Below are 144179 nucleotides of genomic sequence, written 5' to 3'. Positions count from 1 at the left end.
ATCCCACGATAGTACATTAAAAAAAGGCTGAGGCATGGCATAGCTCACATGCTGCACTGGCTACTTCATAGAAAGGGCAGTCTTATGATAAAGGCGCAGGTTGCCAACTCTGCCACAGGCTTCCTGATTCAGGCTAGCACTGGTAACGGGATGTACTGGCTGATGGCTGTGATGTAAACAGACGGTTTCAGACTCAGCCTACTTTCTGTGTCTCTGGAATGGCAACTGGAGGTGTCCCTTCCAGGGCAGGCATTGGTGGGGCAGTATATGAAGCATGCTTGAGCAGCGATGCTGTTCCTGTTCTGCAGATAAAGCTGGCCCAGGATGGAGGGCAGCCCATGCTCTCTATTTGAATTGCTCTATTTGTAAATGTAGATTTCGCAGGTCCAGTCTAGGGCTCAGTCCTGCACCCATCACTGTACTGGACAGGGTGCCTTTTTGTTCATTTATTTCAGATCATTTTCCCTGGAGATGAACCAACCCTTTGGGCATGAATGCTCGCAAACTTTGGCTCAGCATCAGAACTTTGAGCCTGTGCCTCCTCTCTATGATGGGCGGAACCAAAATTCCAGGTCCAAACACTCCTGACTGGATGCAGTTCCAGGCTTGGCAGCTATGATTCAATCTCATTTTCACTTGTCTTGTTTCCACAGGGAAAAAATTGGAAGCGACGTCTGCATAATTTTGTTTCTCTCAGCATCACTGTAGAAGGCAGAAGCACAACGGATAAAAGCAATAGCCTGGGACACTCAGGCAAAAGTTGGTGCTTGTCTCAGCTCTAACTGTGACCTTAAGGATGAAAGTCCCTTCATCTCTCTTCAAACTGTACGCTCTTCTGAGACAGGGCTCCGTGCATTTACAGCACTTAGCACAATGGGGGCCGAAACTTTGCTGGGCCTCTAAAGTGTTACTATAATACAAATAGTAATAAAGTAGGATAGAAAAATCCATGCAAGTCTCTCCTGCCTTCTTAATTGATTCCGGTATATTTCTCACATCCCTAAGCATTATTTCGGAAGCAGATGGTGCTCTGTGGCAGAGCAAATAAGCATTTACTCTACTGACACCCAGTGAGGCTTCCCTGCACGTGATCTTGAGAAGTGGCCTCACCCCAAGCTAAGAGCTGTTGTCTGGCTTTTCAGCATAATTGGATCTAATCAAGTTTAATTTTGTTGGTGCTGTAACTCCGAAGACTTTTGTAACTGGATTACTGTCAGCTCAACGATCATGTGCCATTACATCTACTGGTCAAAACAGAAGCCAGAATAAAAACAGATGCTTGTTAGTTTTTTTTCTTTTAATGCCACCCCTTCAGGATATGAGGTTGCACTGTGCATTTCACATAATGAAGTAAAAATTCTATTAGAAAAGGAAGTAGTTGCTGTTCAGACCTCTCCTAGAGAGTGCAAATAATTTAGAAAATGCTTCTCTGTGTTTGTTTCCAATAATAAACGATGCATAGGCCTTACATCTGAAGATCAGGGCAGTTTACAAATATCAATTAAGGCTTACAAGCTCTGAAGCACATACACATTGTTATCTTTACTATACAATGGGGAAACTGAGGCCGAGAGGTTACGCAGTAGTCCATGTTCACACAGCGAGTCAGCAGTTGATCAGGATTAAGTGTCAGGAGTCCCATCTTCTGGTCTACAGCACATCATAACACGGGCAGGAGCAAGGAAGACAGAGCCACAACAGAGGTAAGGGCTTTATTAATGGTAACTCAGAGTCAGCACTGCCACTAAGTATACTGAAACTGACTAGAATAGGCTTAAATGGCCTGATTTTCAGAGCCGCCTCAGCTCCCACTGATGCAGAAGTACCATTCTAGAGTGAGAAAGCCTGTTCTCATGAGATGGCCAGCCGAATCCTTCAGAAGTGACATGAAAGTGCAAAGAGGCAAGGCTTAGCCAGATCCAACAGCTAGAAGCTGAAGGTAGATAAATTCTAGAAATAGGGCATTTATTTTTAACATTGAGGAAATTATCTACCTAGGGATGTGGTAGATTCTCCACCGCCTGCGGCCTTTAACTCAAGACTAAATATCTTTTTCAATGATAGGATCTTGGTCAATCAGAAGTTATGGGCTTGATGTAGAAGGGACTAAGTGAAATTCTCTGACGTGCTGTGCAGGAGGGCAGATTAGATCACCATAATGGTTCCTTTTGACCTTAAAATCTGAGTTTGGGGGCTTCAAGTTTAGGGTGCCCAACATGACGCACCTTAAGTGAAACTGAGCAGGTACTCAGCACTCCCTGACAATCAGGCTCCTTGAAGGTGTCTCAGGCTCAGGCCAAAGCTAGGGTAAGGAGCCAGATTTTTGGATGCTTCTCTGTACAATTTCACTCACTTGGACATGCTCAGTTTGCACATGTCCCCATAACTTTGCATAGCAATTTGGAATAATTCATTCCTAAAAAGCAGCCCTTACACATAGCAATTCTCATCCATAGATCTCAACATGATTTTCAAGTGTGGTTAGTATCATAGTGCTCATTCTCCAGACCGGCATACAGCAGCCCAAAGAAGTGAAGTGACTTGCTCAAGAGAATACAACTGGTCAATTGAGCCAAGGTCTCCTGACTCCCAGCCCTATGCTCTGGCCTCTAGACAATGGTTGTTGAGTGGTAAGTGAGGGAGGCCTGAATATAAATACCTCTTTTCAACCAGATGGACACTTCTGAGTTTCTAGTATTCTGCAAAACAAGCATTTCATCATACTGAATCTCTGAGGGTTTAGCAAACGCTTTCATCCCTCATTACCATCGCCTTGTGTAGTGTGGTAACCCCTAAACGCTACAATCAGGGATCAGCGGCCCATAGTGCTAGGTGCTGTACACAGTCACTCACAGCCCTTGAGAGCTTACAGTCTAATCCTGTCATGCAAGTCCTTTGAGAGCTTCATTACCAAATGTGCACATGCAGCTGTTTCTATAGCTGAACTCTTATGCACCCATAAGTCACCACAGATAAGAAGAGGAGGGTTTGAAAGCACCACCGGTCTTGTCTGAGGCCACCTCTGTAAACAAGGTCCTCCTACAGGACTTGTGTTGTGGTTGGTATTTTGAGAGTGGGTAAGCTCTGACCTACAGGTTTATACAGAGAACACTGCCCAGGTCTGTCAGGGTACGTCTACACTGCATTTAAAAATCTGTGGCAGAGAGAGTCTTAGAGCCCGGGCTTACAGACACAGGTTCATGGGGCTTGCGCTTCAGCCCTAAAATCAGTCATGTAGATGCTGCAGCTTGGGCTCTGAAACCCTTCTCCACCCCCACCGCCCACCAGGCTCCAGCTCCAGCCCAAGCCCAACTGGCTACCTAGCTGTTTTTAGTGATAGGTAGTTTTAGTAGCATGAGCCCAAGTCCGTAGCGCCCGGCTCTGAGAGTCGCTGGTTTGGGTTTTGAAAGGCAGTGTTGACATATCCCAAGTGGGCAGGTGGACCCACATGCAGAATAGTTATGGAGCAGCCCCACTGGTAAGAAGAGTCCTTTGTCGGCAACTCCGCATGCATGATATTGTTCAAACTGAGCATCAGAGCTACTCCCTTGCTAGACTCTGACCCAAGAACTAGCACGTTACCAGTTCCCGACATGCCAAAGTCTTTTCAAAGGAAAAAAACACTATGGGCCAGCTGGTGTAACCTGGCTTTAAGGATTCACACTGATTTACATCAGCTCAGGATCTGGCATTACCTGACATCATTTAGGAAGTAAGGCCTCTAGATCCTCAAAGTTACTGATGAGCTTAGCTCCCATGTAAATCAGTGGGAATTCGGCCCAGATCCTTACAGGTATTTATCATAGAATCATAGGACTGGAAGGGACCTCGAGAGGTCTAGTCCAGTCCCCTGCACTCATGGCAAGACTAAGTATTGTCTAGATCCTCCCTGACAGGTGTTTGTCCAACCTACTCTTAAAAATCTTCAATGATGGAGATTCCACAACCTCCCTAGGCAATTTATTCCAGTACTTAACTACCCTGACAGTCAGGAAGTTTTTCCTAACGTCCAACCTAAACCTCCCTTGCTGCAATTTAAGCCCATTGCTTCTTGTCCTATCCTCAGAGGTTAAGAAAAACAATTTTTTCTCCCTCCTACTTGTAACAACCTTTTACATACGTGAAAACTGTTATGTCCCCTCTCAGTCTTCTCTTTTCCAGACTAAACAAACCCAATGTTTTCAATCTTCCCTCCAGGTCATGTTTTCTAGATCTTTCATCGTTTTTGTCGCTCTTCTCTGGATTCTCTCCAATTTGTCCACATCCTTCCTGAAATGTGGCATCCAGAACTGAACACAATACTCCAGCTGAGGCCTAATCAGCGCAGAGTAGAGCAGAAAAATTACTTCTCATGTCTTGCTTGCAACACTCCTGCTAATATATCCCAGAATGATGTTCACTTTTTTTTGCAACAGTTACACTGTTGACTGATATTTAGCTTGTGGTCCACTGTGACCCCCAGATCCCATTCCGCAGTGCTCCTTCCTAGGCAGTCATTTCCCATTTTGTATGTGTGCAACTCATTGTTCCTTCCCAAGTGGAGTACTTTGAATTTGTCCTTATTGAATTTCATCCTATTTACTTCAGACCATTTCTCCAGTTTGTCCAGATCATTTTAAATTTTAATCCTATCCTCCAAAGCACTTGCAACCCTTCCCAGCTTGGTGTGTTCTAAACTCAGCAACGAGAGCTAGGAATGCCAGCTTGCTGTGACTCTGCTTCCCAGCATCACCTCAGGAAAATCACATAAGCTGTCCCTGACCTTGTTGCACTAGCATTTTGCTTCAGATTTCCCACTGTTGCTCTCAGCCCTACCCTCCCCCCCAGTGTGGCTAGACCAATTGTAGCACTAGCACAGAGGCCACCAGTGTTTTAAATCATCACATCTAGAGTTGCTCTGAGCCAGTCTATTGACAGCTTGCCGCTGGCTGCGTTTTCCCTATATGATAATCTTGAGGTTCATTGCACAACAAACCAATGAATGAGAAAAGAATAAAACTTTTAATTCAACGAACTAGAGAGCGTCTGTGGTGAACAGCTGCCAACAGCTACGCTGTGTTCTCAACCCCAGCTTCCAAGGCACATCACAAAATTCTATATTCATAAGATTGTCACTTATGAGGGAACGTCTCTAAATTATAATCTTGAACAAACATCTCTCTGCATCTTCCCTCCTAACCCCCCTGCCATTAGCTCTTATATAAACAGCTAACAACTATCTAATAACACACACATTCAATTCTCAACCCATCTAGTACATTACCATAAACCCAACGCATCAAACTGCCTAGAGAGGAGAATTTACCAGCACATTACTCGGGAGTGAGTCTTTACTATTCACTTTCCTCAAATAGCCCTTCTCTAGGCAGGTTAGCAAGTCTATGAGTCTTTCAGGATGTTTAACCTCCCTCTCTGATCTTCTCAGTACCAGCTTTTCATTAGAGTCTGAATTGTTCCCTTGTTCCTTGACAGTTTCTCCTTTGTGCATTGATGATAAAATATCAGTCAGATGGGAAATGCCAGAGTCCACATCTACTGTCAACGTTTTGGAACTTTCTGGGATTATTCTTAGATCCCTTCAATTACATCGAAATGTGTCCCCCTGGTCTGTCTGGACTACGTAAGACCTTGGATGCAGCTGTTCTTTAAGGGCACCCCTTTGGCCCCAAGTATTAGATGTGTGATACCTCAGGCACTCTATCACCTGGGTTAAGAGACGGGAGATCACAAGCCCTTTTGTCAAAATCATATTTCTGCCTCCACTTTTGATTTTCTTTCATTTTCCATATGGTTTCATTGTTGTGAGATTTCAGCAAGTTAACAGTGATTGGTAAATTAGATCTGATCCTTCTTCCCATCAACAGCTGAGCTGGAGAAGAGCCATTGTCCAGAGATGTACTTCAGTAACCCAATAAAGCTTGATACTAATCACCTCACTGTTGAAGGCTTTTTATAATGTTCTTTATGGTCTGTATAGACCCTTCCATTCAATTGGGGTAATTTGGATTTGATATTTTGTGATGAAAATCCCAATCTATGGCAAGATGCCTAAAATCTGCATTGTAAAATTGCGACCCATTATGGCAAAAGACTTCCTCTGGAATTCCACATCTGGAGAAGTTCCCTTCATGTTGGCTATCACTGACTTACTGTTAGTACTGTGCAGTGTGCACACAGTGTGAATAATCCTCTGTGACTATTAAATAATTCTTTGATTGCTAGGTAAATAAATCAATGCCTACCTTCTCATAAGGCCTTGGTGGAACTGGATGAGGTCTCAGTGGCTCTGCTTGTTTGCATGGCTTCTATTTCAAGAATGAAAAGCAGTTTCCTACCACATTAGTAATGTCAGGATTGATCCACCGCCAGTACACCACCACTTGTGTGCATCGTTTGTACTTCTCAATACCTAAATGACCCTCATGGATCTTCTGTAGCATTTCTTTTTGGAGGCTCATTGGAATGAGACCCTTGCTGCCCTTGAAAATCACTCCATCTATCTCAGTCTGCATTCCAATAATCTCTTATATTTGGAAAGCAACTGCTTATTTCTTCCGGACACGCATTAATTATCATTTCTCTAAGGATCTCCAGTGATCCATCTTTCTCCATTTCATCTCTTATTTGTTGCAGTTTCCTGTTAGCTATGGGAATTGACTTTACAATCAGATTCATGTAGGCTTGCAACTCTGTCTCTAAGGTGCTCCCTGGTTTTGCAGTGGGAGTCACCACTCTGGAAAGTGCATCTGTAGTGAACACGAATTTACCAGGCATGTAGGTCACAACCAAATCACACTTTTGCAGCTTTATCACCATTCTTTGAATCTTTACTGTACGGTCATTCAGTAGTTTGCCAATTAGTGTTACAAGGGGCTTGTGGTATATTTCAACATCCACTGTCTGGCCATAAATATACTTATTGAATCCCTCACAGGCAAACAATATTCCTAAAAGCTCATTCTCAATCTAGGTGCATATGGTTTCTGCCTCAGTCAGTGATTTGGATGCATATGACACCGGTTACCAACAATCCTCATGTTTCTGTAAAATCACTGCACCTAACCCAGACTGTGAAGCATCTGCTGAAATTTTAATAGGTCTTCCTGGTGCATAGAACTTCAACACTGGTTCTTGTATCGGTTGTTGTTTCAAACCTTCCCATGATTCCTTATGCTCTGCACCCCAACATCATTCATTTTTATTGTCTAGGAGTTTTCTCAAAGCCACTGCTTTGGTAGTGTGACAAAGTTCCTCCTCTACCTTGGTGGGTCCTGCTCTTCTTGGAAGATTTGCTCACCTCAGTGATCTTCCCCACAGTCTGGGTCAACTCCTCCTGTGTCTGACCAGGAGTTGGGAGGTTTGGGGGGAACCCGGGCCCGCCCTCTACTCCGGGTTCCAGCCCAGGGCCCTGTGGATTGCAGCTGTCTATAGTACCTCCTGTAACAGCTGCATGACAGCTACAACTCCCTGGGCTACTTCCCCATGGCCTCCTCCAAACACCTTCTTTATCCTCACCACAGAACCTTCCTCCTGGTGTCTGATAACGCTTGTCCTCCTCAATCCTCCAGCAGTACACTCTCTCACTCTCAGCTCCTTGCCTTCTTGCTCCCAGCTCCTCACACACGCTCCTTCTCCTCTGGCTCCTCCCTGCCTGACTGGAGTGAGCTCCTTTTTAAACCCAGGTGCCCTGATTAGCCTGCCTTGATTGGCTGCAGGTGTTCTAATTAAAGTAGCTATCTCTACTGCCTTCTAGAAAGATCTTAATTGGCTCCAGGTGCCTTGATTAACCTGGAGCAACTGCCATTTGGTTACCATGGTCCTAGGGATTTGTTTAGCCTGGGGCTAACATACCTGTTTCTCAGTACTTTACTGTAGCCATCTGGCCTTGCCCCATCACAGTAGGTAGATTAGGTATGAATTTTCCAAGATAATTAACAATTTCTAGTAACTGCTGAACATCTTTCTTTGACTGGGGACATAATATCATTTCAATGGTTGAAACCTTTCCTCTTGTCAGGTTTTACACCTTTGTTGGAAGTAACATCCCCAACAAGTCAGTTCTGTACCCCTAAAACACATTTCTCCCTATTCAGTTTGAAGTTTGCAGCTCTAGTTGCATTCAGGATTTCTTGAAGTCTACAATCATGCTCCTCTTTTGTTGATCTCCAGAGGATTACACCATCCACTGAGGTGTCGACACCATTAATATGTTCATAGATCATGTACAGCGTTGTGGTACATTTCTGGTGCTGAAGCTATGCTGAAGGATAATCATAAGAATCTTTACATTCCAAATGGGGTATTAAACGTGCATAGCTGTGAGCTTATTTCAGTTAATTTTAGCTGCTAACATCATGAGGATGCATCCAATTTACTGAAATACTGTGCTTTCGCAAATTGAGCCATACTTTTGTTTCTTGTTGATAGTTTGAAATATTCTCTTTTTATAGCCTTATCGAGGTCTCTTGGATCTAAGCACGTGTGTAGCTGGCCGTTACCTTTCTCCACAAAGACTAGAGAGCTAACCCATTCCGTTGGCTCCTCCATTTTCTGTATTGCATTGCTTCCATTCTTGCAAGTTTGAATTCATCCACATGCAAATGACATCTTTTTACATGGATAGCTAACTGGAAGAACCTGCTTGTTTATCTGGATTGTATGTTCATCCTCCAAGCAACTCAACCTTTGAAACAGGTCATGATATTCCCGAATAAGGGCCTCATAGCCAGGTTCAGTATCTTGTAGTGAAAGCATCTGTTTTACCAGATTGAGTTTTTCATGGGCAGCCAAACCTAAAATTGGTGTCACCTCCTGAGGCACTACCATGAACAGGAATCTGTACATGTTTTTATGGTTGATGCTAGCAATGCACCTCCCCTTCACTGGTATACTTGTTCCAGAATAACCAGTTACTTTTATTTTTGTTGGTCCCAGTTTTGCTCTTATTTTCAGTCTCTTATAACCTTGTTCACACAGAATATTAACCTGAGCTCCTGTGTCCAGTTTCAGTGGAATAATTGTTCCATTCACTGTCGTAGGCAGTATCCAGTCTCTCTCATCAGGCTCAATCCCAGTACGTCTATGTAAAACTCCTCAACATGTTCCCTTCAGCTGAATGCACTTGACTCTTCTACATTTTGGATCTGCAGCATTTTGCAAAATGATTATTTTCCCCACACTTATGACAGTTTCCAAAAGGTAAAACACTATTTGGGGCCATGCTGTGATCCACACCTTCCACATAACCATTTAAACCTAGTCTCCCCCACAGCAGTGGTTTTCACAGGGAGCAGTTCCACTTTTTGATTTGATCCTTTTTGGCTATATTCTTGTGTACTTAGTGCATGGATAAACCCCCTTCTGGTGAATTCAGCTTTTTGGCTTGTGCTGTCACAGTTTCTGCTGCTCTGCATATCTGGAGAGCTTTTTCTAAAGTTAAACCTTCTTCAGGGAGCAGTCTCTCTCACCACATTGTCTTTAATGCCACAAATGATTCCATCTCTAACCAGAGAATCTGTTATCTCACCAAAGTCACAGGTTTTAATGAATCTCCTTAATTCTGTGACATATTGGTCTATGGCGTCTTCAGTTTTTTGCATGCATGTAAAAAATTGTCTCTGTCAAAGGTTTCATTCCATTTTGACATACAATGTTCCTCAAATTTAGTTAGTATTTTGCTTAACTTCATGCTTTCACCTTCTTCAAACTTAAAGTTGTTATTAGGGCTGTAAAGCGATTAAAAAAATGAATCGCACTGTTAAACAATAATCAAATACCATTTATTTAAATATTTTTGGATGTTTTCTACATTTTGAAATATATTTATTTCAATTACAACACAGAATACAAAGTGGACAGTGCTCACCTAATATTTATTTTTGATTACAAGTATTTGCACTGTAAAAAAAATAAAATAAATAGTATTTTGCAATTCACCTAATACGAGTACTGTAATGCAATCTCAATCATGAAAGCTGAACTTATAAATGTTGAATATGTATAAATAAACTGCATTCAAAAATAAAACAATGTAAAATTTTAGAGCCTGCAAATCCGCTCAGTCCTATCTCTTGTTCGGCCAATCGCTCAGACAAACAAGTTTGTTTACATTTGCAGGAGATAATGCTGCCCTCTTCTTGTTTACAATTTCACCTGAAAGTGAGAAGAGGCTTCTCTATTTAATAAAAATCCAAAGCAGTGCGGATTGACGCATGTTCCTTTCCATTATCTGAGTCAGATGCCACCAGCAGGTTGATTTTCTTTTTTGGTGGTTTGGGTTCTGTAGTTTTTGCAATGGCGTGTTGCTTTTTTAAGACTTCTGAAAGCATGCTCCACACTCTGTCCCAACAGATTCTTAAACCTCGGGTCGAGTGCTGTAGCTATCTTTTAAAATCTCACATTAGTACCTTCTTTGCATTTTGTAAAATCTAGGCCTGGTCTACCCCAGGGAGAGATCAATCTAAGATATGCAACTTCAGCTACGAGAATAGCGTAGCTGAAGTCGATGTATCTTAGATTGACTTACCTCCCGTCCTCATGGCGCAGAATCAACGGCCGTGGCTCCCCCGTCGACTCCGCTTCCACCTCTCGCCCTGGTGGAGTTTTGGAGTCGACGGGGAGCATGTTCAGGGATTGATTTATTGCATCTAGATGAGATGCGATAAATTGATCCCCAATAGATCGATCGCTACCTGCCGATCCGGCGGGTAGTGTGGACGTACCCCTACAGTGAGAGTGTCCTTAAAATGAACCATATGTGCTGTGTCACCATCTGAGACTGCTATAACATGAAATACATAGCATAATGTGGGTAAAACAGAGCAGGGGACATACGCTTCTTCCCCAAGGAGTTCAGTCACAGATTTAATTAATGCATTATTTTTTTAAAAAGTGTCATCAGCATGGAAGCATGTCCTCTGGAATGGTGGCTGAAGCAAAAAGGGACAAATGAATGTTAAGCATATCTGGCATGTAAATACCTTGCAATCCTGGCTACAAAAGTAGGAGTGTTGCCAGCAGATTGAGGGAAGTGATTATTCCCCTCTATTCAGCCCTGGTGAAGTCACATCTGGAGTACTGTGTCTAGTTTTGGGCCCCCACTACAGAAAGGATGTGGACAAATTGGAGACAGTCCATCAGAGGGCAACGAAAATGATTAGGGGGCTGGGCACATGACTTACTAGGAGAGGCTGAGGGAACTGGGCTTTAGTCTGCAGAAGAGAATTGTGAGGGGGGATTTGATGGCAGCCTTCAACTATGTGAAGGAGGGTTTAAAAGAGGGTGGAGCTAGGCTGTTCTCAGTGGTGGCAGATGACAGAACAAGGAGCCATGCTCTCAAGTTGCAGTGGGGGAGGTCTAGGCTGGATATTAGGAAATACTATTTCACTGGGAGGGTGGTGAAGCACTGGAATGTGTTACCTAGGGAGGCGCTGGAATCTCCTTCTTTAGGAGGTTTTTAAGGTCAGACTTGCCAAAGCCCTGGCTGAGATTATTTAGGTGGGGTTGGTCCTGCTTTGAGCAGGGGTTTGGACTAGATGACCTCTTGAGGTCTCTTCTATGATTCTAAGAAGAGGGCAGCATTATCTCCTGTAAATGTAAACAAACTTGCCTGGCTTAGTGATTGGCTGAACAAGGACGACGACTGAGTGGACTTGTAGGTTCTTAAGCTTCACGTTGTTTTGTTTTTGTACACTTTTTTATTTCAATTACAACACAGAATACAATATATATGGAAATGTAGAAAAATATCCAAAATATTTAATACATTTCAATTGGTATTCTGTTGTTCAACAGTGCAATTAAAACTGCATTAATTTTTTTAAATTGTGAGTAATTTTGAGTTAACCGGATGAGTTAACTGTGATTAATTGACAGCCCTAGTTGTTCTAAATATCTAATGCTTCCTCCCAACAACATGCAAAAAGTTTGATGATTGTAGTTTATCATTTTTCTCCTCTGTCCCATGGCTGCCAAATACAATACAAATACAAACATTGCATGACAGTTGCAGACTGTATGGAGGTTGCAACACTTCCATGTTTAGCTTTTTTCACTTCTTAAGCTAGTCAAGCTACTACTGTGCTCATAAAATTCCTACACAAGCCTTTGTTCTTCTCTCTTTGCTACTCCATGTGCTCCCCTTTCCTTCACACACAGGAATTAACCTCACAATTCCTGTAGCTTCCTTCTCACTCAGCACTTCTAACACCATGTGTTACTCTCAGGGTTGGTTAAACAACAAACCAGTGAATGAGAAAGGAATAACACTTCTAATAAAATGAACTAGACAGCTTCTGTGGTGAACTGCTGTACCCAACTACGCTGTGCTGTTCTCCACCCTGGCTAGCTGGGCACATGTCAAAATTCCTATCTTCATAATATACTGCGCCCCTTATGAGGGAGTGCCATTAAATTATAATCTTACACAAACATCTCTCAACACCTCAGCAGAGTTGCACCAGTGTTAAAGCAATGTCTGAGATGTGAAGAAAACTGGTTGTGTGAGGCGGAGCTGTGTATAATTTCTTTAGCTGTAAAACACAGATGACAACTCTACTTCACATAGGGGTGTCTGGCTTACTAACCACAACACTTACCACTTACACCAGGCTCGGCAGCTTCACAGACATTAACTAATTAATGCCCAAAGGGCTCTGAAAGCAAAAGACACTAGAGAGGTGTCATTACAAAGCCCAGGCTTCTATAAAATGTAGTTACTTTCCCTGCGACTTTAATTCCAGAGTGGCTTGGGAATCATGGGGGACTCTAAAGAATAATCCAAGATAGAAAGAACACCAAGGAGGAGAAGGTTTACTCCAATGAGTCATAAAAAATGGTTACACACCCTTTTTGTAACTGTTGTTCTTTGAGATGTGCTGCTCATATCTATTCCAGTTAGGTGTGTGCATGTGCTGCATGCATGGCTGTCAGAAACATTTTCCTAGCAGCTACCCATCGGGCCAGCTGTGGAGCCCCCTGGAGTGGCGCCGATATGGCACTCTATATACAACCCTGCCAGCCCGACCCGCTTTCAGTCACTTCTTGCTGGCAACTCCGACAGAGGAAGGTGGTGGTGGTGGTGGGGGGGGGGGGGACTGGAAATAAGATTGGAGCAACATATCTCGAAGAACAACAGTTACGAAAAGGGTGAGTAACCGTTTTTTCTTCTTCGAGTGCTTGCTCAAATCGTTTCCAGTTAGGTGACTCCCAAGCCTTACCTCAGAGATGGGGTGGGAGTCAAGGTATTGCAGATCAAAGAACTGCTCTGCCAAAGGCTGCATTGTCCTGAGATTGGTGGACGATGGCTTAGTGGGACATAAAGGTGTGCATTGAAGACCACATAGCAGTTCTGACAATCCCTTGAAGAGGTACGTGGGCCTGGAAGGCTGTCATCAAGGCTTGTGCCCTTGTGGAGTGAGCCGTAAATGGCAGGTGGAGGAACCTTCACCAAGTCATAACAAGTGTGAATACATGCCGTGATCCAGGAAGAGATCCGCTGGAAGAGACTGTCAAACCTTTCATCCACTCTGCTAAAGCGACGAACAACTAGGTTGTTTTGCAGAACGGCTTTGTTCGGTCTGTATAGAAAGCGACTGCCTTTCTAACATCCAGCAAATGCAGCTGCTGTTCATGAGGCCTGGCATGTGGTTTTGGGTAGAAAACTGGCAGAAAAATGTCCTAACATGAAAGCAGGACATGACTTTGGGAAGGAAGGCTGGGTGAGGTCTAAGCTGCACCTTGTCCTTATGAAAAATAGTGTACAGAGGCTCAGACGTGAGGGCCCGCAGCTCAGACATGCGTTGTGCTGAGGTGATGGCCACCAAAAAGCAACATTCCAAAAGAGGTAGAGGAGGGAACAGGAAGCTAACAGCTCAAAGAGAGGACCCACGAGGCAAGAAAGGACTAAATTAAGGTCCCAGGCTGGAACAGGGGGGCTTCCTCGGGGGATGAATCTTCTCCAGAACTTTCAGGAAGCGTGCCAAGATGGGGTGCGCAAACACCAAGTGCCCAGAAACACCCAGGTGAAAAGGCGATATAGTTGTGAAATTGACCTTGAGAGAACCGAATGCCAGGTGCTGGTCCTTCAAGTGCAGGAGATAATCTAGGATACACGGGATTGAAACCTGGAGTGGAAGCACCTGCCTTTGGACACACTAGATACAAAGTAAAATGGAAAAGGTTTTCTAAGTGGTGGTGGTGGACGGTTTGTGGCTCTCCAGAAGCACTTGCCTCACCAGTTGTGAACAGGTGACCTCTGCCTGGTTCAACCACAGATCTTCCAGGTCATAAGGTGGAGCAACAGAAGGTCTGGGTGAAGGAGATGGCAGAGATTCTGTGAGATGAGGTCGGGAGCGAGAGGTAGATGTACCGGGGACTGGACCGACAAGTCCATGATGGTGGGATACCAGCACTGGCGAGGCCAAGTAGGAGCCACCAGTATGATGTCCGCCTTGTCCCCAAGGACCTTGAGAAGCACCTTGTGGATGAGTGGAAATGGTGGGAAGGCATATAACAGTTGACTGGACCATGGAATCAGGAACACATCTGTGATCAATCCTGGGCTGTGAACCTGGAAGGAGCAGAAGGTTGGACACTTCCTGTTGGCCCGCGTGGCAAACAGGTTGATTCGGGGAAACCCCCAATTGCAGAAGATGGAATGGATGATGTCCGGACAAATTGACCACTCGTGCGTAAGGAACAGTCTGCTCAAGCTGTCTGCCAGCACGTTCTGAATGCCCGGCAGGTTTGAAGCCTGGAGAAGGATGGAGTGGGGTAGACAAAATTCCCGCAGTAGGAAGGCTTCCCGACAGCGAGGAGATGATCAGGCAGCACCTTGCCTGTTTATATAAAATATGGCTGTGGTATTCTGGACAGAAATGCTTGGCACGCAAAGTGTATCACCCTGAGCTCTTTGATGTTGATATGCAAAGCCAGTTCCTCTACCTGTCACATTCCCGGAGTCGTCAGGTTCCCGAGATGCGTGCCCCAGCCCAGTGCAGACATGTCCGTTACCAGAGTCAAGGTGGGCTGCGGAGGGTGGAATGGAAACCCGGCGCCCACCATGCGGGGGTCCAGCCACCATCGTAGGGAACCGAGGGTATGTCTTGGAACGGTCAGCACCGTGTTCAGACTGTTGCAGCCCAGGCGATACATGGACGCGAGCCATGCTTGCAGAGGCCTGAGTTGCAATCTGGCGTGCTGCACCACATAGGTGCAGGATGCCATGTTGCCCAGCAGCCTGAGACATTGCCTCGTCATGGTGGGAAAGCTGCAAAGGCTGCTGATTAGCTACGAGAGGGCCAGACACCATGCCTCTGAGAGGAACGCTCTCGGTTGATTGGCATCGAAGACCGCCCCAATGAACTCTATTCTTTGAGTTGGGGTGACATGGATTTGCTAACATTGAGAATGATGCCTAAGTGTTCGAATGTGTCTCTGACCATTCGCTCCTGCGATTCCACCTGCTGACAAAAGCGGACTTGGAGGAGCCAGTCATCCAGTTAAGGGTAGACATGCATGTGATGGTGGCAAAGGAAGCCTGCCACAACCACCATACATTTGGTGAAGACACAGGGAACTGTGCATAGAACAAATGGGAAAGCTATGGGGGGGGGGGGGAGAGGGACGGAGAGCTCAGTGGTTTGAGGATTGGCCTGCTAAACTCAGGGTTGTGAGTTCAGTGCTTGACAGGACCATTTAGGGATCTGAGGCAAAATCAGTACTTGGTCCTGCTAGTGAAGGCAGGGGGCTGGACTCAATGACCTTTCAAGGTCCCTTCCAGCTCTATGAGATAGGTATATCTCCATATATTTTTAAATATTTGAACTGATAATGCACCTTGTTTACCACAAAGTGGAGGAACCGTCTGTGAGACGGGGCGATAGATACGAGAAAATAGGGATCCTTCATATCAAGGGCAGCGTACCAGTCACCTGGATCCAGAGAAGGGATGATTGTGCTCAAGGAGACCATACGGCACTTCAAGCTGACAATGAACTTGTTGGGCTCCCTCAGGTCCAGAATGAGCCTTAGGCCTCCCTTTGCTTTGGGGATGAGGAAGTAACAGGAGCAGAAACCCTTGCCTTTGAGCTCCTGGGGCACCACCTCCACTGCTTTGAGAGCGAGGAGGGTCTGAACCTCCTTTTTGAGAATTTGCTCATGAGAGTGCTCCCTGAAGAGGGACGGGCAAGGGGAATGGGAGGGTGGGGAGGAGCAGAAGTGGATGGAATATCCTGCCTGTACCGTGTGGAGCACTCACCGGTCCAACATAATAAGGGACCATGCATGGTAGAAGCGGGATAGATGGTTCAGGAAGGGAGGATAACTGGCCGGGTTGTGGACTGGTAATCCCTCCTCGTGCGCACCTTCAAAAGGGGTGCTTAGGGCCTGGAGGGGGCTTGGACTGTCCCTGGCCCTGCCCAGAAGGAGGGCGCGATGGCCTATGCTGATTATATCTATTCTTCCTGTGGGAGAAGTCCTGCCTGGCCTAGCAGGAAAAGACTATTGCTGGGTGGTCTGTGGTTTGAAAGGCTTCCTTTGAGTCGCTGGGGTATGCATGGCGAGGGATTTTATGGTGTTATGGGAGTCCTTCACGCTATGCAGTCTAGAGTTTGTCTCCTCAGCAAACAGGCCCTGGCCGTTGAATGGGAGGTCCTGAATTGTTTGCTGAGCTTCCGGAGGGAGACCTGAGGATTGGAGCCAGGCATTGAGTCTCATCACGATACCCAACGCCAGGGTACGTGCTGCTGAGTCCATGGCATTCAAAGAACCCTAGAGGGAAGTCCGGGCTACAATTCTGCCCTCCTCAACGATGGCCCCCAGTTCAGCCCTTGACTTGAATGGGAGAAGCTCTTTGAACTTTTAAATCGCAGACCATGAGTTGTAACTGTATCTGCAGTGTCAGCAGGGGCCCACACCCAAATCAAGATGCCTTGATTTGTTTGGGAGAAAGGTTTATTCAGCTAGACGAGACCAATTAACTAAGAATGGGTAACTATATACAAAGATAAGCAGAAGAACTAGGGATTACTGGAGCACTTATGAGCAAGAGCCCACTGTTCCAGCAACCGTCACTGGTTGTAAGAAGGACCTGAAGGGGGGTCAGGTTGGCAGGGTTGTATATAGACCGCCGTTACTGGCGCCAGCTGCCAGGGAAAAGTTTCCGACAGCCGTGCACGCAGCGTCCACACACACCTAACTGCAATTGATATGAGCAAACACTCGAAGAACAAGTTATAACTACAACTGCCGTGTCTTCATAGGATTTTAAAACAGTTTAAAAAATGTGCCCTTTTTTCCTAGTGAAGACATGGCCCAAGAGGCTAAGGGTCAGACCCTCAAAGGAATTTAAGATCCTCATTGTGATTAGTTTCAATGGACGTTAGAAGCCTAAATACCTTTGAGGCTCTGCACCTAAAAGACTAGTTTTCTGTGTTCTGTTCCTGGCTCTGCCTCTGACTTGCTGTGTGAATTTAGGCGAATTAGCTAGGGCTGAGGGGTAGGAAGCTGGCAGACTGAGACCCACTGCCTCTCACGTCCACCAGTGTTGTCTCATTGTTTCCTTGTTCTCGCTCCATCTGTCAGTCTCCACCTGTTGTCTCTTGTCTTATACTCAGATTGTAAAATCTTTGGGGCAGGTTCCATCCTTTTGTGGACCTTGTACAGTGCCTGGCACAGTGGGGTTCTGGTCCATCTCTGGGGCTCCTAAGTGCAACTGCTCAACACTCAGGGAACTCAATACTTTCTGCAAAATCAGGTCATGTTGAGGGTTCTGATGGTGGGCGCCCACAAAATGAGACACCAAAATCACTGGTGCCTTTTGAAAATGTAGGCCTGCGTCTTCACAGCACCGTGCAAACGGGAATGCTTGTAAAATGGCCTGAGAGTCTTTAATGAACGGCAGTAAATAAATGTACAACATTATTGGTGAACCGAAGAGCAAAGACCACAAAATAGATTTAGCAAATAAGTGAAAGTTTACTCTTTATTCTCTTTGCAGCAATTATTCTAAACAAAATTTCATTGTAAGTTTAATAAGAAGTTATTAAACATATTACCACATTCTTATTGAAACCAGAAGAGCTCTCAAGAAATTATAATAAGAGAAAACACATTTTAAACCAGATCAGTTACAAACATTCAGCATTGCTCCTAGTGGAAGAATCAAACTAAAGGTAAATGGAGAGGGATGATCTTGTGGACAAGACACGGGGCTTGGAATCAACTGGTTTTGGCTCAATTCCTGGCTATGCCACAGATTTCCTACACCTCCCTGGGCAAGGTTCTTAGTCTCTGTGTGTCTCAGTTCCCCAACTATATAACGGGGACAATAATACTTAAAGACTTTAAAGTCTGAAGGGACCATTATGCTCATCTAATCTGACCCCCTGCACAGCACAGACATGGAAATCCACCCAGCAATTTCTGCCTCAAGTCCATAACTTCCGGTGGAGCTACAGCACGTCTTTTGGAAAGACACCTAATCTTGCCCTTCTACTACTCTTTGTCTGCCTTGCCTAGTTTGACTGCAAGCTCTATATGCACAAGGGATGTCTCCTTACTATGTGCTAGTACAACGTCTAGCACGATGCAGCCCTAATTGCTGATAGGACATCTAGGCATGACTGTAATACAAATAACTATAATAATACTTTGAGTAGCAACCACAATCCGATGAAATGGGCTGTAGCCCACGAAAGCTTATGCTCAAATAAATTTGTTATTCTCTAAGGTGCCACAAGCACTCCTGTTCTTTTAACCACAAAATAGTATCAAACCTCCTGCTCAGACCCATGTCTAGCCTGCTGTGACGGGTTCAGTCACAGAGAAACCCTTGAGACTGTCATCTGATATGCTGAGATTAAGTCTTAGCCTGTTTTCCCTGCCAGTTTAGGACTCCAGAACCCTGCCTTGTTGAACCAGACACACTAGCCTGCTGCAACACAGACCCAGGTCTGGTCTATGCCCCCAAAGCTGCAGACTTTAACCAAAAACTGCTCATCAGGTTTCATATCTCCAGAATCCAGACACCCAATGGGATCCAAGCCCAAATAAATCCATTTTACTCTGTATAAAGTTTCTACAGAGTAAACTCATAAATTGTCCGCCCTCCATAACACTGATAGAGAGATATGCACAGCTGTTTGCTCCCCCAGGTATTAATCACTTACTCTGGGTTAATTAATAAACAAAAGTGATTTTATTAGTATAAAGGGTAGGATTTAAGTGGTTGCAAGTAATAACAGACAGAACAAAGTAAGTCACCAAGCAAAATAAAGCAAAAACTCACAAGTCTAAGCCTAATACATTCAGAAACTGATTACAAGTAAAATTTCACCCTCGGAGAAGTTCCAATAAGCTTCTGTCACAGACTACACACCTTCCTAGTCTGAGCCCAATTCTTTCCCTGGTACAGTCTTTGTTAGATCCAGAAGACATCGCAGGTGGAAAGCAGGGGTGTTCTCATGATTGGCACCCCCTTTGTTCTGTTCCACCCCCTTTTATAGCTTTGGCACAAGGTGGGAATCCTCTCTCTCTCTCAGTCCCCACCCCTCCTTCTAAAAGGAAAAGCACTAAGTTTAAGATGGATTCCAATATCAGGTGACATGTTCACATGTCCTGTGAGACCCCAGCCTCCACTTGTCCAGGGCTGGACTGCACATACACAGGAAAGTTTGCAGGTAAATAAACCATCTACACCCAATTGTCCTAGTCAATGAGAGCCATCAAGATTCTAAACCACCATTAATGGCCCACACTTTGCATAATTACATAGGACCTCAGAGTTATACTTCATATTTCTAGCTTCAGATACAAGAATGATACATGCATACAAATAGGAGGAATATATTCAGTAGGTTATAACCTTTGTAATGATACCTTACGAGAGACCTTTTGCATAAAGCATATTCCAGTTACATTATGTTCACTCATAAACATGTTTCCATAAAACATTATGGAGTGCAACGTCATAATCTGGGCACGACTGTAATACTATAATACTTTGAGTAGCAACCACAAAACAGTATCTGAACTCCTGCTCAGAATCAAGTCTAGCCTGCTTCTGAAACAACTGGTACAGAACTCTTCTGTGGAATTAAACATACTTTTCTCCCATCGGGATCATAAAATCAAAGTTTATGATCCTTTGAAAGGGGCAGCTTTGCAAGGAGCGATGAAATAAAACAATAAGCTCAGCCTTGAGAAGCAACGATCTCTTGTGGCCCCCATAGCTTTGGAAAGAGCTGGGAAACTATGACTGCCAGTCTTTATATAAGATTTCTCCCTTTTCCCCTCCAGTCCCATTTTGTACTGTTGAACCTCAGAGTTAGGAACTGACCAGTTAACCACACATCTCATTTGGATCTGGAAGTACGCAATCAGGCAGCAGCAGAGACAAAAAGAAGGAAGAAGAAAAAGAAAGCAAATACAGTACTGTGTTAAATGCAAACTACTATAAAAGGAAAGTTTAAAAGAAGATTTGACACGGTAAGGAAACTGTGTGCTTGCATTTAAATTAAGATGGTTACTATAAGCATTTTTCTTCTGCATAGTAAAGTTTCAAAACTGAGTTAAACCAAGGTTCAGCTGTAAATTTCTAAAAGAACCACCATACCATTTTATTCATAGTTACAAACATTTCAAAGTTATGAACAACCTCCATTCCCAAGATGTTTGTAACCCTGAGGTTCTACTGTAATTCTCTTTTGGTCTACAGGGCAGGCAGAGACCACAGCAATAACCAATGTTATTGGGTTTTAATGGCACAGAAACATTATTTATTATTTATTTACACCTCACAACCATCCATTAAAAAGAAGCATCTGTCCTTTGCACATGACAATTCTCAAACCCCCATGGAACAGATCACTTCTGTACCCCACCCTCCCAGCACCTAATACTAGCCCACAGCCAAACCCATATTTAACATCTCTGATCAGTGCTTTGCTAGCCCCTCACTCCTGGGGAAAACTAATGGGCCCCCAATGGCCTATCAACTACAGCTTTTATGGGCCAAGGTTCCAAACCCGTGTCCCCTGCCAGCTGCCCTATATGCTAGTGGGGTGCTAGTGCAGGTGCTCCTGCCAATGGTAACTGTGGCAGTTTTGCACGGAGACATTGTCGGTATTTTGGGGACATGGCTGTCTTTTTTGTCCTATGCTTGTACAGCACCTAGCACAATGAGATCCTGGTCCATGACTGAAGCAGCTAGGCCCTATACAAATACTAAATAATAATAAATGGGAGAAGGTAATCTTTATGATAGATGGGCCCCAGCTCCCAGGCTGATTACTAGTCCCCTGTAATATTTAGAGGTGAGGAAGCAAAAATATTTTTTTATTTTTTAAAAGTTAAAACAATCTAAAAGTCTCTCTTCTCTGGATAGTTTGGAAGAAACACAGTATCCTCATGTTTGTAGCCTTCGTGGACTCTCCCGATGTTCAATATTCCTATGGAGAAGCTCTTGGCCGCAAGAGGTTCAGTACATCAGTGTTCAGAATCGATAGCATTATTTTTATTATTGTTATTTGCATAGCTTCAAAATTCCTCTCCCACAATTCAGTGCCAGTTTCTATGCAAGCAGTTTTTGTGGACAACTAACCCAGTTTATTAAATGCATCGAGTCTAATCTCAGGCCACTGGTGCTGACAAACCTGAGACGTGGCAGCGATGGCTTTGCAGGAATTGAACCCCAGATGGCTCGCTGACTGACTCTGTGATTTGTGGTTGCTTGCACTGTCTGGGCTGTAGAGCCAGACATGAGAGCCAATTTCTTTACTGCATTCAAAAGCCCCTAGTTTCACTTGCCTTAGTACATGTTTACGTCAAGAACTGATTGCTAAGCGTAAATAATCAAGAGGATCTTACTTGCAAAAGTGAAAGTCTTTATTTTGCTGAAATCAGCAAATGAAGACAGATTCTAAATGAAGACCCAGCAAGATTCCTGGCATGCTTCACTGACTAAACACCCAACAGGAACGGCCTCCCCAAACCTCTAAATAAACTTCCTTTTATTCTAAGATAAAATTTGAGGGAAATTCATGACATACCAAATGGATATCCCAGAGAAAAACAACTCACATTCCTTGGCAATACCTGCTAGCATTACGTACACATGGCATGAGGTTAAGAATGCCAGGCTCGGAAGGGAAAGGACTCCCATACTCACCAGATACCTGGAAATCTGGCTGTAAGGGAGTAGATTCCAGGAGGACTAACAGGCAGTGCACTTCTCACAGGAACTTTTGAATGTGCAGGACTGCCAGTCACAATACTCGCCTCAGGCCTGGTCTATACTCGTGAGGAGGGAGGGGCACAAGCTAAGTCAGTCTAAGTTATGCAACTTCAGCTACAAAAATAGCGTAGCTGAAGTCGACGTACTTAGTGCTACTTACTGCAGTGTCTTCACTGCGGCAGATCGACTGCTGACGCTCCCCCATCGACTCCACGTACGCTTTTCGCTCCAGTGGAGTACTAGAGTCAATGGGAGAGCACTCAGTAGTTGATTTATCGTGTCTTCACTAGATGCAATAAATCGACCCCTGCTGGATCCATCGCTTCGGAGGTAAGTGTAGACATGCCCTCAGACAGCACCAGCACATAGGCCTCAATCCAGGTAATGTCCCTCCCTCTTCAACAGCTTTCGCAGAGAGATACAGATTGCCCTCAAGGTCAACTGAGCTTTCGATCTTGTTCTCTGGTGGAGAAAGGCAAAACAAGAACCAAAGCCAGACAAAACCAAATGAAAAATAAGGGGGGAAAAAGTTAACAATAAGGGTGCTTAATCATTGAAACAAACTGCCAAGAGAAGTGGTGGATTCTCAATCTCTTGAGGTCTTCAAATGAAGAGCAGATGCTTTTCTGGATGATATGCTTTAGCCAAACACAAGTTATTGGGCTTGATACAGGGGTAATTGGATTAAACTGGCCTGCGTTATGCAGGAGGTCGGACTAGATGATCTAATGGTTCCTTCTGGCCATAAAATCTATCAATCAATCTCCTGCTTCATCTCAAGCCTTCCCCTCTCCCTAGTTTCGTCATCACCATAGACACCACTCACCAGCCTTCAGGCCCTTAATACAGGCATCAACTTCAACTTGGCTCTCTCAACGTATGTCCAAATTTTGCTGCTTCTACATACATAATATTTCAAAGATTTGACCTTTTCTGTTTGTCAGACTGTCAACGGTCTTGGCTCAGGCCATCAATATCTTATGCTATTGTGATCGCCTCCTCTTTGGCCTTAGTATTAACCACACTGCCCCCTTTAAGCCCATTCAAAACAATGCTGCCAGGATCATTGTTCCTGGCTCGTCAGGCTGCTGACATCACCCCCTTCTTGGTGTCTTCCACTGCATCAACTGTAAACTCTTTACCTTTGCCTTTAAGGCCCTTCTCCATTTAGCCCGGCCTGGCATTCAGATCTGTCTGCTTATTGAGCTGTCGACTCCCCCCCTTGTCACCTATGGCAGCCCAACAAATGTTAAACAATAACAAACAATCTCAGTGCTGGGGAACTAATTGAAATGCCTCTACTGATTGCAGCTGTGGCACTGTGGCCATTTTGTGAGTTTAAGTTACTGATAACTTTGGCAAGGATACCATATACTTCTGGAGGCTACTTAGTAATGTCGCAAGCATGGAGCTGTCTGACCACAAGAGTTTTTCTACATCTTGTAGCTAACCAAGGGGCAATTACAAAATTAGGATCTGGCCCAAAGCCCACTGATGTCAATGGGAATCTTTGAATCAGGTCCTAAATGTAGAGGGATAATTCCCTGGAGTACACTGGGAGCTGTACACCAACTAATACCCAGTAAACACTTGTTTAATCAAATGAGATGGGGAACATGAAAAGAATGTAGATACAAGAGAGACTTCTCAATGTGTGTGATACATCAAGGGGCACTCTCCATACAGCTATTTACATGGTAGTCATTAAAAATAACCCTATTTTTCTGAGTCATTTTCTGTACATATTATTTATTCTACAGCAGTGCTTAGCATGTGTCGTGATAGATGCAGGGAGGGATAGGTCAGTGCTTTCAGCATTGGCCTGCTAAACCCAGGGTTGTGAGCTCAATCCTTGAGAGGGCCATTTAGGGATTAGGGGCAAAAATCTGTCTGGGGATTGGTCCTGCTCTGAGCAGGGGGTTGGACTAGATGACTTCCTGAGGTCCCTTCCAACCCTGATATGCTATGATAGGCACTATACAAATGAGAGAAAGACCCTGCCCTAGAGAGCTCAGAGTTCAGGATTATGACAATACGTGGAAGGTAAGAAGGATAGTGCTGTGGACAGGGCCACCGGACTGCAGCTCAGGAAGCCTGGGTTTAAGTCCCAATTCAACCACAGTTTTCCTGTGTGACCTTGGACAAGTCACTTCATCTACATAGAGTTCCCATCTGTACAATGGGGATAAATTCTTCTCTACCTAGTAGGGGTGTTAGGAGTATAAATCTATCAAAGATTGTATCAAATCCTGCAGTGAAGAGAGTCATAGTTACCTGATATACAATGACTGGGAGTGTGTATTGGTTGCAGGGTGTTTTACAAACGCAGATATATCTGCTTGGCCAGTTGAATGTGAAATCATTTCTCAAGAAAAATGAGGAAGTACATGTTGGCTTCAGAGAATCAGAGCAACTTCCACTTAACCGAACATTTCTTTCTTCCCATGAATTTGTGTTCTCTTTAAGACAGTCTGCATAGATTACCTCTTACAGAGCTCTGCGTCTGGTATAAGGTAAAGGATTCAGTTGTTGAACAGGTTGAAGGAATCACCATTATGATGAATACCAAAATTTAATGACTGACAAATAAACCATGAGGGAAGAAGCCAAATATGCATCTTTATTGATTCACAAAATCAACTGCCATCAACTCCCTCACACCAGCAGTTACAATATGAGACACATTTTTCCTGGCAAGGTTCAGCTGATTAGGATCTACTTTCCAACCTCTATGTGTACGTGCTTTTAATTCAGGGCAGGAGACTCTCTCTTTACAATAGCCATTTCTTAAAAGCAAATGTGTCACAGTGATGGTAACGCCGAGCACTTCTATCATACTCAATCTTCAAAGCACTGTACAGACATGTAATGAAGCCTCACAGCACTCCTGACTCCCAGTCCTGTGCTTGGGTCACACCCCCTTATTAACATCTTTCATTAAAAATATCAGCTCTCAACAATGCTTATTCATTATAGTTCTAATTTTTGTTCCTCCCATGAGGATTTTAACCCTTTAGTTAAGTAAGATTCATTAATGCACCTGAAGTGCTTTGAAGATTTAAAGTGCTATATAAATAATACTAAGAAATGGTAGGGTCTAAAATCGCCCAAGAAAAGGCTCGCGCCCGAACTCCCTCCGTTAAATTTATCACAGGATTATTTGGTACAAAAATTCTCTCCATCTTTCCCCAATATCATCACAAGCAGTCATATGCAGACACATAATACATACAAACACTCCAGCGCAGACTGGTTCATGTGAGTCAGCCAAGGGGCTACAAAAGACAGGAGTGAGGAAACCTCGGGAAAGGAATAACGTCTTTGATATTGTCCACTCCCAAGATGCACTGCAGGTAGCGCTCAAACCCCATTCCGAAGCCTCCGTGAGGGGCCGATCCAAACTGCCGAAGATCTAGATACCTGCAATTTTAATAGTTACATTTACAACATGGTTATGGCTGAGATAATGAAAGCGGTTCTTTCCATTCTGAGTTTTTCCTTCATCTTAATTACTTTGCTTGACCCAGACTCTTGCAATATCAAAAGTATCTGTAGTTAGAGATGGAAGACATCTAATTAGCTCATTTAGTCCTTCCCCTGCTGATGCTGAATTTTGCCCTGCAGGGATTCTTTAATTTTCCGTCAAGTCCAGTTTTAAATGTGCTAAATGATGGGGTTTTCAAAATGTGCCCTGGCACACTATTCCGCTGCCTAATAAGGCTTGGCATTAAAGGTATGTCTTCACCGTAGAGTTAACTCGGGCACCTCCTCAGGTGTTGCCCCTCATTCGCCTCCTCTCCCATCCACACACAGAACCCTCTCACATCTGGGATTGGTGATGTTTTAAACCCAGGCTAGCTGGCCCTGCACGGGGTACAGGTTAAGAGTTTTTGCTCAGGCTGTTAACAGACCCACTTTGCAGTGAGGACGCAGGCTAAAGCACCGAAGTGCTGGCAGATGTCCAATGCCTTCCCACAATTCCCCCCTATGTCCCCAGAAGGACAGGTAGGTTCTCCCACAATTCACTAGGAAAGAATCATCCAGCGGCTCAGCGTACTACAGCACAAACAACCCTGGAACATATCCCCAGAAGCCGCAGCAACACACAAACACACACTAGAGCAACTTGGGTTTGGGTACGGCTTTGCAACATGGCTGCTCACACCTGCACTAGGCTAACCTACGCATTCAGACCTGGGTGATAACCTAGAGCCCATGAAAGTTAACGGAAAGCTCCCACTGCCTTCAGTGGGCTTTGGATCAGACACTTAACCCATTTCTGATGACTGCTACAGGAGTAGCTCTTTCCCCATCAGCGCATCACCAGTGGTGGAGTTGAGACATTTTCAATACTGCACTGGCAAGAGAAGAAGCAGGTTGTGGCAGATGCATGGAAAATTTCCTTTATGTTGGAAAATGCTCCTTGAGGAGCTCTTTATTCAACAAACTGCACACTGCACATTTTCCACAACGAAATAGCCACGGACTAGCCCAGGATGCGGCCTCTTGCAGTGGCTCACACACGATGCTTAAGAGGCAAGCGAACCCCTCCCCCTGCACCTGGATGATTGCACAATGTAATTCCATGAATGGAAACATTTTTCCATGACCCCAGCTGGCAATCAGTTTATGCCCTGCAGCTGGAGAGTTGATAGCCCATGTAACCTTTGAATCTTGTTAAACTATGTACTGCAATAACATCCCAGGGTGGTGAATTCCAGTAGTTCATTATATACCAAGTTAAAAAACCATTTCCTTTCATCCATTTCAAACGTGTCCTTTTATCTTTGTCACGTGCCTTGTTGCTATATTTCAGGGCAAGGCAAAAAGGAGCACCCTCTTCGCTACCATTCACAGTTGGATGTATTTCTATCTTTTCTGTCTCCTTTCCAAACCACATAATCCACTCCTTTTAATCCCCTTATTACACTGAAATCTCCTTGCCCTCTGCTGGTTAAAGAAGTGAGCCTGAAAGCAGAGAGGTGTCTGGGCACCCCATGCACCTGAACATTCAAGATGGGAAAATGTTTTGTAAAAGTGAAAGAAGTTCTAGTGAAATTACAACAATCCCAAAGAAATCTTGCTTTGTTGACTGATCCAACACTCCCATGAGGGACGAGAGCAGAAAGAAAAAGATTTTGCTCACAGCTGGGGAGAAACTGATTTTCTTCCCATTGGAAAAGGCCTTGGATCATTGGGTTGATCAATGCTGACCTCAAACAACCTCAGTTTTGCATCTCAAAGTTCTTCTCAGTTTCCTATGCTGTTCAGGACCCTACAGAGTGAAATACATGTCCAGGAGGCCAGACTGGATGATCAGAGTGGTGGTCCACTTTTGGCCTTATGTATCTGTAATTGAATGTTTCAGTTAATATCCAGGCTCTATTGCTATGTATTGATGGTAGGTATAATGTCTGCTTCTGTTCCACACAGGACATGCTGTGTTGGAGAGGCAGTCGGGTCAAAACTTAAGCTCTGTGAACCAAAGACAAAGGCTTGAATCTGCACTCCCTGGAGTCAATGGAAAAACTCTCCTTGATTTCAGTAGGTCAGTTCTGACACTGACTTGCTGCGTGCAATTATGGGCAGGTAATTTCCCCTCTCTGGGCACCCCCATCCATGAAACAGGGAAGACATGATTTCTCCACCTCAGAAGGGGACTGAGAGCTGAACATTTGCATTGTGGCTCAAAGAGATGCGGCCTATCAATGCTGCTATTATCCATCGGTTGGAAACGCTAGAACAGATGAAGCTCACCCGCTGCCAGTGAGCACTGCTGTATCTCAGGTCACCTTTGCTGCCCTGCTCTCCACTATATAATAAAGAAGGGGAGTGGGAGTGAGGAGGCAGTGGGTCACAAAGAGAGAAAGCAGCTAAAATGCCATGGCCCTAGGTAGTTTTTACTTCTAATGGCATTACGTTCTTTCCTTCTTCTGTTGCCACAGAGGGTCACCTCTACTCTACTCTACTCAGCATATTGACAGAAAGATCACACTTGCCACTGAAGCTCAGAGGAGAATATTACAACACGGAGGGGCCCAGCTTGGCTAGCCCTCCTCCAATCAAAAAGGGAATGAATTCTAATGGGAAAGAACAACCTCCACCTCCAAAGAGCAGATCACATGTACCCATCTACTCTATCACTATCCCACTGAGCAAATGCTGGGAAATCCAGATCCCTAGGCAGAGATGCCAAAAGGACCAGCATGAAGCTACTTTCAACATTTATGTCCATGATGAAAGTCAGAATGAGGAAGTGAGTCCAATATCTAGAGAACATCTGGGCTGCTATGTGCAGTGTGGGTGGGCATGGTAAAAGAACTAGCAGCTCGGGGACAACGTATCCCTATTATTATTATTATGGTAGCATCTAAAGGCCCCCATTGTGCTAGGTGCTGTACAAATACATAGTGAGAGAGAGTCTTGCCCCAACAAGTTTACAATCTAAATAGGCAAGACAGACAAAGGGTGGGAGGGGAAACAAAGACACGACAGAGCCAGAAAACTCAGATCTCCGGATTCCCCCTGGAGTCCAGTGTCCTAGAAACTGGACCACTCTGCCCCTCTGATGCTTATACCCAAATCTGATAACCAGTAGCTTTAAAATGAGGCGACTGCGTTCGTTGCTAGTTACAGTGTGACAGAAAGGACAGCGGAAAGAATCTCAATTAACTGCACAAACCAATGCTGAACGACTCTCTCCAATATCAGTCAAAGGAAAACCTACAACACACACACAATGTATGCAACTGAAAGAGATCAAGATGGGTTCAGGAATTTTACTGTATTTTCTTATCAAAGCCCACTCATCAGCTGAATAAACGATGGGACTGGGAACACTGTGTTTCAGATCACTGATTCTCGCCTTCCACTCCCCTCTCCCAGTGGTACAATGGGTGCATTAGAGGCAAGCCACTCCTTAAATAACACACTGAGGAGTGGTCAGATTATAATTTCCAAGGTCCCACAATGATCAGTGAGAGGAAGAGGCAAACAAAGATACTCTGTTCTATGCAGGATCTCAGAAAAGAAGCATTTTAAAGCATTTCCTGTGCAAACGTTAGTCAATATTTTATTTTAAAAATCATATAGACGTTTTAATTATCCTCCAAGGAGCTATTGTGTGGAATTTGGAGACTAAATTCAAATCATTAAAATGTAAAAAGAGCAAGATTCGGCACTGATCCCGCCGTAATACTGATGGATAATTAGGAGCGGATACAATGAAGCAGATCAGCTCACTAACTACCCGCTCATTGGGCAGATGCTAGAGATCATGGTTTAGGAGCACTTTTGTGCACTCCTATCCAGGCATTTCCAGTGCACCAGGCCCTGAGGAATCCAGGTACCAAACCAGAAGCTATATCCCTCTGCAGAGCCGTGAGTGTTACGACAGTGTTAACTGCTCCCTATGCTGTGTCTGGAGGGCAAATCTTCCCTGATGGGAGGTATGGTTGGTGGGAGGGTGGATTGTGGGCACAGAATAGAAAGTGCCTCCAGAAGGTGATGGAAATCCCATGCACCCACACAGACAGGCTGTTGACAATGACTCCTTGTGCTTTCCCCATGGAAGTTAGAAAGATATGGCACAGCCTTCCTGCTAATGGTGATAGCCTCCCTGCCATTACAAAAATAGCCTGCCACAATCTCCCCACATGGATCTTCACAGAGTTAGTGTTTCAAATCCAGCCAACCAGCAGGACCCTATTCATGCCCAATCAGGTTGAATGCTGTAGGGCTTCAGCTGACCTCCTATAGGGAATAGTAAGAAGTTACCCTCCACTCTCCAGGCACACTACAGCTTTGAGCAATTAAACTAGATGCCACATTCCTAGGAAGCACCCGGCACTTCTGAGAGCAGGAGAGCAGCCTAATTGGATCAATCATCTGATGTGCTACGACAACTCTTGTATCCCTATGATTTGCCTCAATCACCATTCTCAGCTCTACGGATGCAACGAGGAAGCAGAGACTGGCTGCAGCTGTTGGACTTGAGCACCCTCCACATCCTGAGCCCGTGGCAGCTTTCTGACAACATGTGCCATGCAGATGAGCTGCTCTCTGCCTCCATTCTGACCTACGGACGTGGAGGATTCTCCCTCACTCGCAATCTAAGTCATGAGTGGATGTCTCCAAAAGATGTATCCCACACAGGCCCTGGAGGGGCTAACGAGGGCCTCAGAGGTCAATTAACAATACCAGGTTGCACCTGGATGAGGTGCCAGGCTAAACTGATCATGAGACCAGCTGGGGAGGAGCAAGCTGGTTAGTATAGAGAGAGATGGTCTGTAGCAGAAAGGGGCTGATGCTCAGCAGTGGCGGTCATTTTTCCAGACTCAGTCTCAGGCCTTATGGCAATAAGAAAGGGACTCTCTGAATCCAGAAGAAATTTAATCAATTGAATTATATTTCTAGTGATATAGTTTGGACCAAAGGGGAAACATGCAGCATTAGCCTGAATTCCAGTGCATAAAGAGGGACTGAAATTGTGGGACAAAGCAGCTGAAAGCACTGTAAGAAAAGGAAGGATGGACATAGAAATACCGTGAGTAAACGGGAATTCTAAAGCCTAGTGCAGAAAAATTTCAACAAATGGCGGCAAAATCTTTGGATCAACGAAAAAAGAGGTGGAAAATATTTTGAACTGTGCCCTGGAGTTGAGGATAAAGACATATTTCAGGGCCTGGATAGGAAGAATGAAGTGATTTTGTTTAGAGTACTGACAGGTCACTGTGATTTAAACAAAAATCTTTTGAAAAAATAAACCCAGAGATGGACTATGTGCATGCTGTAGGGTAGAAGAAAGAAACTGATCACCTTTTATGGGTATGTCAGGGCTTTGATAAAGAAAAGGGAAAAGCTTGTTGAAGAATTTAAACAGCTTAAGGCAGGCGTGGGCAAACATTTTGGCCCGAGGGCCACATCTGGGTGGGGAAATAGTATGCAGGGCCATGAATGTAGGGCTGGAGCAGGGGGTTGGGGTGCAGGAGGGAGTGTGGGAAGGGGTGCAGGGAGGGGCTCAGGGCAAGGGGGAGGGGTGCAGGAGGGGGTGTGGTGTGCAGGAAGGGACTCGGGCAGGGGGTTGGGGTGCAGGAGGAGTGCGAGGTGCGACAGAGCTCAGGGCTGGGGGTGCGGAATGTGGGAGGGGGCTCAGGGCAAGGGGTTGGGGTGCAGGAGGGTGTGCGGTGTGCAGGAAGGGGCTCAGGGCAGGGGGTTGAGGTGCAGGAGGGATGTGGAGTGCGGAAGGGGGCTCAGGGCAGGGGGTGGGGTGTGGGGTGCAGGAGGGGTTCAGGGTACGGGCTCTGGCCCGGCGCTGCTTATCTTGAGCGGCTCTGGGGTAGCAGCGGCATGTAGTGGGGCTAAGGCAGGCTCCCTGCCTGCCCTGCCCTGCCCCCGTGCCGCTCCCGGCAGTGGCCAGCATGTCTGGCAGTGGCTCCTGGAGGTGTAGTGAGGCAGGCGGCTCCACTGTGTGCTACCCTCGCCTGTGAGTACCACCCCGAAAGCTCCCATTAGCGGCAGTTCCTCATTCCTGGCCAATGGGGGTTGCGGGGGGCAGTGCCTGCAAGTGAGGAGAGTGCACAGAGCCCTCTGCCCCCCACCGCAGGGACATGGTACTGGTTGCTTCCAGAAGCGTTGTAGAGCCAGGGCAAGCAGGGAGCCTGCCTTAGCCCTACTGCGCCACGGGGCTGGCAATCCCACGGGCCGGACTGAAAGCCCTGACGAGCCCGATCTGGCCCGCAGGCCATAGTTTGCCCTCCTCAGCTTTAGATAACAGGAGTCAGATTATGTTACTTAGAGAAATATCACGAAAATGAGGTCGTAACAGAAAGGCACCTGATGGACACAGAGCATAGTGAAAGGATATAAATGGCTGAGTATTTAGCAATTATAGTTGGTGGCTATAGACTATTCAGTTAAGTCTGCTTCACCATGGAGAGAGAGAGAGAGAGAGAGAGAGTCTACAGTCACTCTCTGGAAACAGAGACAGTGAGGCATAAGCCCTGGGATTCAAGCTAGATCAGGAGAAGGCTGGGAAGGAAAGCTGGATTGCAAAGGAAGGGAGCACCCCTGGGCAGCAGGCCCTAAGAGAAGGGCAGGTCTGGGTAAGAACTCTGGAAGAGGGGGCAAGGCTAGGAAAGCTGGCAATGGAAGAAGGCCCAGACTAAGAGAAAGGATCAATAGAGGGGGCCTACAGGAAGGAGCTACGACTCTGAGACTGTTTCTGAAGGGAGAGAGCAGCTGGGGAGAAAGACTTTCTAAAGCAGGCCTGGGAGAAGACAGGCTCCAGGGCAGAAGTCCTGAGTGGCAGTGGTTTGGGAAGAGCTGGGCCTCCAGAGAAAGCAGCTCTCTATGACAGAGTGAGGATGAACTCTGCAGAGCACGGGAGGGGGGCAAAGAGTGTACTGAGACGACTGATTTGGGGAAGGATAGAGAGCTTTTGTCCCTTTGAATTGGGACATAATTACCCCAGAAGGGATGGACTAAATCATGATCTAGCTGAAGGGCGGAACGATGGTGAAAGAGATGACTGCACCACTGGAGCGACCATCAGGAGGCAGCGCTCAATGAACAGAACCACTATGCTATGCCTGGCCACTAGGAGGTGCTCTTGTGGTGAGTGAACTCCCCCACGATACGCCATAGTTCCAACAGAACTTACGGACTTGACACCAAAATTACTGGGTGAAATTCCATGTCTTGTGCTAAGCAGTAAGTCACACTAGCTTATCATAATGGTCCTTCTGGCCTACAAATCCGTGAAAGATGGGAAGAAGTTTCATTTGCCCTGCCTACACATTGCTGATGTAGAGGCTTATGGTACCTTGTGCTGTGCTATTCCCAACAAGTTTCAGGATGCAGGAGGGAATCCTGCATTCATTACAGCCTCTTAATCCAAGTTATCAGTTTAAAAAGCATTCTCCTCCCTAATGGCTATTCTAGCTACTCGAGCGCTTTTTGATAAACTCTCCTACGTTTGGAACACTTTGCAACATCTCTCCTCTACCAGATGATTAACAGATACATCCTAAGCATTATTATGATAATACAAATAATTCATAATTTTTCAAAAGGGACACAGAGTCTGGACAGTCACTTTAATAGGAGAAAACTCAGGGAGTCTATTTTTCCCTTATTAAATTTAAGGACTGTTCTATTCTATTTCTTTAGGGAGACGATTGTAACTACTTCAACTACTCTGTTGGGAAGGTGTTTTGGCCTCATTACCCTGCCACCTTGCAAGTGGAGTTGTTCATGCTGCCACTAAAGATCAAAAATTGCTTGTGATTTTTGTGCTCCATTTCTCTCATGCAACAGCACGTGGGATTTTTCAGTAACTTTCTGGGTTTTGCATACAGTTTAAGGATTTAATATTAAAAATTGTTGATGAGCAGCAAGTTAATCCATTTTGTGCAATAATGAAAGGAATGAAAGATGCAACTCCGGCTGCAACTAAACAAGTGGGAGGATAAACTTTAAGTAGTGTAGTTAAACTGTGTTTAGATGAGATGGCCCCTTCATTGTGACTGGCGGCAGCTCACTGAAGGCCCCAATGAAAAGGCTTCTTCTGTAATAGTAGTAAGAGAACAAATACTGTTTGTAGACCAAGCTATATATAGTCTTACCATTGGTAGGCATCTGCAAGTCCTAATCTGTGGAATAAACAAACCCTTGTCAGTAAATCAGCAGAGCAGATCCGTATCAGCTGTGTGATCTGTTAACAGTTTAGTGCATGGAAATAGACAGAGTAAGAGAAGGGAGGATATTACTAATTAATACAAAAAGGGGAAGAGAGGATAGAAGCATAATCAATAGCAGAGGTTTCTGAAATACCAAGAAGTACTTTTTGAGTGGCGTTGCACAGATTTTCAATGCTCTTCTTAAATCTATGGTACCAATTCTAATGCAGTAAGATCCCAATCCTGCAAAGACTTGTGCACACGCTTAACTTTACACATATGAATCGTCCTGTTGACTTCAACTGGGATACTCATGTGAATGAAGTTAAGCACGGGTGCAAGTCTTTGCAGGACCGGGACCATAGTTTCTTTACACAGTTGTATTATAAAATCCAACTCTCTCTTTGTTACAATAGCTCTTCAGGGCTAAACATGAGTTAAGACCAATGAAAATTCCTTTACTAAGCAGATCAGGCCAGCAGATCTGAACCTGAACACTCAAAAGGAAGAGATCCCAGAGTAAGAAGATACCATTTTTATATAGTTGCTCTTCAGAGCAGAGCTGGACTTTAAGCCCACTGAAGACATACATTTCATTGATTTATACACTTCTGTTGTATGGACTCTTACTCCTCGGCTTTCCAAATTAAACAGCTCTGGTTTTAATCTCTCCTGAAATGGAAGACCCTGCACCCAGACCCTGTAGAGAATGCCAGTGCCCTTCTTAGGTTCATTATGCTGAAGTGGGCTTCACTGTACTTCATTAACTAGACATGTTTCAGCTGAATAGGTGACTGCTCTAAGTATTAAATGCATTTGCCAAGTGTAATTAATGTTACACTGGGATTTCATCGCCCTCCAAAAATGCCTCCTGTATGTATGCGTCTATCCCAAAGTGGCAGGGCTGAGGTCTGCAAAGGGTCCACTGAAACGGAGAGAGGATCTGAGTTTAACCCCGTAAAGAGGATTTTCCCCCTGCAGAATCACAGGACTGCAGCCTCAATGGCAGCGTTGATAATTGGAGACAGCACTGCTTCAGGCTGACTTCAAAGCACCTTGAAATCACACAGACTGCTACAGGCCAGGGGAGTGGGTTGGGATGGAGTCAAAGAGCAGAAATCTGTGACAAACTAACATGGATTTCACTTCCCAATTAGCTTATCAAAGTCTCTTAGTGCACAACAACATTTCTGAAATGTCAGCACTGAGGCTGCACCTACACTAGCAAAGCTCATAGCTGTAATTCACCGCAGTGTGGTTCCCTAGAGTTAGACAACATTGTAACAAAGAGACCCACGCCTTGTCTACACTACAGCTTCCAGCTTAGCTACTACTGGTGGTGAATTACCATGTTGGTGAGTGGAGACAAGGCCTAAGGAGGGAGTCCAGGTGCCAGACACAATTACTACGGCTATCGATTATTCGCAGTTAACTCATGAGATTAACTCAAAAAGAGAAATCACGATTAATCACAGTTTTAATTGCACCATTAAACAATAGAATACCAACTGAAATTTATTAAATATTTTGGATGTTTTTCTACATTTTCATATATATTGTATTCTGTGTTGTAACTGAAATCAAAGTGTATATTATTTTTTATTATAAATATCTGCACTGTTAAAATGATAAAAGAAATAGTACTGTACTTTTCAATTCACCTCACAAGTACTGACTGAAGCGCAATTTCTTTGTTGTGAAAGTACAATTTACAAATGTAGATTTTTTCTTGTTATGTAACTGCACTCAAAAACAAAACAGTGTAAAACTTCAGAGCTTACAAGTCCACTCAGTCCCACTTCTTGTTCAGTCAATCACTAAGACAAACAAATTTGTTTACATTTACAGGAGATAATGCTGCCCACTTCTTATTTATAATGTCACCAGAAAGTGAGAACAGGAATTTGCATGGCACTTTTGTAGCCAGCATTGCAAGGTATTTATGTGGCAGATATGCTAAACATTCGTATGCCCCTTCATGCTTCGGCCACCATTCCAGAGGATGTGCTTGCATGCTGATGACGTTTGCTAAAAAAAATAATACTTTAATTAAATATGTGACTGAACTCCTTGCAGGAGAATTGTATGTCCCCTGCTCTGTTTTATCTGCATTCTGCCATATATTTCATGTTATGGCAGTCTCAGAGGATGACCCAGTACATGTGGTTCATTTTAAGAACACTTTCACTGCAGATTTCACAGAATGCAAAGAAGGTACCAATGTGAGATTTCTAAAGATGGCTACAGCACTCAACTCAAGGTTTAAGAATCTGAAGTACCTTCCAAAATCTGAAAGGGATGAGGTGTGAAGCATGCTTTCAGAAATCTTAAAAGAGCAACAGTCTGATGCGGAAACTATAGTACCCAAACCACCAAAAAAGAAAAATCAATCTTCTGCTAGTGGCATCTCACTCAGATAATGAAAACGAACCTGCGTCGGTCCACACTGCTTTGGATTGTTATCAATCAGAACCCATCATCAGCATGAACGTATGTCTCCTGGAATAGTGGCTGAAGCATGAAGGGACATATGAATCTTAGCACATCTGGCACGTAAATATCTTGTGACACCAGCTACAACAGTACCACGAGAATGCCTGTTCTCACTTTCAGGTGACATTGTAAACAAGAAGTGGGCAGCATTCTCTCCTGCAAAATGTAAATAAACTTATTTGTCTGACTGATTGACTGAACAAGAAGAAAGACTGAGTGGACTTGGAGGCTCTAAAATTTTACATTGTTTTATTTTTAAATGCAGTTTTTTTTTTACATAAGTCTACATTTGTAAGTTCAACTTTCATGATAAAGAGATTGCACTACAGTACTTGTATTAGGTGAACTGAAAAATGCTATTTCTTTTGTTTTTTTTACAGTGCAAATACTTGTAATCAAAACTAAATATAAAGTGAGCACTGTACACTTTGTATTCTGTGTTGTAATTTAAATCAATATATTTGAAAATGTAGAAAACAGTTAAAATATTGAAATAAATGGTATTCAATTATTGTTTAAGAGCGCGATTAATATTTTTAATCGCTTGACAGCCCTAACAATTACCGATAGCTTCCTTGGAGCCCATGTGATAGGCAAGGTTCTCTCTGAGTAGCATGCAACATTTTTCTGTGGTGAGATGATACAAAGAGACACTTGGTATATTTACCCCCAGAAGCAAGTCATCATTTGGGGATACAGCCATATTTTGCTTAGTAGATAAATAGTTGATTAACAGATTCTTCAAAGCCAATAAACATAATGGATCATCTACTGTCTGTACATCTACTCCTTCCCCCACCAAACTCCAGTGGCCTCTGATACACTCCCTTGCCAGACTGTTCCTCCACTACTGCTAGTAATCAGCCATAGGGTTTCTCCATACCTCTCTAAGCGTGATTGCAGAAAATGCAGTCGCTCCTCTCTCAGACTGCCGCCACATAACTCCCCTATTCCTGGTACCAGAAGATCAACGGCTGCAACCTTAGGGGAAAGAGAACCATAAACTGAGTCATGCCATTTAACTGTGCAGTCCAACAGCAATCTCAGGGATGCTGGGAGGTTAAATTCATTCCTGTTCGTGAGGTGCTCCGATACTATGGAGATGGACCCTATACAAGTACATAGATAGTGATCTAACTCACTGGCAGCTGCACATCATAGTGACTAGCACAAGGTAACAGATGCTATAACTTATATGGCATACAACAGATCAGGATCTAAGGTACGTCTACACTTGAGCTTTGGTGTAATTTCCAGATCAAGACGACAAAGCTGCACTAATTCTGATCAAGCTAGCGTGCTAAAAAATAAAAGGGTAGCTCTGGCGATGCAAGCCGCTAGCCATCCTGAGTATCATAGATTATTAGGGTTGGAAGGGACCTCAAGAGATCATCTAGTCCAACCCCCTGCTCAAAGCAGGACCAATCCCCAAATGGCCCCCTCAGTGATTGAACTCACAACCCTGAGTTTAGCAGGCCAATGCTCAAACCACTGAGCTATCCCTCCCCCCCAGTATGATCCTGTCTGAAACATGTAGTCGGGGTAGCTACACTTCTATGAGTGCTAACTTGATCAAAGCCAGAGTAGGTATGTCTCCTCGAGCTGGAAGTTACACCTTCCACAGAAGACATATTCTGGCTGGTCACTGGAAGAAGGGATCAAACCCAGAACCTCTGGATAGAAAAGCAGGAGCCTCTACTGCCTGAGCTAAAAAACCCAGCTCTGTTAGCCAAAGACTCTAGCAGACTCATGAACTCTTGTGCTCCAGTTACTAGAGGGGGAAAAAGAAGCACGCTGAGGAAACATGGGCTTCTACAGGGGTCCTCACAGACCCTTTCCCAAATGCTGCTCCCTCTTCCCAGGTGGGGAGGACTCTCTCATCCAGTCACTACCACTGCGACTCAAGCTTCCGCTGTTGAGTCTAGGATACCACTTATGTAAATATATATACACTCCAGAAGAGCTTCTCCAGCCGTGATTGTTTATAGCAGAAGCAAATGTTTCATTTTGTTACCTCACACTTGCGGAATGCATTTTGCAGAGGGGCAGGGTCACTAAATGCAGCAGCCATCTGCCAACGAGGGTAAAAAATACCAGACTGATACCAAAATCAAATCAAAGTAGGCCCCTTTTGTTCTGACATAAAAGTGTCTGCACTGAAATAACAATCCATGTGAAATGAAACCAATACAGCTATTTTGATGTAAGTTTGTGTGTGGCCACGCCCCAAGGGATACAAAGAACCCAAGAGCAAACTGTGGGGAGGCAAGCAAATGCAGATATGCCTCAACTGTCGAAGGCACAGAGGAATTCCTCCAGACACAGTGCCTCGAGTCACACAGCACAGGGACCCCTTGCTGAAAGCATGTACCCAAAAGGAGTCTATTTCCTGTCCCCATCTGCTGGTAGGAGGATAAAATACCCACATGCTGGGCTGGGAAGGCAGGAGAACAATGCCATGGAATACTATGGGCACTGGTTGTCATTAAAGAGGCTCCTCTTAAAAACACTTGTTACCTTATTTTATGTTTGAACTTCCCTTAAAAAGAAACTGACTACAGCAAACCTAATTGGCTGCCTTCCAAAGACCTAGGCCTTCCATTCTTCTCTTGACCGATTGGATTCTCTCCTGTTTTGGATCTCTCTCTAAAGGAAAGAAAGGTTCTGGACTGGGTCTTAACTGTTGCAGTTGATTGATATATCTTATCTCTTGTTTCTGCCTGGAGACCAGAATGATGATAATCTATGGCTCGGTAGGATGAGGGAGGACAGGGCGCGTGACCAAAAAGTATGGAGATGCACACACACGGACTTACTGTGTGTTGAGGTCCATCTTCATTGTCCCGCATGTAGAAAGGTTTGAGATCATACGGGTAGTTAACCACAAACACAGGAACCTCGCCGCAGTGCTTCACCAGGTATTTCTCATGCTCAGTTTGGAGATCGTAGCCCCACTGTAAAGACAATAACATGGAGAGCACGGGAAATTGGATCCTGCAGCAGTGCAGTGTGTGTACTTTGGAAGACACAGTAAGAACCCACACAGTGGAGATGCACCATATTCAAAGGCTGGATACTAGGAAGGGCTCCGCCTTTCACAGGGTCTCTAGAATGTGGAAAAATCTAGTAGGCAAACTGCACTGCACTGCATCTGTTAAGTTTCACAGATTTTTAAGGCCAGACAGGATCAAGCTGATCATCCTGTCTGACCTCCTTCATAACATGGGCCAGAGAATCCCACCCAGGAATCCCTGCATCTCTCCCAATAACTTGTGCTTGAACTAGCGCAGATCGTTATATTGTCTAAATGAACAGACAACCTGGACAAAGGTTTCCCCTCGACCCCAACAAACCTGGTCAATTTTTAGCAACCAGATAAAGTGAATTTATCCAAGCACTGCTTGTACCCATCCTGTTCCCTGTCTCTTCTCTCCCTTCCCAGATGCACCCTGGTGCATGCCACATCACCTCTGCAGCCTCTCGCTTAGGAAAACCCAATGTCCCCTGGAAGAGACCATCAGGTGTACCCGCATCCATTGCAGCAGGAGCATGAGCCATGCATGATTTGTTGGGGGTAACTGCTCGTATGACAGACAACTGTATCTGGAGAGAGGATTTACAACTCTGTATTAAACTCTGAGCCTATTTTTGTAAGAATAAATTATCTGTTATCTTGGGCTATTTGCTCTGAAGGTGGGCCCAGCCAGACTTATCCTCAAAGCAGTGGACAGAGGACTGTTAAGACTAATGACTAGAAGTGGTCAAGTGAGGACTTTGCCTACCGTGGCATCTGTTAGAAACAGGGATGAAGGAGGAGTTTTAGGAATATTGTAATTTGTAAACTGCTTTCTCCTTGGCTACAATAATCTTTTAGAAGAACAAAGGACTCCCATTACCTATCTAGGCAATACAGTGCTTTGACTCAGTTTTACTTCAATATTCCTAGTTAAACCCTTGGTACGACCTAAATTCCTCTCGCCTATTAGATAGTTATGATGTGTTCCTGAAGTATACACAATGCACTAGTCACTGTCCATGCACACAGGCAGGAGCAGCTCCTTCTGCAAAGGGCTTACAATCTACTGGTATTGTGCCATCTCTCTCCTTAAGTCATTGCTTAAGAGCTTCACTATGCACACTTCACTCTTGTAACAACTTGTTTCCTAAATTATTCCACGCTTCATCTTCCAAGCTACGGTGGTTACACTAGATTATGGCTGGTTTGCAACCGTGCAATGACACAAAAGAACTGTGTGAATTAACAACTTTGTTGCAACATCAGAAAGAGAGAAGTGAGGCTTCCCTGGGATTTAGAAATGGAGAGCATTCTGCACACTCACCCCACAGAAGAAGGAACCAGGTCGTGGCTCTCTCACAGCCAGGGTACCCACTCACCTTTGGCTGGAAAGTGAATGTCTGAGGAGCTCGCTTTAAAATGTCCACTGCTTCAGTATAGGGAATTCTGTAACAGAGAAAACTAAGCATTTGACACTGCAAATGAGAGTACCAAGAGGGTCCCTTCCTAAGCACTGCATGGGAAAACGAAAGGGACATTGCAGCCATGCCACCTTGGATTGTGATCTCAGATTTCTCAAGCTAAGCAAGGTCAACTCTGTTATGTACCTTTGATGGAAATCTTTTTCCTAAAGGAACCCTAGAATATCACAGGAAGAGCTCCTGGTAACTTAATAGATTGCAGGTTTCTCGCTGAGTTAGTCACTGAACCTAGGTGCTGCTTATTGCTTTACCACACGATGCCTTAACAACGAGCACCTGCAGAGATCAAAAAATCACACAACACTCTTATCAAGAGGGGGGTGAGGATGGGGGATGGGTTAGTCCCAGTGGCCCAGGCAAATTCCAGTTTGGAGGATTATGTTCTGCCTGCCTTCATTTCATAAGAGGCTGCTTTTATATAGTTACAACATACTGTTAAACAGACTTCATGTTCCACCCTAGAGGTGGCTGCATGTCATCTAGGACTGAAGTGATTCTGTTGAAATCTAGTTTGTAAAAGTACACGAGACCTCTTCAGGATGAAAGGAACTCCCATCAGCCTACCACCAACCATGTGCTCAACACAATACTCTACAAGAGGACAGATCATGCCATGAAGCGCTTGCATTAATAGAAGAGTTACGATTGTCACACTGTAAAATGCCAGACTTATTTTCATCGACATGTCTGTGTCCACAGAAAGGCAGTTCTGGCACCAGATTCACCACCACTGTAAATCAATAAAGCAATTGGCAGAGCAAACTGGGATAAGAGAGTGAAGAATCTGTCCCAGTGTCTTCTTTGCAACCTGCAAAAATGTGACTGGAAATCAAAATCAAACTAAGGGTACGCTGATAGGAGGGTGGTGTTCCATGTATTGGGGATTGATTTATCAAGTCTCGTCTGGACACAATAAATCGATCTGCAAATCGACACCCGTACTCCACCTCGGCAGGAGAAGCAAGCGAAGTTGACAGGGGAGCCACGGTAGTTGACTCGCCGCTGTAAGGACGGCCAGGTAAGTCGAACTAAGATACTTCGACTTTAGCTATGCGAATAACGTAGCTGAAGTTGCGTATCTTAGTTCGAACACCCCACCGCTAGTATAGCCCAGGCCGAAGGAAGCTGCATGATGGATTTTCCACACAGCAGGCTGTAACAACGTAAACAAGCCATCCCTGGGAAAACTCAATTAGCCTGGTAACAATAATCAAATCTCTGTGTATCATCGGCTAAATCCAGTTCTAGACCAACCTCCCTAAAGAAGATCAGCAAGGATTCAATAATACTCTAAAGCTTTCTGAAATAAATAGTGAGGAATATGCTGTTCATATGCTTGGGTTATAGGATTCCACAATAACTTGGCTGGAAACTCACCGACCTTTTGCTACCTGAAGCTTTTGAAAGTGGCCTATAGCTCAAATGTGACTCATGGTTCTCTCTCTCTCTCTCTCACACACACACACACACACACACACACACACACACACACTGCACTTCTCAGCAACATTTTGTGGTGCTTGTGCAGATGAAAATAACATTGAAAGTTATAAATCACAAATCCATTGTCATCAAGCATGGATGTGGCAGGCTAGCTTAAGCGCAACACCTGGGAGAATTGTGGGTGGGCATCCTGGTATGGCGTGGCAGAATGAATGGACAGCCACCAGAAGTCAAGCGCTCAGATAAGAGTGGAGCAAAAAGGAGATGCTTGGAGGCCCAGAATGGGGACTGAAGTCCTCTCTTATCGAAAAGCAGTCAAGGGCTATAGAGCTAATACAGGACAGCAGGAATTTTGAGGAAAGAGGAGCATATCACAGTCTAAAGGGGATGGCTAAAGCCTGTGAATAATACTTTATTTTGCAGTAGCGCCCAGAGCGTGGGTAGGCATGGCACAGACAAATACCGTCAGGAAGACAATCCCTGTGCCAAAGCATCTGGGAAGACAAAAACAAAGGGAAGGAGAAACAGAAGCAACACACAAGCAAAGTGGTTAGGGAAATGGTAACCATTCCCGGGGCAAAGAGCACAGCTTAACTACAGGCAGGGAACTGCAATTAGTACCTTTAAAAGACATTGTGCAGAATTAATAATCATGGCATGACAAGGGGATGGGGGAAAATAACTATCAAGGAGCTCAACCAACAGCAGCATGTCATATGTCAGCAATCAAAAATAGTACTCACGTTATGAATTTGTTCTTCAGCATCTGTTCTAACCTGTCCTTGGTTAAAACAAAAGACAAAAAAAAATAAAAATGTAAACCTACTCTTAATGGGTAACACAAGAGAGCTCTGTTAAATTTAGGCCTACACACTGCCAAGAGTGTTTGCAAGATATAGACGCGTTGCAGTTTTTTCTCTCAAGTTTATTACCTTTTGGGCAGGAGATATGTATTTATGAAAAAGCTCAACATCTTGAGGACATTTAGAGAGCACGATGCTTGTCACCGTCTTGAAAAGATCCTCCATAATCTAACAGGGAAAACACAGAACAGTATGAAATTGAGACCACCTACATATCCTAGGCTATACATAAAATGAGTTACATGCAGGTCAGGAGTGTCTTTGTCCCCCTCTAGTGGCTGGACTACATAAGAGCTATCAGCTTGTTCCTGCTTCCAACTAAAGAGCTTAAATCTTTTAGCTCAAGAGGCCGAGGCATGGGCTTTGAGAGCCACTCCCTGCTGATGACCTGATATTCTTAAGTATTTACAATGAAAAATACATATTTAAAACATTCAAACAGCAACCCAGGTCAGCAGCAAAGAAAAGTTGTTACCTCCTGTATTTGTTGGTCTTGGGCTAGTTCATATGAGGTGTTTGCCCTTTAATGAACAGTTCTTTTTCTGCTTTGTTATGATGATTTGTAATAAGGTAGCATTCAGAGGACCCATCCAATATCAGGACCCCACTGTGCAAGGCACTGTACAATCATATAGTAAGAGAGTTTCTGCCCTGAAGAGCTCACAAGCCAAACAGACAGAAGGTGGGAGAAAAGAAACATTATTCCAATTTTACAGACAAGGAGGTGAGGCACAGAGAGACTAAGAGACATATCCACAAAGGTATTTCAATAGGAGCTGGGTGCCTAAATACATTTCAGGAACTGGGCTGAAGAGACTTGCCCAGCATGACACAGGGCACTGATCTACACTACGAGTTTAGGTTGAATTTAGCAGCGTTAGATTGATTTAACCCTCCACCCATTCACATGACGAAGCCATTTCTGTCAACTTAAAGGGCTTTTAAAATCGATTTCTGTACTCCTCTCCGACAAGGGGATTATCGCGGAAATTGACCCTGCTGGGTCGAATTTGGGGTAGTGTGGGTGCAATGCGACGATATTGGCCTCCGGGAGCTATCCCAGAGTGCTCCATTGTGACCACTCTGGACAGCACTCTCAACTCAGATGCATTGGCCAGGTAGACAGGAAAAGCCCTGCAAACTTTTGAATTTCATTTTCTGTTTGGCCAGCATGGCGAGCTGATCAGCACAGGTGACCATGCAGAGCTCATCAGCACAGGTGACCATGGAGTCCCAGAATCGCAAAAGAGCTTCAGCATGGACCAAATGGGAGGTACTGCATCTGATCGCAGTACGGGGAGACGAATCTGTGCTATCTGAACTCCATTCCAAAAGACGAAATGCCAGAATATTTGAAAAAAATCTCCAAGGACATGAAGGACAGAAATTATAAGAGGGACCTGCAGCAGTGCCGCGTGAAACTTAAGAAGCTCAGGGAAGCCATGCGGCTTCTATGATGAGCTGCATGCCATTCTAGGGGATGCCCCTACAACTACCCCACCCCTGTGCTTCCCTCCTCCTCCCTGGCTACCGTGGCAATTATCCCCCCATTTGTGTGACAAATTCATAAAGAATGCATGAATTTGAAACAACAATGACTTTATTGCCTCTGCAAGTGGAGATCAAAGGGGGGAGGGGAGGGCGGTTAGCTTACAGGAAAGTAGAGTGAACCAAGGGGGCGGGTTTTCATCAAGGAGAAACAAACAAAACTTTCACACTGTAGCCTGGCCAGTCATGAAACTGGTTTTCAAAGCTTCTCTGATGCATAGCGCTCCCTATTGTGCTCTTCTAACCACCCTGGTGTCTGGCTGCACGTAATCAGCAGCCAGGTGATTTGCCTCAACCTCCCACCCTACTGTAAACATTTCCCCCCTACTCTCACAGATATTCTGGAGCACACAGCAAGCAGTAAGAACGATGGGAACATTGGTTTTGCTGAGGTCTAACCGAGTCAACAAACTGCGCCAGCGAGCTTTTAAATGTCCAAAGGCACATTCTACCACCATTATGCACTTGCTCAGCCTATAGCTGAACTATTCCTTACTACTGTTCAGGCTTCATGAGCCATGGGAGCAAGGAGTAGGCTGGGGTAGGCATGGTGCTGCCAACTGGAAGAGCAGCCTGAGGCAGAAGCCTCCAGCTGGCATGATACTCCAGGCAGGAATAAATCTCCATTGGACAAAACTCAAAGAAGAGAATGACCTGGAGTCATTCCCATTTTTGTCCAGGCACCCCCGACAGACCTCACCAAGGCCAGCCAGGAGCACTCATGTCTGCCCAGGCACCCCCAACCAACCTAACCGAGGTCGGCCAGGAGCACCCACGGGACAATGACGAGGCAAGGGGGTGCTGCTGTGTAGTACTGCAGTACCACATCTGCCAGCAGCACCCAGGAGACATACTGTGAGAGTGAGCTGAGCAGGCTCCATGCTTGCTGTGGTATGGCATCTACACTGGTAACCCAGGAAAAAGGTGAGAAAAGATTTTTTGCGCCATCAGGCATTGGGAGCTCAACCCAGAATTCCAATGGGTGGCGAAGACTTTGGGAACTGTGGGATAGCTACCACAGTGCAATGCTCCGAAAGTCAACGCTAGCCTCGGTACTGTGGATGCACACCGCCGACTTAATGCACTTAGCAGGGACACACACAATGGACTGTATCAAACTGATTTCTAAAAAATTGACTTATATTAAATTTACCTAATTTTGTAGTGTAGACATGCCCAGGGAGTCTGTGGTAGAGTGCGGAACTGAACTCAAAGCTCCTGATTCCCAGCCCAGTGCACCAATCACAAGCATATCCTTCCTTTGGGGTTTTGTTCTTCTGTGGTACATGTAGAGGAGAATGTGATACCGATGGAGTGTGAACATTTGCTACGCCTCCTGCTTTATCTTTCTGATTCACGGCAGCATCCAAACTCCGCAGGCCTGTGTCAGGGATGGAATAGTGCAGTCAGGCTGCAGCTCAGCTGAAGCTGGGACTAAAGCTTTGCATCTCCCAATAAAAGGGAGGTTTTAACACATTCTGAGGCATTCTCTCAGATCACAAGTGGTGATTGTGCCCTCAGTAGCAGAGTCCAGATGTGGCCTGAATCTATTATTTACTCCAGATTACTAGTAGCCATTGGCTAGCCCAACAGTGACTAACTGAACATTTGAGGTGCAGCAATTCCCAGTCAGTAGAACCTGAGGAAGCATGGGCTTGTGGGATGTATACAGGCTTGGAGCAGAGCCGAGGTGTGTGTGGTATACACAGGTGTTTCAGGGAGGATGAACACACAGCTCCAAAAACCTCTTCTAGGGCCTCTCCACACTGGGGAAATTCTCTCCCAAAATCCTAACGGGATTTAAAACCAGTTCGGCTAAAGCAGGTTTAAACGTGGACTGGAATCACAGTATAGACCAGCTTTTAGGCACTCTGTCCAAGTTCTCCAGCTAGTCTTAACTGGAGAAGGTATTCTTCACCTCCTGTCACAAACTGAAGAAGTGTTGCTGTGCATTATGAAATAGTTGTTGCAAGAGATGACTATATTTGTCTCAGTGGGTAAACGGATTCCTACAGGGCTAAACACTACTCTCCGTTACATCTGTACAACTCCATGGAAGGTAATGGGGATGCCTGGATATAAACAACAGAATTTGTCCTCCAGTTTATAAAGTGTTTGCAAATCCAAATGGCTGAAAGGCCCTATCGCATGTAAATGAAGACCGTTACCATTACACCTACACTGGATACGTTAAAGCCAACATTCCTGCAGCTGAACTGATTGAGCAGCAAGGGACCCAGCAGTTGACTTTGTACCCTCTTTAAACTAGCTAGAAAAAGGCTTATGCAAATGAAATTAGGAAAATTCATTGATAATTACAACAGCCCAGTTTCAAACAGGCAGTGAGGAAGGGATTCTACATTAAGCTTCCTCTTTCTAGGAAATGAAAGAACCATCTGGTACATGAAACCAAAACTTTATTTTGTTTAAGTAGGACTATTTTTTGTTTTTGCTTTGTGCTAAAGTAAAAATTAGGTTCCCACAGCAACCAACATACACAGCTTTCTTCTTGCAGGAAAAAAAAAATGGGTGGTGCAGGAAAAAACAAGCTGAGAAATATTTCCAAGCTTGAGACTGAGGTTTTATTTTGGCAAAACCAAAACCATGTGGTTCACCCGTTTTCTCTTCCTGTCTGCAGTTATTCTTATTTATATATGCACTTCCAAGGTACTTTATAAGGCAAAATCAAGATGAAAGATCTCTTCCCCAAAGGGGCATGTCTTCACTGCAAAGTGAATGTGTGATTATACCACAGGTAGGGCTACCTGTGCTAGCTTTAATCCAGTTAGCACAGGTAACAACAGGAGTCAAGAAGTGGTAGTATGAACTAGCAACCCAAGCCACAAGCCCGTCAGTGACCCTGAGAGCATACACAGGTTGCTAGCCCGTAGTGAAGCCTGTGCCACCATGTACACTCTACTGTTGTTACCCTGCTACCTAGATTCAAGCCAGCATGCCTATCCATGCTGCAATAAAACCTTCCTTTGCAGTGAAGATGTACCAACAAGGTTACAATTTTAACTGGACAAGATGGAGGGACGGGAAATAGGATATCACAAAAGCAAGTGGAGGAGTATAGCCAATGCCTTGTTAATTTCATTTCTATTAGTAGGTTTGGTGATGGGATGGAGTGGAGGGGCCAGGTTTATAGGCCTCCTGGAAGAAGTGTGACCTGCAAAGGAAATTTTTTTTTGTCTGTTCTCTTTAGGAGAGGGATCAGCGAGGTGGTGGTGGTGGTGTAATTTTCCCATCCTCCACCCTCAATTTTTTTTTCTGCTTTTTTCTTTTTAAACGTTAAAAGTCTCAGCAGGCCTTCCCTGATTTTGCTGGAGCACTTCTTGAAGGTCTCCAATTAGGATGCTGAGCTCAGACCTTAACTTTGTGGTACTCTGCTTGTGACTTCCGATATCCCCAATCTAAGAATACACCTGAAGTGAAAACAGTAGATATCTCAACAAAGCAGCACTGCATTTGCAACAAAATTGGAGGTTTGAGACAACAGGGCTGCTGTGCAATGGAGGAGAATGTGTCAGCATCTCTGCTGTCAGCATAAGGCACAGTCACTGATATACTCTTGCATGGGACTATTTGTCTACACATTCACCGTGAATCGTGCCCAATGACAATGATGTAGTCTTTGGTTGATTGCAGGTTGCTACATGTTCAAGCAATGTCATGAACTTGTCATGATTCACCCAAGTTTTCATGCACTGATATTCCTCTCCTCTTCATGCTTGCTCTCACAAAATGGTGAGACTCATGTCAGATACTCGCTCACCACTGCTGTGTGCATAGCTGTTGTGTAAGGAGCTAAATTTCTAGAGAGCAAGGGCTGTGCTCATGGTGTGTCACAACAGAACAGTCAGTGGTGTCAAGTGGCTGTCTACATTGGTCTGTTGCAAGTGAATGATGTAACTGAACACTGTCGTAGGCAAACATCACCCCGGAAACCAACTCTGGGATCCCAGTTGAGTGCTCTCATGATTTTTGTACAGGAAATATTTGCCTCAAGAAACAATTGCTCCAAAGGACCAACAGAAATAATTTGTCAGTGAAACTGCTGCAAAGGGAATATTTCTCATTGTGTTGACAATGACGTATTTCCTAATGCCAAACACAAAACTTACATTAAAAGCACATGATTAAGGTTGCAAAGCCAAGCAATCAAGTTAGGAAGTGCTCAAATTAAAGTTGCCCATGCAACTTTAACTCAGCCTCCTTGTGCATATGCATAATGATCTTTCATTACATCATTACATACTATCTTTTTCCACAAGACCTCTGCCTCATTAAGTGCACAGGATGAACAGTGCTCACTTAATGAGGAGCTATTTAATAGTTTTTCTTCTCCTAGGCTGCAGCCTTATTTACTACATACTATTCAAACACTGCCCTAAAGACAGAATTATTAATTTCCTCCAGGGCTTATTTATGATGCTCACCATTATGTTATCTGAGTACTTCACAAACATTAATTATCATTACACCCCTTGTGAGGAGAGGCATATTACCACCCCCATTTTACAGATGGGGAACTGAGGCACATAGAGCTTAAGATCAAAAGTATCCACTAATTTTGGATGTCCAATTTGAGATACCCAGGTTATGATTTTTCAGTGTACTTAGCATAACATATCACTTTATTTGTTCAAAGCACAGCTCCCATTGACTTCAATTGCAGCTGTGAGTGCTCTGCACTTCTAAACATCAGACCCCAGGTGTCTCAAGCTGGGCCCCCAGAAAAAGAAGAACACGGAATTAGGGACCACCTGTGAAAAGTGTGGTTGAAGTGGTTTGTTTAGCATCTCACGGAAACTCTGTTGCAGAGGCACGAATTGAATCTAATTCTTCAGGGCAGAACTCAGTTGCCTTAACTACAAAACTGTCCTTTCTCTTCCTGCAATGCCCTGTCTCATTCATTATGCACCTTCCAACTTCTGTAACAAATGAGGCAAACAACAGCCTCCCCTACTATATAGCACTGATTCACTCCCAAAGCACCAGCCACCGCATGCACTGAATGAGGCAGGGGTCCTGTGGGAAAATATTATGTAACCATGTAATTAAAGACTATCATAATGCCTATGCACAAGTGGGTTAAATTAAGGTTGCACAGGCAACCTTAATTCTGGCATTTCCTAATTAATGAGTGTTTGACTTTGCAACCCTAATAATGTTCTTTTAATGTCGTTTTTGTGTGTGCAATTGAGTTGGATTTTATGAAAACAAACTGAAATATTCCATCATGTGGTATCATATTAACACCCACATGCGTCATCAGCGGGGTTGGAACCTTTATATGCACTGCATAGACCTCTGCCACTTGAGTTAATGGAGTAACTGACAGCAGTAGTAGGTTGTAATCTCCTATGTGGACCCAGCACTAGCAAAGGATGGGATGCTTTGCACCAGCAGAGGAACTGAGGACTCATGGACCTTGAGCTCCATGTCAGGTGCTGGTGGGCAGTGTGCTCTCACAGGCACAGACTCTTTTGCTAAGAGTCTCATGCAATCATATGACTCCTGCAGCTGGGGCTTTAAGAAAAGACACTGCGTACCACAAGACGGGGGATAAAAATCACAAGAGTTGGTAACATTGTGGAATGGCTCTGGGGACTGTCTAATGCAACACAGTACCTTTCATTTTAGGATGACAGTAAAAAAAAAAAAATCACATCCTGGGTGATACTGAATGAAAAGTGGTATGAGCTATCGGTGGTCTATGGAAAATAAGTTTTGCCATTTCAGTCTGTTTCCTAGTGGGCAGACATCTACAGCCCCAAAGCCACCACTCCTGTGCTGGAAATAACTAGCCCTTGTTGCTTGTATTAAAGAGGTCAAGGACAGAATGGGCAAAGATCCTGAACTTTTCTTACACATACACACACACACCCACCCACCCACCCCATCTGGATAAGAGGTCAGCCTCAATGGCAGCAGGGCAGTGCCACGACTTAGGCCAACATTTTCACATGCGGGAGCCTGAAGTAAGGCTTGAGTATTTATGCTTACGCTCCTAAACAAATGGCTTGATTTTCAATAGAACTGAGCATCCAAAACTCCCCACTGGTGTTGAGGGGAGGTTCAGGTAGTCCACGCTTGAGAAAAATCAGACTGTTTGTATTTTGGTACCAAGACATGGATTTAGAAACCTAACCTGAAACACCCACACATGCAAATTTGGCCATCAGTCACTAGGGCTTTCAACTGGGCATCTTTTGTAAAGCACTAAACTCAGAGACGACAAACTTTCAACAGAAAAGCTGCACAGTGTACTGAGCCATGTAAGGGTGTTGAATTTAGATCAGTTTCTCTAAAGACTTATGGAGAAACAGAAACTTAACTGAGGCCTTAGTGCAGCTGTCAGATATTTTTTAATGGCTTGTCCAGTGATTTCAAGAAACAGGAACACTACTTCTTTAAATAAGACCACTGCAAGAATAAGTATTTTGCAATCCAGAATGTGACTTGTAGAATAAACCACTGTGATAGGAAGAATTATTTCTCTCACAGTTGATGATGGTGGTCAGAGATTGAGGGGGAAGGGGAAAACCCAGAGAAATTTGGATTTTGCAAGACATTTAATAACAACAAGAAAAATTCTCAAAGTCAAAGGGGCAAAGTTCTTTTCTTCCCCCCCTAAACAGAGCAAAACCCATAAACCTTTCAGAACTTTGAATTAGTTTTGAATTGTAGAATCTGAGAAATTCTGAAAGATTCTACAAAAGGAACAGGAGTACTTGCGGCACCTTAGAGACTAGCGAATTTTTTTGAGCATAAGCTTTCATGAGCTACAGCCCACTTCATCGGACGCATGCAGTGGAAAATACAGTAGGAAGATACACACACACAAACACACAGAGAACATGAAACAATGGGTGTTACCATACACACTCTAATGACAGTGAGAGTTAAGGTGAGCTATTACCAGCAGGAGAGAGAAAAAACTTTTTGTAGTGGTAATCAAAATGGTCCATTTGCAGCAGTTCACAAGAAGGTGTGAGGAACACGGGGGGGGGCGGGGGGGAGGAATAAACATCGGGAAATACTTTTACTTTGTGTAATGACCCATGCACTCCAAGTCTTTATTCAAGCCTAATCTAATGGTGTCCCTTTTGCAAATTAATTCCAATTCATCAGTTCCAATTCAGTAACTACAACCTATCCTGAAGGACGATCCATCACTCTCACAGATCTTGGAAGACATGCCAGTCCTTGCTTACAGATAGCCCCCCAACTTGAAGCACATACTCACCAGCAACCACAGACCACACAACAAAAACACTAACCCAGGAACCTATCCTTGCAACAAAGCCTGTTGCCAACTCTGTCCACATATCTATTCAGGGGACACCATCATAGGATCTAATCACATCAGCTACACTATCAGAGGCTCGTTCACTTGCATATCTACCAATGTGATCTATGCCATCACGTGCCAGCAATGTCCCTCCGCCATGTAGATTGGCCAAACCAGACAGTCTCTACGTAAAAGAATAAATGGATACAAATCAGATGCCAAGAATAGTAACATATAAAACCAGACGGAGAACACTTCAATCTCCCTGGTCATTTGATTACAGACCTAAAAGTCACAATATTACAACAAAAAACTTCAAAAACAGACTCCAACGAGACACTGCTGAATTGAAATTAATTTGCAAAATGGACGCCATTAAATTAGACTTGAATAAAGACTGGGAGTGGATGGGTCATTACACAAAGTAAAAGTATTTCCCGATGTTTATTCCCCCACAAGTGTTCCTCAGCTGCTGCAAATGGACCATTTTGATCATCTCTACAAAAAGTTTCTCTCTCCTCTGCTGGTAATAGCTCACCTTAACTGATCATTCTTGTTAGAGTTTGTATGGTAACACCCATTGTTTTGTGTGTGTGTGTGTGTGTGTGTGTAGATATATATATCTTCCTACTGTATTTTCCACTGCATGCGTCCGATGAAGTGGGCTGTAGCCCGCAAAAGCTTATACTCAAATAAATTTGTTAGTTTCTAAGGTGCCACAAGTACTCCTGTTCTTTTTGTGGATACAGACTAACACGGCTGCTACTCTGAAACCTGAAAGATTCTCATTCTCTATTTCCTCTAGACTGACTCTTCCCCACAAGCCCCAGGAGGTGGGGTCCTCAGGACAACTAGGACAGCGATGTGTAAACTGTGCTTTCTGAGAGCCAGAGGGTGGCATCTGTTTGTGCAAAATGGCTCTCTCCTCAGCTTTAGTACACAGGTAAGACCAGCAGTGATTACACGTTTCAGCTTTCTGCTAAAATCAAGGTGGAATATTACATGCTGAGAATAGTAATCTTTGCAGGTTGTTCCTTTGTATTAAAAATGAGCGCAGTCCTGAAGCATGTCGTAGAAATCTGTTTATCCAATGGCTCACACAGAGCACCCTGGATCAGCCCTTTTCTCAAATCCTTCCTCATTTCCCTTCAATGGCCACTCCTCTGCCCAAAGAGAATTTAAGCTTAGCTGCCTTCAACACAACTCTTGATTTATCTGGAAAGATTACAGTAGGTGATAGGAGGTTCAATTCCACTGCCCTGAGGCTGAACACAGTGAATGGAGGAGACGGCTCCAATACCTTTAAAATCACACACAAACTGGTACCCACCTGAATGATGTCCTGGAGGCTTTCAGTAAAAGACATCTCTGCTTCTACCATGTAGAACTCTGCCAAGTGTCGGCGACTTTGAGAGTTCTCAGCTCGAAAGGTTGGGCCGAAGGTGAACACCTGTGTAAATGCACTGCAATGCAAAAAGAAACAAGATGCAGTTTAGACACAAGGTAAGAGAGCAGATTTTGGACTGGGAGCAGAGATGGGTAGTCTCTATCCAAGTTGCACCTACAATCCCATTTTCCTCCCACAATCCCAGAGTAACTGGGACTTTTCTGTTAAACTGATCAGCAGTGAAACAGTTATCCGCACTGTCATTTAAAATTGCCATCATTATGCTTCAAAGTTAACACACTGAGGTAAGTGAGGCAGTTCCCACCTCTTTGCTATTGAGTCAGCTTCATTTAGATAACATATGACATTTGGATGGGTTTTGCCATCCACATTAGTGACAGACACTTTCTTCTTAGTAAATCGGAGCTAACACTGCAGAAACAGACCAGGGTCTCAGAGACATGCTGGCACATCACAATGCTCAGGACAGACAAAGCTCCAGCTGTCAGACACTATTGTTCCACCACATTATTCACACCTGCTCTTCAGCAGGTTTAACTGACATGGTAGTGGTAAAAATGCCTCAAGCTACTGCAGTCTGGTATACCCGAGGGCTCCCATCACTGATGCAGCTGAACAGGTGCTAATGGCGACAGGAAATATTTTGTAGTATAGCTGTAACCTTCTCTTACACATTGTGGCTCTCTACCCCCTTCTAATGGCTGGTCCACAGAGGTTTATAGATCTGCAACAACCTTTAAGATAAATAGACCTGGATCTTTCATTTCAGGCAGTAGAGACTCCTCCTTTTAGATCCATAGGTCCCACGCTCAATCCCCACTTCCAGTGACCCATCTGGGGCATCATGTGACTTAGACGTGCTCAGAGGTTGTCTCCTAATTGTTTGATATTTGCCCAACAGCCTTCCATGGAATCTATTTAATCTATTCTCTCTTATGCCACACTCATTAGCATGGAAACCGAGGGCCTTCCAGATCACCATCTTCCTCCACAAAAATCTTCCTACTGAAATTCAACCCCTTTCAGTTTAACTTATTTTTATTTTGGCAAGGTTACATTCAAAGCAGCAAGTTTTCCATTGTGATCTGAAGACTGCCAGATTCGTGGAAGTTATAATTCAGGAAAGAGTGTCCTGTGGCACCTTATAGACTATCCGAAGTTTTGGAGCATGAGCTTTCGTGGGTGAATACCTACTTCATCGGATGCATGTATCCGACGAAGTGGGTATTCACCCACAAAAGCTCATGCTCCAAAACGTCAGTTAGTCTATAAGGTGCCAAAGGACTCTTTGCTGCTTTTACAGATCCAGACTAACATGGCTACCCCTCTGATAATTCAGGAGAGAGCTTCACAGCAATAGCCCAGCGGCTTAAACAGCCTTGTCACCCCTACCCCCACACTTCAGTAGAAAATAGCTGTGATTGCGGACAGTGGCCTGGGTCTAGATTAGCTGTGCCATTCAGTTTATTCTTTATCTGCCACTATCTTTAACGGTAGGCAGCATATGGGAAAACTTGAACTCTCTTAGTAGAGATTAAGAGTTGCTTGATATTCACGCCAAGCTGTGAAGTGCAGGAGTTGTGCATGTAATCCGAGACGAACTCAGTAAGGGTATACACACTGAAAGAGGATGTGCAGCTGATAAAAATCTGATCTCAGAAGTTTCTGTTCATGTTAATTCTGATAAACAGAAGGTTAAAAAAAAATTGAGACCATAAAAAATTAAAAGGGCTCAAAAGCGTGTCCAAACAAGGGAACATGCATGTTATTGACCAGTCAGCTCTTCCTTCCGATCTCCATATTGCGGAAGTTTACATGTTACTATTTGGAGGAAAGAGCCCTTCCACTGTCCAGTGATTACCAGGAATGAGACGAATGATAATGCTGTTGGAAAGATCATTTTTCCAGCTCATCACTTATAAGACAAGAGATAACAAATGGATACAGACAGCTGGAGGAGCACAAGGAAACAGGACAATATTGGTCAGCATGATAGACAGTACACCAGTGGCCTAACATATCACAGCAAAGGAGAATTTTAAGGAGGCATTGGAAGGAGAATAGGGAAGTAGCTTTGAGCACGTTTATGGGGAGCTCCTTCCAAGCAGGAGACACTGATCCACGACTGGGGTTCTTAGTGTAATAAGCCTTCTTCCCAAATCTGGACCTTTGCGTCCAAAATCTGGGTGCTTAGCATGAACCTCCAAGCTTAATTACCAGCTTGGATCTTATCTCGCTGCCACCAACCAGGAATCCGTGCCTGGTACACTTGAGCCCCGCGCAGAGTATACTCGCGCGGGGGACCCCGCGAAGGAGCCCAGAAGAGCGCTGAGGCTTTGACCGGCAGAGGAGACTACGGGCCACACTTCCCTTCCCCTTCCCTGCTCCGCACCGAACTCCCCGGGCTACTTGAGAGAGCTGCATGCAATTCTTTACATCACAATACCAAGTGAAAGGCGCGGGGAACGTGGGCGTTCTCCTTATTCCACAAAGAGACAAACCCGAAATAGCAAGAAACAGAGATGATCCTATCTACTCTTCCCCCTCCCACGAACTGGTGTGCTGCCGAGCACGCTCCGTAGATCTAATACATAAGAGATCGCCTCTCCCTTGCTCCTTAACTCTACCTCAGGAGAGGAAAAACTCAACAGTCTCTAAAAAGAAAACTTATATAAAGGAAAGAAATAATACAGAATAGTAAGACTCGGCAGTCAAGAATGAGCGAGAAATACAGAGCTATGCACTTGGTAAGAAACTAGAACAAAGCAGTCTGATTCACAAGATTATCCAATTAAACACCGGACTTAGAAACTCCACCATTAAAAAAACAAAAAAAGCCAAATAAGAAGAACTATTGTTGTTACCTTTGTACTTAGCAACTGGAACAGAAGGTGAAAGAAGACTTGGAATTAGAAAAAAGACAGAAAGCTCTTCCCTCATAACCGGAGAGAAAACAAACAGGCAGAACAAACCCAAAACCAGAAGTTCCCTCCCTCACTTTGAAAAATCTGGTTTCCTGATTGGTCCTCTGGTCAGGTGTTTGGTTCCCTCTGTTAACCCTTTACAGGGAAAAGAAACATTAACCCTTAGCTATCTGTTTATGACACTTAGACACTACCATACAGTTAATAACATTCCCAGTTCCCTTAAGACCAGTAGAGTATGTTTACACTGTAATAAAAGACCCCTAGCATGATCATCGCTGGCCCAGGTCAGCTTATTCTGGTTCGTGGGGGTCAGGCTGCAGAGACATCAAATTGCAGCATAGACTCAGAGTTTAAAGTCAGAAGGGGCCATAGTGATCCTCTAGTCTGACCTCCTGCAAATTGCAGGCTACAGAACCTCACCCACCCACTCCTAACCTCTGGCTGAGTTAATGAAATCCTCAAATCATGATTTAAAGACTCATAGACTTTAAGGTCAGAAGGGACCATTATGATCATCTAGTCTGACCTCCTGCACAGTTACAGAGAATCCACCATTTACACTAGTTTAAACCTGCAAGTGACCCATGCCCCATGCTGCACAGGAAGGCGAACCCCCCTGCCTCGCAGCATCTCTGTCAATTTGACATGGAGGAAAATTCCTTCTAGACTGTAAATATGGTGATCAGTTAGATCCTGAGCACGTGGGCAAGACCCACCAGCCAGACACCCTGTGACCGCCATACCTCCCCATATAGTACCCCATCATCGGCCACTGGAAATATTTGCGGCTAGCAGTTGCAGATCGGATACATGTCACTGTAGTCAGTCTTCTCATACAAACCCCCCTCCATAAACTTATCAAGCTCAGTCTTGAAGCCAGTTAGGTTTTTGCCACCACAGATCCCCTTGGAAGGCTGGTTCAGAAATTTGTTCCTCTGATGGCTGGAAACCTTCACCTAATTTCAAGCCTAAATTTATTGATGGCCAGTTTATATCTGTTTATTCTTGTGTCCACACTGGTGTTTAACTTAAATAACTTCTCTTCCTCCCTGGTATTTATTCCTCTGGTACATTTATAGAGAGCAATCGTATCTCCCCTCAGCCTTCTTTTGGTTAGGCTAAACAAGCCAAGCTCTTTGAGTCTCCTCTCATTAGGTAGTTTTCCATTCCTTGGATCACCCTACTAGCCCTTCTCTGTACCTGTTCCAGTTCGAATTCATCTTTCTTAAACATGGGAGACCAGAATTGTACACAGTATTCCAGATGAGGTCTTACTAGTGCTTTGTATATTAGTATTAAGACTTCTCTGTCTCTACTGGAAATACTTTGCCCGATGCATCCTAGGAGTGCATTAGTCTTTTTCACATCCGCATCATAGTCATCCTGTGATCAACCAATACACCCAAGTCTTTCTCCTCCTCTGTCACTTCCTACTGATAAGTCCTCAGCTTATAGCAAAAGTTCTTGTTGTTAGTCGCTAAGTGCATGACTTTGCACTGTTAAATTTCACCTCATTTCTATTACTCAGTTTTCAAGGTCATCCAGATCTTCTTGTATGGTATTCCGGCTCTCCTCAATATTGGCAATACCTCCCAACTTTGTATCATCCATAAATTTTATTAGCACACTCCCACTTTTTGTGCCAAGCTCATTATAAAAAGGTTAAATAAGATTGGCCCCAAGACCGATCCCTGAGAAACTCCACTAGTTCCCTCCCTCCAGCCTGACAGTTCACCTTTCAGCATGACCCACTGTAATCCCCTCTTTTAACCAGTTCCTTATCCACCTTCCAATTCTCATATTAATCCCCATCTTCTCCAATTTAATTAATAATTTCCTATGTGGAACTGTATCAAATGCCTTACTGGAATCCAAGTGGATTAACACGACTGCAATTCCTTTGTCGAAAAAAATCAGTTCTCTTTTCAAAGAAGGAGTTCACATTGGTCTGGCATGATCTACTTTTTGTAAAACTGTGCTGTATTTTATCCCAATTACCAGCTGGGCTTGAGGTGAAGCCCAGATTCTGAGACCTCATGTGCGGGGGGGAGGGGGAGCGGTCTTAGAGCCCAGGCTCCAGCCCAAGCCGAAATGTTTACACTCCTATTTTTAGCTCCATAGCCTGAGCCAGCTGACCTAGTCTCTGAGACTGGGTGCCACAAGTTTTTTAATCACAATACAGTGTCTGAAAGTGACATTTGAAAATCAGGGGCTTAATTTTCATAAGATTCGCAGATTCCAAGGCCAGAGAGGACAACTGTGATCATCTAGTCTGACCTCCAGTATAACATAGGCCATAGAACTTCCCCAAAACAATTCCTAGAGCAGATCTTTTAGAAACAGATACAATCTTGATTTAAAAACGGTCAGCGATGGAGAATCCCAAGGAGTACTGAGCACCCTCAATCCCCACTGAAGTCAACGGGAGCTGACGGTTCTCAGCACCTCTGAAAATCAGGCCCTCTTATGTCCTCAGATGCAACGGGGGTGGGGTGGAGGGTGGGGAGCTGGGGGTGGAAAATACCAGACAAACCCTAATATGTGCCAAAGCGTGGCAGCTGGGGCATTACTGACTGTAGTACTGTCCTGATATATGCTACCACAGGAACACAAAACAGGCTTTGAAACAAGACCCTGGGTAGCCAATTTCACACAAAGCAGAACTGAGCCAACTGTTCACATAGCTAACAGACACCATCGGAATGAAAACAGCACTGGCAGAGTGCAGTGCTACCTTTAATAAACTGCTCTCTCTCCAAAACTGGCATTTGATTTCATTCACTTCTCTTCTCATTCACTCCCAGTCTGGAGCCCAACATTGTACTGTACCACAGAAGGCACACAGCCTGAGGCACCAGCATGTTAAATCTAGTAGGGCTTCATCCTGTAAGATGCTGAACACTCTGGCCCTGATCCAGCAAAGCGCTGAGGCACATGCTTTACTATACGCACATGACTGGCCCCATCTAAGTCAATGGAACGACTTACATGTTCCAAATGAAGCACATGCCTAAGTGCATTGTTGGATTGGGGCCAGAGCACTCAGCACCTTGCAGGATTGAACCCTTGGGGTCCATGTCTTTGTACTGTTCTCAGAGATCATTAGTCAAGTCTGATCTGTGTGTATATTCCCAGGACCAAGGGAAACCCAGACCCAGCGGGAAATGACCAGCTCTCTCCACTCCAACAACTCTATTTCCCTGCTGCTCAAATCCTTCTGGTTGTCTCTCATTTGACCCATTTCGTGATGACTAGGCAGGCGGCTGATGGCTGGCTATCCCCACTTCCCTTTCTCAGTGCTCATCTACATGTAGAAATTACACTGGTTTCACTCAAGTCGATTTGAAAAACTATTTCAGGAGCATGTTAAACTGGTAAGAGCTAGGTTTAAACCAGTGTAAGAGGCCCAAAGCTAGACGAGTTTAAACTGGCTTAAAAGCACCCCTTTAAACCAGCACAGCAGCACTGTAGACCTGGTCTCAGCCACCCAACTCCATTGAGGACCTTTAGGCTGCAATTCAAATTTTGTTAACAATTCTGCTAATCACTCATGGGCAAGGAAAGGATCCAGCCCGCCTTCTCACAGCGAGGGCTCTGCAGGAATAATAAAGATGGAGTGGATGGGCCATTACACAAAGTAAAACCATTTCCCCATGCTTGTCTCTCTTCTTCCCTCCCCGATCCCCAGCTACAGTTCCTTATATCTCCTTGTCAAGTGCTGGAAAAGGGCCATTTTCATTACCACTACAAACAGTTATTTTTCTCTCCTGCTGACAACAGCTCACTTTAACTGATCACTCTCCTTATAATGTGTATGGTAACACCCATTGTTTCATGTTCCGTGTGTGTGTGTGAGCTGTAGCCCACAAAAGCTTCTGCTACAATAAATTTGTTAGTCTCTAAGGTGCCACTAGTACTCCTGTTCTTTTTAAAGATGTGCTTGTGTCACTGAATTACGCAAATATACCTCAGCCATTTTACATAGTCAGTTTAATAACCATCACACAGCAAGTTAGCGATAAGGCTGGGAATAGGACCCACGAGTCCTGACTCAGGGCTAGCTACTAGACCACACATACACACATTTATTACTGCTTATTTGTTTTGCTGCAGTGCTCCCAAAGTTGCAGGTGCGTTGCCAACACGAAGAGAATCACTGCAATGTCTCTTCAGGGCAGATTTGAGCCAGAAGGCAACCTGTGCTGAGTGAGAATAAATCCTTGTTTCAGAAAAGAGTAAGTGGACACAGAATGTGACTTACAAAGATAGTGTTCTCTTTGCTGATCCTCCGCCCCCCTGGTTTGTTCCTAGATGAAAGGCCCTTTCTTAAAAGTCAGTCAAAAACCTAAAAAGTGTTTCAATCCAAAGGTGGAAGCAAGGCATGACGTCAGTAGAGAGTAGGAGCAGCAGATAAGGATGAGAATGCACCGGAGGTTGATCTCCCTCAGCATGCTGTCCTCTCTGGAGGAAGGGGAAGCCGAAGAGGAGTGCAAAAAAATGCTTATTCTCACACAGTTCCATTGTATTTCACCTGACCTTGCTCATTTTGTGAGGCTTTTATCACCGAGGGCCGACCTGCTCCCCAGGCATTTCCCATAAATGGAGGATTTTGTCCCAATGTCCAAGGCCAAGACTCCCTCTCCCTCAACTGCTGGGCACCAGCTGACTGCCACTCTAAACTCAGGGGAGGCTGCTTTTAAGCAACGCTGGGATCATGACAGGCTGTGGGACCTTTCAGGATACAAAGCATTATACTCTGTTGCTTGTTCAAGAAGGCAGAGCCAACGCACACAGAGCCAGGCTGCCAGAGAAGCTGAGCACCCACTGATCCTAAGAAAGTCAGTGGGAGGAAAGGAGATAGAACTGGGCTGCTGACTGGAGCTGATGCACATTCTTTATCTGAAACTCCTTTCAAAATGAAAAATGGCTTTTTTTTTTTTTTTTAAAAAACAAACGTTTTTGATGAATATTTGTTTTAAAGAACTTGGGGCAAAATAAAATGTTTTGCTTTTTCTCAACTTCTTCCCCCTCCCCACCCTGCCTTCATTTGAAAAACAGACATTGGGGGGTGGGGGTAGGGAAGAGATACGGAGATGGATGACAAAGTCCATTTTTTTTTAGTTTAAAAAAAACCAATGTATTTTTTCAGGTTTGGGGAATTTTTGTTGGAAAAAAAAAATCAGACAAATTCATTTGAAATAATTTCCATAAAATACACTATTTTTGATCAGCTCTACCAGTAACTACAGATGTGGAAAGATACACCTCAATCATTTGCTCATGCAATGCAAGGGTGGCTTGAGGCTTTAGCAGATGGCTGCTGTTTCAAAACTTGAAGTGACAAGGTGGAATTATACTTCCTTCTGTACACAGCCAAAAACAAGCTGCTGTCTGATATGGTTAGACAAGCAGGGACTCAGAAATGCCAAACTTCTGCCACCAGCCAGTCAGATCAGGCAGCAGCCTCCCACACTGATTGGCAAGGGGCAATGGAGCCCTGCACCCACTGCAGGATGAAGAATGGGCCCGGAACAATAGCACAACCATACCTAGAGGTCTGGCTCTCTCCAGTTTAAATTTCATCAGCTCTGCTCTTGGTGCAAGGAATTGGGAATAAAGACACTGAAGGGGGTACCAAACAAAATTAATATAGGGTCGCACAGGTCAGCTTGACACAGATCCAGGCATATTCATATAATCTAATAAATAAATAAATATTAATCTTATACTTTGCATTTCTACAGACACCTGCCATCCCAGGCACTCTAAGCACTTGACATACATTAATGAATTAAGCCTCACAACACACCTGTGCATTATCCTTATTTTACAGATGACGAAACCACAGCACATAGAGGTAAAGTGAATTGCTTCAAGCCATACTGCCAGCTTATGGTTGGATCACAAATAGAACTGAGATCTCTTAAGCACTACTCCTCTGCATTTACCACATGACGTGTTATTTTCAATGGAGTTTTGTGTTTCCCTGGTTTTGATTTTCATCAAATCACTATTAAAAAAAATTAAGAAATAAATAAATCAACAAAGCCTCCACATTAGCAATGGCAGCTCAAAACTTTCTGATGGAAGACAGCACACCAGTTTTTAGGCATTAGTTCAAATAACTGTTCCCATGTCTTAGCTAACTGGGACATTTCACAGAGGAATGACACAAAATGTTCCCCAAATTTAGATAAAGTACGTAGCAAAGATCTCATTCAAAACCTGATCATGAGAGGGGCAAAGAACATGACTTTAATGAAAGCTGTTGTGTTGCATCTTTACCCTCTATGTGGGAAAGAATGCACACCCTCCTCAAACTGCAGTGCAACGGCTTTAAAGAGTTTTTTAAAGTGTCTATTTTTCAAACTATGTGTAGTCCCTGTACTCTACCGATTGCATGCACACAAACAGTGCTCAAAAATTACACACAGAGCTGTACTGATATACGAATGGAGACACAGTTGAGGCCCCTTTAAAGTTTGGATCCAAGTACTTAACTCCAGCAGGCTTCAAAACCTACAACATGGAAAACAAATGAATGACAATACTAAAAACCTGGAAAAAAAAAAAAGGGGTTATGGCAACATTCACGAGGTAGTGTTGCCATCACTTCCACTTTCTTTTTCTTAGGGTGCAAGCACTGTTCATCTTTAAAGAAATGCTTGTTGTTTGTTCTGTGATGCAATCGGTTTGTTTTAGGGGAGGTGTGGAAAGCAGCAAGAGAGTTTGCTTTTTGACTTAAATTTACTACACCTTTACCCCGATATAATGCGACCTGATATAAGGTGAACTGGGATATAACATGGCAAAGCAGCGCGCCGGCGGGGGAGAGGGGGGCGCGGCTGCGCACCCTGGTGGATCAAAGCAAGGTCGCTATAATGCGGTTTCACCTATAATGCGGTAAGACTTTTTGGCTCCCGAGGACAGCGTTATATCGGGGTAGAGGTGTGTCAAACAGATTGTTAAGGGTTAATGTCTCTTCTACCTGTAAAGGGTTACAAGCAGGGAACTGGAACAGCTGACCAGAGACCAATCAGGAGACAAGATACTTTTAAACCTGGGTGGAGGGAAGTTTTTGTGTGTGTTCTTCTCTCGGGGGGTCTGAGAGAGACCAGACGTTACTACAGGCTCTCTACGTTTCTGTTCAAATAGTAAGTAAAAACAGGAGGTTTAGGCTTTTTGTTTGTTTTACTCTATTTGCAAGTGTGATCTGGCTGGTTAACTTTTATGTGTGTAGTTGCTGGGAATATTTTGATTTGTATTGGTACTGGGGAAAGTTTCTTTCTGTGTCTGTAAGCTATAGGACCCTGTAATTCAATCCTTGAAGTTACAGAGATAATTTCTTTACTTTCCTTTCTTTATATAAAAGATTTCTTTTTAGAGAACCTGAGTGAGTTTTTTCTCTGGTTAAGGCTGAGGAAGGAAGGGAGGGGGATCTCTTTGTGTTAGATTTACAGAGCGTGAATCTGTACTGCCTCAGGGGAAGAGGGAGGAAAAAACCTGCTCGGTGTGTTTCATGGAGTTTGAAGCACAGGATCTTCTAGGGGAACCCAGGGAGGGGAAGCCTAGGAGTGGCACTAGTGAGGGAAAAGTTTACTTTCCCTGTGTTAAGATCCAGGGGAACTGGGTCTTGGGAGTCCCCAGGGAAGGTTTTGGAGAGATCAGAGTTTATCAAACACTCAGAGTTTTGATTGGTGGCAGCATATCAGATCTAAGCTGGTAATTAAGCTTAGAGGAATTCATGCAGGTACGCAAATTTTGGACCCTAAGGTTCAGATTTGGGAATTATACCTTATGACAAGGTGTACAATCAGTTCCTGAGATACAGCTGGCTCCCTGCAAATCAGGCATTGGTGTTTGGGCTGAGTTTTGAAAGATGGGACCACTTCTGTTCCAGGACTGGTGCATACACACATGCATGTGAAGCTGCCCTGCAAGGCTCTGAGCTGTGGATGAAGTTCTCTGGCTTGTGTCACACAGAAGGCCAGACTTCGCGGTGCCTTCTGGTCTTAAAAATCTATTAATCTGCTACTGCTTAGCAGACGGGTGACAACAGGTGATCAGAGAAAGCGGGTGTTGGGAAAAGGCCTGGGTAGAATTGTGGAAGTCAACGAATGGCTACGCAAGTGGTGTCGGAGAGAAGGCTTTGGATTCTTCAACCATGGGATGGTGTTCCAAGAAGAAGGACTGCTAGGCAGAGACAGGCTCCACCTAACGAAAAGAGGGAAGAGCAATGTGGCCTGCATTGTGCAGGAGGTCAGACTAGATGACCATAATGGTCCCTTCTGACCTTAAGTCTATGAATCTATGAATCTTTGCAAGCAGGCTGGCTAACCTAGTGAGGAGGGCTTTAAACTAGGCTCACCGGGGGAAAGAGACCAAAGGCCTGAGGTAAGTGGGGAAATGAGATACAGGGAGGAAGCACGAGCAGGAGAGCGCAAGAGGGGAGGACTCCTGTCTCAGACTGAGAAAGCGGAACGAACAGTGAGTTATCTTAAATGCCTATACACAAATGCAAGAAGCCTGGGAAGCAAGCAGGGAGAACTGGAAGTCCTGGCACAGTCAAGGAACTATGATGTGATTGGAACAACAGACACTTGGGATAACTCATATGATGCAGGGCTGGCTCCAGGCCCCAGCGCGCCAAGCACGTGCTTGGGGCGGCATGCCACGGAGGGCGCTCTGCTGGTTGCCGAGAGGGCGGCAGGCGGCTCCAGTGGACCTCCCGCAGGCGTGCCTGTGGAAGGTCCGCTGGTCCCACGGCTCCAGTGAGATCCGCAGGCACGCCTGCGGGAGGCCACCGGAGCCGTTGGACCAGTGGACTCCACAGGCATGCCTGCGGGAGGTCCACCGGAACCACGGGACCGGCAAGCGGCAGAGTGCCCCTTGCGTGGTGCTGCCGTGCTTGGGCAGTGAATGGCTAGAGCCAGCCCTGACATGATGAAGTATTGTCATGGATGGAATATAACTGTTCAGGAAGGAAGGCAGGGCAGAAACGGTGGGGGGAGTTGATTGTACGTAGAGGCGAGTATGACTTGCTCAAAGCTCCAGTATGAAACTGCAGAAAAACCTGGAAGATTCTGGATTAAGTAGAGTGTGGAGCAAAGCGGTGATGTTTGTGGTGGAGATCTGCTAATGATTGCAGGTCCTGTTCTCATGGGAGACTTTATCACCTTGGTATCTGCTGGGAGCGCATACACGTGCGGGACACGACAATCCAGGAAGTTCTTGGAAAGTGTAGGGGACAATACTGGTGCAATGCTGGAGGAACAACTAGGGGGAGAGCTCTTCTAGACCTGCTACTCACAAACGGAAGAATTCATAGGAGGGAAGCAAAAGTGGTGGGACCTGGGAGACAGTGGACCATGAGCATGGTCGAGTTCAGGATCCTGACACAAGGAGAAGGGAGGAGCATAATACGGCCCTGGACTTCAGAAAAGCAGGCTTTGATCCCTCAGGAAATGATGGCAGGATCCTGGAGAATAACATGAGGGGGAAAGGAGTCCAAGGAGAGCTGGCTGTATTTTAAAGAAATCCTTATTGAGGTTGACTAGAAAAAACATCCGATGTGTAGAAAGAATATAAATATGGCAGGCAACCAGCTTGTCGTTTACATGCCTTAACAGCTGAACTTCTGTATCTACACAAAAAAGAAGCTATAAGAGTGGAAGATTGGACAAATGACCAGGGAAGAGTATAAAGATAATTGCTCAGGCATGCAGGAGTGAAAATTCAGGAAGGCCAAATGAGCGAGTTGCAGCTAGGCAAGTTAAGAGTAACAGAAGGTGTAGTATGTAGAACAAGAAGAAAGTCAAGGAAAGTGTGAGCCTCTTACTGAAAGAGGAAGACCTAATGTGAGCGGACGTGGAAAAGCTAATGTACTCAATGATTTTTCTGTCTTGAAACAGCATCCGGCACATGCAGCACGACTATGGGGAGGAGGTGCCTGCTGTGAGAAAGATGCTTCAAATTTAGAAAACCACAGCAAGTCTATGGGGGGCCGGATGCTCTGCATCCGAGGGTCTAAAGGAGTTGGTGCATGTTGATTGCAGAGCCATTGGCTTATCTTTGAAAAATTCATGCTGATTGGGGAGGGTCCCAGATGACTGGGAAAAAGGCTACTGTAGTGTCCATCTTTAAAAAAGGAAGGAGCAGATCTGGGGAACTACAGGCCAGTCAGCGTCACCTCAGTTCCTGGAAAATCTGGAGAGAGATCCTCAAGGATCAATTCTGAAGCACTTAGAGGAGAGGAAGTGATCAGGAACGTCAGCATGGATTCACCAAGGCCATTGATGCCTGACTAACCAAATCTTGGCTCTCTATGAGGAGATAACTGGCTCTGTGGATGAGGGAAAGTGGATGTGGATGTGTTATTCTTGACTTTAGCAAGCTTTTGTACAGTCTCACAGTATTCTTGCCGGCAAGTTAGAGGTATGGGCTCGATGAATGAACTATAAGGTGGATAGAAAGCTAGCCTAGATCATCGGCTCAAGGTAGTGATCAACGGCTCAATGTCTAGTTGTCAGCCAGTTTCAAGCAAGTGCCCAAGGGTCATCCTGTGGCCAGTTTTGTTCAATATCTTCATTAATGTCTGGAGGATGGCGTGGACTGCACTCTCAAAGTTTCAGATGACACTAAACTGGGAGGAGGTAGATATCGCTGGAGGGTAGGGTAGGATACAGAGGGACCTAGAGGATTGGCCAAAAGAACCTGATGAGGTCAACAGACAAGTGCAGATCCTGCATTTAGGACAGAAGAATCCCACACTTAGACAGAGAAATCCCATTCACTGTTACCGATAGGAACCAAATAGCTAGGAGTTGCTCAGAAAAGGACATAGGGGTTATAGTGGTGAGAAGCTGGATAATGAGTTGACAGTGTGCCCTTGTGGCCAGAAGGCTACAGCATTTTGGGCCTTAAAGTAGGGGTATTGCCGTAGTCAAGGGATGTGATCATTCCCTTCTATTTGACATTGGTGAGGCCTTATCTGAGTACTGTGTCCAGTTTTTGGGCCACACTACAAGAGGGATGTGGAAAAATTGGAAAGAGTCCAGCGGAGGGCACAAAAGTAATTATGGGGTGAAGCACATGACTTATGAGGAGAGGCTGGGGACTGGGTTGTTTAGTTTCTGGCAGAAGAGAAGAATGAGGGGGGATTTAATAGCTGCTTCAACTATCTGAAAAAGTGGGTTCCAAATTGGGATGGATCTAGCTGTTTCAGTTGGTACCAGATGACAGAACAAGAGAGTAATGGGCTCAGATTGCTAGTGGGGGAGGCTTAGGTTGGATATTAGGAAAAACTTTTTCACTAGGAAGGTGGTGAAGCACTGGAATGGTTCCTAGCGAGGTGTGGAATCTCCTTTCTTAGAGGTTTTTAAGGTCAGGTTTGACAAGCCCTGGCTGGACGATTTTGTTGGGAATTGGTCCTGCTTTGAGACAGGGGGTTGGACTAGATGACTCCTGAGGTCCTTCCAAACCTGATATTCTATGAATTTTCCCTTTACAAAGCGCTTGATTCAGAGATAAATAATGTGACTGACCTTTGACATGACTTTATACTTTGAACTTTATAGAGAGCATCTTTCATCAGAGGAACTTACAATCTATAATCTAGTTACTGCTTGTAATGCGTGTTAAAACCAAGAGGTACTTTATGATTTAATCTGACACTGCTGCATAACAAATCCAGATTTCAACCAGTATCTAGAATCACCGACTGAAAGGTCTTGAGCAGTCATCTAGTCCAGTCCCCTGAACTCATGGCAGGACTAAGTATTATGTAGACCACCTGACAGCTGTTTGTCTAACCTGCTCTTAAAATCTCCAATGATGGAGATTCACTCCTAGGCATTTATTCAGTGCTTAACCACTTTACAGTTAGGAAGTTTTTCACATGTCCAACTCTAACCGTCCCAACTGTTTCAACCCCAGGAGCCCTATTCTTGGCTCAGAGCAAACTATATACCCATTTCTTCTTTTCTTTTGCTCCTCCTCATTTACTTATTTGCTGCTGTTAGCCTGAACTTTAAAACACTTCAACAGTTAACTGATTGTGTTACACCCCAGCCTCCTCCCTCACACTTTTGTTTTTCTGAAGTTTTAAACAGCTCTTAAGATGGTTAAGAGAACTTAGTTTAATAGCATCCTGTGTGGCAGAAATAACTAAACATTGGTTGTGAAACCTCATTTCTGTATTTTTATCTTTATTGCCCCTACTTTTCAGACTAGCTGTCACTCAGCCCATAACCTCTCCAGCGCATCATCAAGGATCTACAACCTATCTAGAGTATGATCCTCACTCTCACAGACCTTGGGGAACAGCCCAGTCCCTGCTTCAGACAGCCCAACCTGAAGCAAATACTCACACACTACACACACATAACAAAACACTAACCCGGAACCATCCTGCAACAACCTGTTGCCAACTCTGTCCGCATATTATTCAAGGGACACCATCATAGGACCTAACTACATCAGCCACACCATCAGGGACTCGTTCACCTGCACATCTACCAATTTGATATATGCCATCATGTGCCAGCAATGCCCCTCTGCCACGTACATTGGCCAAACCGGACAGTCTCTAGGCAAAAGAATAAATGGACACAAATCAGACATCAAGAATTGTAACATCCAAAAACCAGTAGGAGAACACTTCAATCTCCCTGGACACTCAATAACAGACTTAAAAGTGGCCATTCTTCAACATAAAAACTTCAGGAACAAACTTCAATGAAAAACTGACAAACTGGAATTAATTTGCAAATGTGACATCATCAAATTAGGCCTGAATAAAGACTGGGAGTGGCTGGATCACTACAAAAAGTAATTTTCTGTCTGTTGATACTCTCATCTTCTTTCAGAGTACCAGCCATGTTAGTCTCTGTATCCACAAAAAGAATAGGAGTACTTGTGGCACCTTAGAGACTAACAAATTTATTTGAGCGTAAGATTTCATGGGCTACAGCCCACTTCATCGGATGTATCTTCTTGTCAACTGCTGGGAATGGTTCACATCTACCCTGATTGATTTGGCCTTGTTCGCAATGACCCCTGCACTTGGTAGGCAACTCCCATCTTTTCATGTGCTGTATATTATACCTGCCTACTGCATTTTTCACTTCATGCATCTCATGAAGTGGGTTTTAGCCCACAAAAGCTTATGCCCAAATAAATTTGTTAGTCTCTTAAGGAGCCACAAGGGCTCCTTGTTTTTGCTGATACAGACTAACACAGCTACCCCTCTGAAACCTGCCACTTTTCTATTGTTAATCTGTCTGGTTCCCTAATTGTTTCTGTCCGCTGTTTAATACATTTTGCTAGGTGTAAGTTAATTAGGGTAGTGGGATATAATGGGTTAGAGAATTAAGTTATAATATGTTAGGACTGGTTAGTTAAATTTCAGTAAAATGATTGGTTAAGTTAGAGCTGAGACTATTACTATATAAACTGGGGTCAAACAGGAAGTGGGGAGAAGGGAAATTGGAATCATGCTTGCTTAGGTGGGGGAACAGGAACAGGGACACAGGCAAGGCTTTGCAGTGTCAGAGCTGGGAAGGGGGATACACGGTAAATGCTCTGCGGGGTCAGAGCTGGGAACGGAACTGGGGAATAGGCTCTATCGGCGCATAGAGATAAGCCTGACTGGTGTGAAGGGCTTGCCTGGAAACGAACCCCAGTAAACATCACATTGTCTGCACTTTGGCCTTCTGGTCTTTTGCTGCTTGCGTGACAAGAAGCAGGGAAGTGGAAGGGGAAAGAGAAAGCCCTCTAACAATGGAGATTCCACAACCTCCAGTGCTTAATTACCCCTGTCACGCAGGAAGTTTTTCCTAATGTCCAACTTAAACTGCCCTTGTCGCAATTTAAGCCCATTACTTCTTGTCCTACCCTCAGGTTAAGAACAATTTTTCTCCCTCCTCCTTGTAACAACCTTTTATGTACTTGAAAACTTTTATCATGTCCCCTCTTAGTCTTCTCTTCTCCAGACTAAACAAACCCAATTTTTTCAATCTTCCCTCACAGGTCATGTTTTCTAAACCTTTAATCATTTTTGTTGCTCTTTTCTGGACTTTCTCCAATTTGTCCACATTTTTCCCAAAATGTGGCGCCTAGAACTGGACATAATACTCCAGCTGAGGCCTAATCAGCACAGAATAGTGTGGAAGAATTGCTTCTCGTGTCTTGCTTACAACTCTCCTGCTAAAGATCGCAGAATGACGTTGGCTTTTTTCGCAACAGTGTTACACTGTTGACTGATATTTAGCTTGTGGTCCACTATGACTCCCAAATCCCATTCTGCAGTACTCCCTCCTAGGCAGTCATTTCCCATTTTGTATGTGTGTAACTGATTATTACTTCCTAAGTGGAGTACTTTGCATTTGTCCTTATTGAATTTCATCTTATTTTCTTCAGATCATCCCTGCATCAAGCCCAACAGCGTGTGCCTAAACCAGAGGACTTCTCGCCATGTCGACCGTTCACCTAGCACATTTCTTGTACTGACTGTACCCCCAGGGACGTCACCCCAGTTTACAGATGAGTAGAGAGAGGTCAAACAGCTTGTCCAAGCGAGCTGCGAACCTCTGAGCAGGAGTCCCAATTCCCAGGTCCCCTGCTTTAAACACTAAAATCGCACTCTCACCAAATAAAAAAAAGTAATTAAAAATCACTAGAGTAATTACAAACAAGACTGTAGTGTGCAGTAATTGAATTAAAACAGACATGTCATGGCTGCTTTTTATAGCTCCAAGTGTCTGTACCAGTCTAATTAATGGAAGTTAGTTTGCCATCTAATTACCAGAGTCTGTATTACGAGTGTGATTCAGACAAATGTTGCACAAGACACTTCATAAAGAGTTTTGTTTAAAAGGATCCAAGATAAATTAGCCAATTACACCTTACACTTGGTAACTCTTAACAGCAGGGATGCTGAATAGGTACTATACATCATTCATGCATCTGTATCCAAAAGTATTTAAGATTGTATAAGGCAGAGCAATGATATGCCTGAAGAGAATACAGGAGGGAATCTCCTTTCACGTGCTGCATAATTAAGAAGCCATTTAAGCCTCAAATTTCATCATTCTTTAAGGCAGCATTTCCAAACCTTCTGAAAGCTAAGCCTTCTTCAGGAAAATGAAACCAATGGGGTCATCTTTCAGCCCTGCTCTGTGTTTTTAAAGCCTACCCCAAAATGAGTGGTCAGTCCCAGTAAATACCATAGATCCTCCTAGTGTGATACTGCTTCTTTCTTCCATGTTCGGATGAGCAGTGAAATATTGACATTTCAAGTATCACTGACATCTGAGCAGCCAGCAAAAAGAATACGACAGTTCACATCTCAGGGCTATTTTTTCAGGCTCTCAGCAAACTTAGGGAGACAATGTTGCATTGTTACACATCGGTCAAGATTTTTAGATTCTCTGTGCAACTAGAACAGCCAGAGTCTTAACCTTAAAGCTGAGACTCTGGAGAATAACTGAGATGCCGCTCTGCACTCGTCACCGCAGCCAATACTTCACACCTTCTTGGGAGGGCATACCTAACATTCTGGGAAAGGATGCCCTAAAGCGAGCTGCACATAAAATCTCAGAAGTCTCATGTGCTTTAGTAAGGTCTCTGTTTTTAGGATTACAAAGGGACATAATTTGTGAAAAATGCTAGTTAGGTTGCTTAATTATGATGACTATTGTGGCACCACCAAGAAGCCTGTCATTGACCAGTACCTCATTGTGATATGTGCTGTACAAACACAGACTACTATAGTGATGAGGGACAGACACGAACCTGAATAGATGAATGAGTGAAAAAATATCCATGCTTCAGAGAAAGTAACTAGAAGGAAATACATAGGAAATCAGGCAAAAGCTACGGTGAACTATAGCGGGCTGCATACAGTTTTTTTATAGGGCCCCTGCCCCGTGGACCCAATCGGCCCCCTCACCCTTTCTCTGCAAGCCGGCTGCACGATGTGCAGCCGGTTCTGTTCCAGACCGCGCCACGGAAACATCTGTACACGCTCGTGCTCCACACCCTTCACTACCTCACCCTCGCGTCCCGCCCCGATACCAAATGGCGGGACCTCCTGCCACCTCTCGAGGGTGAGCAGCCCCGGTGGGCCAGCTTGTACTCTGCCCTGGTCCCGCGGCCCGCTGGGGATGTCAGTTGGCGGCTCCTTCATGGGGCCGTGAGCACGGGTGTGTACTTGGCGCGGTTCACCCCTGTCCCCGACACCTGCCCTTTCTGTGGCGTGAAGGAGACCTTGGCGCACGTTTACTTGGAGTGCGCCAGGTTGCAGCCCCTGTTCCGGCTCCTCCTGAATATCTTTTTACGTTTCTGGTTGCACTTTTCCCCTCACCTTTTTATCTATGCACTCCCCATCCGTGGCCCCACGAAGTCGCGGGATCTCCTTCTCAACCTCCTCTTGGCCCTGGCCAAACTAGCCATCTACAACACCCGGGAGAGGAGGTTGGCCGACGGGACTTCCTGCGACTGTAGGGCCTATTTCCGTTCCTCCGTCTGTTCACGCATCCGGGCGGAGTTCCTCTGGGCGGCGTCCACTGGCTCCCTTGACGCCTTTGAGGAGCAGTGGGCGTTGTCCGGGGTTCTCTGCTCGGTTTCCCCATCCGGTTCCCTTAGTTTAGCCCTCTGACCTCACTCCTGATCCTGTTTTTTTTCATTCGTTGTCCCCCGGAATCACTTGGTGTTCTAGCCCTGTGGATCCTCCCCTTAGGCTGGGGGGAGGTCCTTTAGAAGTGGGCGGGCTTTCCCGCCCACCCCTGGGATGCCAATAGGCTGCATACAGTTAAGGTCTAGACTAGCCTTCTGTTTAAATACAATCAATAGCCAATTTGAAAATGTTGCTTATAAAGGTTACTTTGCTTTTGCACTGAAAAGCAGGCCATTCCTGTGGGATCAGACTGAGTGAGTAGGGAGCGGTGAACATCATCTCAGCCTTTCTCCGGGAGTAAAAGCAGTTCCTGCAGAGTCTTCTTTTTTAAACCAAGTTTCTAGATACTATGGCAGCAAAAGCTAAATACAGTTCCATCTCTATGCAAGACCTTGTGGGTCACTAAAGAATTTGCAATGAGGCACAGGGAAGAAAGAGAAATATCTAAAACTGTTCCCAAAGGCTATTTACCAACCAACTGTCTGCTCATCCCTATGGCTCTATGCTTGGGAAGAGCAGCTAAGGAACCTCTGCTTTTACCCACTCAACCCAACCACACTCTTCCATCTTCTCAGTAAGCTCTCTTCAATGCTCTTCGTAAGCCGCTTTCCTGTTTCTTTCTGCTCCCTTTGGATGGTATGTGAACCCAGAGCTATTTCCTGTCTCCCATCCTTGTTTTGCTCCATCCCTGCTACTAACAGACTTCTGAACATATCTGCCCACTCCTGTTTCCAAAGAAAGCCAGAGCAGGACCTGGCTACACGGGGAAGATGGAACAGGGTTTTCCCCAAAAATCCTTAGGAACCAGGATAAAGCTTTTGGTTTAAAGGTCAATGTATGTCCCCATCCTCATCTATGGTCATGAACTTTCGGTAATGACCGAAAGGACGAAATTGAGAGTACAAGAAATTTGGTTTCTCTGCAGGGTGGGTGGGCTTACTCTCCAAGATAGGGTGAGGGGCTTGGCTATTCGGGAGAACCTTGGAGTAGAGCTGCTACTCCTCTGGATTGAGAGGAGCTAGTTGAGGTGGGATGCCCGCTGGGAGGCATCCCACCTGATAAAGATGCCTGCTGGGAGGCCTCCTTTGGAACTCTACTGAACACGTCCTACTGTGAGGAGGCCCCGAGGCTGACCCAGCACATGCTGGAGGGATTATATCTCCCTGCTGGCCTGGGAATGCTGGGGAATCCCCCAGAACGAGCTGACACCTGTTGTGGAGAAAAGAGGGGTCTAGTCCTCCCTACTCTCCATGCTGCCGCCACCGTGACATTCACCAAGAAAAGCAGCATAAAGAAAAAAGAAAGAAGCAGCTTCTGTACCAGATGACTGGAAGGAAGCTAATGTCAGGCCAATTTATAAAAAGGGCTCAATAGGAGATGCTGGCAATTATAGGCTGGTGAGCCTAACCTCAGTACCGGGTTAACTGGCTGAAACTATAATAAGGAACAGAATTATCCAGCACATAAATGGACATGGTTTGTTGGGGAAGCGTCAACATGTTTTTTGTAAAGGGAAACCATGCCTCACCAATCCATTAGAATTCTTTGAGGCAGTCAACAACATGTGGATAAGGGTGATCCAGTTGTTATAGCGTACTTGGATTTTCAGAAAGCCGCTGAGAAATTCCATCACCAAAGACTCTTATGGAAAGAAAGCAGCCATGGAGTAAGAGGAAAGGTCCTCTCATGAATCAGTAACTGGTTGAAAGATAGGAAACAAAGGTTAGGAATAAACAGTCACAATGGAGAGAGATGAACAGCAGGGTCTCCCCAAGGATCTGTACTGGGAACTGTGCTGTTCAACATATTCATTAACAGTCTGGAAAAGGGGATGAAAAGTAAAGTGGCAGAGTTTGCAGATAACTATCTTGAATAATTCTGTAAGTCCAAAGCAGATTGCTTGGAGTTACAAAGGGATCTCACAAAACTAGGCGACTAGGCAACAAAATGACAGATGAAATCCAGCACTGATAAGTGCAAAATAATGCACAATGGGAAAAATAATCCCAACTCAATAAATACCATGATGGGTTATACATTAGCTGTTCTCACGCAATAAAGAGATCTTGGAGTCACTGTGGACAGTTCTCTGAAAACTTTCACTCAATGCTCAGCAGCAATCAAAAAGGCTAATAGTAAGTTAGGAACTACTAGGAAAAATATAGATAATGAGACTGAAAATATCAGAATGCCACTACATAAATCCATGGTGAGCCCACATCTTGAATACTGTGTCCAGTTCTGGTCATCCCACCTCAAAAAAGGATATAGTGGAACTGGAAAAGATTCAGAGAAGGACAAGAAAGATGATCAAGGGTATGGAACGGCTTCCCTACATGGAGCCACTAAAAAGATTAGGGTTGCTCAGCTGAGAAAAGAACGAAGGGGCATATGATAAAGGTCTATAAAATCATGAATTGTATGAAAAAAATGAATAGAGAAGTGTTGTTTTCCCTTATACACTATACAAAAACCAGGGGTCATCCAATGAAATTAATAGGCAGCAAGAGGAAGTAATTTCTCACACAATGCACAATTAACCTGTGGAATTCATTGCCATGGGATGTTGTGATGGCCAAAAGTATAATTGGGTTGAAAAAAGAACTAGATAAGCTAGATGGAGGATAAGTCTATCAATGGCTATTAGTCAAGATGGTCAGGGATTCCACCCCACGCTTGGAGCAACCCTAAACCTCTGACTTCCAGAAGCAGAAGATGAGTGGGTCACTCCTTAATTGCCCTGTTCTGTACACCAACCCCAAAGCTCTGGCATAGGCCACTGACGCAGACAGGATACTGGGCAAGATGGACCATGGTCTGACACAGTATGGTAGCTCTTATGTTACAGTTAATATCTCAATGAAACTATGATGTACACCACTACCCCGATATAACGTGACCTGATATAACACGAATTCGGATATAACTCAGTAAAGCAGTGCTCCGGAGGGGTGGGGCTGCGCACTCCGGCGGATCAAAGCAAGTTCGATATAACGCAGTTTCACCTATAACACGGTAAGATTTTTTGGCTCCCGAGGACAGCGTTATATTGGGGTAGAGGTGTATCTCCATGACTGATATTTTTGAGCCCACAGGGACTTCTCACTTGGTCTGTTTTTGAAGATTGAGCTATTTAATAGCATTTCGGTTATAAACCTCAGAAATATGTTGTGCCTAACCAAAAAAAAATAATAAGAGGAGCAGGTTCACAGAACAGCTATAGATCATCAAGGATAAATATAGCTCATCTAAATTTAGTTGGCATTTGGTCTATTTAAAATGCCTGGAAAAACAACATGTTATTGCAGAATAAAGCATGAAGCTATAACATACTGTACTACAGTATGTGAGACAAGGTCCCACATTTTTTTCCTTTTTAGATAATGAGGAACATCTGAATGATGCCACTGGAGTAATATTTAGAAGAAAAGACCCAGTATTTGTTCAATTAGTTTTCTGTCTAGTCCCAGAGTAGGCTATGTGCTATTCTGAGAAAAGAGACTAATTTAATGGAGAAGTTATTAAGTTAAAATACTGTTTCATCCTTATTTGATTTATAGGAATATGTCCTCCAATAGAGGTCATTGGGCATGGATGTAATTTCATCACACACACAAATAAAACCCACCTTTTTTGAGAGGTGCAGAAAGACACCTCCCCTCTACAAATAACCAGCCTTCTCTCAACTCTCTCATCAGCTCCCTGGAGGATACAATAGCCTTAGGCTGTCAATAAGCTCCACTTCTATCAGAACAGTAGGGGCAGCTAGTCAGAGAGCAAGTCAAGGACACCCCGCCAAGCATATCCACTCTCGGGAAAACTTAGCGTAAGCACCTCAGCTGACTGTAGCCACTTTGGTGTGCTGTTAAAGCTCAAGCCAGAGAGAAGTAAAACTTCCACAGCACCTTATATCCTCGATCTAAGGGTGAAATCTTGGCCCTATTGCAGTGATGGGGAGTTCTGCAATTGATTTCACCGAGATCAGGATTTCACCCTTAGCGTTCAATGGATATATGATACTATACAAGTCTGACTTCTCTCTGGCCTGGACTCTATCAGAGGAAGATTGTTTACTGACAGTCAATTAGTTTTGCAACAGCAGCATGAAGTAGGTTATTATACCCAGTTCTTCAATGGGCAAACTGAAGCAAGAGTGCCTCTTGCCCAGGGTCACAAAGCAAATATGCACTAGAGGCCACACTAGCACCCAAGTCTCCCCATCCTGTTCTCTAACTCAGAGATTTCAAACACCGGCCTTGTGGGCTACATCCAGCCTGTGTGATGTATTTCTGAGGATGCCACTGAACATTCAATTCTTCAGAACCAGTGTTTATTAAAAACCAAAGTTTCTCTCCCCATGGTTACGAAGATAATCTTCCGAATGCGCACTGCGTGGTAAGCTGACACACTGCTGTCTTTCTGAGGCCTGCTAAATGCTCAGTTTTTATACCAATTTTGTTCAATCAGGAGAAGCACAGACTTAATCAGTGCAAAGTAGCTATAGTGAGGGCTTGTCTTTGTTACCGGCGTAAGTCGACCTAAGTTACACTACTTCAGTTACATGAATAATGGAGCTGGGGTCAATGTAGCTTAGATTGACTTACCCTGGTATCGAGACACTCTCCAGGCGACTTCACTACTCAAGCTCCCCAAGAAGAGTAAGATGGGCCAACCGGAGAGCACTTTGCTGTCAATTTAGTGGGTCTTCACTAAACCTGCTAAATTGACACCCACTGCATCGATTGCAGCAGCGTTTCCGGGTAGTGAAGATAAGCCCTGAGAGAAATATCTTTGTGTCGACAGAATGACACCAACAGGTGGGGAGAGGGACCCACTGGTTTAATCTAACAATTAACTTAAATCATTGTGAAAGCTTAGTGTAGACCAGACCCAAGCATGCAGAGAGACTGAAACAGTGGCACTGATAGGTGTGAATTCTCACATCCCCTAAATCTCAGGGGGTGTTAACACTGAAGGCTAATGACAACACTGCAATATTATCAACTATTCAATTGCTGATTACTTTCACAGCTGAAAAAGGGGAGGTGTTGGGAGCGAAAGTATGGTTAGCACGGGGAGTTCTGCAGGGAAGGAGATGCAGAGGGAAGAAGAGAGGAAACACACAAATACAGGGAAAAGGGATGGAAACAGAGAAAGGAGGATGGGGAAGTAAGAGAAACAAAGAACAGGAACAGCACTGGCCTAAAGGGAAGCAGATTTCCCCATTGAGCGATGCTGGATATGATAATAAGGTCCTGGACAAATAACAGATAATGACGACAACTAAGTTATTACACAAAAGTCATGTCTCAGCCTGGATCTCTGTGCCAACCTCTCATTGACTTTCTTCCAGAAGGGGTGGAGGAGTGCATGTATCTTAAATTTACACCCCAACTCATTCTCCAGAATTCAAATGGAATCCAGCTTTCTCCAAGCAGTGATTTGGACTCTCCAGCACTGACCACAAAACGTTGCCCAACTGGGTGTTTGGCAAGCACATGGACGGTGGAACATGTGAAACAAAGCCTACTGGACAGAAGCTCTGACCGAGTTTTATGAGACTCCATTAGATCAAGAGAAAAGATTTCCATACCCAGCCATCACTTCCAGATGGAGTTGTCCAGAGACCGTCAGGAAGGCAGGAACATTGAAGAAATGGGAGTTTTCCCCAGGTTCCTGTACTTTATCTGATGTCTGTAAGTCAAGAACAGACAACATGCCAGACTATTAATCGACAATTAAGGACCATGGCTCCTAATTTATCACTCATGCCCCTTCTCTGAAAATTACAGGTGCTTCAATCCAAATGAAAAAAAAAACCCCCCACAAAACAAGGTCCCATGCTTCCAGGAGTAAAGCCATATACCAGGGGCTTGTCTACACCAGGAGCATTGTCTAATTGGTTTTAAAAGTAGTTCAAGGTAAGTCCATTTCAAAATCAGTTTGGGGCCTTTTCTAACTTGGCAATTACCTCCTATTTCAGCATAGCTGCACCACGCAAACCCCTAATGTAGACAGGGAAAGCCATGATTTGCATGAGAACCTGGGGCTAATCTCCAGTCTAGACAGGGCCTCAGGGTGATTTTAGATGGTATCACCTGTTGTCATTGAAGTAGTCTACAGAACATCTGTGGGGGGGGGGGGGGGGGAGAGAGACACCAACTCCAAAGTTGAAAATATACCAAAAAGAGATTCTTAATTGGCTCTTGAGGATCATTTAGACTAGAGGTGGGCAAACTTTTTGGCCCAAGGGTCACATCTGGGTATGGAAATTGTATGGCGGGTCATGAATGCTCACGAAATTGGATTGGGGTGCGGGAAGGGGTGAAGGCTCCAGCTGGGTGTGCGGGGTCTGGGGTGGGGCTGGGGAGTTGGAAATACAGAAGGGTGCTCTGAGCTGGGACCGAGGGGTTTGGAGGGGGATCAGGACTGGGAAAGGAGGTTGGGGCATGGGAGGGGGTCAGGGGTGCAGGCTCTGGAGAGCACTTACCTCAACCAGCTCCCAGAAGCAGCGGCATGTCCCCCCCGATGGCTCCTACGTGGAGGCATGGCCAGACAGTTCTGCACACTGCCCCATCCACAGGTGCTGTCCCTGCAGCTCCCATTGGCCACAGTTCCCGGCCAATGGAAGCTACAGGGGGCTCATTTGGGCAGAGGCAGTGTGCAGAGCCCCCTGGGCTGCCCCTACACATAGGAACCAGAGGGAGAACATGCTGCTGCTTCCAGGAACTGCACAGAGTGGGGCAAGCCCCCGATCCTGCTTCCCAGCAGCCCTCGGGCAGTAGTTTGCCCACCCCAATTCAGACAGTAGTGGCATGTCCATGTATTGAAGCCATTAACTTGTTATAAATTGCATATATGGGAAAGTGGAGAGGGACACATGATTTATGGGTGCCTGCCTAGGTTCCTTGTAAGCTGCGTGGCTGTGCAGCTGAGCAGCAAATTATGTAGGGCCATGCAGGTCCCCTGGCCCGGCCTGGCCCAACGGGGGAGAGGTGCCCCTCTCCCAGCCCAGCCGGAGATGCCATGGCTGGGGAAAGGCGCCCCTCCGCCTGCCCAACCCAGCCAGGTCGAGGAGCCCTTCCCCCAGCCCAGCCCTGCCAGAGCTGCCGGGGAAAGGAGCCCTTCTCCCAGCCTGGCCCAGCCCAGCCAGATCTGCCATGGCGGGGAGAGGCACTCCTTCCCCCCAGCCCAGGTGCTGCTGCGGGAAGAGCGAGCTGGGGTAGTCCTCTCTCTCCACCATAGCCCTGGGAAAGCCTGCATCCCAAACCCCTCATCCCTGGCCCCACCCCAGAGCCCACATCCTCCCCGCACCCCAACCCTCTGCCCTAGCCCTGAGCACTGCCCACATCCCAATCCCCTCATCCCCAGCTGGAGTCCTCACCCCAACCTTCTGCCCCAGCTCTGAACCCCTTGGCCCTACCCCGCCACATGAATTTTGTTGTTCACCAACATGGAGTTGATGTGTCACACATCACCTCCATATTGGTGCACATAAAATTAATTCTGCACATGGGTGGGAAAAAGTAGAGGGAACACTGGACTGCCTGTTTATATAAACCATGAAACATGGTTTATAACAAATACACGTTCCTATTCCCAACCCCCCACCCCAGCAACAGAATGAACGGCATTATAAAAAATTTTCTGTAAGACAACAGTGTGTTCAGCTATTAGAAAAGTACCCAGAAAACTATGCCCCTCACAATCCTGCACGTGTCTAAATACTTACATGAACAGTCCCATCAAAATCAATGGGACTAGTCAGATGAGTCGATTTATGCACGTGCTTAAGCGTTTACAGGATTGGTGCATTATAAGCACATGACTAGGCTAAATTTTGGTAGAGGCCTGGTTTCCGCTGACATCAATGGTAGAATACATATCAAGCGCAGGATATGGCCCTTAATACTTTGTTGCATACCTAAGGTTATTAGATGGCTCTGAAATAATTTACTAATGTAGTAATAGAAAGCAAAAAGACAGACAAGGGAAAAAAGCCATCGAGTGCAGCAGAAAGGAGCTAGGGAGGAAGGTCTTGTGAATAATGCACTGCACTGGGACTCAGGAGAACTGGGTCTAGTTCCCTGGCTCTGCCAAAGATGCCTGGCATGAGCTTGGATGAGTCACAATCTCTCTGTGCCTCAGTCTCTCATTTGTGCAATGGGAAGAAGAGCACTTCCTTTGACTTGTAAGACCAAGTTCTTCAGGACACAGACCATCTCTTACTAGGTTTCCAGTCCTGGGTGGGGCCTTGATTGTTGCTGCTGCCTCCAAAGCATTACTGTAATGCAAATAGCAATAATAAAGAAATTGATTTTGTAATAGATGTGGGGGATGCACATTTATATGCCACTGTGGGGCCCTTGGAGAAAGCTAAAAATATTCAGTTCTTCAGTTATACAGACCTGTAGGACTAGAAGTGGGTTAGCAACTCTGAATTTTGCTTGTAGTGTATGTAAATGGTCATGTAATTTAAGTGTAAGTTATTGCAAGAGAGCATAACTTACATTGAGAGGAAATCAAAAGGCAGGGTTATAGTAGGAAGGGCAACCGAAGAGTATAACAAGGTACAACGTAAAGCACAGAGAGGGAGTGCCTCTACTCAACCCATTTCACAGATGAGGAAACAGACACAGAGGTGGAAGCCTGAATTTTCAGTGGTAACCTAATTTCAGGAGCTCAGACTGGGACACTTAGGTCCTGAATTTCAGAGGAGCTGAGCGCACACAGCTAACTGGAGCTGTAAATGTTCAGAACCTTAGGGGGTGGGGAGTGGAAATCAGTTCCTAAGTTTTTAAGAAATGGAGGCATCCAAAATAAAGGCTTTGAATGACTTGAAAAGCTATACAGGACAACAAACCCAGACTGTCCAATCCAGTCCTGAACTTTAAGCACAAGTTCATTCTTCTCCACAGAGATCATGCAAAATAAAATCTTTAAGAATTTCTACCATTAGAATATCTTTGGTTTCACACATCACTGCCATAAAGGCTCAATTTTAAGTCTGATAAGGAAGTGGGGGTGGGTATTTTCCATCTAAGACAGGTGCCTAAAGTTTATTAAAAAATTTTTAATCAATGCTATTTTCCTTTCACAGGGGAATGAACTTGATTCTATCAGAAAAAGCACTACGGTAATGAGAAAAAAAGAAAACGGAATATTCTATCGAGTCTTCATTGTTATTCTATGATTGGAATATGGAGATAATACAGGCACAGAGCCACAAATGACCTTTTCTTCCAGCTCTTGCGTATCTTTTCAGGTCATTGGACAATGTGCACACAAAGAAACATCCTGGAACATTTAGCTGGGCACAGACAACAATTTTATTGGGGGAGGGCTTAGAGTTACAAAGAAAAGAAAAGCTGTTGGATATTGCTTTAATAAGTAGTTTTGTACCATGATTACATACGTCCACCTTTAATAAAAGGAGAAATTATAATGGTTTCAAACTCAGTATTTTTTTTATTAATGTAATCCCTAATTTTTTTTTAATTTTATTTTGGGGGGGGGGGGCTGCGCCCATGTAAAAAAATCAAGGTTTCTTATTAAAGGTTCTTAGTTAAGATCTTCTCCCTCTACCCCCTTCCTCAAGTTTACTCACTAGATTTCTTCATTTATTTTTTCTCCTTCCTGATGAAGGCAGATGGTTTCCTCTCCTGTTGCTGAAGTTTATTTCATTCTAATGTACAATATTCCTTCTCCAACGTATCTTTAGGATGAGGCACAGAAGCTCCAAGTGCTTGTGGTCATTAATGATTCTCGAGCACTTTTCACAAGATACGGGTGCTCTTGCTAAATTCCCTCTTGGGTGGTTACATTCTGTTCTACTTCAAATTTCTCCTGTAGCTGGCCATGGTGCTCTACACTTCCTGGACTAAACAGCTTTGTACTGTCGCTGTGCACCATGCAACACCTCGCAAGTTTCATCCTAGCAGTGACCACACTTGGGTTAAAAAGAGAAGCAAGCCCCATGGAAGTAGTCTGAGATCAGTTTGTGAAATAACTGGTGATTCTGAGGCACTGAAGTTGCTGTGTAAACATAAGGTATCCCCCTGCACTGAGGCAGGATTAAGTATATCTAGACCATCCCTGTCAGATATTTGTCTTAAAAACCCCCATTGACAGGGATTCCTCAGTCTCCCTAGGTAACTTGTTCCAGTGCTTAACTGGAACAAGTTAGAAATATTAGTTAGAAATATTTTCTTCATATCTAATCTAAATCTCTTTTTGCTGAAACTAACCCAAGTACTTCTTGTACTTCCCTCGAGGGACATGGTAAACCATTGATCACTATCCTCTTTATAAAAAAGTTTGTACATATTTGAAGACTTATGTCCTCTCACCGGCTTCTCTTCTCTAAACATTTCCATTTCTTTCCCCCTTTATGCATAGGTCACATTTACTAATTCTCTTATTTTTGTTGCTTTCCTCTGACTCTCCAATTTGTCCACATCTTTCTTACAATACTCCAGCAGAGGCCTCACCAGTGCCAAGTAGAGCACGACAGTTACCTCTTGGGTCTTATATATGACGCTCCTCTTAACACACCCCATTTGCTCTTTTTGCGACAGCATCACATTGTTGACTCATGTTCTATCTGTGATCCACTATAACCCACACATCCTTTTCTGCAGTACTGCTGCCAAGCCAATTATTCCCCATTTCAAATTTTTGCATTTGATTTTTCCTTTAAGTATAGAACTTTGCACTTGTCTTTACTGAATTTCATCTTATGCAATTCACATCAAATTCTCCAATTTATCAAGATCATTTTGAATTCTAATGCTGTCTTCCAGAGTGTTTGCAACTGCTTCCAGCTTGATATCACCTGCAAATTTTATAAGTGTACTCTCTACTCCACGACCCAAGTAGTTAATGAAAATACTGAGCAGTTCCAGACCCTGCAAAGCCCCACTTAATATATCCTCCTAGCTTGACAGAGAACCACTGATAACTACTCTGAGTATGGTTTTTTAACGAGTTGTGCACCCACCTGACAGTAATTTCATCTAGGCCATATTTCCCTAGTTTGCTTATGAGAATTCCACGGGGAACTGTGTTAAAAGCCTTACTAAATGAGCTGACACATTACAAATAGATAGATTTTAAAATAAAATATTCAGAAGTGTTCCTCCATCACATCATACCTGCCAACACCTGAGTTCAGCTGTTTTCCTTTCCTTTTTTAAAAAAAAAAAAAACTCACTTATAAACTCTGACAAAGGAAATACAAAAACCTGAACTCAAAACCTAAGGTGACCAGATGTCCCAATTTTATATGGGTAGTTCCAATTTTTGGGTCTTTTTCCTATATAGGCTCCTATTACTTCCCATCCCAATTTTTCACACTTGCTGTCTGGTCACCCTATCAGAACCAGACAGCTAAGTGCAGGAGGAACAGATTCTGAACTCAGGGGAGACAGCATGGTCTGCAGCAATGTGCAAAGGGGAGGAAGACAGGACACCTGGGTGTTAAAAGCTGGGCACCTAAATAAATGGCCTGCTTTTCAAAGGACCTGAGCAACCACAGTTCCCAGTGCCTTCAAAGGGTGCTCTGGGGGCACATTTCTGAAAACAAAAAAGTCAGACCACTTATCTGGGTGTAGGTTCAGATGCCTAAGATATCCAGCTCTCAAAATTTAGGTCCCTGCATCTATTCCCAGCTCTGCCAAGGACCTGTCATGTGATCTGTCACTGCCTCATTTCCCAGCTTGTAAAACAGAAGGACCTCATGGGCGTTGCTAGGTTGAGCTCATTCAGGGTTCTAGTCCCTTTGAGCTTCTTCAAGATGCCATTTTTCTTACTAGCTTGGAACCTATTTTTTTTTTTTTTTTTTTTTTTTAAAAGCTCTGCTGTTTCACCTCCAATCCACACGGTAGGACCTGTATTCTTAGATCACAGGACAGTTACCTCCATACGGCCGTGTTTTCGTTATTGCCATATTAAACTAGCCAGATTCTCAGCAGGTTGTAAATCTGCACTGCTTCATTGAAATCCAGAGCTATGAATATTCACATCAACTGAGGTCTGCACCTTCATTTCTAGACGGTTGCCAATTCCAAGCAAAACCAGGTTCATGATATTTTCTCAGGCAAAACCAACATTTACACTCAGATACAAATACAAAAAAAAAAACACTGGGCCTTTCCTTTTTTAAAAACTTCTCCCCCAAACTTGGCGTCTCAGGATACTTGGCATGGGTAGATATAAGAAATCAAACAGGTGAAACGCTGTAGATCACCCATAAGTTATTCAATTATTCCTAACGGACAAAAACTCATTATTTAGTGGTGTTTATATTTGTTTTTTCCGTTCTCTTTTATGGTATTTAGAGATAAGTAAGCAAGAAAAGCCCAACTTTAAATTGGCCCCAACTATAAACCTGGGATATTGCCAAAAATGTGACTTACACACGATAATTGGCTTTTCACCGCAATTCTGGGAAAGTCAAGTTCTGCTGAGCATGGGGGCTGGACAGTTCGGGGACCCTGGCACATACGGCAGCCCTAGGGTCCTGCTTTTCAGCCCGGATGGCCAACAGCGAAAATCACGAAAAGGCATAAATGGATTACTTTTATGCTTGATAAGAAGAATCCATTATTATCTTTTCTTGGCAATTTTCCCTTCCTGGTTCCGACCACACATTTCTTTTTTTTTTTTTTGGGCACAATCATTTTCCACAATTAAGGCCAGGTTCCCTTATATATTAATCCTTTTCGCAGATATGAAGATAAAACGTCCCTCGATATAAACGCCACCCAATAGACAAAATTGGATATACGCCGGTAAAGCAGCACTCAGGAGGCGGGGGGGGGGGGAGGCTGCGCACTCAGGTGGATCAAAGCAAGTTCAATATAACACAGTTTCGCCTATAACGCGGTAAGATTTTTTTTGGCTCCCAAGGATAGCGTTATATCGAGGTAGAGGTGCATATACCAAGTAGTAACTGGAGGAGAGACACAGAAAGCCAGAGGTGAAATCTCAGACTGCTCTTCCCTCTCCACAAACAGGATACAATCACCTCTGCACTTCCAGGGACTGTGATTTGATTTATTTATAACTATTTCATGTCACTTTCCCTTCTCTTCCTCCACAAATTTAGCCACAGTTAAGGGAGGGAAGGGGGAAGATGCAGCAATAGCAGCAGATTGGAGGGAGAAGAGCATGGGGGCAGACTACAGAGGCCAAAACTATAGTTTTGGAGGGTTTAAATACATACAACCATCTCAGAAAGGAACAAAGCTTCCAAGACATGATTGCCTGCGGCTAGCAACTGATAGGCTGTAGTCTACTGACAATTCCAGCTGAATGGTGCTTCTTCAAGCCCTTCCCGTGTAGGTGCTGGCTACACCCATGACCTCCTCTGAGAGACTTGTCTTGACACAGTTGCTTGGCTGTTGGGAGGAGCGATTCAGTACCCATCATCTCCAATCTTTAATCACTTAAACCTCTAAAAATGGTTTGCTTCCCCCCAACCCAAAAGCTGTTTATTTCTCTCCACCCTCTCTCTAGCACTGTGCCCATTTCTGTTTGGTTTTTTGCTCACGTTTTGAAAGAGCTCTTTGATTCCTTTAGTATTTCTGTAAAGCTTTGGGAGTTATCGTGAAGCATTCTGGGATCAATCCACCTTACACCAAGGTCAAAGAAAAGAATTCCATTTTCCTCAACAGGCGCAGGATTGGACCCTCTGGGCATCTCAGCGAGGAGGTACTTTAGGAGTAGAATTAATAACTATAACTTCGCACTTCACCTCTCCAAAGCTTTGCAAACATTCACTGCCCTCACATCCTCCACAGGAGCTGCCCTCACATCCATTTTAGGGCTTGTCTGCACTACAGAACCTCGGCTGGTATAGCTACACCAGTAGAGCCCCCTACTGGAGATGTAGCATACCCAGACAGAGTTCCTGCTGCAAAGCTACACCTCTCTAAAGGAGATTAGCTACACCAGTGGTTCTCAAATTTTTGTACTGGTGACCTCTTTCACGCCGCAAGCCTCTGAGTGTGACCCCTCCGCCCCTTATAAATTAAAAACACTTTTTAAAATATGTAACACCATTATAAATGCTGGAGGCAAAGCGGGGTTTGGGGTGGAGGCTGACAGCTCACAACCCCCCCACGTAATAACTTCACGACCCCCTGAGGGGTCCTGACTCTTTTATGCGCACAGTAATGCTAGCAGGATGGACTGATTTAAATAACTGATTTTAATCATGACATAAATCAATTAGTAGGGAACATTAATTCCAATCATCAATTTTAATTTTGGTTTGCATTTGTACTTTTTAGTTATTTTTCCAAAGAAAAGTTGAGTCTCATTCATCGGTAACAATTAAAACATGTTGATTTGCAATTAAATATAGACTTTAAGATATTTAAGAGTAGGTTAGATAAATGTCTATCAGGCATGGTCTAGACAGTATATGGTCCTGCCATGAGGGCAGGGGACTGGACTCGATGACCTCTCGAGGTCCCTTCCAGTCCTAGAGTCTATGAATCTATGAATTTACACTAAATTCAGTGCTTTTCTTTTTTGGCTAACCATGAAGACACACTAAAATTATACGTATTTACCTAAGCAATTACATAACTTAACTTACATTTACAGTATTAAAAATGCTGAGTAATGCATTTCTTATTTACTAGATTAATTTTTTTACTTGTGATGTGTGTCAAGTTCTACATGGCTGGAAATTCAAATTCATTTAAAAATGCACAACAGCAGCATTTTTACTAGTTAAATACAGGTATCAAATGTGGATACACAAGAAAAAAGTTTACCAGAAAATCTGTAACAAAACACATTTTGCATTTAAAACTAAATGATTTATTAAAGAAAGGAAGTATTATCTGTAGTTAGCGAATTGAACGGATTGTTTCTGGTCAATGTGTCCTTCAAGATTGTAGAACTATTAGATCTCATCCTCACACCTAATTTTTATTTATAAATCAGTTTTCTTAATTCTGAATGAACAGACCATTGAACGGAGTGAACTGAATAAACTGAAATGAAGACATTTTCTCTGCACCCGCAGAGGAGGATACTATTGTCAAAAGCTCATCTAAAACATCAACAAACTCTGGCTCCAGGTTCTTATCCAGTGCCTTTTACTAGCTCAGTGGTCGGAATTTCATTACAATTTGGCAGTAAACATGTATTTTAAAATTTTATGTAAATAATTTTAACAGATTATAATAGTTTAGGCCATAACATATGTTGTCAATTTCTAATATTTAAAAAAACAAAACCTGTATTTAATTTAAATTAAAAAATCTGATTTAAATTAAAAGAAAATCCATTTTTATTTACCCTGAGACCTATGGATATATTACTCTGACTCGAGGCTATTGCTTTAAGAACAATAAAACACTTGATTCTACAATCTACTCCTTACAATTCTAACGGTAGAAGAGGACAGAGAAAAAGAATCGAAAGGACCACAGGAGTCATTCCTCCAGTCTGGAAATGAGAGGCTATTAAAGCTTGACAAGAGGCAGAATTTTCATCCCTGCCTAAATTGCTCATCTATCACCCTTTTAGGATATGTCTTCACTGCACAGCTAACCACGGCTCTAGCTCAAACCCTACTACTATCCACACAGAAAACCCTCTCACTGGGCTTTGGAGGTGCTTTAAGTCTGGGCTCATTTACCCAGCTGGGTTTGTGGGCCAGCATCCCAGATCCACTTTAATTAGGGTGGGAAGCTTGCAACTTTGCAGGGAGGCTGCAGTCCAAATCACTGGAGTGATGAGTCCTCCAATGCCATCCTGCAATTCCTCACCAAAGGACAGGCAAGTTCTCCTGCAATTGACTGGAAAAGAATCCCAGGCTGTTTCAACACAGAGAACTATGAGATATGCCCCTAGGCACACATGAGCAAGTGCAGAAATGGTGTGGACACAGTAACAGGGGTAGGGCTTTGCTGTGGGAATGCTCAGAACTGGGCTAGGCTAACCCAGAGAGTCAGGCCCAGGTGCCAGTCACGCAGGTTAACTCTGCAGTGAAGACACATCCCTATAGTGAAAGCTGAGAGAGTCAGGGCTATTTAAAATACAAACAGAGCCTGTGAGGCAAGGCCTAACTGACTGAGTTGTATCCTACTGCATAACAGTATCCCATTTGTTCACTGGCTTGGCTGAGGAATCTCTCTAAGGTACTGATCAGATGTATATGTATAGAGGGGTTAGGTACAGACTACCAGCTTGTGGATCAAGAAGAAATTTTGGTTGTGAGGAATGGGACAGACCAATATTAGTTTGGCACGAGCTCCAACTTTTGCTGAAAACCCTCCAACATCCCAGCATGAGACAACCATAAACGGTTGTTACAACGAGGAGGGAGAAAAATTGTTCTCCTTAACCTCTGAGGATAGGACAAGAAGCAAAGGGCTTAAATTGCAGCAAGGGTGGTTTAGGTTGGACATTAGGAAAAACTTCCTACCTGTCAGGGTGGTTAACCACTAGAATATATTGCCTAGAGATGTTGTGGAATCTCCGTCACAGGAGATTTTTAAGAGCAGCTGAGACAATGGTCTAGATAATACTTAGTCTTGTCATGAGAGCAGGGGACTGGACTACATGACCTCTTGAGATCCTTTCCAGTCCTATGAGTCTATGATAACCAAAAAGCCTCCCCTCTGGAATCAGTTCCCAACCAGACTGTGTTATAGCTCCACTACTGGCTGGAAGGCAAACATTTGGCAGACGCTCCCTGCATCTACATTAAGCTACTTTTGCTGAGGTTAATCTATTGGGGAAAATTGTGACTATGTTCCCTCTGGTGTCAATAGGATTTGTTTTGGATGTACTAAAGGAAAGGTAAGGAGTTAATGTCTAGATCCAGAGTTACAGAGGCATATTTATTATAGGTTTCATCCCATCCCATGTTAAGTAAGGACATCCTCATATTGCTAGAAGAATGGGGAAGTGGTTATGTGGTGGCTACTTCCTGACAGGACAATACACACTGACAGCATGTAATCTCTGGCCAAGTTCTTGAGATGACCGGTACTTGGATAGTTTATGTGGTTCATAATTAGCTAAAGCTGATTTGGATGCAGGAAGAAAATGTAGCAGTCTACACTAATTGTGGGTGGAGGTTGCCTGACATAATTCCTTTAAAAACTGTGCTACCATAATTGGTCCAGGTAAACTCCCAAGTTATCCCAATCCTCAATCACGTGGGATGTGAATTATCCCAAGTTCACTAGTGTTCCATGACATTATAGTTTTGCTTTTCTGCAATGCCAAATTTCAGATACATCCCTCCGAGTCATTTGGATAAATGGGGTTGAACTGACATTTAAATCAATCAGTATTATTAAATTATTGCTATTGTAATAGCGCCTAAACAGTGCTCCAGTTAGGAACCAGGCCCAACTGTACTAGGCCTGGCATGAACATATAGGATACAGTGTGATCCCTATCCTGGAGAGTTTACAATCTAAGGCCTTGGAACTGCCAACTGACCCACCCTGAAAAAAACCCACACCTCTGACCGACATAAATGTCACCGACAAAAGCGCTGGTGTGGACAGTGCTATGTCAGTGGGAGAACGTCCCCAGCTGACATAGCTACTGCTGCTCAGAGGGTGGCTTCATTATGCCAGTAGCAGAGCTCTCTCCTGCTGGCATAGAGCAGCTACCCAAGAGACCTTACAGCAGTGCAGCTGCAGCAGTACAGCTCTGCCGCTGTAAGATCCGTAGCCTAGATATACCCTACAAATCTTGCTCCCTCCCAAAGCAAGCAGCAGGCACATGGTTTGTTTACAAAGTTATTATTGAACACAGACGAGTGGGAGTGTGCATCGGAGGCAGAGCGGTGGGAAAGCCTGGGTGAAAGGTTGGATTCTGTGTTTCACTTTAAACACAGTGAGCAATGAAACAGCTGACCAAACAGAAGGGGCTGGGTAGAAAGAGAGAGGTGGTACCTCTGGTAGTTAGGACCAATTCCACATAGGGCTTTGAAAAAATCAGGACAGAGATCTTGAGCTGGGAATCCTCTTTTCAGTGGGGAGCCAGTGCAGAAAGCAGAGAATGAGGGGAAACATCCCCTTCTCCAGTGGTGATCAGAGCTTTGGAGCCCCACATTTGTAGCACCATGCTTCCATACACACTATTTAATATGATAATACTTGGCACTCACACAGCACCTTTCAATCACAAATCCCAGTGCTTTACACATGGGGAAACCAAGGTACAAGTTTAAATGACGTGCCCATGGCCTCAGTCAACTTAAATCCAGTTTTCATGAGTTTCCCATGTCCCATCTGCTAGATCACAGCTACCCATTCCCACCCCAATCAACATTTGCACCAGTGCTTTTGTGACTTAAGCCATTCACACTGCAGTCCTCCATAATTTAATTCTGTAAAGCTTAGGGGTGGTGTGATGGGGTGTTGTCATAAGTAGATAGGTAAGGTAAGGGTTAAATTTCTTTTGCCAGTAAAGGGTGAACAAAGGGAACCAAACACCTGACCAGAGGACCAATCAGAGAACTGGATTTTTTAAAAGTCAGGGGCGGGAATTGTGTACTCTTGGTCTTTTTTTGTCTCCCCAGCCTATGGAGCAACAAGCTTTCCTGACAATAACTCTTATTTCGTGTGCTAATTTTCCTACAGAGAGTTGTCGAAGAGCGGAAGGTGGTGCGTGGGTGTGCGATTTTGTGTTTGGATTTACAGTGTGTTGATTGCTGGACTGGTTTCAACGGGGTCTATCTTTTTAAATTCAGACTGTTTATTTCATTATTTTCTTATAAGCAAGGCCTGTATTGAGTTTTTTAATGCAAGATTATTGTTTCATGTTTTTTCTTTCTTTTGTATATAAAGTTCTTTAACCTGCTGAGGTTTTTGGCGAGGCATCCAGGAAGGTGGTGGAAAAACTTCTTATATTAGCTTTTACTATATTTTGAATGCATCGCCCAGGGCGAGGGTGATTTTCCTCTTTTGTTTTGTCCTTCAAGGAGTTAAGTACTGCATCGCCCAGGCCTCACCCGGGGAAAAGGGAGGCGGGGAAGCGGGTCGCGGAGCAGATAACGAGGCGAGACCAGGGGGAGAGCTGTTTTCCATTGACGATTGGGGAGACCCAGGGGTTCTGGGTCTTGGGGGTCCCCCAGGGAAAGGCTGGGTGTGATCGGGTGGTAACTAGGGAACCCCAATAGTCCTAGTTGTGGCAGCTTCGAGATAGATCCAAGCTGAGGTATTAACGCTTGGGGAAAGGTTCCACAGTAAAACACTCAGATGCTGACTCTAAGTCCAGATTGAGACAGACGTTTAAGTACATGTTGTGTACCCCACAAAGGTCCTGAAGGGCTAACGTGTGGACTGATGAGGCCAATTATGTTATCTGGGTGCACCTCAGGCGCGAGCCTGGCTTAACTGATCATGAGCCCAGGAGATAGGTCTTGCGGGTCAGCATAAAGCCAGGAGTTGAGTGCAGAAGAGGGCTGCAGTGAGCGGCGTGTGCACGTCATTTCTCTGGGAGCCAGCAAAGTGATGGAGCTGAAACTCAGGGGGAGGAGAACCCCTGGAATCCAGCTGCCAGAATAAAGGTCAACCCAGAGAAGTTGCTGGGGAAGAAAGCCTGAGAATGCTAGGGTCGAAAGCAGCCTAGGAAATGGCAGGAAAGGAATGACAATGTGCAGACCATGGCTGCTGGTTTACAGTGGTCCCTGGGCTGGAACCAGTGTAGAGGGAGGACCATGGGTCCCTAGCAGCCACCAAGGAAAAGTGGCACAAGGCTTGGAACCAAAGACGCATCTTGCCAGGCGACTCCGGACAGCTAGTCCAGTGTGGGATTTTGTTACCCTAGCAGGGGATGACTATAGTACCTGGGCTGGAGGGTCGAGTCCATGAATGAAGCACCGTGAGTCGTGGGGGGCGAGCGGGCGGAGGAGACATGGTGCAAGCAAGCAATAGAAAGGAGCACCAGACAGGGCAAGAGATAATTCCCAGACCCAACCACAAAGAGGTGCACTTGCAGCGAGCAGAACCCTTCAACAGGTAGATATAGTTCATGCAGAAGACTAAACAGAGATACGCTGTAGGGTTGAAAATTGTATAATGTGTTTACTGTCAAGCATCACTTGTTGCCACATCTTAATTTGCATGTAACAGCCAGGAACACACTGTGATAGCACTAAGGTATTTCAATCAGCCAGGAGCAGATTAGCTGGGCTGTACTAGCAAGAGTAAGCAGAAAGCTGGGGCACATGTTGCTGTGCACTGGTCTGTGAGGGTGTTGTCAGTGGGGCGGGGCACGGCAGGTTTTTCAATCCTGAAGAACCAGTACTGGAGGTTTCTGACCAGCAGATTAATGAGATACAAGGAGCTGTATACATGACATTGCAGCAGTGACACGCTACCTCAACACTTTTTTGCTTAGAGATGATTCACCAGCAAAGCTGTGGCCAATAAATGTAAGCAGATACAATCATTTTGTGGCCAAAGAATGCATTTTCTTTTGCGAAAGGCAAAGGGGCTTATGGGAGTGCACATAATTTTGTGGGGGTGGGGGGGTGTTACTGCAAATTTCGGGAATACTGCAACTTGGTTAGGGTTGCTCTGAAATGCACACAGGAGTTTCTGAGGAGGGACGAGAATGATTTCTACAAGTGCTGAAGTCAAAAGAACCACAATTGAAAGCACTGAACTTTTCTTCAGTTTTGGAAAATAAAGGGCTAATAATTACAGCATGGGCAGTTTTTAGGAAGGGACAGAGAGAAATGAGAGAGGCGGCAAGAAATAAGAAGCTGGTGGGGAAAAAATAGGAGTCATTTTGTGGTTTATAGCAGGAGCCGATTAACATGAAGTCTATTTAGTTTCACAGGAGTTCAGCTGGGCCTGACCCAGAGGCCTCCGCCCATATTTTTATTTTACAAACACATTTGCCTGGTTATTAAGATGTTTGACCCCCTCTCCCCATTTCTCTAAGTTTTTCCACACAACTCAGGATACAGAAATTGATCAATACATAAGGTGCTGGGGATAAAAGGGATAAAAACAGCTGTTTAATCTATTTCAGTTAGAATCATCACTTTAAGGATCACAAGGAACAGCTGTAGGTTACAAAAATAAATCTCAGAGAAGTACATAAAAAACAGGATATACAAAACTGATTGTCCCTTTAGCACCCAGTAATTACAAAGTTGTTTTGTAAGTACAACTTACCCTGACATGAAAGAGCTCCCCCGCACCTTCGCAGTCGTTTGATGTAATTATAGGGGTATGAACGTGCACATAGCCATTATCCTGAAACAAAAGAGAACATTGAAAGTTGCCAGTCCAAGGATATTACGTGACAACTCCAAGGAAGAGTCCAACATGTGCACGTCAGGATTCATCTATCAGGCCAGGACCAAAGACAACATGGGTAACATTTTAGAATAGCTTCTATGTTATGTGAGAGAGACCCTGGTATGTGCTAAACACTAGTTGGATTTCTGGAGCGTACAAATTCAGTGCCTGATTCTTCACGTGTTCGCACTATAGAAAAAACTCTGCAGAGGGCTCTGTAATCACAACAATTCTACCATGTGAAGAGAGCGCTCCATTACCTACTAGTCCACAGTGCCAAAAATCTCTGTAGGAAACAAGTATTTACATCTGAAAGCCTGAGAAAGAAATAAAGGCCATTCAGGCAAATGAGACTATGGAAAGGGCACATTTCGACTGTAAGCAGAAGGGACCACGCTCCCTGTACAGCTCCTAGCACAACGCAGCCCAGCCATGGTTGGGTCCCTTGACACAACAATAATATGAATAAACGTCAACTTCACAATATTTATGTATGCAAAACCCTATGAGTTACAGATCTATGCAGGGCTCTAGGGGCCTTTCAAAATATAAACACAAACACAGCTACCTCCCTGAAACAGGGAGCAGAATACCCACCCCTCCAGCCATAAATGCTATCCCTCAGCACATCCCTCCTCCCACACAAAAGCCTGGGAAAATAAATGGAATTTGCAGCCTACTGTAAATGTCAGCGAATTGGGGCTATCTGAACCAAAGAATCTGGGGAAGGCAGGGGCACGTGAATTTGAAAAGTTCCGGGCTGGTGTACAATACATTTTACAAGAAGGGAGTAGAGTTTCTAAAGTCCAATGTAATTTACGGCAGCTACCACCATTAAGCTGGCAGTAGAGTGCATTTCACATTAGCAGACTTCCTGCCTAGTGTAGGAAGTGCCTGAGAAGTAGGGCTCAACAGACGGGTATCCAGAACCACAGTCCCCCTCCTTAAGAGACTTAGCATAGTTTCCATTATCAAACCACAAAAAATATTACGGTAACATTAGTGGCTCTGTCATGAACTCACAGCAGCAGGCAAGTTCAGAGCTCAGAGAAGATATTCATGCTGCATACTCTTCACTGGATATGTCTACACTGCAATTAGACACCTATGGCTGGCCCATGACAGCTGATTTGGGCTTGTGGGACTCGGGCTGTGGGGCTGTTTAATTAAGGTGCAAACATTCCAGCTCGGGCAGCAGTCTGAGCTCTGGGACCTTCCCCCATCGCAGCCTGAGCCTGGACATTTACACCACAGCTCCATTAAACAGCCCCACAGCCCGAGCTCCATGAACCTAAGTCAGCTTGCACATGCCAGCTGTGGGTGTCTAATTACGGTGTGGCTATACCCACCTTGTCTAGGAGCATAGGGTCCTTAAGGCTAAGAGGGGTATCTCACAGGTATTGAACTACCCAAGGGTAAAGTTAAAGGTGAGTTTCTAGCATTAGACGTCCAAAGCAAAAATTCTAGCATTAATCAGGCACTGTCAGGTGAAAAAGCCATTGGGATAAGAGCATTTTTAAAAAATGAAAAGAGGCTTGGGCTACTACATGATATAGGTAAAGATCTACTGTTTATATTTTAGCATTTGCTCTTTTTGGTTTTCAGTTTTGCACAATGAAAACAGACCAGTTAGTTTCATTTTCCAGTTCTTGTGCACAATGCTGCAATGTTGGATTGCAAGTACAACATGCGAAGATTTGGATTTTTTTTTTTTAAAGTCACTTCCTCTGGATCACAATGAAATAAAATAAATAAGACATGTTCTTGTTGGTCTTAGCATTTGCAAAAGCCTATTTTTACAAACATCTAAGTCTGTGGCCAACTTTGACCTTGCATTCATTGTCCCTTCAAAAATGCATTCAAGTATCAGCAAGCATCTAGCTTCAAAATATATAGGACGTTAAGCAAAAGAACTCCACATGAAAAATGTCATATCACAATATTGAAAATAACTACAGGCAAGGTATTTGCTTTAGTAGCAGTAAGATATACACATCTTATTAGAATTTCATGCTTATTGGTAATTCTAACAGCATTTTCCTATTGCTCTTTAAAACCTCCTTCAGGGTAAGAGGTTCTTCAACATCCATGTCTTTTGCAACCAACCAAAGTCAAACTGTGGGTATTGCCATCTAGTGGGCAAAAACTAGTACTGACTTTTCTTAATGAAATGATGTAGCCCTGTTGGTCCCAGGACGTGAGACAAGGTAGGTGAGGTAATATTTTATTGGACCATCTTTTGCTCGTGGAAGAGGAGCTCTGTATAGCTCAAAAGCTTGCACTGTCCACCAACAGAAGTCAATCCAAACAAAGATATAACCTCACATACTTGGTCTTTTTCTTAACCAAGTCTTTTAACCTATAAGTAAGGCTACAAATGTGTCTCAGAAGTCATGGATGTCATGAAATCCGTGAATTCCTTTGACCTCAGTGACATTTTATGCCTGGGGCTGGAGCTCCCAGCCAACCACTCCCACCTACAGTTCCCAGGCTCCATCCTTGTGGGGGAATCCTGCAGCTTTCCAGCCGCAGCAGGGGGACCCCCTGCAGCTGCCCAGTCGCGATGGGTGGCTGGGGGACCCTGCAATTCCCAGCCCTGGCAGGGGACCACCCTGAGCTACCAGCTGCCCGGGGAGCCAAGGGGATTCCGTAGCAGCCCAGCCCCCATGGGCAGGGGGACCCCGGAGCTCCCATTCCCCATGGCAACAGGGGACCTGAGAGTACCAGCAAGAAAGGCTTCGTGAATTGTTTATTGCCTGTGACCTGTCCCTGACTTTCACTAAAAATACCTGTGACAAAAACTTAGTCTTACCTATAAGCAGCTGGTACACTACAGAAATTAACAGTAGCTTTAACTGGCACGATATTTCTATCTAAAAGCAACCCTAAAATCCATATGATATTGCAGAGTACTCTCTTGAGAAGGCTAAGCTTGGCTTAGTCTAAGTATCAGATTTGAAATACCAAAGCTCTCTGGAACTATAACTTCAAATTACAGGAGGTCTGACTCATCCTTTTATGACAGTAAACTGCCTAATAATCCACAAGTCTACTTTGGGAGGTAGAGTGCTTGGCATGTAGTTTTAACTAGAGTCATAGAGTTTAAAGCCAGAAGGGATAACCAGATTCTCACGGAGACCACAAGCCATGCGTACACTAACTCAACAACTTAAATGAGACCAAAGTATTACAGCCCACAAGAGACCAGATCATAATGTGCCACAGGCAGAGAACAGGAGGGATCAAGGTCCACAAGTGCCTGAGGCACCCGCAATGGGAAGGAAATGATTAAGTGAGATATATCCAGATAATCCTGGCAAGTGACCCATATCTTGGAAAGGAAGGCGAAAACTTTCCCCACCCAGCCCGCCGGATCATTGCCAATCTGAGCTGGGCAAGATTCCTTTCTGACCCCACATATGGTGATGAGTTAGACCTGAGCATGTGAGCAAGAATCAGCCAGCCAAGCACCTGAGAGAACGTTCAGTGCCCCCTCAGAGCCCTGGTCCTCCCCATCCAGTCTGCCATCTCCAGCTCGGGCCAACCCTGCTTGAGAGGAAGGAGAAACAAAACAAAATGCATTGGGGAGTAAGGGGAGAATCCCTTCCTGAAGTCCTCTCCAAGGAAACACACTCTATGGATCCTAGAGGGAGGCTCATTTTAAGACAGGGCTTTACAGGCATAGGTAGTGAGATCTAATGGGAGAACTCAAGGGCTCCACAGGACTCCTCGCCCTTTTTTCCAGTAACAAAGTAGGAGCTGTGGTCTGAGTTTAGGAGTGGGAGCCAGGAGCTGGCAAATTCTAACCCCAACATTGCCACTGTTTGTACATGCTAGGTCACATCATTAATGGTCATGCTTCCAATGAAGCAACCACCAAATTTGGGTGCCTCAGTTTCTGGGTGTCCAAGCTGGGAGAACCTAGGCTTTATTTTCAGAGGTGCTGAGCATCCACAACTACAAAAGCAAAGTAGGTTAGGAAGTGAAGAACGGAGTAGCCAACCGAAATTGCACTGACAGCTAAGGCGGAACAATCCATTACTACAAAGGGAAAATGAGTTCTTTATTAACACCGTGTTTAGAAATCCAACTATTAGCTTTGAATGCTGCTGTTCCACAGACTCCCAGCTCGAAGGGACCATAATGAAGTAACGTGGTAGAGCTGCAAAAGGGAACAGTATCTCAGAGACTGAAATGGTTGCTCTTTACTCTGTATTAGCTGCTCTTTGCATGGACCTACTGATTTATTTCCTGAATCTTATTCCAGTTTTCTACAGTCAGGATACAGAGACAAAAGTTCCTACATACAATGCAAGGCAATAATAACTGGAAGCCACTGGTATTTGTTAGGAGTTAAGTTTTTAAATGGCCTCAGTTCTCCTGCACGTCAATTTCTATCTGTCCTGATACAGTTACTGGACGTGTCTACTGTGACACTGCACCCCATATTCATCATAGTGGTATGATTATGAGGAGGATATTTTATGATTTGCTCCATAGGATTATCATATTTGTGTGCATGTATCATTTTTGTATGTGAAGTTATGAATATTGACTGGATATCTGTATTCAAATGTGGTTACACCTGGGTGACACCCACTAGGCAAGATGCTTCCAATCTAGACAGCTGGTTGTGAAGGGCCTCTTCAAGGTAATGGGCCATTAGGGGAAACAATAGGCCCTAGGAGAAGTTTATCCCCCAGACATTGTGAGCCTTCCTGTGAACTTTTCAGTCATCTTTTGAGTAATGGCTGCTATGACTCAGCAAGGCACGCAAGGGCATGTGACCAGATCACATGACAATGAACTCCATATTGGTACCTGTATTTTTCCACAAACTGGAACTGGGAACTTAGCTGAGAACAAACGCTTCCCACCATATGGAAAAATGATACAAGGTGGGGAGTGACATTCAGGGCCTCACTCCCCACTCCAGAGAACACCTGAGGAACAAAGACGGAAGTGCTGGTCCCAGGCTAAAGGGATTTCTAGCCTGTGTATGAAAACTTGGTGGACTGCTTCCATCATAAGGCAGAGAGAGAAATTGCTAATTCGAATCCTATCTATCTAGCATATTAGGCTCAGTTTGCCTTTTTGTTTATTTGCTAGGTAAGCTGCTTTGATCTGTTTGCTATCACTTAAAAATCTTTCTGTAGTTAATAAACTTGTTTTATGTTTTATCTTAACCAGCGTGTCTAAGTAAAATGTCTGGGAAAATCTCAGTTTGGTTAACACTGGCTTGTGCATATCTCTCTCACGTTGAGGGGAAAGCAAACTATATTAATGAGCTTACATTGTACAGATCCCTGCACAGTGCAAGATGGTATAATTCTGGGTTTATACTCCAGAAAGGGTGCGAGGCTGGGGAGCTGGGAAATTGGCTGTTGTCTCCTGTTTGTCTGTGAGTTGCTTAGGTAAAGCACTCAGGTAGCTCATTTGGGTGTGTGGCGCCACCTGCTGTTGTGTTGGGTGATAGAGCAGGGATCAACAACTTTCAGAAGGGTGCGCCCAGTCTTCGTTTATTCACTCTAATTTAAGGTTTCGCGTGCCAGTAATACATTTTAACATTTTTAGAAGGTCTCGTTCTATAAGTCTATAATATAGAACTAAACTTTTGTTGTATGTAAAATAAATAAGGTTTTTAAAATGTTTAAGAAGCTTCATTTAAAATTAAATTAAAATGCAGAACCCGCCCAGACCGGTGGCCAGGACCCGGGCAGTGTGAGGGTCATTGAAAATCAGCTCGCGTGCCGCCTTTGCTATGCATGCCATAGGTTACCTACCCCTGTAATAGAGCCTGGAGATTTAAAATAAAAATGTATTTTATTTAAAACAGAAAATTCTCAAAATCAAAACATTTAATTCGACCTGAAATGATTTTCGTGACCTCAGGGGTCAAAGTATGTGGGGGAGAAAGGGAGACAATAGTGGTAACACTTCTGACTCTGCCCACAAAACACAGAATCTGGGATACTAAAGGTATGTCTGCACTGTGGCTGGGAGGTGTAGGGATTAGGTGAGTGTAAGTACGTCACACAGGGGTGTGGATTTTTCACACCACTGAGAGACGCAGCTATACTGATGTAAGTTCCCAGTGTACGCCGGTCCTAAGTCAGTGCCCGCACTAGGAACAGAACCTCAGAGACTCAATTCCATGTCTCTCACTGTCACCGATTACATAACTGCAATGGGAAGGCAGGAATGTTATGTGGCACCATCATTTGTGTATGTGAAAACACAGTAACAAGATCAAGTGAAGAAGCAGAGCACCTTGAAAAACGAGTGGATCGCTGCAGTAGCTTCACTGCGTACCCTCAGGAGGGAGCTCAGTGTGTTGGTTCTGCATCGTAAGTGAGGGAACTGCCGGCTGTATTCCAGAGGTTGCCTCTCTCTTGGTTTAAAAGGGAACGTCTTAAAAAAAGAACAGGAAAAAAACAACCTTGAGAACCTGCAGTTGGAATAATTTTACTGATATCCATGAAATATCATCACTCCCTATTAAAGTTCAATAAGTGATACAAGTCAGAGGCAAAATAATACTTTGTTAGTTTTTTTTTCCAGAGTACTTTGTGGATTTTACAAAGACAACCAGAAAGAGAATGAACCACAAGGCACAGACGTTGATCACTTTTGGAAAATGCTCAGATATCACAGTAATGGTGTCCATATAAGCACCCATATAGAATTAGAATTTCAACAGGACTCAGTGCCAAAGTAAGTGGCTAGATTTTCAAAAGAGCCCACCATGGTGGGTGCCAGTCACTTTCTGACATCTTGCTATAAGTTTCACGGTGGCAACAGAGAACTTTTGGAGATCTGGTTCCAATTGTGGGTGCTGAGCAGTTGGGAAATCTGGCCTGCAATTCTTTAGCAAATCCAGTCCTTAGTATCAAGTTAGTTTCACAGTTTCCTCCCTATGCCCAGTCCACTAGTCAGTTTCTCGCTTAATGAAAAGGCCCCTGTCCACATCACTGGGAGAGCAGAAGACATCTTAAAAACGGTAAAAATAGAGAGATGACTTTAGAAAAAATAGCAGGAAATACAGTTTGAAATGTGCTCTGTCAGAAACGGGAATATTTTGAAATTAGTCACGTTCCAAAGGTATCCTTGGAGATTGACTGTTAAGTGCAATAACATACCAGAGTATCACAGGGTCCTACCACACGAATATTTTCAGCTTTCAATTCCACATTTTGCATCCTATGAAGACTTTTTACCAGTTTCCCTTGTACTTCCACTGCACTTCCAAAAGTCAGATCACTGGAAAAAAACATCAATAACAATGTATCACTATGGGCCTGACTTATTTGGGTTAATTTAGATCAAGCCCTATGCTTACAGTATCTATTATCACAAATAGATAGCTTGTTACAATTTGATTGCTATATTTTATTCACATGGCACTCAGTATATCCCCTATGGAAATCATCTGGTGGTTAGGTGGGTGTATGTGTGAACCCAGGATGCCAATAATTTGGAGATTTTAAATTATTTGATGCATAAATCACCAAGCTGTCCATCTTACAAGAAATAAATTGCAGAGGATCTTCTTCTATAGCTGAAAATTAATGAAGCCTAAGTGTTTATTTTTCACTGATCCAAGATGAGCCCCAATGTCTGTTCAGAAGGAAAGGCCTCACTGTTTGCCACCCGCTCTGTGCTCTCTCTTGTGCTGCGCTTGCACAAGTGGTGCCTCAGCTAGAAACACTGACTGCATCTGGCACAAAAGGCAGGAAAAGTCTAAGGAGCCTACAGAACGGAGCTGGTTGAGGAAAGGCTAACATGGCAACCCTAGCTTCTGATAAGGTACAGACTGACTTACACAGGAATAAGCCACCTGGGAAGCCAACCCATGGAAAAAGCACTATGAAACCTGGCCCCAATGAATCAATAGGAATTCTGCCACTGACTTCAGTGGAGACAAAATTTCAATTTAAAAGTGCCCCCTACTTCCTATTCCCTTCAGAACCAGCTAACCCAGCTCCTTAACTGACAGCTATTGAATGACACCAAGTGCAACACCCTCAGCAACTGTTGAATGTACCACCCCCGCAGCACTCACATCCCTGCTGGCACAGGAGGTGAGATACCAAGCCTGGGAATAGATGCCCTTAATCTGAGGGTATGACTACACTGGCACTTTACAGTGCTGCAACTTTCGCGCTCAGGGGTGTGAAAAAACACCCCCCTGAGCGCTGCAAGATACAGCGCTGTAAAGCCTCAGTGTAATCAGCGTGGCAGCGCTGGGAGTGCGGCTCCCAGCACTGCACGCTACACCTGTAGAGGATGTGGTTTACATGCAGCACTGGGAGAGCTCTCTCCCAGCGCTGGCGCTCCGACCACATTCACACTTCGAAGTGCTGCCGCGGCAGCACTTTGAAATTTCACGTGTAGCCATATCCCAAGATAGGGTAGAGCTGAGCCCTACAACCACGTCATCAACCCTTTCCAAACCAGAATCTGCACAGAAATTTCTTTAAATATGTAAAAATCTGCAAACCTATGTTTCAAGGTTGGGTCAGCTACAACCTGGAGGCTTTCCAAAGAACTGCCATCATTTATGTGCAGGAACAGAATCTGTTTCTGGGACCGGACAGAACGAACCCAACCCTGGAAGAGAAGAAAATAATAGTTGGTGATTGCCTGGTTTGAACTCAATCTAGTTATATCCAGGACCCAACTGACACTGAGCAAGTCATTTCGAGCCTGATCCAACTACCACTGGAGTCAATGGAAAGATTCCATTAGGGCCCAATCCTGATTCCAGTGAAATCAGTGGTAGCTTTACTACAGACTTCAAAGCAAGTAGGAGTAGATCCTGAGGCAGAGGCACCAACATTTCACCTCAGCATAACAGGGATCCATCTGAATCTTCATGGAGCTGGGAAGATTAAAGTCAGTGACAGACTTTGAAGATGAAAAGCATTCCACAAATGCTATATCATTATTATGTCCCATGTAAACACTCCTTATTGCAACAACAGAGACAATCAGAACACCATTCCTTCAAAGGGGAGTGTCATGGTAATTCTCACGTATTGTTCTTCTTCACTGCTATGTACAACTATCTGCGGGAAGCTTGACACTGAAATCTGTTTCCTAAGTGGCTATTTGTTCATACCTACCATGCATATGTACGCCCTTAATACAGAGGCCAATGTCAAGGAGATTAGGTCCAGAACGTAGGCTTTGTTTAAGGGGAGGGGGAATCAAAACCAATTAATATTATTATTAATTATTTGTATTATTATAGCACCTAGTCATGGACTAGAACCCATTGTGCTAGTCACTCTACAAATGCAGAATTAACAGAAATGTTTCACTCTTTTCAGTGGTTTTCAAATTAAAAAAAAGTTTTCTAGCGGGACTTAGATTTAAAATTTAAAAATTGACAAAACCTTTGTCAGCACAGAGTTGAAGTTGCCTGGTGATAACGTGCGCCCTTCCAGAATGTCCAGTTCAGCAAAACTCACATTTGTGAAAACAAGGAAATACAGGGTTAAGGTAAATGCCCATGAAACCTTGATTCTTTCCCCTGGAGCTGGCAATAATCACCAAGAATTATTTTCATGCACTCCAGCTGCATTCAGCGCATGAAGTGTGGCTGTACTGTGACGAAGGAATAAGACAGGGCAGCTTAGAAGACCTGTAATTGTGGTACAAGGTGATCTGGGAGGCTCCGGCCCTCTGCGGATTTCTGAGGCCTGTATGTGTGATCAAAGGAAAAAAATGCATATGAACTTTGGGAGATCTAGTATATCTCATTTCATCGCTGTGTTGTATAGGCTGTGTCATTAGAAGAGTTCAGGGATCATCAGCAGTGCAGAAGAGATAAGTGTGGAATGGAAGTTTAATTAAGGCAAAGTAAAAGTGTTTGACGGTATTGTGTGTCTAGGATTCAAGGTCTTGTAAATGTAGATGTGGTGTTCAATTTGTGGAGCAGGCTAAGTATAGGGAGCTCCTGTTCCATATAAGATAAAGGCAGAATGTAAGTATGTGTTATGGGCTTATTGGGGCATCACTCAAAGGCCCTCCCACCATTACTCCACCACTATTTTTAGTGCACTAAGGAGATCAGAACTAGCATGGGTATGTCTCCTCCAGCTGGAATTTACATCTTTAGTTCAAAGAGGATAGGCAGATGCAGAGCCCATCCAGCTACTCTGGAGAAGCCTCTGCAAGATGATCTTCAGAATGGGCTGAATTAGAGGAGTAATAATAAGAAATCCACAGAAACGACTAAGTGAATTAACAACATAAACTCCCACCCACCTGGACTTTAATATCACCAGCCACCTCCTGGGCCTCTAGCGCCTCGCAGACCCTCAGTCTTGCAGCCTGCTTGTGCTTGGGACAAGGAGCAGAGGAACAACGTCGAAAAGCCAGGAGCAGACACCGGGCCCCAAACATTGCTAAAGGCCTTCTGCACCTGCCTCCCTGCTAACACCCAAGACCCCACTCAGACTCAGCTACCTTGTCCTCATATGATATGCCCTTCCTGCCTCCAGATGCCACTCCTACTATTGTCTTCACATGCACCCTACCATGTCCTCCAATCCTCCTACAGCCACCCCTCCCTGCAATGTAAAGAGATTCCAATCAGCCTCAGCTACCTTGTTCTCAGATACCCCACCAGCCCCCCACCCTACCTCCAGAGCCCCACCCCAGCCCAGCTGCCCCCTGCCCTACCCCCAGGGCCCTCCCAGGCCCAACTGCCCCCTGCTCTACCCCCAGAGCCTCCCCCCCAGACCAACTGCCCCCTGCTCTACCCCCAGAGCCTCCCCCCCAGACCAACTGCCCCCTGCCCTACCCCAGGCCTTCCCCCAGGACCAACTTGCCCCTGCCGTCTACCCCAGAGCTCGCCCCCAGACACTGGCCCCCTGCCTACCCAGCAGCTCCCCCGGCCAGCTGCCCCTGCCCTACCCTCAGAGCCTCCCCCCCGGCCAGCTGTCCCCCTGCCCTACCTCAGAGCCTCCCCCCCGCGACTGCATGCCCTACCCTTATGGTATTGGCTCACCCCTGGCAGCTGTCCTGCCTAACCCACATGCCCCCCCCAGGCCCAGCTTGCCACCCTGCTACCCCTGAGCCTCCCCCACCGCCCAGCTGCCCCTGCCTACCCCTGAGACCTCCCCACCGCCCAGACTGCCCCCGGGTGCCCTAACGACTCCCGGGAGGCCCTCCCACCCGGCCATCCCCTCGTCCGCTCCCCCCCGGGCCCAGCTACCCCTGCCTACCGCCCAGAGCCGTTCCCCCTCGGCCAGCTGCCTACCCCAGAGCCCCCCCAGCCCCCGCGCCCCTGCCCCTATCTCCAGAGGGCTCCTAGGCCCTGCTCCTCCTATCTCGAGGTGACCCTGCACCGCGGCCCCAGGAGGCCAGTGCCCGCCCAGGCTGCAGCCGCAGCTCTGCCCGGAGGAGGAGACAGGGCTGAAGGCCCCAGTTAAAGCGGCCCGGCCCCGGACCGATCGACCCACGTGAAACCAAAAAAAGCAGTAGGCGGTGGCATCATCCAGCGTCACGCACACACACGTGACCCCTCGTAGCCAAGGTTGCCGCAAGAGGGCAAGATGAGCCTATCAGGAGGCGGGGCGATGTTCGGAAGTACCCGCTGTAGGCGCAAGGTGCTCTGGGAATTGTAGTTCGCGACTCAGAGGCCGGGTGGCAGGCGGCGCAGCCCTGGGCTGGTGCCAGAGCCGGGCGGGGGTGGAGTTAGCTTTGTACAGAGCGGGGTCGGGTTACGTACTGCGGAGAGGAGCCGTATTATACAAACCAGCTACTTTATATGCAAATTATATGTATTATGGTGAGGTAAGATAATGACGCGGGGTTCGGGTTTGTGGAAATGACGGGCCCGCAGAGGGGCGGCGCCTCGGGCTCGGGACTCCCGAGTCCTGGTCCTAATCCTAATCCAGAGCCTGGGTAAGGGGCCGGGCTCAGAACTCCCGGGTCCTGGTCCTAATCCAGAGCCCGGGTAAGGGGCGGGGCTCGGGACTCCCTAGTCCTGGTCCTAATCCAGAGCCCGGGTAAGGGGCGGGGCTCGGGACTCCGGGGTCCTGGTCCCAGCCCAGAGCCCGGGTAAGGGGCGGGGCTCGGGACTCCCTAGTCCTGCTCCCAGCCCCAGAGCCCGGGTAAGGGGCGGGGCTCAGGACTCCTGGGTCCCAGCCCGGGCGGGAGCGAGGCGAGAGGTCCTGTTGGAGCAAGACAAGAGTGAGGCCTCCTGTGTCTTATTCCCATCTAGTGCTTAGAGTGGGTAGGACTAGGAGTCAGAACTCCTGGGCTCTATTCTTGCTCAGCCACTAATCCTTGTGTAATCTTTGGGCAAGAAGACCTCATCTCTGTGCCTTCCTTGTCCGTTCTAAACCCTGGAGATTTTGGCTCTACACTTGTAAACCGCTCTGAGACCTGTGGGATGAAAGGCAGCTCTCAAGGGGCCAAGTGCTGTTAAGAGGCAGGAGTGGGACAAAGAGGGTTAAATTAAACACAAACTCCTTTTGTGTCCCACTGCTTAGCTACTTGTTCAGTCTAGTTTGTACTTCTCTCTACAGAAACTTGTTCCTCAGAGTTTTGCAAAGAAGTTCTTGTTCTGGGGGGATTCCCAGTGAGACATTGGTCTTCTTGGCCTCGCTGTTCCTGTGTCTTCCGCTTCTGAGCTGCAGTGGCTTTGGGGCTAGGTGCTGCTGAGCTGGCCATCTAGTAGAGAAACCACATGGCTCATTGCATAGACCCTCCAGGTGAAAAAAGAGTTGGTGAGCAGAGTCCCCAGCACTGGGAAAGAAGCCCCCTTGGGCTCTGAGAAAGGGGAGGAGAAAAGATTTTAATCTGCCAGCTTTGATGGTGTGCTGTTTCTCTTGTGGTGCCTTCACTCACACTAAGTGCTTCTTTTCCCTCAAGCTTCTTAGGCTGCTTTACAGCCCCTCCTCTTAATATGCCCCCAAATAGCTGATGCCCCCACATGCTGCAGAAGGCCCAGGTGAACTCAGGACTTTGAGTTTCTCTTGAAAAACCAACCAGAGGAAATAGGAATCTGGGGCAGGGGAATCAGTCTGGGGAAGGTGTAGTATTCCGATATAGCCAGTCCTGTGATCTGGCCCAACCAACCTCCCTAAGATGTCAGTTTTCCAATGCCACTGAATTTGCTGGGAGAGATGCAGGTAATGAACAAATTTTTTGAACAAATTGATTCATTAAACACTAATGACTCACCATGACCAGATGCTATTCACCCAACACTTACAAATGCACTCAAATATGAAATTGCAGAACTACTAACTGTGGTATGTAACTTATCTTTTAAATCAGCTTCTGTGCTACATGATTGGAGGATAGCTAAAGTGACACAAATTTTTTAAAAAGGCTCCAGAGGTTATCCTGACAATTACTTGGTTGAAACTATAATAAAGAACAGAATTGTCAGACACATAGATGAACATGATTTGCTGGGGAGGAGTCACCAATCTACTAGAATTCTTTGAGGTGGTCAACAAGCATGTGGACAAAGGTGATCCAGTGGATATAGTGTGCTTAGACTTTGAGAGAGCCTTTGACAAGATCCCTCACCAAAGGCTCTTAAGCAAACTAAGTAGTCATGGGATAAGAAGAAAGATCCTCTCATGGCTCAGTAACTGATTAAAAGACAGGAAACAAAGGGTAGGAATAAATAGTTTTCAGAACAGAGACAGGTAAATAGAGGGTCTGTAGGCTACTCACCTGTGTCCTGCTGTTACAGAGACCATTTCTGTGATGTCTCTCCAATGCTCCTGGATGAAAGGCAGGAAGATCCCTGCTGGCATATCCTTCATCAGCTCCTCATGATGAGGTAGAAGTTTTGCCTTAGCTCAGCCATGGGTCAGGCCAGGGCTGCCCAGAGGATTTAGGGGACCTGAGGCAAAGCGGGGGAGCTGTGTCACTTGTATTCTCCCAGCGGTAGTGCTGTTGAAGACCCACCAGGGCTCGCAGGGCCCCTGTGGGGCCTGGGGCAAATTGCCCCACTTGCTTTCCCCCTCCAGGCAGCCCTGGGTCAGGCTGGCTCAGCACTAACACTGAGTCAGGAGGCACCAATATTATTGTGTCTTTGGGTTTATGAACAGTTTTGCTGGTTAAACCTGAATAGTTGGATGATTATTCATTTATTTTTATGCTCAGATACTAGAGTGCTGAGTGCACAGGCACAGACCCTGTGGGTGCTCAGGGGCTGGAGCACCCACAGGGAAAAATTAGTGGGTCCCCGCTCCTCTGCCTACCTCCTACACTTCCTGCCACCAAACAGCTGTTTGGCGGCACTTAGGACTTTCCAGGAGGTAGTGGGGAAGAGTGGGGATGTGCGTGCTCAGGGGAGGAAGTGGAGAAGAGGCGGGGCATGGGCGGGGACTTGGGGGAAGGGGATGGGGACTTTTGGGAAGGTGTGGAATTGGGGTGAGGGCAGTGCTGGGGTGGTGCCAGGGGTGGGATGGAGTGTCCAGCACACACCGGGAACAGTAGAAGTCGGTGCCTATGGCTGAGTGCATATGAGAAACTATGTAGGATGGATGAGAAGCCTGGAGCTGCCTAAAGTCAAAGACAGGGAGAATGTGAGGAATTAACATGAACTTCAGACTCTTGAGTCAGCTCTTCAATCAGTGCACAGCTCCATTGGCTTCAGCAGAGCTATGCTGACTTATACCAGCTGAGGATCTAGGCCCTGATCTCCACTGACACTCTTGAAGGGGATTGGTCAGTTATACACAGAGGGAGATATCAACTCTCTTCTAACAGCTTCTCTGAGTGAGTGCATTAAAACCACCTCCAGCTGCCGAATTTCTCAAGAGAAAGTTGATTTTGATACGAACCCAGAACCCTGAGCCAGTCGCTTCCCTTTGTCCATCTGGCAGCTGTTAGTTAGCGTGTCTGTGACAGACAAGATTGGCTTACTGCTGAAACCAAGCTGCCTTTGCCCAAACTGCCCCAGTTCCCTAGGAAAGTGGCTCTGAACCTTTCAGGAGTCTGATTTGTCTTGCGTGCCCCCAAGTTTCACCTCACTGAAAAACCACTTGCTTACAAAATCAGACATAAAAATACAAAAGTGTCACAGCACGCTATTGCTAAAAAAATGCTGACTCATTTTTGCCATATAATTATAAAATAAATCAATTGGAATATAAATATTGTACCTTCATTTCAGTCTATAGTATATAGAGAAATATAAGCAGGTCATTGTATGAAATTTTAGTTTGTACTGACTTTACTAGTGCTTTTTATGTAATCTAGTGTAAAACTAGGCAAATATCAAGATGAGTTGATGTACCCCCTGGAAGACCTCTGTGTACCCCAGGGGTATATGTACCCCTGGTTGAGAACCACTGCTCTAAGAGAGCCTTGCCATGCATGGGAGTGGGGGCAGGAGGACCATACAGTCTGATTTCCCTCCATTTGCAATCTCTCTGCTTTGCAGATGAGCAATAATGTGGCCAGGAAATGCAGGAGCAGTGGGAGGGACTAGGATCAAATGAGACGAGGTAGAAGAGGGCAAGAATTATTTTTGCTTTTAAATAAGTATTGCTCCAACCTGGCACTAGTCTACATTCTCAGCTTTGGAGGAATATTGTCAGAATCCCGTCTCAAGATCTGTGTAGTGGCTGGAAAGGTTTCCTGTTCTTTGTGGTTTTGAGACTCAATCTCCCTGGGCCACCAAGGGTTAGAACATCCCTCTGTTCCTGCTGGAAATGAATGAGGCACAGTTCTGCACTGACACTTTTTTGCTGGATCCAACCCAGAGCAACACATGGGTTAGGAATGGACAAAATCCAGATAGCAGGGGACCTTTCTCTGGGATGAGGGAGGGTCACCTCATCTTTCTCAGCCCTCTTCTGCACTTAGGCCCCTTTACCAGGTTTTACCTCTCTGTCACAGAGAAGCCCAGAGTGAATCCTGCATGGGGCATTTTCCCTAATTTAATGTCAGGTGACCTCTCTCCTTTCACTAAAAGTTTCTTTTCTACACTCAGACTCTGCTTGAGAGAGAAGATGTATTGCCTGAAGGGATGTTTGTAAATCTGCCCCTAATTCCCTGAGAATTAAAAGGTACATATAAGAACATAAGAACGGCCGTACCAGGTCAGACCAAAGGTCCATCTAGCCCAGTATCCTGTCTGCTGACAGTGGCCAATGCCAGGTGCCCCAGAGGGAGTGAACCTAACAGGCAATGATGAAGTGATCTGTCTCCTGCCATCCATCTCCATCCTCTGACAAACAGAGGCCAGGGACACCATTCTTTACCCATCCTGGCTAATAGCCATTTATGGACTTAACCACCATGAATTTATCCAGTTCTCTTTTAAACACTGTTATAGTCCCAGCCTTCACAACCTCCTCAGGTAAGTTCCACAAGTTGACTGTGTGCTGCTTGAAGAAGAACTTCCTTTTATTTGTTTTAAACCTACTGCCTATTAATTTCATTTGGTGACCCCTAGTTCTTTTATTATGGGAATAAGTAAATAACTTTTCCTTATCCACTTTCTCCACATCACTCATGATTTTATATACCTCTATCTTATCCCCCCTTAGTCTCCTCTTTTCCAAGCTGAAGAGTCCTAGCCTCTTTAATCTTTCCTCATATGGGACCCTCTCCAAACCCCTAATCATTTTAGTTGCCCTTTTCTGAACCTTTTCTAGTGCTAGAATATCTTTTTTGAGGTGAGGAGACCACATCTGTACACAGTATTCGAGATGTGGGCGTACCATGGATTTATATAAGGGCAATAATATATTCTCAGTCTTATTCTCTATCCCCTTTTTAATGATTCCTAACATCCTGTTTGCTTTTTTGACTGCCTCTGCGCACTGCGTGGACATCTTCAGAGAACTATTCACAATGACGCCAAGATCTTTTTCCTGACTCGTTGTAGCTAAATTAGCCCCCATCATATTGTATGTATAGTTGGGGTTATTTTTTCCAATGTGCATTACTTTACATTTATCCACATTAAATTTCATTTGCCATTTTGTTGCCCAATCACTTAGTTTTGTGAGATCTTTTTGAAGTTCTTCACAATCTGCTTTGGTCTTAACTATCTTGAGTAGTTTAGTACCATCTGCAAACTTTGCCACCTCACTGTTTACCCCTTTCTCCAGATCATTTATGAATAAATTGAATAGGATTGGTCCTAGGACTGACCCTTGGGGAACACCACTAGTTACCCCTCTCCATTCTGAGAATTTACCATTAATTCCTACCCTTTGTTCCCTGTCTTTTAACCAGTTCTCAGTCCATGAAAGGACCTTCCCTTTTATCCCATGACAGCTTAATTTACGTAAGAGCCTTTGGTGAGGGACTCATAACTTTACATACAGAGTTGCCAAACATTTTTACCACGATAATAATGATCAGCAAGTTATGAGTTTTCAAGTGATACCTCACAAGGCATACTTTCTGCAAAATTATCATAATCCTGTGAAAGGGGTGAACACAGGGGGTACTGACCGTCACACCCTCCCCTGCATACAGCAACAGAAAGCACAGGAGGCTATCAAAGAGCTGAGGTTAAAGATTAACACCAGATTAATTAGTACATTTAATTAACTCATCATCAGACACTTTCAGACACCTAGGTAAGTTGCTTTAAGTGCCAGATATGAATGAGAGTCACTCTTATTTATTCTCCTGGATATGTATTGCAATTGGAATATCTGACCGTTTATCCATGTCTCCATACAACAGCTGGATCCTCCCACCAGCCACTTGCCCTTACAGCCAGTAAAAAGTAGGAAGGCTGCAGGAGATGCTTCTTGAAGAAGAGAAAGAACCATAAGGAGAAAGAGCAGATGCCCCAAATTATTCCTCCCTTTCTCTCTGCTCACGGCACCCATGACACCAAGAACAAAGAAAACAGCACTGGACTGGGAAGAGAGATCCTGACTGAAAGAAGTTCGGCCAGTAAGCCCTGATCTACTCTACAGAATTCCTTTGGTCAAACTACGTCCCTCAGGAGTATGAATAATCCACACCCCTGAGTGATGTTGTCACACCGACCTATGTGTAGACAGCGCTAGGTAGGCGGGAGAATGTTTCTCGCTGACATAGCTACCACCTCTCACGGAGGTGGTGGAGTTATTAAGCTAACAGGGGAACTTTCTCGTTCCTGAGGGCATCTTCACCAGAAGTGCTGCACCAGCAGCAGCACCAATGCAAGTTTGTAGTGCAGGACTGCCCAAAGACTGCTGAAACGTGATGAGAGAGACCTTTGCTTTGAATTTACTCTAGTTTGTTAAGTTAGGCATTAGTTGCATTTTACTTTTATTTTTCTTGTAACTAATTCTGACTTTTATGCCTCATTATTATATTCCCTTAAAATCTATCCTTTTGTAGTTAATAAGTGTGTTTGGGAAACTCCACTTGAATTAACAGGATGTGTGCATATCATTTTCTATTAATAAAATGATGGATTTTATATGACCTTGTATCGTCCAGGAGAGAGCTGGGCAGTACAAGACAGAGATTTCTGGGGGAAGTATGAGACTGGGAATTTGCTGGTGTTTCTCTGCTGTGTAATTCATGAGTGATTGTACATGGTGCTCATACATTATAACTGTGAGTAACTTACATGCTGTAGGCTGTGTGTGAGGAGAGGTAACTCTCACCATAGGCACTGACTCCATGGGGGCTCTGGGGCTGGAGCTTCCATGGGGAAAAATTGGTGGGTGCTCTGCACCTACCAGCAGCTTCCCCCCCGGCTCCGTCCTCCCACCTCAGCTCACCTCTGCCTCCACCTCCTTTCCTGAGCGCGCCGCCATGTCCTGTTTCTCCCCTTCCCTCCCAGTGCTTGGGGAGCTGAGGAGACACAGCTGTTCATCAGTCCAGACTGTATTGGATAATGTCAACCCTCATCAACAGAAAAGATCCAATTGCTAAATATATGCTGGGGAAAAAGCTGGTAGTAGCAGAGGCTGTCACAGAACCCAGCATCACACTCAATTACAAGTGAGTTCGAAGACGATATAAAGATGTTTGTGGATGCTATCAACACATAGAGACCAGTGTCAGAAAAGAGACTACTCCAGTTACAAAAAGAAACCTTGACGCACAGGCAACAGCAGGATGTTCTACATTACATTAATAGCAGCTGGCCCAAGTATCTAAAGGACACTAAGGGAGTGACAAGAGACTACTTTGCAGTGCGTGGACAATTAAGCAAGTCAAATGGACTCATGGTTAAAGACAATGGCATCATAATTCCAAATGAAATGAGAGGAGAAATCTTAAGCCTCATCTATGAAGGACGTTAATGATTAACTAAATGCCATGGGTGGACCAACTAGCCAATGTGGTGGCAGTGCATCAGCAAGAACATAAAGAATAAAGTGTCTGTATGTGACTACTGCAGAATTAATAGACCAACACAGCACAAAGAACCTTTAATAACAACACTTCTACCAGGCAGTCCTTGGAAGAGACTAGCTGCAGATTCATGCATATTCAGAAGACATCATTACCTGGTCGTCATGGACTCTTTTTCCAGGTATATAGAAATAACTTAAAAGATATAACCTGTCCCGCTGTTATCAAGAAACTGAAGTGCACTTTTGCTCTCTTCAGTATTCCAGAACAGCTAATAAAGGACAACGGACCACAAACACTGCAACAGAATTTAAGTCATTCCAAACAAAATATTATTTTGATCGTATTACTAGCAGCCTACATTACCCATTACCAGTGAATGGAGAGGCTGAGAGAGCTGTACAGACAGCTGAGAAATTCTTACAGTGGGAAGATCCATTCCTTGCTCTTCTGAGTTACAGATCAACACCACCAGCAGCTACTGGATATAGTTCAACACAACTCCTGTTGGGAAGACAACTCAGAACTACTGTTCCAACTTTGGGAAAGAATCTGTCTCCAAGGTGGCCAGACATAAAGAGAGTAGCCAAATAGGATAAAAAAGCTAAAAAAAGCTTATGAACACTTTTACTAAAGATGTTACTCAGAGAATTGCCGGGTCTAGAACACTGGTGACCGTGTTCATGTCAATTGGATGGAGAAAAGGGACAGACAGCCCCGGCTGTCGTAAAGAAAAACAGTTCAGCACCCAGATCGTGTGTGATGGAGGCCAAGAGTGGAGAGTTCGGCAGAAACTCCCAACATCTACAGTTTGTTCTTCAGAAAACAATCAACAGAGAAAACTCTACAGACAGCAAATGCAGAACAAGAAGACGACTCGAATTCTGAACAAACCACGGCCAGTTGTTGCATCTAATGGACAGCCAGATGACCACTTTGTCATGCGCTTGGGTCATGTAATTAGAAAGCCAATACAATTCAGAGACACTTAACAGAGTGATACATACTGAACATGAAATATAGTGCAATAGTGTAAATATTGTATATGGTAGGAATGTAGAACTTAAAGGGAGAGATGTAATGGGATGTTCATCTGTATTATATTGCTCAGCCACTAGGGATAACTTTGTGTAAAATACTTTATTTGAACAACCCTCAGCCATGCCTAGCAGAGCTTTGAAGAATCTTATGATGAACACATCTGGTGTGCATAAGCAAGCTCTGTAGCCTATCTACATCTGGTACAGGAGCATGACATAGCAGGCTAAGGAGACAATGAAGAAACTGCTGTGCAGTGATGCCAGGGGTGACGTTATTGATATAAGATGGGACCATATAGAACATGATTTGCAACCAAGGTCCTGTAGTGGCACCAAATCCTATGTAAAAGGGGTCATATAAGCTGTCTAAGACCAGGTTACGGGTTACTGGTTATGATTATGCTGTCTGTATGTCTGTATCATTTTGTAGTTGAAGTTATGAATATTGGCTGTATGCTGTCTGTATTTCAAACTTGTGCTGTGAGTTGTGTTTAGCTCTGTTAGCTGCTATTGGCCCTTTAAGGAATATTCAGCTACACAATGACCCATGAGAGAGGCATATCCTTTGACCCTCAGCAGAGTATGCAGAACTGCCCATTGACTGCGACTCCATTTTGCTTTAATTTCCACAGTAAGAACCCCCAAAGAAGTGCCTTACACCTGAAAACCATAAAACAGGCTACGCCTCATCCCATCTGTCTCAGTCCTGCTTCTTACCTTCTGGAGTAACTTTGCCTTACAGCTGAAAGCTCTACAAAGACTGATACCCATCCGAGCTGGAAATGTACATCCATGAGACTGATTGAACCTGCAGTTTCCATCACTCTACCAGCCTAACTAAAACTTTGGCCATTTACCGTATTAACTTGATTTCCATTAATCCAATCTAGTCTCATCTCGTCTTTTTCATTTTATGAATAAAACCTTTAGATTTTATATTCAAAGGATTGCACAGGTATTGGGGAAGCATCTAAGTTCATATTACCTGGCTGGGCTTTCCTTGGATCCGAGCAGAACCTTTCTTTCTACTGGGATGTTGTTTTCATAACCATTCATACCCAGACGAGTAGAACTGTTGAACTGAGAAGACTGGAGTGTCTAAGTGATTGCTTGTGTGACTTGTGGTTAGCCAGTGGGGTGAAACCAAGGTCATTTTTGTCTGGCTGGTTTGGTTTGCCTTAGAGGTGAAAAACCCCAGCCTAGGGCTGTAACTGCCCTGTTTGAGCAATTGATCCTGAGTTGGCACTCTCAGTTGGGTCCCACCAGAACCGCATCGTCACACCAAGTTAAAGGAAGAGAGATCCCAGCACTGAAATGGGGGTGATGGGATTTCTGGGGAGGGGAATTGATGGGGCCCCTCAAAGGCCTGGTGATGATGGAAATGGGAACGTTACTGTAACAAGAAGGAGGTGTGTGGCGTGAGGGCTGCTGGCTTGCCAGGGCGGGGATGGGGTTGTGTTGTCTCTTGCCCCTTTGTCTTGTGCTGAGAGGGGAGGCAGGTAGTGGGTCTCGCAGAGGGAGAAGCACATGCTCGGCTCGCTCCTGGGGAAACTTGACATTGGTTCTTTCTTTGTTTGCAGGTGTCCTGTCATCTGATGTCAAAGCTTCTCAGGGTAAGAGAGCTGGCGCGGCTCCCCATGTGTGCAGCATGAGGAAAGATCCTGACACAGTAGCTGAGCTCAGATCTGTCCCCATACAGGGACGGAGCAAAAGGCGAGGCTGGATTCTCCTCCCTGGTTCTGAAGCTGGGATAGGGCTGTTGGCTGTTATAACGGATGTGCCTAAGAGCAAATAGTCCCGACTCTGCCAGCCTACCCTGCTGTGATGGCTCCCTGTGCTGTCCAGTGTACAATGGGCTGGGTACTCTGGTCCTCTCTGGGCTCTCACTACAGGGAAGCGGGGTATAAACCAGCAACTAGGGAAAGGAGCCTCATCTCTCTGGCTGTCAGCAGTTATTGCCTGCCTGTCCCCACAGCTTCCATATCTCCAGTAGGAAGGACTGGGTTCTTCCCTCTTTCATAAGAACATAAGAATGGCCATACTCGGTCAGAGCAAAGGTCCATCTAGCCCAGTATCCTGTATTTTGACAGTGGCCAGTACCAGGTGCTTCAGAGGGAATGAACAGATCAAGTAATCATCAAGTGATCCATCTCCTGTTGCCCATTCCCAGCTTCTGGCAAATAGACACCATCCCTGCACATCCTGGCTAATAGCCATTGATGGACCTATCCTCCATGAATTTCTCTAGTTTTTTTTTTTAACCCTGTTATAGTCTTGATCTTCACAACATCCTCTGACAAAGAGTTCCACAGGTTGACTGTGTTGTGTAAAGAAATACTTCCTTTTGTTTGTTTTAAACCTGCAGCTTATTAATTTCATTTGGTGACCTCTAGTTCTTGTGCTATTAGAAGGAGTAAATAACATTTCCTTATTTACTTTTTCCACACCAGTCATGAATTTATAGGCCTCTATCATATCCCCCCTTAATCATCTCTTTTCTAAGCTGAAAAGTCCCAGTTTTATTAATCTCTCCCCAAATGGAAGCTGTTGCATACCCGTAATCATTTTTGTTGCCCTTTTCTGTACGTTTTCAAATTCCAGTATATCTTTTTTGAAATGGAGTGACCACATCTGCACACAATATTAAAGATGTGGGCATACCATGGATTTATATAGAGGCAATATATATTTTCTGTCTGATTATCTATCCCTTTCCTAATGATTCCCAATATTTTTTGACTGCCGCTGTACATTGAGTGAATGTTTTCAGAAAACTATCCACAATGACTCCAAGATCTCTTGAGTGGTAACAACTAATTTAGACCCATCATTTTATATGTATAATTGGGCATTATGATTTCCCATGTGCATTACTTTGCATTTATCAACATTGATTTTATTAGCCATTTTGTTGCTCGGTCCCCCAGTTTTGTGAGATCCTTTTGTAGCTCTTCGCATTCTGCTTTGGACTTAACTATCTTGAGCAGTTTTGTATTGTCTGCAAATTTTGCCACCTCACTGTTTACCCCCTTTTTCAGATCAGTTATGAATATGTTGAATGCTACTGGTTAGAGTACAGACCCGTGGGGGACACCATTATTTACCTCTCACCATTCTGAAAACTGACCATTTATCCCTACCCTTGGTTTCCTATCTTTTAACCAGTTACTGATCCATGAGAGGACCTTCCCTCTTATCCCATGACAATTTACTTTGCTTAAGAACCTAAGGTGAGTGACCTTGTAAAAGACTTTTTGAAAATCTAAGTACCACTATATCCACTGGATCACTCTTGTCCACATGCTTGCTGACCCCCTCAAAGAATTCTGGTAGATTGGTGAGGCATGATTTCCCTTAGAAAAACCATGTTGACTCTTCCCCAGCAAATCGTGTTCATTATGTGTCTGATAATTCTGTTCTTAACTATAGTTTCAACCAGTTTGCCCAGTATTGAAGTTAAGCTTACTGGCCTATAATTGCCAGGATTGCCTCTGGAACCTTTTTAAAAATTGGTGTCACATTAGCTATCCTCCTCTCATCTGTTACAGAAGTTGATTTAAATGTCAGGGTACATACCAATTAGTAGTTCTGCAATTTCACATTTGAGTTCCTTCAGAACTCTTGGGTGAATACCATCTGGTCCTGGTGACTTACTACTCTTTAGTTTAGCAATTTGTTCCAAAACCTCCTTTAATGACACCTCTCTTTGGGACAGTCCATCAGATTTGTCACCTAAAAAGTATGGCTCAGGTTTGGGAATTTCCCTCACATCCTCAGCTGTGAAGACCGATGCAAAGAATTCATTTAGTTTCTCCACAATGACCTTTTTCCTAAGTGCTCCTTTACCATCTTGATTGTCCAGTGGCCTCACTGGTTTTTTAGCAGGCTTACTGCTTCTGATGTACTTAAAATTGTTTTTGTTACTGCTTTTTGAGTCTTTGACTAGCAGTTCTGCAAATTATTGTATGGCCTTCCTAATTATATTTTTACATTTCCTTTGCCAGAGTTTATGCTCCTTTCTATTTTCCTCAATAGGATTTAACTTCTGCTTTTTAAACACTGCTTTTTGCCTCCTACTGCTTCTTTTACTTTGTTGTTTAGCCACGGTGGCACTTTTTTGGTCCTCTCACTATGTTTTTTAATTTGGGGTATACACTGAAGTTGAGCCTCTATTAAGGCGTCTTTAAAACGTTTCCATGGAGCTTTCAGGGATTTCACTTTTGTCGCTGTACCTTTTAATCTGTTTAACTAACTTCCTGATTTTTGTGTAGTTCCCCTTTCTGAAATTAAATGCTACCGTGGTCGATTGTTGTGGTATTCTCCCCCACCCCCCGGATGTTAAATTTCATTATATTATGGTCACTGTTACCAAGCGGTTCAGCTATTTTGCCCTCTTGGACCAGATCCTGTGTCCCATTTAGGACTAAATCAAGAATCCTGTTGTGGGTTCCAAGACTAGCTGCTCCAAGAAGCAGTCATTTAAGGTGTCAAGAAACTTTATCTCTGCATCCTGTCCAGAGCTGCCAATCTGAGGATAGTTGATATCCTCCATTATTACTGAGGTTTTTTTTTATAGCCTCTCACATCTCCAAGCGCATTTCACAATCCTTGTCACCATGCTGGTCAGGTGGTCGGTAGTATATCCTTACTGCTATATTCTTATTATTCAAGCGTGAATTACTATCCATAGAGATTTTATGGTACAGTTTGGTTCATTTAAGATTTTTACTTCATTTGACTCCATGCTTTCTTTCACATACAGTGCCATTCTCTCACCAGCATGACGTGTTATGTCCTTCCTATATTTTGTATTCTGGTACTACTGTGTCCCACTGATTATCCTCATTCCACCAAGTTTCTGTGATTCCTATTATATCAATATTCTCATTTAATACAAGGCACTCAAGTTCACCTATCTTATTATTTAGACTTCTAGCATTTGTATATAAGTACTTAAAATGTCATCACTTTTTAGCTGTCTGCCATGATGTGATGTAATTGAATGGGTCTGTTTTTCATTTGACTGTTTCTCATTAGATCCTACTCTGCCCTTACCTTGCCTTGACACCCACCCTCAGAGGGGGTCAGACAAATGGACCCTCTCTATCTGATTTGAAGCTAAGCTGCCTCTCAGCCCCCTTTGCCTGGGGGTCCTTGCTGGTGTAGGGCTGATGCCAGGCATACTTCAAGCCCGCAGTCCCAGCAAATAGGACTTTCACCCCTGCCCTCCTGTGGCCCAGTGTGCTCCAAGATCACTTCTTCTGTCACGGGCTCCATGGATGGAGAGGGCCTGGAGACATCAGCCCCAGGAGAGAGAGGGCTGGATCAACAGTCACAGTATGCCAGGTGCTTTGCTGCCCATTCTGCTGTGACTGCGCTCTGGGACACTGGCTGCTGCTGGGACTCTGGGTCTGTCGTGCTCTAGGAAGTTGATTCTACTGCAAAGGAGAAGCTGACCCCATTGCTGCCTAGTGACCGATGATATGGCCCAGTCCTGAGGCTGGCTGCAGCATTGGCTGAGGGCCACCCAATCCCCTGAGTATTAGGGAACTTTCTGAGTTTTTGTGGTCAGGACTTTGTGGAGTACTTCCACTTTCAAGAGCTGGAGTGTGACAGTATTGTTAGCTTTGATCTCCCCATCAACTTTCCCCCTCTTGAACAACAATGGCCCCCGGAGGGATCCCTGGGGTTGCCAGGAACTGCTGGGCTGGGGCTCTAATAGTGGCGATAGCACTGAGAACTCACAGAGCTCATTGCACAGACCCTCCAGGTAAGCAGAGACCCCAATGCTGGGGAAAAAAGCCCTTTTGGACTCTCAGGATGGGGAACACAAAAGCTTTCCCCCTGCCCAGCTTAGGGCTCAGAGATTCTCTTACAGGATTAACACAAGGGACTAGCAGATGGAGGTGAGAGGGGAGGGTCCAAGGATGGGGAAAGGCTGCAGCAGAGGTGGGTGGAGATGGGTTCCTGACCTGCTCCTCTCTCCTCTCAGAGCATTTCCTGCTGCAGGAGAAGTCTGAGTGTCACTACACCAATGGCATGCAGCAGGTGAGGTATCTGAAAAGACTAATCTGGGGCCAGCAGGAGATCTGTTACTATGACAGTGACTTGGGCTTCTCGGTGGCCTGCACAGAACTGGGTCGCCCAATCGCGGAGTATTGGAACCGGCTGGAGTGGCTGAGCTACTTGTGGGCTTCAGTGGAGAAGTTCTGCAGTTATAACTACAGGAGATTTAAGAACATCACTGTGGGTAGGCGAGGTGAGCTGAAGGGGGAGGAGACCAAATTGGAACTGGGAACTTTGGGTCAGCCCCCGCATCTGGTGCTGTTATATTTGCCTCTCTCTATGCACTCCCTACCAGGCGGCAATTGGGCATCAGTGGGGCTGGGTTTGAACTTGCAGGGGCAGAGGGGGAGTCGGAGGACGGAACTGGAGAAGACAGAATCTTTAGGACTGAAGGAAATAATTTGGGTGAGCCCCACAGACAGGCCAGGATCCCAAAGCTCTACACATGGTCCTCCCCATCCTGCCAGCTCCTCTGGCAGTAGGCACGCCATGGGACTGGGACTGGGACTAAGGGCAGCGGGTGAACCCCCCAACCCGGTTCCCTACCAAAGTTCTCTGCAGAAGGCACTGAGGTACCATGGGCATCCCTCACCTGGGAGATGGTGATAAGGATGGGACTAGTGTGGCAGGAAGGGGTGTCATACAGAGTACAGTTATGGCTGTGCATTTCCGGGTCAGGGCTGCTGAAGGAGAAGGAGACAGGTGGGTTTCAAGAAATCCAGATGGCCAGGACCGGTGCTAGGGTTTCTCGCGCCCTAGGCGCACGGCCATTTCGGGCCCCCCTCCTCCCCCCGCACTGATCCCGCGGCTCCGATGGAGCTGCCCCAGTCATTCCTGCGGAGGGTCCATTGGTCTGTGGCTCCGGTAGAGCTGCCACAGTCATGCCTGCGGGCAGTCCACTGGAGCTGCGCGAGCAGCTGACCGTCCGCAGTCATGACTGCGGCAGCTCCGCCGGAGCCGCTGACCAACGGACCCTCCGCAGACATGCCTGCGGCAGGTCAACCGGAGCCGCCTGCCACCCTCCGAATAATCCTGGCGCCTTAGGCAATTGCCTAGGCTGCCTAAGCGGTAGCACTGGCCCTGCAGATGGCGTAGACTTGAGCTGCCCCCCTTTGGTCCCATTCCCACCCATGTCCCAGCAAGGAGCAATTTCTGATAGGACAGAGAAGAGGAAGGTGTGTGTTCTGTGTCTGGGCCCCTTCACCAAGGTCTCTCTCTCACACACAGTTAAGCCCAGAGTGAAAATTTCTACCCTGAAAGCAGAGTCTTCCCACCGCCCCAGCTTGCTGGTTTGCTCTGCAACAGGGTTTTATCCTTCTGAGATAGCGACCAAGTGGTTCAAAAATGGGCAGGAGGAGACAGCTGGAGTTGTATCCAGGGAGCTGCTACATAATGGAGACTGGACCTTCCAGACCCAGGTGATGCTGGAAACAAAACCAAAGAGGGGAGATATCTACACCTGCCAAGTGGAGCACGTCAGCCTGCAAACGCCCATCACCATGCAGTGGGGTAAGAGACTGACATTGGGGCAACCCCTGAGGATGCCTTGGGGTCACTCCTAGCTTTATGGAGACAACTAGAGGCTGGCCATGAAGCAGGCTGTGATGGGATGTGTGCCCCATATGTGCTGTGAGAAGGTTAATATGGGCCCGAGAGGCCAATTAACCCACCTGCTTGTACCTGTTCAGGTAGGCCAGGCCTAATTGGAGATAAAGCCCAGCTGGATTCTCCTTCCCCTCTTCCTCTTCCTCTCCCTCCATAAAGAGCTGGGTGAGCCCAGTTGAGAGAGGCTGGGCTGGGCTCACTCTGGGGAGCAGTCTGAAAGAAGGCTGAGCAGAGCAGGTGAACTGGAAGCAGGGACACTGCTGGGCTGCAGCCTGCCTGAACCCTGAGCAGGGGTGCTAGAACCAGGAGCGCTGTGGGAGCAGCAGTACCCCTGACTTAAGTGGTTTCTGTCATGTACAGGGGTTACAGTTTGATTCAATGGTTTTCAGCACCCCTACTATACAAATTGTTCCAGTGCCACTGCCCCTGAGTGAGGGAAGGAGTGTGCCAGCCCCTCAAAATGGGGTTTGTTGGAGGCATAGGAACCTGGGGTGCAGCATGGGGAAAAGACTGTAGCACTCAGTGCATGCCTGGGAGGAAGAGGTGGCCTGCTGAGTCCAGCTAAGATGAAGGTTTGTTTCCACGTTTGTTAGACTTTTGTAAAAGACACTGAGGCCCCAGAAGGGACTGGACTCTGTATAGTGATCTGGCTGGAGGGCCAAGTCATTCCTACAGTTGGAGAAGGCCAAAGGAAGGTGGGGGAACGGAAGTAACAGGTGCTGCAGTGTAACAGCCATCCAGACCGGGGCACAGTGCCCCACATACCTACTTGCTCAGACGCCTCAGTAAGACAACAAAGATACTGTAAGGGAAATCAGAGTCCAGGCTGAGCCCTAGTCCTCTGTGCTCCTCTTTTGGCAGTGGCACAGCCTGACTCTGCCAAGAGCAAGATGTTCATTGGAATTGGGGGCTTCGTAGTGGGGTTGATCTTCATGGTGCTGGGACTTCTTGTCTACCAGAAGAATAAGAAAGGTGAGTTGCAGGTGAATGAAGGAGGTGAAATGTGTCCCCAGTAAAATGGCCTGATAGTCTTTAGGATTTCACTATAATTTAGATTTAACAAGACAGTTAACTTGAATTTCAAGGACATTTCGGATGTTTAGGGCCTATGCCAACACCTATTGAAGTCAATGGCATTTTAAATGACTTCTACAGACATTGGATTGGGTCTTCAGTGAGTAGAGACCTTTCCAGGAACCATTTGGGCCATCTTTGGGCCTTGGAAGATCAGTCTCCGACCTGGTATAGCTCTGAAACGGGCCATCTGAATTCTGGGCTATGGTGGTGGTTACTTATGGCAAATTCTCCACTTCTTCCCCACAGACTCTTGCAACATCAGTTTGTTGCAGACTGTTTGTAGTTTTGGATATAGATACATTCATATTTATGTATAAAATTATTAAGTAACCTCTCCTTTAAAATCAAAAGAAACCAAACCCAACCAAGAAGCCTATGAACTCTTGACTCCAAAGTTTTGGTTGGTTGTTCTTGCCAACTTCTCTTTCATCTCAGTACACTAACATAAATTTAAGTTCTTTCACTTTAAAATGAACTAGAACGACTGGTTTAAAATCCTAGTGGTAGGGTCTCTCACACAAGCACTCACAAGCTTTCTCCAGCCTAAGCCTGTCCAATGACTCTCTCTTTTCTTAAACAAGCAAACTTAGCAGGTTCTTCATTCTTGGTCTATTTCTCTTAAGACCGGGGGTCCTCGGCCCAGGGTTGTGACCACCAAGTGTCAGGGTGTTAGGACTAGAGCTGGTTGGTTGTCTTTGGATGAAACAGTTTCATTGACAAATGCTGATTCACTGGACCAAAATGTTTTGTCATACCTATTATAGAGTCTGTGAAACTTTTGTCGAAACACGGGCCGATTTAAATTGAAAACTTACAGAGGTTCCAGGATCCACAGCCCTGACAGCGAGCCTCTGAGCCCCCAGACACTCAACTGGAGACTGGCAGGTTCCGTGCAACACAGCAGCTGGCCTGCAAGTGCCCAGCTGGAACCAGGATTCTGGGGGATGACTGGCTCTCCGCAGCACAGCAGCAGCAGCTGTCGCCACCCTGGGATCCCTATCTGCAAGCAGGATTCTTGCCTCTGCTAGGCTCCCAGCTCCAGGGCAGGGAGGCTACCAGCAGTGAAATTGTCTTATATAGGTGCCTATTACCCCCCACCCGCTGTCCCAGTTTTTCGCACTTGGTATCTAGTCACCCTACCTTGGGATAAATGTGCTGTAGGAATGGAGAGAGGGGCAGAGAGGATGTTGGTTGAGTTGGCATTGCTTCAGCGGCCCTTATTTGGGCCCCTCTATTGTCTCCTCTTATCTCCAGATCCTTTATACACTCAGGCTCTAAGGCCATGTCTGCAATTACAAAATTATGTTGACCTAAGTTACATTGGCATACAGCCACCACAGTTATGAAATCGCTTGTGCGTGTGCACAGCTGGATCCTTGTGTTGGTGGTGCACGTCCTCACCAGGAGTGCTTGTATCAATTGTATTGTCAGTGTGGGGAATTGTGGGACAGCTCCTGAAGGCCAGTAACAGTCAACATAAGCAACACATTGTCTACACTGACATCGACTGTGACCGTGCCACTCAGGGAGCTGGGTATTACTAAATCGATGTAGTGAGGCCCTTACGTCAGCGGGAGCCAAATTTAAGTGAAGATTCTTCCACAGCTAGGTCGATACAAGACAGCTTACATCAACCTAACCTTGTAGTATAAAACAGGCCAAACAATATTGCGAGGCTGGGAGTGGCGTGAGAATCAGGAGAATTTTGCTCCCTTCACTGAGGGTGAATTCGGAGTCTCCCCCAGCAGCAGAATGTCCTGATCCCTACTAGAGTATTTCCTATCCCTGAAGCTGCCAGGTAGAGTCACTGAGGAATGCCTTGGAGCCTGCAAGAGAAAATTCCCACTTGTTCCCCAGTGGTTATTTCTCTCTTCTCTTTCCACACAGGGTACCCGTGCTTGGACACTGCAGACTCTCAGGCTGCTGGGAGTGACAGGGGCAGCGCTACAGACTTACTGCTCTGTGCCTAAATCCTTCCAAGTTCTGCGAAGGGCCATCTCTAAATCTTCCCTTAACTCTCTGCATTCACGCATGTGCTATTACTCTCTCCCTTCCCCTCGCTAGCTGTTCTTCATGTATTCTTGCTCAGGTCAATACTGTGCTGCCTCTGGCAGAGAGAATCATCACTTTTCCTCAATCCTAGCAGGTTCCCTTCCTGCCAACTTTTCCTGCTGCCCCGCCCCAGATTTAACTGCTCTGCAGTTAAAGAACCGAAGTCTTGCAGATCTGAGATTGTCCCCCAGGGGCTGATTTCATGCAAGCTGTTGACTTGGGGACTCTCCAGTGGAAGGGGAGGGAAGGATCCAGCTGTCATATGGAGCTGAGGATGGATGTCCAGCTCCTCCAAGTGCACCACATACCCAGACAGAAAAGAGGGGAATAAATAATAATGTTTCTAACTAATGCTTTGCACTTCGAGAAATTTTATCTAAAGGTCTGAAAGGATTTTAATAACTGAGTTAATTAAAAGTTCTAATTCACCTGGGGTTAATCTTTAATTTCATGTGTTTGGTAACTTTCTGAAACAGATCTGAAGAAGTGAGGCTTTTTACCCACGAAAGCTTATGCCCAAATAAATCTGTTAGTCTTTAAGGTGTCACCAGACTTCTTGTTTTTGTGGATACAGACTAACACGGCTACACCCTGATATTTGAAACAGATCTGTGATTCTGTATATCCTGACACCCACCCTTTGGCTAATGGAGATTGTACTGTACTCAGCTGATGAGCAGAACATGAACACCTACATAGAACAACATATTAAAGAGATAAAACCTTCCCCAGGTAACTAACAACCCATGAGATTATAAACATGGAGAGATGTTTACACTCTAATTTGCCTTTCACTGTCACTGCTGGTTTGTTCTTGCTGCTGCTTTTACTCCTGGCAACAGCCTCAGTCAACATAAACACTGAAACTAGGCTGCTCAGTCTCAGATCCTGTCTCTAACTAGGTTCACTGTGTGGTTCTCATGCACAAATCTGCTGTTGTACTTACCTTATGGTTTTATCCTGACACCCATCATAGATTTCATAGAATTTTATGCCAAAAAGGACCATTAGTTCTTCCAATATGATCCCCTGTATACATTTTATATATATCCCCCTGTATTGAGCCCAAAGACTTTAGTTGGACCAAAGCATTTCAGTCCTCAGGAGAATAAACTGTTGTATGCCTGTGACACGTTGGATCACAGAAATCCCCTTGGGGACTGTCACCTGACGTGCTGAGATGACTTCTGAGCCTGTTTTCCCTGGCAGCTTGGGACTTCAGTGCCCTGCTTGGTTGAGTCAGACACACTAGCCTGCTACAAACACAGACCCAGGTCTGAACCATGTCCCCCAAAAGCTGCAGGCTTAACTGAAAACAGCTTAAGAAGTGTTCCTGTCTTCAGCACTCAGATACCCAACTCCGAATGGGGTCCAAACGCCAAATTACCCGGTGTAAAGCTTATTCAGGGTAAACTCATAAATTGTTCACCCTCTATAACACCGATAGAGAGATATGCACAGTTTGCTCCCCCCCCAGGTATTCATACATACTTTGGGTTAATTAATAAGTAAAAAGTGATTTTATTAAATACAAAAAGTAGGATTTAAGTGGTTCCAAGTAATAACAGACAGAACAGAGTGAATTACCAAGCAAAATAAAATAAAACACACAAGTCTAAGCCTAATACAGTAAGAAAGTGATTACAGATGAAATCTCACCCTCAGAGATGTTCCAAAAAGCTTCTTTTACAGACTAGCCTCCTTCTAGTCTGGGTTCTGCAATCACTCGCACTGTTGTGGTTACTGTCCTTTGTTCCAGTTTCTTTCAAGTATCCTTTGGAGGTGGAGAGGCTATCTCTTGAGCCAGCTGAAGACAAAATGGAGGGGTCTTCCAGGGCTTTATATAGTTTCTCTCTTGTGTGTGGAAACCCCTCCCTCCACCTGTGTAGAATCTCCTCTACATGATGGAGTTTTGGTGTCACCTGGGCAAGTCACATGTCTACAGGAATGTTCCCAGGAAAGCTCAGATGTGGATTGGCGTCTATCAAAGTCTATTGTCAGATTAAGTGTTTCGTGACTGGGCACTTACTGAGAATAGTCTTTTCTCAAGAAGCTGACCAAATGCTTCACTGAGGCTGCTTAAAATCAAACTAGTACACAGCCAATATTCGTAACTTTGAATACAAAAATGATACATGCATACAAATAGTATGAATATATTCAGTAGATCATAACCTTTGCAGAGATACATTACATGTCCTATGTAGCATAAAACATATTCCATTCATGTCATATTTATTCATAAGCATATTTCTATAAAGCATTGTGGGGTACAACATCACAGTGCCATTGGGAAAAAACAGAAGAGACAGTGGTGCCGAACTCACAGTGATAAACCAAAACCTGGATTTCAGGCCTCTGTGACTTGGCAGTGTCCCAGAATGAACGAACACAGGATAAAACCCAATGACTCTTTGAAAAGTAGCATCCCTAAGGTTAAACCTACAAGGAGCCTGGTTGCACCTTAAAGACTAACAGATTTATTAGGGCATACGGTTTCGTGGATGAAAAACACACTTCTTCAGCTGCATGGAGTGAAAATTACAAAACCAGGCATAAATATATATTGGCACATGAAGAGAAAGGAGTTACCTTACAAGCGGAGAATCAATGTTGAAGGCCAATTTAGTCAGGGTGGATGTGGTCCACTGCCAATAATTGAGGTGTCAATACCAAGAGAGGGAAAATTGCTTTTGTAGTGAGCCAGCCACCCCCACTCCTTATTCAAGCCCAAATTCATAGAATACCAGGGTTGGAAGGGACCTTAGGAGGTCATCTAGTCCAACCCCCTGACAGATTTTTACCCCAGTTCCCTAAATGGTCCTCTTAAGGATTGAACTCACAAGCTTGGGTTTAATAGGTCAATGCGCAAACCACTAAGCTATGGTATTAAGTTTGTAAATAAATTGTAGCTCTGCAGTTTCTCTTTGAAGTCTGTTTTTGAAGTTTTTTTGTTGAAGAATGTCTACTTTTAAATCTGTTATTGAGTTTCCAGGGCGATTGAAGTGTTCTCCTACCTGCTTTTGTATGTTACTATTCCTTTTGTGTAGAGACTGTCCGGTTTGGCCAATGTACATGGCAGAAGGGCATTGCTGGCACATGTTGACATATATCACATTAGTAGATGTGTAGGTGAATGAGCCTCTGATGGTATGGCTGGTGTGGTTAGGTCCTATGATGGTGCTACTAGAGTAGATATGGGGACAGAAAAGGCAATGGTGTTTGTTACAGGAATTGGTTCCTGGGTTAGTGTTTCTGTGGTGTGGCATGTAGTTGCTGGTGAGTATTTGCTTCAGGTTGTGGGGGCTGTCTGTAAGTGAGGGCTGACCCATCTCTCAAGGACAGTGAGAGTGGGGGATTGTTTTCCAGGATAGGTTGTAGATTGTTGATGATGCACTGGAGAGGTTTTAGCTGGGGGCTGTACATGATGGCCAGTGGTGTTCTGTTATTTTCTTTGTTGGGCCTGTCCTGTAGTAGGTGACTTCTGGGTACCCGTCTTGCTCTGTCAGTCTGAAAAACAGAGCGAGACGGGTAGACAGAGCAAGACGGGTACCCAGAAGTCACCTACTACAGGACAGGCCCAACAAGGAAAATAACAGAACACCACTGGCCATCACCATCAATTTGGGCTTGAATAGGGACTGAGAGTGGTTGGCTCACTACAAAAGCAATTTTCCCTCTCCTTGTATTGGCACCTCCTCATCAATTATTGGGAGTGGACTACATCCGCCCTGACTAAATAGGCCTTCAACATTGGTTCTCCACTTGTAAGGTAACTCCCTTCTCTTTATGTGCCAATATATATTTATGCCTGTTTCCATAATTTTCACTCTATGCATCTGAAGAAGTGCGGTTTTTACCCATGAAAGTGTATCCCCTAATAAATCTGTTAGTCTTTAAGGTGCCACCAGACTCCTCGTTGTTTTTGTGGATACAGACTAACATGGCTACCCCTCTGATACAAGGTTAAACCTAGTGTAGTGTGGAATGGAGAGGTGACATAGTCATGGTAGGACCCTGATCACATGTAGGACTTAAATTGTTGTATTGCACTTCGGGACTAATCCTGCCAAACTTTCCTGGTGGGCAGGCTACTTAGCATGAGTAGATTCGTTGAAGTCAAGTTAACAGGACTACTTGTTGCAAGACTGGGCCCTTAGATCTGCCACCGTAATAAATAGTCTTTAAATGCTAATGGGTAGAAACAAACCAGTGTTTGCACAGTTCATTAGATTGCCCAGTGAAACAAGCTGCTGTGGGAGATGGTGAGATCACCTTAACTGGAAATATTCAAGGGACAACTGGGCATTCATCAGCCTGGGATTCCTAGGGATAGTTAATCCATCCTGCCATGATGCACGCAGTCGCAGAGGGAGCACATGACCCACCAAAGATGTCTTTCAAAATGAACAAGTGGATGAATCTATGAACTCTTCAATCCCCCAGGGTCGCTTTGTACAGCCCCACACAGCCAGTGGAGGAAATTGGTAACTATATCCAGCAAGCCTGTTTCTAATTAACAAATAATGATCTACAAATTGCTGTAATTATTGCCTTGGATTTCAGAGAAGAGAACCTTGACAAGATGAGCATAGTTTTTTTACCAGTGAAATATTTTCCTTGTCTTATCTTGAGTGCCCCGCTGCTGCAAGGCTTGGGGACTTTGCTTAGTTTTCCTTTTGAGAAGTGTGATAAAACTACTCTTGCTGCCTGGGAAGGGAAGTATTGTTTAAAAGGCATGCAAGGGGGTTTCTTGCTCTCTTAATTTCTCTTATCTGCTGCTTTAAATCTGGACAGGTTTTTGGGGGTGCCACAAAAATAAAATCTGTACATTAAATACCCCCGTGCTAAGCATAATCTAAGTACAGAGACCATATAAATAAATGGGCAAAATGAACCACCAGGGACTGAGTTGTACAATGAGCAATAAAATCTAGTGTTTGAAAGGAGGGGCCAAAATCTCCCTTCCCATTCTTGCTAAGCTGGAAGAAAGGACAGGAAAGTTGAATTTATTCTTTGTATTGCAGCAGTGCCTGTAAGCCCCAGTCATGGACTAGGACTCCATTGTGTTAGGTGCTGTACAAACACAGAACAAAAAGATAATCTGCTGGGTGGTTGCCGTCACTTTTTTGGTGTGTGTGTGTGTGTGCGTGTGTGGTGGGGGGAGAAGGATAAGTCAAATTACTTTCTCCTGCAGTCTGAGCATTGCTAAAATCTACGGCTAGTCAGCTGACCTGGGCTAGCCATGGCCATACTATGGGTCTTTTATTGCAGTGTAGACATATTGATAGACTCATAGACTTTGAGGCCAGAAAGGACCATCATAATCATCTAGTCTGACCTCCTGCACATTGCAGGTCACAAAACCTCACCCACCCACTCCTGTAATAGACCCATAACCTCTGACTGAGTTACTGAAGTCCTCAAAACTTGAGCTAAAGACTTCAAGTTACAGAGAATCCACCATTTACTCTAGTTCCTGTACCCATGCTGCCAAGGAAGGTGAACCCCACCCCCAGGGTCTCTGCTAATCTGACGTGGGGAAAATTCCTTCCTGACCCCAAAACTCATGTAAAATTAGAGTTAAAAAATAAATAAATGGTCACAAATCAAAAGAGTTTCAATTTTAAGCTTCTGATCTTTTTTTTAAATTTCCTTCTGTAGTAGGAAGAGAGCCTGAGACATAAGCCCTTGTGTCAGAGGCCTCAGGCCTGAACTAAAGTAGTGGTCAAAGCTTTGCTGATATGAAGCAAAGTCAGGTTGTGAGCAGAAGGCAGGCCCTGCTCAAAGAATTTGGCAAGCACAGAGCTGATATTACATAAACACATATTCCTAAGAGGTGTTGGGCACAGAGTACTCATGCAAGCACATTCCAGAAGGGCAGTACCAGAACACCCTGATACCAGCACATTCCCCAGAGATAACAGGAACACACTGACCCATCCTAAAGATATGGTCAGGATGACAGTATAATGGCTAGAGATGTTTTAATCAAACCAGCATGTACAAGGCAATGGGTGATGCCCTGATATGCCAGAGGCAATACATACCGTATTTGTATTGGTGTATAAAGATGTATCTCAGAGGGAGTGTCTTTGGCCAGTCTAAGGGGCAGTGGAAAGTCCTTCCGCTGACTGAGTTGTGTCTATTGTCACGGGCATACATGTCTTAGTATCCTCGCAGAGTCTTCCAGGTACTGTTACCGTGTTTCGTCGACAATAAACCTGGCCAGATGCCTTCACTGAAAACTGAGTCTGTGAATTTATTGGGCAGTTTAATTGAGGTCTGCTATCTGCACAGAGCTGGGACAGCACATTGAATGACCACACACACACACAGCCAACATCTCACCACACCTTCCATTAAAACATTTGACATGAAACTGTTTGAACCAGTAACCGAATCATTAATTTTTTTTTTTTTGATGGCTTGAACTAGAACTGAACCAGAAGACACTGAATGCAATTGAACCCACACCTAAGCTAAGCAACTCCCTGCTTCAGACTGCTCTCCAGCTCTGGGAATAAGAGGTGTTTTATTGCAGCTGTTCCTCTCCCCCGCTCCCAAACAGATACCGCCTAATGAATGAGAATTGATTTGCAGATAGAGGCTCTGTTGCCAGAAATGATTGGTCATGTTCAATATTTTATTTTCCCAGATGAAAAAAAAAATCTTTGAAATATCCTTTGGGAGATCTGCAAATCTAACTGAGTGATTCATAGAGATCAAGAACAAACTGAGGGTCTGTAACCAACATATTAAATCAGGGAAGTTTTAAAACATTTCATATTCAATTTCCTCTCTCCAAGCATGTTCTAGCAGAGGAGTAAAAACACAGCCCGAAACAATCTCCAGAAACAAAGCCCTAATAACAATAAGGAGGGAGTCAAGTCCTCTTAACCTTTATGGCAACATATTACTCTCAGGGGAGAAAAAAGAGCAGGAGGAGGGATAGTTCAGTGGCTTGAGCATTGGCCTGCTAAATCCAGGGTTGTGAGTTCAATCCTTGAGAAGGCCATTTAGGGATCAGGGCAAAAAGCTGTCTCAGCTTTGGCCCTGCTTTGAGCAGGGGGTTGGACTAGATGACCTCCTGAGGTCCCTTCCAACCCTGATGTTCTATGATTCTCTGTGCCTTTCATTCCTTTGTGGGGGGAGTCAATGGCAAAACATCTGTTGATTTCAACAGGGACCAGGATTTCATCTTTTCAAGCATTAACTCACAATTCCTCTGTGCTCATGTGAGGTAGGCAGTTAAGAACCATTTGTGACGTTGCACTCCATATGTCTTATGGAAATATGCTTATGAGTGTGAATATGATGTAACTGGAATATGCTTTATGCAAAAGGTGTCTTGTAAGGTATCATAACAAAGGTTATAAACTACTGAATATATTCCTCCTATTTATATGCATGTATCATTCTTGTATCTGAATCTAAAAATATGAAGTATAACTCTGAGGTCCTATTGTAATTATGCAAAGTGTGGCCCATTAATGGTGGTTTAGAATCTTGATGGCTCCCATTGACTAGAACAATTGGTTGCAAATGATTTATTTACCTGTAAGCCTTCCTGAGTATGTGTGGGCCAATGCAGGAAGAATGGAAACTAGGGGTCTTACAGTGACATGTGTCCATGTCCACCCTAATAGTTGTACTTTTGCACTGATGAGGTGGGGCTGGGGACAAGCACAGACAAAAGATTCCCGCCTTGTGCCAAAGCTATAAAAGGGGTGAAACAGGACAAAAGAGGCTGCCAGTCATGAGAAAACCCCTGCTTACCACCTGAGATGTCTTCTGGATCTAACAAAGACTGTACCGGGAAAAGTTTGGACCCAGACTAGGATGAAGTCTAGTCTGGAAAGAAGTTTATTGGAACATCTCTGAGGGTGAGATATTACCTATAATCAATTTCTTAATGTATTAGGCTTAGACTTGCGTGTTTTTGTTTTATTTTGCTTGGTGACTTACTTTGTTCTGTCTGTTATTACTTGGAACCACTTAAATCCTACTTTTTATACTTAATGAAATCACTTTTGTTTATTAATTAACCCGGAGTAAGTGATTAATACCTGGGGGAGCAAACAGCTGTGCATATCTCTCTATCAGTGCTATAGAGGGTGGACAATTTATGAATTTACCCTGTATAAGCTTTATACGGCGTAAAATGGACTTATTTGGGGTTTGGATCCCATTGGGAACTGGGTCTCTGGGTGCTGGAGACAGGTAACCTGCTGAGCTGTTTTCAGTTATATCTGTAGTTTTGGGGGCATGGACCAGACCTGGGTCTGTGTTTTCAGCAGGCTAGTGTGTCTGGCTCAACAGGGCAGGGTCCTGGAGTCTCCATCTGGCAGGGAAAACAGGCTCAGAGGTAATTTCAGCACATCAGGTGACAGTCCCAAGAGGATCTCTGTGACTGAACCCATAACACCATTATCCCCCCATTATCCCCCTCTGCTTGTGCCTGCACCCAAACACTGGTCCTGATTCATGCTTTGCTCCTGCTGAACCCCTGCCTTTGCCCTGTTCCCACCATGCTCCTGCTCCGTGTTTGAACCTTGCCTCTCCTCCAGTCCCTGTCCTTACCTTGCTTCTGCCGTCAGTTACCAGTCCTGGCTCTGACCTCAGCCTCTGACTCTGGCATGACCCCTTGGCTCTGGTAATTGGCAGTTGACTCTGGTTCTGGCCCTCAGCTTTGTTCCCCAGTCTGGACACCTGCTCTGCCCACTAGACCTGACTCCTGCTCTGACTACTAGGCAAGACTGCCTACATCCCAGTCCATAACAGCCTTTTCTACAGGCTGGCCACTTTGAGCTCCCCATCTTCTACTGCTTTCCAGCAAGAATCAGGGACCAGGGATGTAGACAAGACCAACCAGGGAACAAAAAGGAGGTTCCTCGTTTTGCCTAGGAGTCCGGACTTAGCCCTTCCTTCCCAGCCCAGCACCTGTATTAGCTTCCTCACAACCCAGGAGACTGGCCTCCCCAGCTGGCATAAGATGTCTCGGCACAAGACAATCTCCTAAAAACTAGAGGAATCCCCCTTTGCCACAGACACCCAGTCTGTTTAGTGGGTGATCAGCTCGAAGGTGTGAAGGCAGAGATCCTCTCTCACTGCTGGTAGTTTATTCCACTCCAACTGTTCACAGCACAATGTGTTTTGCTTCCCAACGTCAGTCCCCGGCTCTCACATTAAACCCTTCCCTTTATCCACACCCGGTCACCTTCTCTCCATTTCCTATTTTACACACTTCCACACTTGAGCCAGTAGGTGCCAGCAGAGCTCCCACCAATACTACACCCGCTAATAACTCCAAACTCTGATTTCAAATTCGTACCATTTAAGGTACAAATACTGCCAAGGAAATAGTAATGCATGGCTTTGACATCTTGTTAAATGTTAAACGTTGCCTTAGGGATTTGGGATGGCTATTTATTTCTGTTATGGGTTATATACCACGAGAACGTGAGCTCCAATTTTGCATTTTGTCTGTTGTAGCTTTGCTTTCACTCTTGACAGGGACTCCATGTGAAGGCAGTAGACTTACTCCCCATTTTGACCCTTATTTACAGTAATGGAAGCTAATTCTGAATGTAACCAAGGCAGTGACAAGTACTTTCCATCTAAACAATTGTCTCGCCAATTGACCCATCTTGATCCATGTCCAAGGACACATACTGCCATTCCAAACAGTTGTCACATACTTAACAGTAAAGTTCAACCAGAGCCTGACATACTTGTCTCAACTAGAACACTTGAAAATGAAGATCTCTTCCTGTACTTCCTCGATACAAAAGCTATCTGGAAGCTCATGGGAGCAGGCCTTTTGGTACATCTGGAGTTTGCAATGTGGTTTGGGGGTGTAGTTGCCACACTCAGCTTGTTGACGCAGAGGTGAATTCAGTCACTCAAATTATTCATGGTTGCTTGAATTATACACCAACCTCCAGTTTGTATGTGCTAGCAGCTCTTCCAGACCTTCAACGAGATGCCAATGCTATTAAGTCTGCTTGGAGAGCTGCAACAGATGGAACCAACCTATTATATCTCCAGCTGGTCGATGCCCTATTCTCAGACAGGAAACCACACACAGCGCCTACTTGACAGTCTACTCTTATTCAGGGGAGGAATCCCAATATGCAGACCAGGGTGTGACACAACAGCTGACCTCTTGCAGCCAATGCACTATTTCCTTGATTGCAGACCCTGGGCCAGGCTCAACAGGCTACTCTCTAGCTCATAGAGAGTTTCCAGAGCTATGCCCGGGATTGGCCCGTCTTTCTCTTTATGCTGTGACCATGGGGCAATGTTGCAGACAATAACTCATGTGCTGGAAGAGTGCCCAGCCAGACATCTACAATCCCTAGCCTCCCTTGATACAGAGACTGTCCTCTGGTTTTGGAACTTGGAGATGGAGCTCTGATGTCTGCATACAAGAAGAAATTTTATATACAAACATAATAACTGACTCAAAACTGCCTGCTTGTTCTCAGAGCTAGTCTATGTAGCCATGCCCCGGTTACCATCATCTTCCCTGTTCCATTTTTTTCTCTTTATTATACCTATTTGGTGCATTCTTGTCTTAAATTAGTCCCCAAGGCCTTGACTCAAGAGACCGCCTAAAGCTCTGGGATGAAGACTGTGATTGACAGCTTCACTACTCTGGCCCAATAGAACAATACAAGAAAGGTTGACTGTGCGGGAGACAGAACTTTCTTGAGGGCTGGTCTGTAGAAGGAACTTGCCCCCAGGATCACAGCAGACCTCACCAACTTTCGCTCCAAGAGCAAGGCACATTTCTTTGACCTGCCTTCTGCAAAATAAATACAGAACAACATGTATATTTAAAAAACACCAACAACCAAACAACCCCCACCTCCAAAAAAAAAAACCTAATTCAAATTAAAACCACCACTACCCACAAATCAGAACAAGACACTGCACTGCACACACTTCTCTTCCATGGCTCAGTGCACTACTGCAAGGTGCTCAGAGACTATGCTGGTAAGTGTGGTATAAGAATCTATAGAGAAACAGAATAGAATACTTAAGCATGTGAGCAGTCACATTCAACTCAGTAGCAACGCTCATAGGCATAAGCATTTGCAGGATCAGCACTTTAGATTGCAAATTCTTTCCTGCAATGGCAGTGTCTTACTGTGTGCAGATCTACATTATCTAGCAGTAGGGGGCCCTGATCCTGGCTGAGGACTATAGTAGTAGATGGCTCTCAGGGGGGATTTCTGCAGTAATCAGGACTCAATGCCTAAATATTACAGTAAGTACCTTAGATAGGCAGATGTATAGATTTTAGTACCTGCAGAAATTGCCATTTCACAGTGTTATATGGACTAGGTAATTGAGAGGAATTAGATAAGTGGTCAGACGGGCTTTTAAAAATATTATTTAATTACAAATGATTCCTTTATCAGGAATATCTTTAACAGGTGCAGATCACAACGATGAAAATGTTAGGTTTTGAAACATGAATCAATTAACAAGTTGATTCCTGCATCTGGAATGCTATTAAAGTGGGCTCAGCTAAGCCCTGATCTTGGCACGAGTTCTGTATGGGCAGAGGGGCCTGCCCATGCAGAGGTATTTTCGGGCTCAGGTTCCCACTCTGGACAGATTCTCCATGTAGGTGATGTGATCTATACTCTTAGTAGAGGTCTGTCTGGTGGTGATAATGAAACAGAAGGGGAAAAAAATCCCAAGACACTATGGAAAAGAAATATGATGCATATTCGCCCAGAGTTTCATAGGAGACTATGGGGCAATATTTTGAGGGAAGGTTTTAATTATAAAATTCAAAAACCTAAATCCCCAACAATTTTTAGGGCCACAGTGCTTGGATAAGATCCTGTGTTTTGTTTGGGGGGGTGGGGAAGAGAGCACAGTAGAAATTTGAAATCATTTTACAATTTTACAATTTTGCAATATTTTACCATTTTACTCTACTGCAAGGCTGAGTTTCATTTTTCTTATGGGTCACCATTTTTTCCTTGTAGTGTTTGTGGTGTAGCTATGTAATGTTTATGCCTTTCTTTCCTTTGTACTATAACTTTAAATCTCAAGGGAATCAGCTGTCCATTTTGTGTTCAGTCCAGTGCAGATTGTACAGCTCAGCTCCTCAGACGCAGTGGTTTTCAACGAGGGGTACATGTACCCTTGGGGTATGGAGAGGTCTTCCAGGGGGTACATCAACTTATCTAGATATTTGCCTAGTTTTACAACAGGCTACATAAAAAGCACTAGCAAAGTCAGTCAAACTAAAATTTCATCCAATGATTTTTATACTGTTCTATATACTATACACTGAAATGTAAGTACAATATTTATATTCCAATTGATTTATTTTATAATATGATAAAAATGAGAGAGCAATTTTTCAGCAATAGTGTGGCTGTGACACTTCTGTATTTTTATGTCTGATTTTGTAAGCAAGTAGTTTTTAAGTAGGTGAAACGTGTGGATATGCAAGACAAATCAGACTCTTGAAAGGGGTACAGTATTCTGGAAAGATTGAGACCTGCTGCTCAAAGGTATTTAGGCTCCTAACTTCTGTTTAAGTCAATGGAAATTAGGAGCCTAAATCCTCTGATTTGGGCTTTAGAGCTTGATACTGTGCTCACTGAAGTCAAAACACCCATTGGCATTAATGGTGCAGGATTAGAGCTTTAGTGAGGAGATGCACTACAATGAGACATTTTCCTCTCAGCTGACCTGCTTTAGCTCCTCAAACCCACCGCCAAGATCCTCTGCCATTTGGGATGTGGAGGTGAGAATGAGTTATTCTTAAATCACTATACTGCTTCCTGTAAGGCTGTAGGGATGCAGAACTGTCTGCTCTGCAGCCTGCCTGAGTAGCACACTATCAGTCCCGCTTAGTGCTTTATACTGCCACCCATCATCATAGTATCCAGGGGGCAGATTTTCAAAAGTAGTTAGGCACCTGAAGTTGCAGATAGGCACCTAGTAGGATTTTCAAAAATACCTAAGCAGGGTAGGTGCTAACTCCCACTGAGATCATGGAGAACACTTTGTCCCCAGCTTCCATCTTGGGCTTTGTGGTTTGTATTCTCCCAGAGGCGCACAGCTGTTGTATTGGTTCATAGGCCACAATTTGGTCTTTGAAGTAGCTGGGGCTTGATCCATTAATTGTTTTGAAGATTAGGACTAAAGCCTTAAACTGGCATTGATAGCTTACTCGCCGCCAGGGTCTTGAGCATGGAGAAGGCAGGCAGCCGCAGTCTCCACCATTTGCAGCCTATCCATTTTCTTCACAGATGTAAGCAGGGCCTGAATGAGCTCTCCCTTGACATCTAGTAATGAGCTGGGGAGTAAGACTTCAGGCACTGACCTTGTTTGCATAGACACACCCACGATGCCTACGTGCACAGCATGATGGGGCTGCTTTGCCCAAATGATCTCTTCTGGCTGCTGTTGGATTGCAAGTCACTTTATTATTGTGGTGCAGGGGTAACAAAGTATGTTACCATTGTTGTGTGACTAAAAGGTAGCAGAACTGTGTTTGGTATGCCCTGACTGAAGGACTATTCTCCTCTATTCGACACTAGTGAGGCCACATCTGGAGTATTGTGTTCAGTTTTGGGCCCCCCCACTACAGAAGGGATGTGGAAAAATTGGAGAGTCCAGTGGAGGGCAACGAAAATGATTAGGGTGCTGGGCACATGACTTACAAGGAGAGGCTGAGGGAACTGGGCTTATATAGTCTGCAGCAGAGAAGAGTGAGGGAGGATTTGATAGCAGCCTTCAACTACGTGAAGGGGGGTTCCAAAGAGGATGGAGCTTGTCTGTTCTCATTGGTGGCAGATGACAGAACAAGAAACAATGGTCTCAAGTTGCAGTGAGGGGGGTCTAGGTTGGATATTAGGAAACAGTATTTCACTAGGAGGGTGGTGAAGCACTGGAATGGGTTACCTAGGGAGGTGGTGTAATCTCCATCTGTCATAAACAGATAGTTAAGGGTTAATGTCTCTTTTACCTGTAAAGAGTTAACAAGCTTAGCGAACCTGGCTGACACCTGACCAAAGGACTAATCGGGGACAAGATACTTTTAAATCTTGGTGGAGGGAAGTCTTTGTTTGGTGCTGGTTTTTTTGTTCTTTATTCTTCTCTTGGGACTAAGAGGGAGCCAGACGTGCAACAAGATCTTTCCACATCTTCTGAAACAGTCTCTCATGTTCAAAATAGTTAAGTACTAGCTAGAAGGCGATTAGTCTTTTGTTTGTTTCCTTTTATATTCTGCCAAAAATGTGATATTTATACTGGAATGTAAATATTTTTACCTTGCTGTTTACTGTCAACTTGATCTTAGGTAGGGGGAGAAATCCCTAGTCTATATAAGCTGAAGAGCCCTGTAAAACATTTTCCATCTTGATTTTACAGAGATAATTTTTATTTTTTCTTTCTTTAATTAAAAGCTTTCCTTTTTAAGAACCTGATTGATTTTTTCCTTGTGTAAGACCCAAGGGGATTGGGTCTGAACTCACCAGGGAGTGGTGGGGGGAGAGAAGAGGGGGAAAGGTTAATTCCTCTCTGTTTTAAGATTCAGGGAGTTTGGATCACAGTGATCTCTCAGGGAAAGTCTGGGAGGGGAAAAGGAGGGGGAATGGTTTATTTTCCCTTGTTTTAAGACCCAAGGGGTTTGGATCTTGGGTCCCCCAGGGAAGGTTTTGGGGGATAGGAACTGTACCAAAACACTATATTTTTGGTTGGTGGCAGCGCTATCAAATCTAAGCTAGGAATTAAGCTTAGAAGGGTACATGCAGGTCCCCACTTTTTGAACGCTAAAGTTCAAAGTGGGAATAATACCTTCACATACCTTAACACCATCCTTAGAGGTTTTTAAGGTCAGGCTTGACAAAGCCCTGGCTGGGATGATTGAGTTGATGTTGGTCCTTTGAGCAGGGGGTTGGACTAGACAACCTCCTGAGGTCTCTTCTAACCCTAATCTTCTGCAATTTGGGATGGAGGGATAGCTCAGTAGTTTGAGCATTGGCTTGCTAAAACCAGACTTGTGAGTTCAGTCCTTGAGGGGGACACGTAGGGATCTGGGGCAAGAATTAGTACTTGCTCCTGCTAGTGAAAGCAGGGGGCTGGGCTTGATGACCTTTCAAGGTCCCTTCCAGTTTTAGGAGATAGGTATATCTCCAATTATTATTATATTCTATGACTTACCTGCAGCTGAACAGCACTTGCTAAACAGGTAGCAGGGGTGCCCAAAGCCAGTGGAGATGAGAAAGAGTGGGAATAGGATTTGTATGTGGTGTGCGTGCATACTGCCTAATGGCCTTCCTCTTTCCTCTGTGTAATGACAGAGCTGATTAAGACTCAATGGAGAGTCCTTTGTTGCAGATCAGTAGAGTTGAAATAACTAATAACCAGGCCTAAACATTAGATCTGCTTTGGGACAGTGCCTCTGGTGAAAAAGGCACCCAGCCCGCGCTAGCAGTGAGCCTCCTTCTGTAACAGCTGAACTCACCGAGAGCTGTGGAACCTTTAGACATTCCAGAGCGTGCAGTGGAGCAGAGTGACTGATGATAGAGCGGCCAAAAGAGTAAGCATTTTACTTCCCGGCTCTCCAGGTGGGAGGTGAACTCATGTGAATGCACCTCTGAACTCTGTCTTCACTGACCAAGGACAACTGTGAGTAGGGTGCAGTGGAGGGAAGGGGGAAGGGCTAGTTAAAGGAACTTTTGTTTGTTGGACTTAAGAACCTGAAGCAAAAGACACTGCCCAGCTTACTCTGGGGTGGGTGTTTTGCTCATGGCCGTATGCTTATGGAACCATGCTTACGGTGTTTTCCCAAGTTAATGCTGGGTTACTGTCTCCTTTTTGTTAAACGTTTCTTTTCTAAACACACACTCAGTGCTTGCGAGAGGGGACATGTGTACAGGTGCCCAGGGTGTGGTGTGTAATTTTCCCAAGTTACTGGATGGGGGCTTGATTCAGTTTGTGTTGTATTGTTAAAAAAGAGCCCCTAGATACTGAACCCAATCCTTGTTGCTGCCAGCTCCATCTGGCAGAAGGGTTACACATTCATCTTCAGAGACAGTGAATAACAGTAATTCAGCCTGATAGTCACAAATACTTAGATCACTGTGCCCGGGTCTTCATCCAGGAGGAAGGGACTAAGTTTCCTCTTGAGCTGAAGGTGCAAGAGGGCATTTTTAGGCAGTGATGTTACTGGCTATCCCTATATTTCTCCTTAAGGCCATTCAATGTCAGTTTCACTGTCATAGCATGGTGCATGTGCCTTGGTGCCTTCAGCTGTGGTGCTGCAAAGGGTTCAGAGAAATCCCACCAAAGCCTGAGTCTCAGGCCAAATGCCTGCAATCAGGCAGGTACAGTCTGTGGTAGCAAGTGAGCCTTTAAATCTGGAAGCTTCTGCATGAGCAGTGACTTGATTTTATGCAATGTCTCTCACACTAAAGTATCACTAAGCGTGTCACTAAATCCTTGCACATCAAAGGAACAAAGTAAACCAAGGAAAAATGCAAAAGCTCTATTACAATTCAGTTTTAGTTAAAGGTGGCTTGACAGGTCTGGGGACTGCAGTCTTAGCTGGCAGCAAAACTCACCCAGACCAAGGAGGAGCAGTGTGTAAACTTCTCTTGCTGCTGGGCAGCATACCTTAGCACCTCAAGGAAGGATTAGGCCCTGGATAGCTAACCAACTATTCACGTTTAATATTGACTCTACCACCAATTTGCAAAGTGGCCTTAAGCAAGGTATTTAACCTGTTTGTATCTCAGCTTTCCTGTCTGTAAAATGGGGATAATATAGCTTACTGTAATGGGGTAAGGGCACAAAAGGTACATAACCTGTTGTTGTGTGTCTAGAGAAAGTGAATGAAGCTAAAAGAAATAACTGAAGCCAGGAGAGAAGATGGTCCTGGGGAATATTGTCCAGGAGGGTGAGGTATAGGAAAACCCAGAACATGTTCCTTTAAGGGCCTGGGACCAGGAGCCTGGAGAATGGGTGGGGGCAAGGGTCCCCACTCTCCCAGCCAGTGGAGACAGGTGCTTGGAGTTATTAGACCCACCTGCAGAGGTCACTAGAGTGATTAGTTGACTGGGTGAGTGACTAAAAAAGGAGCTTCTGCTAGTGTTCCTGAGAGTCAGAACTCAGACAGGATGCTACCCCAAGGAACAGGGCTGTGAAAACCCTGAACCTGAGCAGAGAGTCTACTGGCCAGGACTGGAAACAGTTCCAAAAAGGGGGACTGTGATCCCTACAGCTGAAGGGTGAGTGGAAAGAGGCTGTTTGGGAGTGGAGTGATATTTAATAATTTAGATCCCAGGAGAAGGGGGATATTGTTTCAAAGATCTTGGTTGTGACTGGATTAGGACTAGATTACCCAGATGTAGGACTAGAGCACACTGATTAAATTTGCAGATGATACAAATTTAGGGGGCATTGCCAACACTATGGAAGATAGAGCTAAAATTGAGAGGGATCTTGATAAATTGAAGCACTGGGCTATAGACAACAAAATGAAATGCAGCAAAGACAAATGTAAGGTGCTACACTTGAGGAAGAAAAACCAAATGCACAAATACAGAATAGGGGATAACTGGTTTGGTAGCAGCACTGCGAGAAGGATCTGGGAGTTGTGGTGGATCACAACCTCAACATGAGTCAGCAATGCAATGTTGTTGCAAAAAAAAGCAAATGCATTTTTAGATTGCATTAACGGAGGCATAGCATGCAAGTCACAAGGGGTGTCTATACTGCTCTACTTGGTGCTGGTTAGGACTCAGCTGAAGTACCATGTCCAGTTTGGTCACCAATGTATAGAAAGGCTCTAGAGAAACTGGAAAGGATCTGGAGGTGAGTGAAAAAGATGATCAAAGGGATGGAATACAAACTATAAGAGCAATGGCTGAAGGAACTGGGTATGTTTAGTTTGGAAAAGAGGAAATTGAGTGGGGAACATGATAGCGGTCTTCAAATACTTGGAAGGCTGCCATAAAAAAAGATGGAGGAAAGCTGTTCTCTCTTGCCACAGAGGGCAGACAAGAGGCAAAGGGTTCAAACTACAGCATAGCAGATTTAGATTAAATCTCAGGGAAAACTTCCCAACTGTAAGAACAATGGAACAGTGTCAAGGAGCTTCCACAACTTCCCTATGCTGGAGGTTTTCAAAAGGAGGCTGGATAGCCATCCATCTTGGATGATTTAGACACAACAAATGCTGTGTCTTGGAAGGGGGTTAGACTAGATGACCCTTGCGGTCCCTTCTAATCCTATGATTCTATTTCCAGGAACCTTTGGGGAAACTGAGGTAGGGGATTCCAGCGGCATGCTATAGCACAAGGGGGTGTGCTCTAGGAATGCAGACCCACCTACATTTATCTGCCTTCCAGGGAGTTCTGAGGATTAATTGGGTAAGGTAGTACTCTGCAAATATAAAGAACTAAGTACTAGTAAGCTGCCCTCAGTTATACCCATGGCAGGTGAGTTCACCAGCTCAAATAATTACAGGTCAAAAAGTGGGACTATGCTAATAAAATATGCAGAAGGCACAGCATTGGAAGGTATTGCCAATATGGAGGAGGACCAGAATATAATACAAGAAGATTTGGATGACCCAGAAAACTGGTATAATAGAAATGGGATGAAATTGAATAGTGCAAGGTCATG

The 144179-nt window shown here is 44.8% G+C and overlaps 2 protein-coding genes across 6 annotated transcripts; one reads left to right on the top strand and one right to left on the bottom strand.

Moving 5' to 3' along the window:
- Positions 1–24833: 24833 nt before the first annotated feature.
- NARS2 (asparaginyl-tRNA synthetase 2, mitochondrial) lies at positions 24834–105024 on the bottom strand. 2 transcript variants are annotated; one of them, XM_032775724.2, is made up of 14 exons: positions 104638–105024; positions 102866–102975; positions 101505–101625; positions 100636–100776; positions 94240–94320; positions 78660–78760; positions 53387–53519; positions 43278–43376; positions 43089–43126; positions 40801–40867; positions 39222–39359; positions 37289–37386; positions 33859–33885; positions 24834–25654 (listed from the first exon to the last, which is right to left on the bottom strand). In XM_032775724.2, the coding sequence occupies exons 1-14, from the start codon at positions 104773–104775 to the stop codon at positions 25510–25512; spliced, it is 1437 nt and encodes a 478-aa protein (XP_032631615.1). In that variant the 5' UTR covers positions 104776–105024; the 3' UTR covers positions 24834–25509. The 2 variants fall into 2 exon arrangements, with proteins under 2 accessions (XP_032631615.1, XP_074917892.1); XM_075061791.1 differs by lacking the exon at positions 40801–40867 and having other exon boundaries at positions 43089–43121.
- A 1361-nt stretch (positions 105025–106385) lies between these two features.
- LOC116822103 (HLA class II histocompatibility antigen, DR beta 4 chain-like) lies at positions 106386–126263 on the top strand. 4 transcript variants are annotated; one of them, XM_075061797.1, is made up of 6 exons: positions 106386–106490; positions 116291–116323; positions 120703–120969; positions 122004–122285; positions 123243–123353; positions 125346–126069. In XM_075061797.1, exons 3-6 carry the CDS (start codon positions 120750–120752, stop codon positions 125426–125428), a joined length of 696 nt encoding a protein of 231 aa, XP_074917898.1. In that variant the 5' UTR covers positions 106386–106490; positions 116291–116323; positions 120703–120749; the 3' UTR covers positions 125429–126069. The 4 variants fall into 4 exon arrangements, with proteins under 4 accessions (XP_074917898.1, XP_074917899.1, XP_032631618.1 ...); XM_075061798.1 differs by lacking the exon at positions 106386–106490 and adding an exon at positions 108080–108178; XM_032775727.2 differs by lacking the exons at positions 106386–106490; positions 116291–116323; positions 125346–126069 and adding exons at positions 120320–120480; positions 126118–126263.
- Positions 126264–144179: the final 17916 nt, after the last annotated feature.

Source organism: Chelonoidis abingdonii, chromosome 1 (assembly GCF_003597395.2).
Source record: "Chelonoidis abingdonii isolate Lonesome George chromosome 1, CheloAbing_2.0, whole genome shotgun sequence".
Classification (NCBI taxonomy): domain Eukaryota; kingdom Metazoa; phylum Chordata; order Testudines; family Testudinidae; genus Chelonoidis; species Chelonoidis abingdonii.
This window is presented reverse-complemented; position numbering and strand designations above follow the sequence as displayed.

What these genes read in the sequence shown, in the direction of transcription:
- NARS2 (XM_032775724.2), bottom strand. Translation starts at nt 104,775, where the DNA reads ATGTTTGGGGCCCGGTGTCTGCTCCTGGCTTTTCGACGTTGTTCCTCT. An exon ending in CTGGTGATATTAAAGTCCAG is followed by an intron (nt 102,976 to 104,637) that starts GTGGGTGGGAGT and finishes CTTCTCTTCCAG; the next exon opens with GGTTGGGTTCGTTCTGTCCG. An exon ending in CTGAAGAACAAATTCATAAC is followed by an intron (nt 40,868 to 43,088) that starts GTGAGTACTATT and finishes TCTCTGTTACAG; the next exon opens with AATTCCCTATACTGAAGCAG.
- LOC116822103 (XM_032775725.2), top strand. Translation starts at nt 120,375, where the DNA reads ATGGCCCCCGGAGGGATCCCTGGGGTTGCCAGGAACTGCTGGGCTGGG. An exon ending in TCATTGCACAGACCCTCCAG is followed by an intron (nt 120,481 to 120,702) that starts GTAAGCAGAGAC and finishes CTCTCCTCTCAG; the next exon opens with AGCATTTCCTGCTGCAGGAG. An exon ending in CATCACTGTGGGTAGGCGAG is followed by an intron (nt 120,970 to 122,003) that starts GTGAGCTGAAGG and finishes TCTCACACACAG; the next exon opens with TTAAGCCCAGAGTGAAAATT.